Source organism: Anoplopoma fimbria, chromosome 14 (assembly GCF_027596085.1).
Source record: "Anoplopoma fimbria isolate UVic2021 breed Golden Eagle Sablefish chromosome 14, Afim_UVic_2022, whole genome shotgun sequence".
NCBI lineage: Eukaryota > Metazoa > Chordata > Actinopteri > Perciformes > Anoplopomatidae > Anoplopoma > Anoplopoma fimbria.
Window position 1 is genome coordinate 18,229,833 of NC_072462.1, and position 144,179 is coordinate 18,374,011.

Below are 144,179 nucleotides of genomic sequence, written 5' to 3' on the forward strand. Positions count from 1 at the left end.
CGTAAGATTAGAAAGGTGCGATATGAATTCAAGCCTATTTAGTTGGTGTTGGATACTGGTTAGACCAGGGCTTAGCTCTAATGGTTGTAGTAGATGGCCTTACTACACAAGTATCTCCACAGCTACACTCCGACAAACAGACAGATGGACCTTAAAAACAAAGAAACCAAAGAGTCTTCTAATCACCCGTAATTTAGCAGGTGGCTTTCATTTACTGTCAGTTATTTGTATTTACAGTATAGAAAAAGCTTCACATAGCTTTTCTTGATGCTGCTACTGTATGTTACTGAAAAATATAATTAGTTTTGCCTCGGCGTACAATCGTGAAATTATTTGTCAAGTTAGCTCCACAGTCATTTGCTAAACATGGTGGCTGTAGGATTATTGAGCCAAATGCCAGGGCTCTAAAATGACGCCAAGAGTAAAAGATGAAACTCAAGATGCTCATCAAGAACTCCAGCTTTTCAGCAGTCTATAGACTCTCTCTCTCTCTCTATGGCTTCTACCATGCTGCATTAGCAGGTGATTGTGTCTCTTGTTTATAGTCACACCATCTGGGGTTTGAAAGCAGGCCAGGAAAGTTAAATCTGTACAGTGTCACTTGTACTCACTAAAGCCGCCCTGAGGGATAGGGCTGTAAAAGTTTGTTTTTTAAATGCTGCACAATCTAACCAGCCAGAGGGTCGGAAACACCCCTGGGCTTCACATGCTGCCCCGCGGCTCCTCTAAGCCCAAGTAAAGTTCCTGTGCTTTGCTTCTCAACTCCTGGGTGAAGTGAAGGGGGTTAGCCCCGAAGTGAGTACCAACCTTGGCCCTGGAGGCAAAACAAAGTCTCGCCTGTGCTTCCGGACCCCGTTAACTACATGATTTAGAATGATGCTTTGAGTTGTAAACATGTTTTTAGAGAGGTAGAGCCAAAATCTGTGTGCACTTTAGTTTGTGTAATTTGTTACTGACTGGATATCAGTGAGATCCATGTTTATTTTTTCATATTTAAATGAATGTTCACACTGAAAATGTGGTGTGTAATGGGAGGGGGTTGTTTAGATTTAGTTTGTACATTAAATTAAAATGGTAACATATTAACATCATCAGGTGCTTTTTTATATTTCCGCACTTTAGTTTGTTTAACTCAGTAAGGTACATATTTTTCAGTAAGGTACATATTTTTCAGTAAGGTACATATTTTTCAAATATCATGCTTCGTTCTTTTTTCAGATTTTATTAATTCATGACGATTATATTTCATGTTTCTTCAAGTTTCAAGTTATAATATTCTACTGTGATTGAAGGTTTTTACAAATAAGTTGCTAAATATAAATATGATATTCATATCAACTCATGGATCAATTCATCTCATTTCATCAAAATATGAAGGCCTGGCCTACATGAAAGAACAGTTTATATGACTGGACCTACTGTTGTGTTGATATCATATCAATAATTTAAGCCTAATTTATAAACCTAATAGCTTTGAACCAGGGCCTTCAGTATTTGGATCAGGTAGCTTAAAAAATAAGGTGTGAAGGATGAAGAAGGCTACAGCTCGTATTTCATTGTATCTGATACATATTTAATCAACATTTAAGTAAACATTATTACAGATCTGATAAGGATATTAAAGTCCTTGGATCATGATGAGGGCCAGATAAAGTTGATAGGGACAATGCTATCCACTCAAGTATGCTGTTGAGCAAGCCACAGCTGTTTTCAGTTTTCTTGATTCCTGAACTTTCCCTCTCTACAAGCCTGGTCTGTCAGATTGGCATTGTGCTGCAGAACAAAGAAAGCCATCATTATCACTTCAGGGACCCAGAATACAGATTCCCCCAAAGACGCTGGAAAACACAGAGACCTAAAAACAAAAATACCATCAGAGATGAAATAAGGGAAAACTAAATTCCAGAGGGTAGAAGTGGGGCTTTGTGTTTAGTGGAAGGGGTGTATTAACAGCTGCAGTCCAATCTCTACTTGGAGCTCAATAAGGCCATCACCACGGGGATTTCCAATGATCAACTGCACGTCGCTGAAAATGCCATGATTCGTTTCCCTTAATGAACTATTCGTTGTTTTCCAGGCTGCATCAAGTGTCTCATTGTGACATTCTCTAAGGCCTGATCCATCTCGCTGACTTGTTTACATTTGTGGACAGGGCAGGGTCAAAGGCGTTCCAACAAACAAAAAAAGAGAGTTTCATTTGCTGTCTTCAAGAGCATTGTTTCTATGTCAGCAGAATAAAGTAAACAATACCACATTCATACCTATTGTAATTGCACCGGTCTAACCCATAAATCACATTGACACACACACATGCAAAAACACACACACACAGGATAATTCTTCTCAGTTTATCTACACCCACCCGATGACAAACAAGCATGTAGTATGCCAATGGAAATCGGACAGGCCAGTGTACATACGTGAACAATAGAGACTTAGAGGTCTTGCAAAACCTTTTTTCCTTTTCTACCTTGTAGACTGGACACAGATTGCTGCCAAAACCCATAAACCTTGCTTAAATTAATGAATAGAGCAACAATGCTTCATTATAATGTGTCATGAAAACAGACAGCAGAAAAGAAATTGGTTCTGTGAATTTGAAAAGGAGGGAGACTTTTGACAACTGTCTTTGTTAATATTAAACAAAAAAGCTGTGGGATAAACGATTAAAACCATATTAAAAAGCTGGGGTTCCTTAAACATGTTCTTTCTTTCCTTGAATGGACCAGCATAAGACCATGGACCCTCAATTGGATAAAGTAGGACTCTGTACCAAAACATTTTTTTACTGCTTACAGTCCATGCCTAACACCTTTGGTGAATATAGAGAATTTTCCACTTTCCCAGCAGAAGTTATAGGGGGACAGACTGCATTTATGGTCTACCACAAAGTGTATCTTCAGGTACTCTACTCTTTACTCGTTTTCTTTCGCAGCGACACTTCTCACAAGTTGCAGGTACCCTCCTGGATGATTCTTCAAATGTGTTTCATAAAGACACAGAGCCAGTGTTTTTGCACCGCACCACAAAAGCCATATGATTTTACAATTAAATTTTCAGACAAAGACTGTGATATGGAGTAGGCTTTAACATGCTTCAATTAGCAAGAGATTGCAGTCAATTTACACGCCACCACTTGAATAAGGGCAGAATATGTGATTTCTTCTTTATCAAGCATAACAAATTTGCAGCTTCTTACTGAAGACATCTTATTTCAAACCCAGATACTTTGCTTTCCAGATTTATTGTGACGTTTGTTTGCGGTGGTTCCACCATATGGAATACTGCATGTCTAGCCTGCTAGGACAAATGCCTTAATCCCTTTGTGATATGAAATGTGCTATATACGTAAATGAAATGCATTATTATCATGATGACTTATTATGATTATTTACCCTTTAAAGTTGAAATGTGTAAGATCTGGCCTCATGCTCCAAACAAATAGGGCTACTACTGGGTCCATATAATAACTATCAGATTTATTAATCACTTAAAACAAATAAGACAACTACTAACTAACAGCAGTTCAAGAATATGCAAAATTTGACTAAACTTCTAAGAACCTAGCAGTGTGATTTAGACAGCATCTTATAATATAGATATATATCCAAAAGGCTTCATTTGCAGTTTAAAATCGCAACCTGATTTTAGTTTTGTGTCTTTCCTCACCTTTCCGTCACTCTAGAGTTTGCAGGTCTGGATAAGGTATTGAGTAAAAACCCTAGATGAAGGGCAACTGTCAGTTAGAGGGTTGATAGGTGACATCAGGAGTATAATTGGCTGTGCTCGCCCCAACCTGCAAGGAAAGAAATAGAGAGAAGAAGGAAAGGATTGAAGGTTACGTTGAGGATTGTTGGCATAGCAACGATAAAGAGAAGTTGTGAAATAGCATAACTAGTAATGTACTGGCATAGGGGATGTCAGTGGAGATGGTTTGTAATGGTTACAGGGTTCCATTCCATTATACATCACAGCAGCTGTCAGATAGTTAGTTAGTGCGAGCGCAGATCCAGAGATCCTCATGTCTTCAAGGCGAAGAAGACCTGGCAGTTCATTCTCTCGAACAAGGCACTAGTCTAAGAGGGCTAAGACTGAGGAGTGAAAGGCAGGTGGAGCAGTTTGAAGAGCCTCAGTGGCAGGGAGAAAAATCTCAGTGGAGCAGAAGGAGCTGTTTGTGGTCTGGTGCGATAAGAATGTCCACTGAGTAGTTACTTAAAGGCTAGGAGTTTTGGAAAGGAATAAAAGAAGCACCACCAAGCTGTGTTTTCAGAAAAAGCATGAATTACTTGCGACAATGAGTAAGTGAATGATTACAGATGATAGGTTGCAGCCTGATGTCAGGGAGGAGTTGACTGAAGTTGGCAGAAAATGGGATAGTTATTGATGGCCTCGAGGGGTAAAGAGTGGTTGAAGAAAGGTCAGGCGACAAGTATTGACCCTGTTGGAGGAAGACAAGCTGAATACGGGAGAGAAAATCTTAGCAACAGCGGTAATAGCGAGATACACGGTAGTTAGGAAAATGACAGCAGGACCAGAAGCTCAATAATAGGTGTTGACAGAATCTGACACAATTGATTTGAGTCACTCACACTCTCAGCTTCAACCAAGTCTTTCAAATGCTGCAGCAATTCGAGTTTAAATTAATAATGAATACTACCAGAAGGCCTCACACAATATTAGAGAAGGTTTTGAATATATTATAGATATTGTGAATTTTTTGGCAAGACAAGTTTATTTGTATAGCACAATTCATTAACAAAGGAAATCAAAATATAAAAAAATAGAAGAAGGAAAAATAGTAAAAAACATTAAGTGCTCAAAAGAATAGATACCTTTTTCAAGGAAATTGATACGTTAAGAATAGAGAAATAAACACAGGATAGCTGAACAAGATGGTTAATCTTTCGCCAAACAGCAGAACACCTTTTTAAAGATGCCTGTTTGCAGAGCATCAAGACAGCTGGTACTGTAGACGGTGTACGTTGCTATTCAATTTCCTCCAGAGTGCTGCAGTCAAAAGTAAACAAATTCATTGCATTTCTCAGTGATAAGGTGTTCTGATGCCAGGAAGTCCTTCTCAGTTCAACATTCTTTACCTGTTGATGATTTAATACCAGCAAATACAATGGCATCAATGACATTCTCAATTTTGTAATTAAAATAGTTTAGAAAGTCCTTCACAGAGGGCAAGGCAAAGGTATGCAGATCAATGGTGCATTCTTAATGGAAGAATGCACCATTTCTCTGCATACCTTTTGCATTCCCTCAGGAATTCTCCCTGAGGGACCGCTTTATAACAGTTGTTAATCTTGTTTGGACTTTAGGAGTAAGAGACAAATTAGGCAAAACACAGGATGAATCAAGATTAGTTGGGACGACCATGGAAAGGCTTGTGGGTGGGCCTATCTATGTGCTGAATCAATCCATTGCAACCGAAAACATCTTTAAATAAGGCTGCTCCTACTCTTCTTTCACCTCAGATTACATCTGTTAAATTGAAATTAGCAGACCCTAATTTAATAAGAGAAATTGCACTGCCACTTTCATCGGACCAGGTTTCTGTTTAAAACGATAATATCAAGTTTAAAGGTAGTGATAAGATCGTTAATTAAAACTGATGTTCGTTAGAGACCTCACATTAAGCAGGGCGAGCTTCAGATTATTTGTGACATGACTGAGGACAGATTGTACCTGACGAGGATTTCATGGTTGATTCATTTCCACCGTGAGCTGGGTGCATCTGCTCATTCTACTACTTATCAAAACGGAGATGGGACGTACAGTTGTTGAGTCTGCTCCTTGGCAGTGATGGAGCCTACCATAGGATGGGGTAGGTCCATGCCCAACAGAGGAAAATACTGGGGGGAGTAGAGGTGGGGGCATGGGCCCTGTATGTCCTAGGCATCTTCTCTCTTGTCTGTGCGTGGCAGATTTGCTCGGTGTTGATATGACTGGCAGTGTTTAGAGATGCAGCACTGGAAATCATTAGTTTCCAATTGCATCACATCCAGTTCCTTTATCCATGATCTAAGCTTGTCAGAGAGAACCCGAGGAGGGGAGGTAGGGGAGATGAGGCAAACATATGGTGACCTCGCTGGCCTCATCAGTCTAACCAGCGCAGACAGGAGAGAGCTGTTTTCTCGTTCTGCTGTCTTCATTATCATCGAGGTCGGTGTCACAGAACATGCTTGTTTGGGGTGGAGGTAGACAACATGGCAGAGCTCCGTTTTATCGGGTGAGGCAGGGAAGAGGGAAGGGAGGAGGGTTTGGTTTTCAGCAAGTTGACGACGTAGCTTTGATGTTTTGTCTTCGTGCCGATGAGGCTGCTTCAAATGAGGTTGCATCATCTAAGTCCTTGCCAATGGGTGTTGGAGGCAGAACCAATAATGATCCATCATTACTTTAACTCCAAAATGGTTTGGGTGGAGCCCAGCTGTCCTGACTAGATACCTACATCCGCAGAACAAATCAAAGTTATCAACGTAGTAGATCCCTTTCAGACCACACGTTCCGCTGAGCCATGTGTTTAATGATACAAGTCTGCCAAACCTGTTATCCCTCTGTTGACCGTTGGCAGCGGTCCACAATTAAACAACTGGGCTTCCAGATTGCCAAAACCATTAAACTGTTCAATGAAATGATCGCCCTATAAACACAGCATTGACTTCTAAATGTTGAATAATTGGATTCATTTTGGGGTGTTGGGATATGATTTTTTTCCGTATGTCATAGACCGTAGCACTGTGGAAGCAGTATGTTTTGACTCACATCTTGTATACCTTTTGCCTCATTCCTCATGCCTGTCTTGCCTTTTTTACATTCCCCCCTTGACCATACTTATCAGCACCCATCTAAATTCCTTTCATGGACATTCATACTCATTCATGGACTGTGGGCTGTGTTGTTCCTGGACAAAGCTGGCTGAGCTGAGGATGTAAATGGCTCTCTAAGTGACTCTCCTTAAGAGTACGCACTTGTCTTTAGATTTAATATCATTCCGGCACGTAGAAATCTCAGTCACCTCACATGACCTCGCCGTTTGAGTTTCAGTGAGTGGGAAAAGTTATTGTGTCATTCAGAGTGGGCTGTTCATTTAAATCGTGTCAAGTTGAGTTCTGCATGGCTAACTCACCGGCGTTGGTAGATTGTCACAGAGTTCACAACTCTTTTCCGGTACTGATATTGTTGTTTTGAGTATGGCAATCTTCTGTAGAAACTTATGGCAGCGGATGAACACAGAGACATTGTGTTGTCTGGAACACTGCTGTTCTCTGTTTTTAGTCATAACTAAAACATTAAAATATGTTTGATTTATTATTTGACCCTCACATCATCACCAATGCTTTGTTGAGATGTATGTTCATATAGATGTTGTACATGCTTTTGTTTTAAATATCTACTGAAATTTCTTGATTTAATCCAAAAATATGGCGCTCTCCCGAGGCAGGTTTTTAAAAAAGCCTCACCATCGCTGTGCTCCTTCTGCACACTCCCCACCCAGGCTGCACGTGTGTGTAACCTCCTGCTTTCAATTTCGGCACCTACAGTGTTTTGCTGTCATCCATGGTGCATGGTGTTTATGCGCTGACAGCACAGACAGACAATTTATTTTCTTTATGCAATGCAGCACTATTCAATTGTCAAGCATATACATTGGATTAGTTTGAATAACTTTAATGTTCTTGAAGTGTGCACTATGCAGCTGTATGATCTAGGATAATAGAAGTATTGGATCGGAATAACTTGGATCTGGGGCTAAAAAACTTCATCGAGACCTCCCTAGCTGTCTTGCAGAGGTAGAGGTAGGCAGTGTGGCACGAGTGTTAAACTTTCCTGGTAACCTGGGCCCACCCCATAACTCACCGGTCGTTGGCTGTGCTTTAATTAGGGTGAAAATTATATCTGAGTAGATTCATATGTAAACTACAGTAAGTGTGCGAGACAAATTGCACTGGAAATGCCACATTAACATGTAATAAGACTGAACTAAGTAATCTCTAATTAGATTGCCCTTTTAGAAAGTCTGCGATCCTGTGAAAAACAACTTTTTAGGTCCCTGCTAAACCTTTTTAAACGCTGCTTATGATACGAAACTATAACCCAGGTATTATATAGTGCTTAATGCAGGTGATAACATTTATTATACCTAACTTTATTCCTGCCTCTATTGGAAACAGCTTTTCCTTTTTTAATGATTATCTTCTTATACATATCACCCATTCACTGCCTCTTAACCTCCACTGATGGAATCTAAGGTTGTTTGTGCTTTTAATAGTTTCTCGTAAATATGTACACACTTTGTTGAACTTTCGTATCAGATGTACATGAAAATTTCTTTTTTGCTTTTTATCTTATCACAAAAACCCAATAAATTATTCCTCGTATCCATCATTTTTAAAACTAAAATTACCGCCTGGCGTTTGTATACCTATGCCAAGCAGACATCTTGCAATTTACATCCATGACTGTCCAAAATGTCATTACTTCACCCTTTAACCCTGTTGGACACTGTCATAATCAGCATATTAATTCTTGAGTTCAGGCCAAAAACGTGCTTTGTGAAGTCACAGTGAACTTGACTTTTGACCATATCTTTATGAGTTGACGTTTGTGCCAAATTTGAAGAAATTCGTTCAAGGTGTTCCTGAGATATGAGGTCGAAGCCTGGAGTTCACCATTTTGCTTTTTGGCCATCGCCATTTTCTTTGTTGCAACCAGAAGTGACACAAGAGGGTGGAGGACAACTGAACGCTGCATAATTAATTTGAAGGAAATCAAGAGAAGAATACAACAGCCAGACCAATGACTCACACAGCAGCATGATAGAGAAGAGTCACCTTCAGTTTTAATTAGTCCAGCAGCCAATTTTAAAACAGAGATAGAAAAGGATGGACTTGACTAATACTGACATATGACAGAAGTTAAAAGAGTGAAGGGGTCAGATTGGAGCTTTCACTTTACAGTTTGTTCACTCACGGTCATGACGCTTTTACTGGTATCCAAAATGTCTTAACTATGTTAACCGATCTCCACCTCGGCCTTAAAAACTGTAAAATGGACTGATTTTATGGAACATTATAAATGAAGGGGATTGATCCGTACATTATTCACGGGATTGTCTATTGATTCTCTTGATAGTGATCAGTGTTTTTCTGTTGAATGTGACTACTGCCTTTTTGATTTGTAATATCAGCATTTGAAGTAGTGTATAAAGTCTGCTTTATGTGAAGTATGTGCAACTGAATAAAAGAGAGGGGAATGACAAATAACATTAACATAAGAAGGGTAAAAATGTACAGGCTAACACACATTCTTAAACCAATATCAACATACTGAAACCAACCCAAAGCTCAGCTCCAGGATGAATGAATGCAATAATATTAAACAGACATGTCTCCAGATGTAATGGTATCAGTTATCTACACATTGTCGTTTCAGGTACCAGATCAGACACACATGCCTCCTCTTAATAACATCATGCATGGATCTGGTTTCTGGAGACAAAACAAAAACTAAGCTACAAACAAAACCAAACCCAAACCAAACAGCACTTTACAAAATGTTACTATACATATAATACCTCCAAATCAAACTCTGCATTTATATACAATACAAAACTGCTTTTAACTCTTCTCTCCTAGAATCTATATTTGCTGACATGTGGTACAGAGCATACAGCAACTCTTATAAAAAGCAACAAAGCGCAAAAAAGTACAACAAATACAACAATAAAACATGATGAAGTAATGAAGGAAATATAAAACAAAGTAGATGGTGTATTGAAGAAGGGAACTAAACCTCAATTAAAGACAAACAAAATACATTAAAGTTAAACAACAATATCAAGTTCACATTTTCCCCTTTTATAACTATGCTGTGGTGTCGTGGCAAATAATGTCTTGTTGTGGTCCGTTGCCTAACACTCTCTGAGTAATGGAAACAACAGAGGCTGAACTATCTGGTTTGGTGAGAAGCAGTTCATCAGCAGTCCAAGTCTGTTTTCTGCACCCCCTTTTTTCCTTCCCCCCCCTCCAACCCTCATTCCCTCCTCATTCTGAAGGCATTCAGGTGAGTTTCTCTTTAGTTCATTGAAAACACCCAGCACCTCCTATGCAGTGTTCTTAATTGCATTCTCATTAAGCTTTTCCATGTAGTTCCTAAGATCCTGTGAGTCCCCAAGCTCGATGTCCGGACATACCCATTTGATCTCACTGGTCTGCACTAGTGCTAATGGGCTGAGCACAGGGCATCCATTACTGGACTTGACATTGGAGAAGGTGGTGAACTTCACCCTCTTTCTCTTGGTGGTGGGTGAGTTAAGGGACTCGTTCCTGTGATCCCTTCCACTCGAACTACAGCCTCCAACACCGATATTTCCACGCTGAATGCCCCCGTTCAGTAACTGACTACCCTCCTCTAGGGCCCCGCCCAGCTCGTCTTGCTGCTGCTGCTGCAGACACAGCCCCTCGTCTTGGCCCAGCCATACCCAGTCGTGGGCGTGAGGCATTGCCTCTGGGGCCTCCAGGGACAGATGCTTGCTACGGTACTTGTATGCATAAGAAATGCAGTTAATGAGAAAAACCAGGATCGCCAGGCAGAAGACTCCCAGCAGGGCATACATACCAATCTCCAGGTCCGTCAGGCCTCTTCTGGATGGTAACAAGTCGTCATCAGTGCTGCGGCTACGAGGCAGCTCTGCCTGGTCCGGATATTCAGAGAACTCATTTGGGACCTTGGCGCCGCTGTCCGCTGATAGACGGCCCCCATTAGGTCTCACTGGGACATGGCCCCTGATTGTAGTGGCTCCGCGGTTGATTAACCCAGTTTCCACGTCTGCGATAGACCCGCCATAATATGGAGGATCAGGACGCGTTCGCCGGTCTCCTGGTTGTCTGTATTGCTCCTCTTGCTGACCAAACCTTGTCTGTATGTTTGCCATTCCAGTAGCTAACATGGTGCGTCGTTTTCCCTTCTGGCACACCTCCGATGAGCTCATTTCAACACGCACAAGCAAACCCTGACCCTCCCCCTTGGCAACAATGATTGGCCATTTCCATGCCGAACTTCGCTGCACCGCCACCACCTGTTCATCCAAAGAGGTGGCTGTCAGGGTAAAATGGGCAGGGTTGAAGTTGTCCAGAGCAGTCATGGATCCATCACTAAACTGGAGCCAAGCGCTGATAAGCGACTCCTAAGGAAATAAACAAAAAGAAAATTGTTATCATTACCAAAATAACTGTGCTGCAGTCAACTGCACAATTTCAATAAAATAGAGGAACTTGGTGAAGGCAAAAGTGAGCCTTAATTACAGTGGAAAGGCTCATAGAAACAATTGGATATGAAACTATTATCCTGAAAGCCAAATATTATTTTCTCTCCAAGGGAAGAGACAAAAGCTGTTTTCCATTTGAAATTCTAATTATGGGAATAACAGAGCTGTTCAGTGGTTGTATATGCAAATCAAAGAGATGGTTTCACTATATCAGGAGTGAATTAATTATAAAAGAAAAATTGCAACTCGTATGATAATCTTCATTATAACTCTGATTCAGACCTGAACTTGAAAGCTAAATACAATTTGCAGGGCTAATACTGTTAAGACTTCCTCTTGTGGAATAGTTAAAGCATGATTAATAATGTTAAAGAAGGAAGCAAGATATTTGGATGCCGTGGATTCGTACCTGTTTGAGCGATTCGATGACTTCCTGTGTGGTTGCAGTGGCGACGATGGCCCTGTTGCTCCCTGGGCTGAGCTGCAGGGACAGAGAGAGTCCAGAGACCAACTGCACCCCCAGCTCTGTCACGCTCACTTTATCATCCACAACCCTGATGGTCCTCTCAGCCAGGACTGATGATGTCAAAGGGGACAGCACCTGCAACACACAGAAACACTTGCTACTCATGTTGATCCATTAAGATCCAAGATGACTGTGAATAAAGAGGAAGAGCCAACTTGGTAGCAGACATTGTTGTTGACAATGATGTCTCTAAAGATGATAAGATGTCTCATCCCTGAGAGCCAAAGCATGCACTCTCATTTGAGTTTTATCGAGAATTGCCTTTGTGGTTCCTTCTTCCAATGGTCCACAGCTTATAAAATGTTACCTTTGTTTAGTACTATAAATTAAGTCTTAAAGAAAAAAGCAAATGTAACACAAAAATACATATATTTATACCAATGCTCAAGAAAAAAGGCTGCTATCGTCATGATGACTTAATTTGTCCAAGGCTTTTAAAAACCAAATCCCTGTTGGAAAAATAATTGGGATTTATCATTTGACAATGCTATTGTGTACATTTACAGTTATTCAGACAGCGTAATGACTTGGTAAGGGTTAGGGAAATATCCTGTTTGGCGTAAAAATGTTAATGTTAGTAGACCTTCATAGAAATGTGATTTAATGGATACGATAGTAAGCACTTAGTTAAGGTTAGGAAACAGCTGTTCTCATGGATAAAATAAACAGAATGACACAAAAGCAGTGCTGTAAACTTACTAAGTACATTTATCACCTTAATACTCCACTAAATCTCAGAGGCAAATATTGTACTGATTATTCCACTTCTATTATTAGATAACTTAGATTACTAACTACTTTACAGATTAAATGATTAATTAAAAACAAAATCAAATGAATTACTTTGCATTATTATATATTAAAAATAAAAAGAGCTCCACCTTTACCAGCTGCAACTTTAAAGTGATGAACACACACACATTAATGCATCAATAAATATGATCCAGTTATAAAATATATAGGATTCTGAAATACTAGTACTATAATAAAATAATAGTACTTTTTGTACACTATATTTTGCTGATACTTTGAACACCTGGAATGCACAACTATTATTTTCGCAGATTATTTTGACATTATTTAATTTTTTTGACAGTCAATACTTCTTCCACCATAGCTCATAAGTACCCTACCAATGCGGTGTTCACACCAATCGTGACGCAAAGTCAGTGCACAGACACGAATGGACTCGAGTAGACGCAAAATCGCGCCAGTCAAGTAAGAATAACGCGACTCGAACATTGCAAATACTCGTATTCAAATAACTCAAAAACATGAATACGCAAAATAACACGAATACGCTGTTTCGTGAAAAGTCTATCAGTGTTGAGATTCTTCTCCTGTCATCGTGACGTCCTGACGTTGTTGAAACAGAAATGGAGGAAAGAAATATTGTAACCGTAGGTGTACACCCAGACCTCTACAATACCTCATATAAGTACAGAGACCAGACGAAACTATGTGTGAAAATGTATGTTTACAAACCATATTTAGTAATAGAGACCACAAGCACATGAACTCTGCATAGATAAAGAAACATTGTGATATACTGTAAACAAACGCATACTAACATAAAAATGCCTTTAAACTCACATGCAAGCCAGAGGCGTGAGCGTGTAAATAGTTATGATTATTGTTATGAGATGAGAATCCCTCCCATCCGCTCCAATTAGGGCTTCAGTCTCTCCTCCAGCCGCCTCCTCATGGCCGCATTTACCAGCCATAATGAACTGTCAGCACTGATCACTGCCTCGTTTGTACAGCCCCTTTTTCCTTGTTTTCCTCCCTATGGTTTACCTTTTTTTCATTTTCCCTTTTGCCTCCCATACAGTGAAACTGATATCCTTGAATGTTAGACACAACTAAATCATCTTAGTCTCAAAACACTGGAATTTGGTTTAACCTCACCTCTGAGATGAGTGCAAAGGTTAAACAGGTAGACTGGTGGTGACTACACTCTTATTAATAAGCATGCACACTTAGCAATAATGCAAAATGTCAAAATATATGGGCTACTGGGTTGCCAAAAATGTTAAATGAAATCGAGCTGAATAAAAATAATGCTAACTAGGATTATAAGCAACTGAACCAGTGCCTAAGTTCAAGAAGTCGTGTATAACCTTCTCTTATCTGTAGAAGCTTTCCAACTTCCTAAATAATCTTTTTTCTCTTAAGATAACAGTAAGTAAAATCTATAACCCCCTACAGAACTCCAAGAAGCCAAGAGCATTTTTTACATCCCTGAAATAGATCAACAATCCTTCCAACCATTCTCAACTACACACTAACAAATGTCCAGACTTTGTGCTGCTCTCCTCTCAGAGATGTCAAGGCTCCTTTCCTTGATTATGTGGAAGTGGTCAGACCCCTTCTCCTCCCCTTTATCAGAGTCCTTTGTTCAATTTCCAAAGATGTCGTCTTTCCCTTCAAACCCATTAGAGACTTTGGCCTACATCCATAGTCGAGAAATTCCCCCACCAGTGCACAGACAGAACTCTTCCTCACACCAGTCCCAGATTTTACAGGTTGCTTTATTCCACCACCAGAGAGCAATTAAAGACCCCTTCAGGGCATCCTTCTTTCTATTCAAAGCTGTCTTCTCTTGTATTATTTCTTTCCAAATCTCAGAGGGCTCTCACTACCTGACTGCACAAAATCCTGTTTGGACCAGGATCCAGCTGAATGCAACCAACAATGTTACAAACGGCCTGGCGTTGGAAAGACCATGTCTCTGTGACTCATCATACTGAGACGTTTTGCATGCAAGTAGTCTATGCATAACATGTCAGAAAGAAATGGGATTCATTCCTCTTCTTCTGATACACCATTGAAGTTGCAGCCCAGTATATTAATGATCACATTACCAATTCTATGCCCAGTATGGAATCGTTTAATACCTTAGTGGCCTTTTGAAATCCTTGGCTTTCATTAAATTGTCAAATCAAAGTCTTTCATTGTAATTCTGAACAGTTTGATCAAAAATAAAACTCCTAATATGTTATGTATTCAAAGCCTTTGGAAATCTGGGCTTTATTACTGGTAAATGGATGATTGAGGCAGAAATCCTTCCATTCTTTTGAAAGAAAGAGCTCTCAAGTTCACATTTTGCTTCTCACAATGTCCATATCTGCTATTTTTGTGTCTCTCAACCTGCACAGGAACATACAAAAGGCCAATACTATTATTAAAATATGTACACACTTGCAGCTGCATTACCACTCAATAATAAGGTTACACTAAATGAAAGAAGGTATACTCACAATATTATCTAGAGTGGCCCTAAATAATTGAAAACCATTGCTACCTGGAATGGTAGGAAGATATTCACGATGTACTCAATTATTTGCTTTGGAAAATGTTACACAACAGCTTGGTCTTTGGAGACATTTGAGCTGAGGTGCCTAGAAGGAGCCAATCAATTGAGGCTTGTAGCCGTCCTTCATAATAACTGTCAATGAAAATATGGGGAAACAAAGGTTACAGGAAATGGATATATTGGTTTTTTTAGGAAAATAAGAAAAAGCCACTGGAATACGAAACGCTAGTGTTTCATGGAGCTAAGTTCATGCTTTGCTTTGGCTATTTCAGAAAGTGTTTGAATGATTTCTCTGGATTAAGCCAAAAGCTTTTGTGCTTCAAGAACATGTTCCAGAATGATTTAACCTTTTCACAGACCACTTGAGCAGCATACCAAGCTGACACTTACAGACTGTTGATTACATAGAAGATACATTAAATATCAAATCATGTCTGCATTCAGTAACCTTTATGTTCATTACATAATTTGCATTCCAGGGTGTTATTAGAGCTGCACTATTAATCCAAATTTGGTCAAAACCACAAGTGGCTTTCTGCAATTTTCAAAAGGAGACGCAATAATCAATAATAAAGGAGAAATGTGTAAAAATAAAATTTTAAATGTATTATTGTCGTGCAGAAGAGATGTCCTGGTCTACATATCATATGCAGACTTAAGAAAACATCTTTGTTTGGTAAAGATCCCTGCAAGAATCACCCCATAATCATTTAACATGTTTTTCAATGAGAATAAGAATAATAATGTAAAAATGCACAGTCACTCTAGTACCACAAATCCTACATTCATTGCAATATCACTCGAAATAAACGTTTTCCAAATTGTTCAGCCCCACATATTATAGGTAGGAGCATATATAATGTATAATTCACTGTGTTAGAGCTAGATCAAGCTGCTTTTTATAGTAAACAAATGACAGGACATTATTCCTTCATTATTATGCTATATCTCTAATGGGTTGAATTCACTTTTATTTTTACAGCCCCTCATTCGTTACTGCAGTGGTTACACTTGGATGTCAGCATCAACCATTGGAAAGTACTTGTGTTTGAAGTTTGACCTAAAATTGATCTGAATTAAACAAATGTCACATCCTCCTTAATACAATTGTAAATACGCATGAGTTCACTTAATGTGTAAAATCAAGGAAGTGATGGAGTGAGTAAGTACAAGAATACATTTTATACTAAGGGTAAGATTGTTTTTGCCTTTTGCAAATGTTCTGCTCATATGTACTCTGTATATTCATTTTAATATATTCATTAAATGTATTTGCCAATGAGAATCAAGCTGCTACTGCCACCATGGCCAAAAAGAAAAAAATCTGTACCTCTTTTGATAGCTATTTCATCCAAAAAGAAAGAAATCCCAAGCTTTATGGCCACAGCCATTCCAAACAGTCAATATTTCTCTCAAATGCAAACTATAGCTTCAAGATTACCTGGAATTTTAGCCTAAAAATGATCTTCCAACCTTCCTTAACCAGTCTTGATGATATCTTAGAAGCTTTACAAATGTAGTTTATTGTTGCAGGTCTGCATTATTTGATTCAACCCCTGTACTGAAGCAATCATGCACACAGTACACTTGTGAATCGGTCTGAGCTGACTGTGTCAAAATCAGGGTCGGATTTGTATCTGGTGGTGAAGATGGAGCATTTAAGGCTTTCAGAAGGCCAAGGAAGTGTTGAAATACAGATTGTTAAATGCCCCATAGTGCCATTCCCCCATCATTCCACTGTATAACATCTGCACAGATCAGTAAGATGTAAATCTACCACATGATAACTTTGAAGTGAAACGAGCGATCAAAAATTGCACACATTTTCAGTTTCTCTATTTTCCCATTTCTTCAGTATCAGGCAAAAAAAAAAAAAAATCAATCTCACATATCTTTCTAGTCCTTCAATTTAAAATGTGTGTCCTGGCCAACAGTGAAACAGCACTCTATCTCTCACACATGTAGTCACTCCTGCAGTGCTCACAAACTATTCTATTGATAAATAAAGAGAAGGAGATTATGAATCCAATCCACTGCGTCAACGATGTGTTGTTCTGTGTTGTGCTATCTTGTAAATGCCACATTGATGTTGATTTACGGTGCCGGTGGGCACATGTGTCGTCCTAAGCGAGCATCTGGTTGTAGTATAATGTAAATAGGGTTCTGAGTGTTGTGTGTCAAGGAGGACGGGGGACGGTGAGAGGGAGGGAGAGAAAGAGTGAAAGACGTGCCATGACACCACGTTTCTCTGTTAGCTCATGATAGGCTTAAGTATTTGAGCTATGCTGCAATCAATGTAGTTGCTTTTGTAACTGTTGTTTTTGTCCACTGCCAAATCTGCAGTCACTCCTTGTCTTTTTTAAGCCTTCAGAATACGTGGGACAGCATTAGCACTCATTCAGAAACGGTTACCTGATGAATGGAAGTCCAACATACACTTTACTTTTAGACATGTTTCTATCATCACAAACTCCTATGAAAAATGTCTGTGTTTTAGCTCCTAGATGCTCCACTATGTTCAGCAGCTAGCTTTTTCCGCCTACTGCTTGATGCCGGACAGGGTGGTTTATCAGAGCATCTTTGTTGTAAACAGATGCTTGATGCTGCAGGAAACAGGGCTGATGAAGTTCAAACCACAACAGTGATCAAAAAGTGGCTCAAACCTCATAGAGCTTTGTCACTACAAGCTACCACTTTCTCATTACACCACTGAGCAAAACTATTGATTAGCGGCGCTTCTCCTCTTTCATAAATATTGTGTTCTGAACCCAAAAAAGTACAACCTCCAATAATGTCAGTGTATTGAGATAGATTTCTTTTCTGTTGGAATTATCTGTCTGACTTTCCTAAAATACTTACTCTACAGATCTCTGCAATACCTCCCATTAATCAGATTTTCGAGTAGTGCTTGCTGGCTGTTTCCTTACTTGGAAACACAGCCGAGCCAATCAGAGGGTTGTAGGCAGGATTGAGAATGACATCATCATCCTGCATCAGAGTCAACTGACGACAGGTAAACTGCCACCAAAATGGCAGGTTGTTTAGTTGCTGCTGTGTCGACAAAAAATTCTGTTAACGTGACAGATGTGTCAGTCACTGCTGATTGGTTGGGGCAAAGTTACTCCCCCACCTAAACAAAATGCTACATGACCATAATGTCAGACTAAAAAAATGAAGTGAAACAAAATGGCAATGCAGTCTGTTTATCATGCTACCAAAACACACACACACACACACACACACACACACACACACACACACACACACACACACACACACACACACACACACACACACACACACACACACACACACACACACACACACACACACACACACACACACACACACACACACACACACACATACAACCTGTAGTTTGGTGATTCCAGCGCTCACTCCGATAAGAACTTGGCCCTCCAGTAGTTGTGCAACCTTCGGGACCTCCACCCTCAGAAAGTCCTTGACCAGTTGTGTCACCTCCACCTGCCAGTCACTACCCAGCAGGAAGTTCTGCTGGCCCATGCCGTCCTCGTCCGTGTCCCCTCTAACTTCTCCCGTATCTGCCACAAAGTGTGTGAGGACACGCAGAGTGGTGCTCTGATACTGGGCAACACAGCCGCTCTCTGTCCTCTCGTCTGCTGCACCGTCTTCATTCTTGTCATCAGTGACCCTCTCATACCTGCACGAATGAGAAAAGGAGGGCGCAGACGAGCAATGATTATAAAGCATGGATCAAATGAATTCTAACAGTGAGGGTATGAAGGCAGATAGCACAAGCACTATACTTCTGTTTGTGAAGTAAAAAGCACAGAAAGTTCTTTGTGTTTAGAGAAGTCCTCCGGTAAAATGGATGCTTTGAAGGTTATCACAAGTATAATTCTATTTCTTCCTATCACAATTGAATGTAATTCATGTTTTCCTTATCACCATTAATGCACATAAAGTCAGAACCCTCTGATGTATTTACTGCAGTGCAGACAAAGCCTCTACTGTCTGTTGTGCTGCAGGTTCTCCCGACCTCCTGAAAGTCATAGGCTCCCAGTGTTTTCAAAAAATCCATTAAAAACAGCTTGCAGAGACAAACTGCTGCCTTGCTTGCTTACTCATTTTCTTTAAAAGGGCAACCGATATTTTGCTCTATGTCTGCCATTTATTTGGCCCGCGGCAAACACTTTGCAGATACAGCCATCTGAGAAAGATATACATTTTTGTTACAAATGAACCCAGTAGGGGAATATTTTACACATTTGTTCCACACTTTTCCTCCTAGTTAAGTGAAGTTTATATGGCCCTTTGTCACATCAACAGGCCCACATTAGAGTGGGGAAGGTTGGACAGGAAGGATGGGGGGTTGAGAATTGGAGAAATCCTGCAAAGAATTTCAAAAGGTCTTATAGGTGCCACTGTGGATCTAATAAAACATCCAACTATTGATACAAGTAGACAACTTAAAATGCCATTAGGGCACCTAGATGTTTGACACAAGTTTTACCACACTTACATCTTATTTACACTTGGCTGCTTTAAGGGTCAATCTGATTCTATTCTGCTCTACTATATTGAATATTCTCAGCAGGTTGTCTTACGTCATGATTAACTGGAATTTATTGTACCTCCCAAAGGTTCCTTTTCTCCTCCCTCCCAAAAACCAACAAACATTAAAACTGCTTGTAGACACAAACTGCTCCCTCAGCTATAATACATCATGTTAAACAACAACATATTGCAGTGTTTGGTCTCCATGCTTGGCTGTGGGAGCTATAATGATGAGTGAAATGTGGCCTTGGGACACAGATCCTTTCCTAAGAGTCAACCGTGTTGACGATGAAGAGTAACATTGCTATAGCTCTAAGGTGCATACATCATTCTTATCCATCCGCATCCTTCATCTTCCATCACTTTTGAGCACTATATGGGTCTATTTTGTTGTCCTGTGCATTACCATTGTCATATCTCTTTGTCTCTCTCTCTGCACGCCTGACTCTCACTCTATATTTTATACATCAATTTCTAACTTGACTTTACTTTAATCCATTTTTCAACTCTCACTCTGCTTTTCTCTCTCACTCTCACCCTCACCTTTTTATTCTCTAACACTTTCCAGCTCTACCTGCAGTCTCTGTCTCTAACAGTCAGCTGGCCTGGGGGAGTGACAGTGACAGTTTCCATTAGGTTTAATGAGGCATGGCCGGTCAGGCAGAAAACGGGCTGACAGGTTAACATGCTGTGGCCCAATGGCTTGGCTTAGTTCCTAGCCTCTCTTCGCCATGCCCTCCCCCTTCCCTTATTCCACATCAGTGAGGTGACGCCAGTTTAAACCAAGGTGACATTTGTGGCTGGCAACAGAAACATGAGGTCAGGTCATATTTGTAGCAGTGAGTGACAGGTCAGTCAAGGTGTCCATGTGTAAGGAGGTGGCTTGCGCGCTTATGTGAATGTGAACACACAAAGCACGCACATTTCTAAACCTATACCAAAAAAATAAAACTCTCTATCGTACAAATATGCACATAAACTTCACATATCATGCATTCTTCATGCTGTGTTGCACTTGACAGACATGACTGATGGGATCAGGCGTGGATAGCGGGGCGTTAGAGTGCCACCCTGTGGGGTGTAGGCCAATGGGAAATGGCACGGCAGTGACTTTGTGGCAGGAATGTACTTTCAAAAATATGTTTTCCGCACAGACGTTTCATATCATATAAAAGTGGGTATAAAGGTTACAATTAAAACATTCACTGTTGGTGCTAATTAGGGTCTAGTTTACTCAAAATCTGATTCACACAACCTAAACCGTCAATGCCAGCAATGTTTCCATTTATAGTAATCAAGTTAAAATTGTGACTCAACGTTCTCACCCATTATTCATTTGAATTAATCCCTAACAATACAGACAACCTATATGTCAATGGCTACATCATTTACATGTCATTACTGTTTTCATCTCAAAGCATGAATTGTGCATGAATGTAATATACACGCTCTTATCAGAGGATACAACGGAGCATATGGAACAATCTGATTCCTTTTACAGTACAAACACAGTGTGCTCCGTGTCTTTACCATAGCAAATGTATGATCACAGTTACTAGTAATAATAATAGCTATTAATAAATGTAAATTAGTCAGTGTGCCTCAATGATCATCCCTTTTAATTTGAGTAGGGCTATTCTTTTTTTTAATAAGCTATATATATTCATATTTGAAGGAAAGCTGAATATAAATATCACTAAAATAAATATAGATATAAATGTCTTTATTGTAACCACATCTTACAACTCACGATGCAGCGCACAGATCATTGCGCAATATGTCACTTTTCAGCCCCAGGAATTTTGGCCACGCTTGGTAATGCTCAAAATTATTACTCATTTCTTATTCAGTATAAGTACCTTTTGGGAGACCAGTGGATCCAATGAATTATTAGACACTCATTATAGCAACTCTGCAGCTGCACCTGCATTGTATGCCTCATATATCTGCACCAAGACTTTATTGTGGCCTCCATTTATTTTACCTTGGGAAGAATGTGATCGGATTCTCCTGCAGTAATTGTTAAAAGCCTCTCAGGTTAATGACCTAAATAAAGAAGTTTAGACTTGTCATGTATTGCAATCTTGTGCTGTGACACTTGGGCAGCTACTAGATAAAGCCCAAAATCTATCTGGCAATTTGGCCAAAACTGGAGTTTAGTGTTTGTTTTAAGATACGATGATTAATGTGCTAGAAAAAGTTGCCTTATAGCTGCTGATGTGGTGCTGCAATTCAATTCAAATAGGCGTGAATTTTACAATAACACATAGAACAAAAATGCAACAGATGCAATAGAAAATCCATAATTACCTCCTGTTCCCTGCACTAACGGGGACCCTCCAGCCCTTTATCTGGCTGAGCTCAGGGTCGGCCACATCGATGAGCAGGGGCAGGCGAGGCATCCACACACTCATCTCTAGCTGGGCGCTCAGGAAACTGTAGGTAAAGTTGAGCATCACCCTGCTCTTTCCTCTCGTCTCTTTCCCGTTGACATACACGTAGTCACATCGCTCTGACACCTGAAGAGAAAAAGGGAAAATAATGGGAAGCAGCAGAATGAGAGACAGACTCAAAGAGATAAAGAAAAAGGGGGATTGATTTGCGACTGAAAACTTGGACATAAGTATTTCAATTCTAATAAGGAGTCATATAAACGTAATTATTCTCAAATGTGTAGTCTTGAGAAAGATCTTCTGTTTGTTTCTGTCCAGTTGATGTTTGTCAGCAGCCTCTTCTGTGATGCTGGAGCTTGCAACGATTTGGCATTACTTCAATTAAACCTCTAGTGTCAGGTCTGCTAAGTTTCTTCTGTGTGTGCGTGTGTGTTTGAATGTGGGCAGATGCATCTTTAATGCGTGTGCATGCAGGATAATATGTGTGCAAGTAATGTGACTTTGGTTCCAACTTAACAGATGGAGCTAAATGAAAGACGCAAACTTGCTTCATCCAACCACAGAACGGAACCTCAAACCGAGTTATGATTGGCTGCATAAAATACAGCTCCAATCAGTTATGGAGGTTTCTCTGATGCGTTTCCAACATAGATAAATGAATAGCAGGAGGATCTGAAATGTCTGTTATTATCTTCAAAGCACCAGAATCTCCAAATGAAACATTTTCCCCCCTTGAGGCCAAAATCTATAACAATCTGTCATCACATGTTTTATTTTCTAGTCCCTTGCATTTCAATCTCAAATACCATCATAAATTTGATTGGCACAACTGGTAATTTCAGCACATGTCCCCATTACTGACAATTGCTCCTTTGTTACAAACCACTCACAAGAAGACTGTCATCTGTCTCCACGTCTTTGCATATAACTTGGCTCTACTCTCAAATGATGTCAGACCAACCCCCCAATCTCTGGGGAACTAAACTGACAGCTTGGTGTCTGTCGGTTCTCTCCTCCTCCTCCCTTTCGTTTCCTCTTTCTCTCCCACTCTCTCACCCTCACCCTACTTAAGTATTACTGTGACTCCAACACGTTCAGTCTTCCTGGAATGAGAACAGGTTGTGCTTCAGGATGGACGATTCTCAGGCTGGAAAGGTTCAAGATGTCACCCGAAGGTTTGGTCAAATTATCAGTTTAGGTTCCTAATCAAGCCAACTGTCGCATTTTGCAAACGATGAGAAAGCTATTTCCACTCAAATGCATCTGTCACATGATTAAGTGTGTAGCTTCTATATCAAAATTATGTAGCGCTATTTGATGGGATCAACTGTGCTGCAACCTGATGCAACCAGGACCGACATTATTCAATTAACGGATCAACCGACTGCCAGAAAATAGAATTGCCAACAATTTTGATAAATTACTTAAACGATCAAACAAACCAAAAAGCTAAACGTTGACTCTTTCCTCCTTCTCACAATATGAGAATTTGCTGCCTTTTTTCCATTTTATTTAATTTTAAATGAAATATTTTTGGGTAGACATCGTAAAGCATTTTTTAGACCTCTAAGAAATTATTTTGGACAGTTTTGAATATTACCTAATCCCATCATCTATAATTGTAAGGTATTTGACAGAATGATGAACAATGAAAATAATTGTCAGTTTCAGCCTTACAACTTGTTTTATAAAACGTATACAGGCAGAGGAGATATATAATATAATATTCAGTGTTGGATTTTGTGAGACTGTGCTGGATGCACCTCGGAACCTCGGCCATGCTTCCTTGGGAAAAAAAATTGTCGATTTTAAATGTATATGCATCAACAAGGTGCTCTTTAAAAGCAAAATTAAAAAGCTAGATCTATGAAGATCTTTGTGCTCTTGAAACCAATTTAGTCATGAACACATTGGTTGTATAGACATGAATGGTGATGACATGGCAAAAAAGAGACATCCACAATATCCCGTTGAAAAGTGTAAACATATTTTCGGTTCATTATGACTGTGAGGGGCCACCTAGTTTATTGATAGGTCACACTCTAATATTCTTAGTGCTTGGCATCAGAAAAACTTGGCAATTTCTAATTGTTTTATTCTCGAAGCAGTATTACTGGAGTGAAATCTATTTTTAAATCTAGAGTGTTTTAATTACCTCTAAACCGTGGCTTCATTTGCAGCCTTGATAGCATATAAACAGTCAGTTGACAGAGGAGCCATGCTACTTATTTTCAAAAGTAATTTACACTACAGCTAGCTGAACATGTAAACTGGTATTAATGTAATTAAAAGACAGGTTGCTTCTTCATTCGAGGAATAAGAGCTGCCTGCCCTCGCTGGTATTGAACACTTGATGCGAGCTGCCTCTGCCAAAGAGCTGGTGGTGGACTACTTTTGGTTTGATGGACTTGTTTAAGAAAGAACACTTATGATTTTATGCTGGTGACAGACAAGAAGAGACTAGTAGTTCTGGGGTGTCTTGAATACCTATGATTGAACACCCTACACTTCAGCTCCTTCAGCCACCGGCTATCGCTCCTTCCTTCCAGCTGATAAAAACTCTGCTCCCAGCAGACCACATGACTGACAATAAAACATGACAATAAAAACCTGTAATACATTACACTGTAATGTAAAAAAGTGTTAAAATGTAATTGATTGTACATTTTTTTATTCTTGTACATTTTTTTATTTGTACGCTTTGTAAGTCTTTTCCCCGCTGCGGGACTTCTTATCTTATCTTATCTTATCTTATTTTTATTTTATTGTATTTTTATTTTTATTTTATTGTATAATATGTGTATTTATTATCTGTTTCTGTGTAGTTGAGCTGCTGCAACACTTGAATTTCCCCATGGGGATCAATAAAGGAATATAATAATTGTATACGGTATGCAAATTACTCTATTTGGGAGGCGTGTGCATGTTTAAGTCACAGGAACCAGGAACACACACCCATGAAATGCACTAATGTGCAGGGTTTTTAAAGGCAACCATCCAGAAAGTGAGCTGAAACAATCAACTTCACTCCCCATTGAGTCTCTTAAGCCTCACCTCTATTTTTGTTCCTGTTTCGCTGTGTTCATTTTCTCTCTCTCCCTCCCCCTCTCTCTGCCTGCCTCACCCATCTGTCTCACCTCCATGCTGAAATCAGTTTGTGCCAAGTTGTCAACCCATCTCTATCTTTCTAGTTTTGTTACACTTTGTTTCCCAAATCTAGATCCATCTTCATCTTTCCTTATGGAGGGTATGCAAGTTGATAACCCTAAAGATTTAATTGAGATCTGCTGAAGTCGACATCTTGTGCGCTGCGTGAGAAATGTATCACAGTGAATGTGTCAGGAAACCTCGCACATGTCCGTTCTCCATGGAAACAATCCATTGTGTTGCAAATCATGCAGGATTAGAATTTATCCAGAGTGACACAAACAAACACAGATAAGGACTCCACAGGATCCAATTCAGAGTGAGGCAGACATGGATGAGTTTATGACTAAAATGATAACTGACTAAAAATATCCAGACACTCACATTGCGCTGTAATTTTACTTCTGCTTTGACCATTGTCCAAAGGATGTTAATATTTTTTTAATTCCTTGAAATCAATACTTAACACTTAACTGTAATTCAGAGCACTGAGCTTAGGTGAAGTTTTTCTTTGATTCTTGCTTAGAGCAGCAATTAAGTGTAATTTCCTTCATTGTAAACTTTAAATGGAACTATAAAGTGAGGTTTATGGAATACACCTCAGGGCTCTACATCACTGTGATAAAAGCAGAAATATATATTACAACTCACGTTAAAACAGAATATCAAAACACGTCCTTGTTTTGATTGTGTTCATATTATTTTTCAATTTTTTTTGCTTAATATTAATAAAACCCACCTTTTTAGAAAAAGAAAAACCTGGGGGACGATATATTGTAATCTGTTGCTTTCAAGGTAGTTTTTCGATTTGATAAGCTGTATAACATTTCCGCGCTGTTCATTCTTCTTCACTCTTTAATCTAGGGGAAAATATTGAATCAATATTTGTTTTGCCCAGTCACAAAGCATGACTTGGAAGCAAGTCAAAAGCAGCAAGAGCCCACTGAGTCATGCTAATTCCTGGCCTCACTTGTAACTGTCAAGCACTGTGCTACTTATGATTATGGGTAGAGTAGGCGACTGGCATTGACATTACATCTAAAGAAGAGGACATTTCAAAAATAGAGGGTAGATTAATCACATAGACTATTAAATATAGACGTTGTCTCTGTGACGTCACCCATTTTATGGCCCAATGGCAGCCTTTTAAAAGAGTGATACAACCAAACCATATTTGTGTTTTATTTACCATTAACATTGCTCTTGACTGCAAAGAGCATACTTGAGTGCCACAATAGGTAGTCAAGTAAGCTCTATTACTGCTCACCTCAGCAATAGCCTGATAAGTGATAGTGTCATTAAAAATAAATGTAATTGCCCAATGTGACAATGCACGATGCCCCCTGAAGACTCACGGTATAATTTTCTTTACCCCACGCAATAAATTTTGCATTCCCTCGCAATATTTTGCCATATCTAGTCATTTGTCTTGCATTTCCGCTTCAAATCCTGCGTTGCTTAACAATGCTTTCTTTCCTATAGTTAAAATGAGCAAAATAGCGGTAGCCAAATCGTAGAACCATAGATGCAACAGCCATAGTCTGAACAATTATACCATCCACAGTCAGGCAGAGCAGCTGCAGCTGTGTTCACAGTCAGTGGCTGTATACTGTCAGTTTGGCGGTAATGAGCAATAAATGCAGTAATGAATAATTAATTCACAATGTAAAATGTCACAACATCTATCCTTTCTGTAGTATTTCCCTGAACAGGTCCAACACACTAACAATCACTATGAATCAGGGGGAATGCAAACATTATTGCAAAAAAATTCCTAAAATTCAAAAAGAAAAATCCCAACGTGACCCTTCAGGGAATGATTTGCCACCTCAAGCAGCTTTTTATGTCTCAAGATTATCTTAAATGATCTATATAAGAATTAACTTGTTAGACAATCAATTAGGCCCCATGATATCAAACATTATCTCTTTTTTACAAGCGAGACCTGGTCAAAATGGAAGTGATTAATCTTCTGATTATCTTCTCAAGTAAGCAATTAATCATCTGGTCTATAACATGTCAGAAAAGAGGGGAATAAGGACAATCCCGTTGTCCTCAAAGTTTCAGTGAAATAGTGAGAGAAGATGGAGATGCCTTCCGATCATAAAAACATGTTTTATTTTGAGTTTCCTTTGAAAATAGGGTGGAGAGAGGAGGGGCACTGCTTACTGTTCCAAATCTAGATGGGTGGGCATGGGAGTACGCTACCGAGGTCAGCGTCACAATGTGTGGTACTACTTCAGTGGATAATTAAACCCTTTGAGAGATCTGCTTCTTCTCTTCTCTCTGATATGCATGTATGGTACACAGAAACACAAATCAGCCCCTCAATATAACACAGACACGCTTGCAACACTGTTCTTTTCCTCTCGCACATCAAACAATTAATTCTCTAACTTCATCTTTTTCCTCATTTCTCCTTTCACATAATACAATGGGGACATGTTGAAGGGCAGATATTTAATCCAAAGTCGCCAAAGGAAGGAGCTCCGTCTTTTAGTTACCCTATTGTACTTATGGTTTTGCATTTTTTTTCTATTTTTGTCTATAACAAATCCCTTGTTATATTTCCCAAAGCATTCAATAAGGGTTGAGATTGATTTCCTTAGCTTTCAGAAAGCCAATGAAAATCACCAGAGCCCTATTCTGAACTTGCTTAAGATAGGAAATCAATCAGGGTGAACATTTTGTCACCTTTTATGGTCTGTCAAAGCCTTGTTATTGGCGGGTGGTAATGAAGTTGCAAACAGTCTTGTTGGTTCTTACAGTCAGGTTTCAAACCACAACCTCTGTAATGCAAGAAATGCCCTAATTAAAACTATATTTTGTATATTATATATTGTATATGTGATGAAATAACATTGTTTAACATTATCTGGAGGCAAGTATAATGAGCAGAGGGAGATTGGAGTCTAATATTACTCCGAGCTTAAATTTGAGCTCCCTCATATCAGAAGAGTAACTACAGATATCATCTTACAAGATGAGCAAAAAGAAACAGACTAGAAGTGTATTTTTAACAGCTTATGTTCAGCTTTTGTACATTCTGCTCTTTCTAGAAAAACTGCTAACATTTTTAGTGTTTGACACAAACCAAAAACGATTTTAATAATAATATTTATTTGGATATATTGAGGAAGCTCTGCATAACTGGGCACAGAAACTCATCCAGCTAAGGGGGAATATTTTTCTTTCAGACGCTTGTTAAATTATAAAGCTAATTGTTGCTGGGTTCTTTCTTTTTTTAATTATATTTCCCAGATATCACTCTGTGACATTAGGAGAAGCTTCCAATCTGGCACACCGTTTGACATAAAAAGAAGAAAAAGCCAAGAGCTTCCTAAATTTTGTCCACAAACCACTTCTACACTGAAAACGACCTTTTATTCATTCTGCTCACCCACACACCTACCACTAAACAGGTGACCATGACGCAGAAGACAATAGAGACAAAATGGTAAAAGGTAAAACAAAAAGCAGTTGCTCAAAACGCATCCCTCACTTACCTTGATGACCTGTTCGTCTGTTGACTTGCATTCCACTGACTCTGTTACGTCAGAGACCGCTCCGTCTGTTCCTACGGTGACTATCTTTACTGGCACGGCGACTGTTCGCCCATTGAGGACAGCTGTGTTGAGGATCTCAGTATCCTGCAAAGGAAAACAGACGGACACAAATCGGTACAACCCACTGACTGCTGGGACTTGAAATACAGCATGATCGATTCTGAATTTTAATCAATCTAATTATATTTTGGGCAAATGTTCTTCTTCTTATTTTTTTTTACATTACCTCAACACAAACATGATTTATGATAATTTTGTAATATTGAAAGAAGTCCTACTAATTAAATGATGATAATTGTCACTGCCAACTAGAAAGACACATCAGACTTTGTTTTCTGATCTGAATAGCAGTTCATCAGCAGGATGACATAATTTGACTGTGCTCCGAAAAACATTGTTTGCCTTATGGGCACTGCACATGTGAAAATCTCAACAGAGATAAGAAAGAAGAGAGATGGCCTCGCTTAGAGCCTAAATTTGCTTAGCCTTTTGCTTTCCACCAGCTCCAACTTAACAATGTCCTGTTTTCAGTCTCTGCATGTGTTAAGTACACCCCCAAAACATGTGAAAAAGACAGCTGTGTTACCCGTTTACCCTCAGCCTTCTGTGCTTGTGACAGATACTTTGGGTTTTTCATTCCGAATTACCATAGTTCCAAATAATTCCGAATACATACATTTAACATTGCATTAGTTTTTATCAGCTGCCATCAACTGTTCTATTCATGTTTCACCATCAGCGTCTCAATTATCAGTCATTGAGATCTCAAAGTGCAGCTCATTTCCAATGAATTTAACTTTGTAACCTTGATGTTTATTCATTGGCGTACTAAGTGTCTCTAGCTGATATGGACATTCATTGAAATGATGATGCAGGTTTAAACACACTTGTACATTAGTGTATGTTCTGCCTTAAACAGGTAAATATTTACTTATTCTAGCAAAGTGCTTTATATAAACAGATAAAATAAAGTGTAAACTAGAATATAATATTATTATCACTTGAATCTTTAATAGCTAATCCTCCGAACTCCACTTAAGTGGGAAAGACCAACTTTGACAATAATGCTTAATGTCAAATTCCAGCCGTTAAAGGGATATCACAAGATGCACTTGAGAATTGAAGGCCTTATAGAGGAGAAGGAAGAAGATAACGAGATCAATTAAGACAACATCTGGTAATCCTTGAGCTCAGAGTGTGTTGGTTGTACAGAGGATTGTTCAGAGGTTTCAATAAAAGACTACTAAGAGGGCTAAACCCTTGAAAGGAAAACTGGTCTCCAGGCGGCTCTTTGTTCATCAAAACTGGTGCCTCACTGTTTGCTTTGTTTCTTCACCCTTAACCCGCATACTCCTTTTGAGGTAAAAAATATAATTTAAGCTGTGGAATTTAAAATAGATAGATGGAAGATAGATAAAGGAACTCCAAGCCTATCGATAAGAGGTCTTCTCTGCCTTGTTTCTTTTGCCCACACAGTTTGCTGATAGCTCAGGGGGAGGCCGACGGGCAACCCTGGTAAACCCAGTAGTGACGGTACTTGGAAGGTCTGGCTGAGGCCCCTGTCCACAAAGTCTTCAACTCCCTAATCCTGAGTGAGACTGGGGACATACAATCCCAATCTCAAAGCCTCCATTGTGGCTTCTTGGATTTGTGGACAGAAGACCATAAGTGCCTTTCATGGTGGCAGCCTAAGAACCCAGGAAGCCGTCAAGCTGAAGAGGGAGGGCTTGGTAAACCAGGGGTCTCCGAACAGCAGACAGGAAGCGGTTGGCCAGAGGGGCTGCAGCTTCAGCGGTTACCAAAGCAAAACCCCCTATGTTTGGGGACGACTCAGAAAGGGAAAGCGGGCTCGGCCTGTGACCAAAATAATGAGAATGTGGATACTAGCGGCAAGAAATAGTGAGAGAGCTCGGAGTAGGGCTGCTAACAAGGGTCACACAACATGCTGATGGGCGATGAAACTGTCTGGATTTCTTTTTCTTTTCCCATGAAGTGAAATAAAGAACAAACCTTTGGGCAGGTGGACTTTACGCTAACAAAAGTTACCAGCCAGAGTAGGACTTTGCCAATTCTTACTCAAAGCACAACCTCAGAGAGAGGTCTCAAACAAATTGAATACACTTATTACTCAGAGCACACACATAAGAATGTAGCACCATCGGAGCACTAAATATATTTTGAATTTATAAGCAATTATCTCGCTAATCGGCAGGGAGACACGTAGAAACAGCTGTTTGCGACTTGCATCTCTCTTTCTCTCTCTCTCTCTCTCTCTCTCATTGACTGTCACTTCGCTTCCCTGTGGCTTCCCTTCTGTCTGTGGATTGCTACAACGAGGAAAATATAATAAAAACTGAAAGTTCTATTCATAACTATCAAAAGAAGGAAGACTAAGACACTGTCGCACTGACAACGCCGTACCTACACACATTCCACAAACGGCTCAGTCCGTTAGTTTGAAAGAACAGCTGAGTGATAGTCACATGTATCTCTTCCAATCACTTGGTTGTTTTTACTATTTAAAAATAATATCTTAAACAGAGGATGATCAATGAGCAAAAAAAATATGATTTGACAATCAGTCAACAACATACTAGATGTAACCATAACATGTATGTATGTATCTCTTAGCAGGGAATAAATTAGTATTAAGTATGTCTGTGCGTTGATGTATTAGGTGACTAATGCATTTCAGGTGTCATGATGATGTGGGTGTATGCAAGATGTGTTCAAGTTAATATGTATGTTTGGAGTTTAGAAAACATAAAAAAATATTTCCACTCTCCATCTCTCTATAAACTATATTCAAATGGCATTTACGCTTATTCTATGTAATAAAGCCAACACCCACCATCTGAGACCTTCCATCAACCTTTATACCTGCTTCTCTATGAATGAATGAATCAATGCTCATAATTATATGATAAGACAGAATGTACAGTCTCTGGAGGCAAATAAGCGCCTATGAAAAGTGATGTGTGTGTGTTTTCCGTCCATCTACATGTGATGGGAAGTGCATCTTTTTTTAACTTAATGAGCCATTAACACTGGAACATCTCTATGAAAAGAGAGGTCTTAATGAGTTTGGCATTTTTATGGGGGTTTGTTTGTGCCACAAAGAAGCTCAGATATAATACACGCGATCGCAAACTGCAATTTCTTGGCTGGAATTAAGTGCAATTAAGCGAGACAGCTGGAGTGATGCATGAGGCACAAAAGGCAGTATTATTCTCTCACAAAATTCTCTCATCTCTTACTGGGCATCTCCTCACTGACAAATACTCTCCTTGAGCTATAAAGGGCTGAAATGAACATCTTATTTATGAAGCCTATTTGTACACAATGCAGATAAACACCCATGTCTCTAAATGGCTGTATTATTGGCCTCCACACATACATATGCTACTCATAAATTGGCTGGTATTAACTTCTTGCAGATATATTGTTATTGGATAATATGCTTCACAATTAGTACAGATATTAAAAGTGCAGAGTGGACTATTTCTTAAACACAGTGACATGCAATCGGTTATGAGACACATTACAAACAATAACACACCTCCACCGTGCTGGGGTGTCCACTGGATACGGTGGAGGTGGTGGGAGACAGGAGGATGATGGCAAAGCTATCATCCCTGATGAACAACACCTCTCACCCCATGCAGGACACTCTGGCAGCTCTGTACAGCTCCTTCAGCCACCGGCTGCTTCACCCCCCGGTGTGTGAAGGAGAGGTACCGCAGGTCCTTCCTTCCTGCTGCTGTCAGGTTGCACAACCAACTCTGCTCCCAGCAGACCACATGACACATGACACGTGCAATACAATACACTGTGCAATTATAGCTTTAATATTTTTTTCTGTCTGTAAATATAATATTTCAGTTATTGTTGATTTTCTACTGTTTTTTATTGCTTATTTATAATACTTGTTTTTTTATTTCATTTTTATTTTTATCTTGTCTTTCTTTTACTATGTCTCTTGTGTGCACTTTACCCTACGCTGCTGTAAGCCTGCAAATTTCCCCGCTGCGGGACTAATAAAGGATTATCTTATCTTATCTCTTATCTTATCTACAACTACTAGGTCCAGCATTAGGCAACAGGTGCTACAACTAACTAAAATTATTTCAGGCCATGGCAGGGGAAACAATGAAAAAAAAAAAAAGTATTTTGTTGAACAGTATTTTTTAAGTCCCTATTATCGGAGCCCTGCACATATGCATGCCCACACATGAAACACGAGCACAAATACAGCCTTGCTGTCCAGCTCACAGAAGAAGAGGCATGGCTCCCCTCCTCATGCAGCCGCTTATCTTAACAACCTCTCATTGCAGTCCAGAGAAGACAGCAAAAAAGAGAAGAAAGACAGCAGGAGAGGGGAGGATCGATAAAAGGCCATTACGCTTCTGTGCAGCCTGGGTAAAAGGGCGGAGTGTGTGGGGGCTGATATGGTTCTGGATGAATGATGTGGAAAGGTAACAGACAACCTACAGAAGCACCTTTTTAGAGAAAAGTCACTGCACGTCAGCAAGCTCAAGGACAGGACATACCCTGGCAATAGAGAATCCCAGCAACAAAACTCTAAGCAATGTGTTCCTGAGATCTGGTGACTGTGTGGCCATAAAGGATGTTTGAGATCACTTTTGGATTTTGTGGTTTAAAGGCATTAGGCATCTATTTCAAAACCACAAGCGCATACAGGGTAAAAATGATTACTGACGACTCATCGGGCAAGGTCAACTTTCTTAAATGCTCAAGGCCCCAGGCTTTTTTAGACATATCTAGTATCTTTCTACACTGGTCTTGATTACAAGCAGGCTTCAAGTACAGCTGCACGAAGCTTCAAATTCAGCACTATGTCCCCTGTCAGTCAGCTTCAACTCGCAGTCAATTCTGTTTGCCCGTTCACATGTTTTAAATACCCGTCACAGGTCACAAGTCTTTCTCACAGCATGTGTGAATTTATTTTGCTTGCCACGAGGTACATGCTAATTTGGTAACCATAGTAACATGTATGCGTGTCACCGCGTAAGTATGGGGAATTTCCCTGATTAATTAAGAAGTTAAACCAGAGTGTTATACAACATGCATTGTATCTTTTACTAAAAAAAGTAATTGATACATTGAAAATTTCAACAAAATATCTTATTGTTGTTGCCATTTAGTCACTTTTTGTGATATATGCAGTCCAGCTGCAGTCCCCACTAATGATGCTCATAATTATTCAGTTGATTAATTACTCAGTTATTTCTTTGTGAGCTCTTTGTGATACCAGAGAAGATACATATGCATATACGAATCAAAGGTCTGCGTACCTTGCTGTCAGTCACTGCAATCTTATTTCCCTCGTCGCCAATCAATGTGACCCGCTAGTCCATATGGCTTACAGCCTTTACAAAAAAGTCAATATGAACACAATCTGTACCAAAACTGGAATGCTACAGCAAATCCATTATTGTCGTTATATATATACAAAATGAAGAAGTTCCGGTACACCCTGTACCAGAGAAGGTGTACTATGAGCTCAAGAGGTTACAGCAGAGAGGACTGATAACGTGATGGTTTTTACTTATTCAAAGGGAAAAGAGGAGGAGGGGTAGGTGACAACTAAGATATGTTTAGCTTAGATCAGGGCCTGCTCTACTGCTTAACACTGGCCAGCAATTTATTATTCATTGACTGAACAGGTGCTGCAGAACCACAGCTTAACCATTCACCAACCGGCTGTGGTTGACAATAAGCTTTGGCCTACAGAGCTCGTGAGCAGGATTTATTTTGCCAGTGCAGCACTCTCATTTACTCAGTTCATATCAATTATCAATAAAAAGTCTATTCCCTCCAGCAGCTACACAATGTCCCCCTGCCACTCACATACACCTGAACATCTCCCAGCCTATAGCTGAAGATAAAATGAAGGCAAGGGGAAAGGAATCAACACCGAAGGATTTTTTTTCATTTTAGAAATTGTGATAAGACTGTAGGGGAGAGCGGTGTTCGTAGTATGTAATCTTTTTATGGTTATGGCTCGGGAAAAAGGCACAGGAGCCAAGTTATTCTCTACTGCGATGTTGAAGTCAGAGAGAAGCTGGAGCAAGGTGCTGATAACCGCAATGACGAGGGATGTGATGAAATGGGGAAAAGAAATAGATTTTTTCCCCCAGAAGTAAGGAAGATGTCAGTGAATTCAGGTGGAACTGTTGAACTTTTTAAATTATCACTTTCGAGAGAACTTTCGAGTTTAGTGTCGAGTGTTCCATTAAAATATCATCTTTCTGTGATCATGTTTCTCACATAAACTGCAAACTCAATAAAAATCATCTTATTTGAATCTGATGTTAGGATCAAATATGCTAAATAACCTACTCTTGTGTCTCCACTTTTTAACACAAAAAAGCAGCCATAATTGCAGAATTAGCAAATAAAGAGATGGGGGCAGTGTGGGGGCATTTTGCCATGACCAGGAGTAAGAAATACCATTATTGATTATTAAATCAGGACCTGCAGTGATTTATATCCCTCTCATTAATTAGATATTGATTTATTATGTAACCTGTTGGCCTAACAATCTGTTGGATTTTGTTATTGTGTGTTGTGAGCTCTGAATACTTTTAGTGAGATTAAATATTAAGCCTGTGTTGTTTTTCCTTCCTCATACTTTCTCACTCTTTAACATTAGGCGAGGAAACGCCGTAGTCAGCAGTGGTAAAACCGGCTGCCCCTGATAAAGCCTGTACAGTGGGTACGGAAAGTATTCAGACCCCTTTAAATTTTTCACCCTTTGTTTCATTGCAGCAATTTGCTAAAATTGAAAAAGTTCATTTTTTTTTCGCATTAATGTACACTCAGCAACCCATCTTGACAGAAAAAAACAGAAATGTAGAAATTTTTGCAAATTTATTAAAAAAGAAAAACTGAAATATCACATGGTCATAAGTATTCAGACCCTTTGCTCAGTATTGAGTAGAAGCACCCTTTTGAGCTAGTACAGCCATGAGTCTTCTTGGGAATGATGCAACAAGTTTCTCACACCTGGATTTGGGGATCCTCTGCCATTCTTCCTTGCAGATCCTCTCCAGTTCTGTCAGGTTGGATGGTGAACGTTGGTGGACAGCCATTTTCAGGTCTCTCCAGAGATGCTCAATTGGGTTTAGGTCAGGGCTCTGGCTGGGCCAGTCAAGAATGGTCACAGACTTGTTCCGAAGCCACTCCTTTGTTATTTTAGCTGTGTGCTTCGGGTCATTGTCTTGTTGGAAGGTGAACCTTCGGCCCAGTCTGAGGTCCTGAGCACTCTGGAGGAGGTTTTCTTCCAGGATATCTCTGTACTTGGCCGCATTCATCTTTCCTTCAATTGCAACCAGTCGTCCTGTCCCTGCAGCTGAAAAACACCCCCATAGCATGATGCTGCCACCACCATGTTTCACTGTTGGGATTGTATTGGGCAGGTGATGAGCAGTGCCTGGTTTTCTCCACACATACCGCTTAGAATTAACGCCAAAAAGTTCAATCTTGGTCTCATCAGACCAGAGAATCTTATTTCTCATAGTTTGGGAGTCCTCCATGTGTTTTTTGGCAAACTCTATGCGGGCTTTCATATGTCTTGCACTGAGGAGAGGCTTCCGTCGGGCCACTCTGCCATAAAGCCCCGACTGGTGGAGGGCTGCAGTGATAGTTGACTTTGTGGAACTTTCTCCCATCTCCCTACTGCATCTCTGGAGCTCAGCCACAGTGATCTTTGGGTTCTTCTTTACCTCTCTCACCAAGGCTCTTCTCCCACGATTGCTCAGTTTGGCTGGACGGCCAGGTCTAGGAAGAGTTCTGGTCATCCCATACTTCTTCCATTTAAGGATTATGGAGGCCACTGTGCTCTTAGGAACCTTGAGTGCTGCAGAAATTATTTTGTAACCTTGGCCAGATCTGTGCCTTGCCACAATTCTGTCTCTGAGCTCCTTGGGCAGTTCCTTCGACCTCATGATTCTCATTTGTTCTGACATGCACTGTGAGCTGTAAGGTCTTATATAGACAGGTGTGTGCCTTTCCTAATCAAGTCCAATCAGTTTAATTAAACACAGCTGGACTCCAATGAAGGAGTAGAACCATCTCAAGGAGGATCAGAAGAAATGGACAGCATGTGAGTTAAATATGAGTGTCACAGCAAAGGGTCTGAATACTTATGACCATGTGATATTTCAGTTTTTCTTTTTTAATAAATTTCTGTTTTTTTCTGTCAAGATGGGTTGCTGAGTGTACATTAATGCGAAAAAAAATGAACTTTTTCGATTTTAGCAAATGGCTGCAATGAAACAAAGAGTGAAACATTTAAAGGGGTCTGAATACTTTCGTACCCACTGTACATATTCTGAGGGCTCCTCTCCTGTTTCTGGGGGCCATTTGATTAGAATAAGCCAGCAGAGCTGCGCTGAGCTGAACCCTGGCCCCAGCAGGCCGAACAGAGGACTCTCAAGCCAGACTGACAGAGTGGGGGAAAGGGTGATGGAAGGCAAGCCAGCAACAAATAAACAAACACACAACAACAAATTACAGAATGGACAGACTTAGCTTCAAAGTAAAGCCTGACTGACATATATAGAAGCTGCATCCTGGGCCAGAGAGGGAAGAGAGAGATGTTGGGTGGCAGCAATGAAATTAAGTTTGTGTGCATGTGTATGTTCAGTACAGATGATACACACTGTAGTGTGTGTGTGGTGCTTTCAGGGAGTGTTGCCCTTCCTCTGCAACACTGCCTCAGATTCACAGGTACGCACACTTCATAAGATGCCATGGCCTTTACTCCGGCCACAGAGCAACTGCAGTGGAGCAAATGAGGCTTATCTAAAATGCTCGGTGGCAGCTTGGTCAATTTTTTTTAAACAAGAGGTTCAAGCTTCTTGGTTCTGATGTGTGTAGGAGTCCGGATTGTGGATTTCGAAGTTCATCTGCACATTTTCTCAAAAAAAAAAAAAAAAAGAAACCTACATTCTTCAGGTGGCCAGATACGTGACTCGAAATGTATGATTATGTAGCTCTGTATTTGTTGGTAATGCAAAATAAGCAGCTGTTTGCTAACAAGTTCCCTATATCAACTTAATTGTATATGTCATTGTTGTGCTCAAAAAAACCAGTAAAAGCAGGTTTGAAAATACTTACTTTATCACAGTAAATGCCTCTGTAAATATCTAATATAATTTTAGTTTATTAGATATATATTGATATGGGCTGAAACACTTTTGTTGCATTATTCATCAGACAAACAACAGAAAAGCCATTTTGCTAGTCAATTATAGAGTAATTATTTTTTTTGAGGGCATTTTTCACAATTTATAGACTTAACAACTAATTGAATACTGGAGAAAATAATCAGCAGATTAATCAGTAATGAAAATAACTGTTGGTTAGAGCCCTTATATAAATATAGGCACGTGCAGTATAGGGGTCAATAAGTGATTTTGATGACATGAAGTAGTAAGTCAAGCAGTGCAAAAACCAAAGATGTTTGAGGTATTTAAAAGAATAGTGTTGCCATAATCGGATCCTTATCCAAATGTTTTATTTGTTTATGTTAAATTAAAATTGGTGTTATCAGCTTCAAAAATCAGGTATCAGTCTGTCTCCAATGCAGATACGTTTATAACCGAGACATAGAAAAAAAAGGAAAAACACAGCCTTCAAGAGTAAAATAAATCTCCCTTAAAGTGTCCCTGTCTATCCATCTATCTCTCTCCCATACTTGCAGAATAGGATAATCAAGACCAGGGATAAGAAACATGCCTGGTATGATTCCACCAGGGGTGAGAGCGAAAGGGAGGATTAATGTTGTCAAAATGCAAACGAGAACAATAGAGCTGTGAATCAGAGGCCCATATATACACAAGAGGACTTAATTAAGCTATACGGGGCATTATGGCCGCATGCAGATGGCTAATATGCTGCCTTAAGGACACTTAGCATGCCGGTGTATAGCCTCACTGCACAGCCTATTAGTGCTCCGCCGGGCCATTTCCAAATACAGTTTCTGACAGCGTGACAGTGTGACTGATGGCAGACTGCTGGAATACCGCTGACTGGCCCTGACGCTGTGATAGCACTGTGTGTGTGTGTGTGTGTGTGTGTGTGTGTGTGTGTGTGTGTGTGTGTGTGTGTGTGTGTGTGTGTGTGTGAGTGACTTACAGATACGAGGACTGATTTCTGTTTGACTTATTTGTTTCTCGGTGCCAACTGAGGACACAATTTCTTCTTAATCCTTTTGTCCTTGCTGCCTCGGCCTATCACTATCCGTCCCCCACTTTTATTAAGAAAGCTGCAATTTGGCCAGACCAGGCGCCAAATTCTAGAGACAGTAGAGATACAAATATATATTTTACTAAAATAAAAGAACATATAATGGGAGGACCAAAAAAAGACTGACTGAAGCAACAATAAATTGTCCAAAGGAAACAAACAAAGCTCTGATTCTCTCGCCCGAGACCCCCCAAAAAATATATTTGAGCTTCCTGCTAATGGCTCTGATTGTAATGTTATGGGATTGTGAAAATAAAGCTAATTCTGTTGAGTTTCAAATGGAGTGAGTTGATTCAGAGGCTATGAATAAAATGCTAATGATAGCATTTGGAATGTATTGTAAAGAGCTATGGGGGCCACACTGTCTCTTCTAATGAGCAGAAAGGCGTGACGCAGTGTGGCAAGAGAGGGAGATCAAAAATTCATGGGAGGAGTGCAGTAAAAGTCTCTCGGTTGGCATGTTCTCTGCATGTACTGTTCTTCAAGCTTGTTAATGAAACATTTTTATCGTCTCTCTTCAGTCTACCCAGTTGGTTCCAGGTTGCTTATTCAGTGGGATATCATATTAGACAATTCGAAAATATATACAGGCATTTGTCTTTGTGATAGCATTCACAACTGGAGTTCAGTGAGCTCAAAATATCTCAGTAATGTAAGAGGAGTACAGCAGGGGAAGTATCTCTGTAAGAACTTTCTCTAAACTTCTTCCTCCGTTTAAACTTTTGATCATTTAAGAGTTTTATTTGGGGCTATGTCAAAGGGTATGCTATAATCTGAACCAGATAACCACTGGAGGTAACAGTCTCTGGAAGTTGCACTACATTACAAAAACTCTTCGCCTGAACAAACCATAACAATCGTTACTAAAATTATTTTTTATTGAATCTTCAAAATGCGCTCAATTTCCAATGAAAATCCACCTAAGCATGTTCCAATATCAACTCTAATTTCTGATATAAGCGGCACAATCTCTCTCATTCTGTTCTGTTTCAAGGTAATGTCAAATTAATCTTCCTGCAACAAGTGTGATCATCTAATTACAATGCCAGAATTGTTCTTCTCATTTTCAGATAAATGTAAGTTTACAGTGAAGGTTACATTTCTTGTCAGGATAAATGTTTTGTGCGGCATATTTAGCATTCAACTAGCATTCTAAAATATCCAGTAGCTTCATCGATTGGACTAAATTAGCCTTTGAAAAGCACTGGCTCTGAAGTGATGGGCTCTGTCTATGGCTGCAGGATGAATATCCTGTGCTGATCTTTCTTACTTGTACTGTATGCAGTGATCCCAGTCACCGGGAGGCTGCAGTTAAAGAAATAACCCTCTGGTAACAAATTATTCAGCAGGTTATTCCCTAGACTGCCCAAACCATTTTTTTTCCTTCTCCTTAGACTCTTCCTCCCATCTCCTTTCTCCTCTTTTTCTACCTTCAAACTTTTGCCGTTGCTGGTATTAACATACTCGTCACAATTTCAGTCAGTCATCCTAAAGGACAGTTTACAGCAGCTGTCAAGTCAAGACAGCAATGAGTCCTGCATTTCATGTTTTGGCAGACAGATACTGTAAGAGTGTGTGCATGCTTGTGCTTCTCTGTGGGAGTGAAGGCCAGAAGCGATCACAGAGAGATGAGAGTTTTATTGAACAGAGGTGTCTCGCATTCTGAACACAGACGAGCACTGTTGAGTGCCAGCAATGATTGGTGTCTACCTACGAGTTCTGCTGCGGAGCTGGAGATTGATGTCAACCACTAACACCCAGTTTAATCAAGATATTTGTTGACCCTGACTCACCTGCCTTTAAAACATGTGTGCTATTCAGAGGTACGGTGTACTCGATGACTGATAAGAAATGTTGGGTAAATGGGGAAAAATGAAAACAGCTACAGAGGAATGTAGCACAGTTAGCATCCTAAGATTAAAATGCCAGCAACAAATCTTTAATACACCAATCAGTTTGTGCAAAGGTGTTTTTTCAGAAGTTGTTAATGGACTTCATGGGTCTTTGACAGCTTTTGGGTGTTAGATCTTAGATCTTAGGCTTCGCTCTGTTTATGTCGAGTTAAAGCTGCAGTCTGAATCGTTATGTAAAATTGTTTCACCCTATTGAAGTACGCTGCAGTGAAAATCTCATCAACAGGCCATCTGATCTGAATAGATTTTTTTTTTTTTCATTTACTGAAGTCATCAATCATAATTCATCTACATTTCTCAATTACAGAATTTGGAGAGCAGCTCGAAACACATTAAATGCTTTGTTTTTGGTGCTTCACGAGGCAGATGGATACAACAACAACTGAAATGTCATACTCTTTACAACACTGGAGATTTTAATTGTCAGCTTGTACAAAAGGATGCTGTTTCAAGGGTTATTTAATTCAGTGTATGATTGTAAATTTAATCCACAAGTAAGAAAGTAAAGTTACTTTTACCTGGCCAAAGTTACAAAGTACTTAAGTAGTAAGTAAGCCCTTAATATTTCTATGTTAGACATTTACTCGACAAAGCCACAGATTTCAGCAATTAAGTTGTTGATTATATGTTCAAATCAGTATTCAAATCATTAAAAGACTAAAGATAATTTAATGTTTGATGTCAGGTAATCCAATCTGGTCTCATTACACTTTTAATCGACTCCATCAAGATGATTTTATTCTTTTTTTTAATTCTATGGTTATTTTGTTATTTTGTCTAATGTTAATACCATTGTGCCTGTGTTTTTAGATATTGCTCCACTGTGACTATTATTTTAAGTATATGTTAGGGGCTTATCATTATAAACATATAGTTTTCATCTTGTTATTTTCTATTCATTAAATCCGGTTGTACTTGTGGAATTCATGCACTCAATCAACACTAAGTTTATTTAAAATGCATCCTTTCCGAATGTTGCATTCCTGATTCACTGAACTCTTTGTTTGTCTATATATTCAAATGAAAAAAGACCGTACTTCCAACACTCACGGAGAAAGCTGTTCACTTTTAAAAAGGCATTAAAAGTTGAAAAAGTTCAAAAGTCCAAAGGCTACTCTATTGGCCAGGAGCCATAAATCAGCGGTAAACGTCTTCCTCACCAAATTGTCATAATAAAGGTTTATAAAGTGCTCAAGGGCATTTGATTTTTACGTGGCCGTTATCAGCAAGGGAAATTAAAACTATTCTTATCTCTTTGCAGCATACTGAGTGGTTTTCCTTTTATTTTAGGAAAAACAATTTACATTGTCATTATCATAATACAATTAGCAATCTTAAGCCACTTGCCAATTCAGCCATGTTTGGACTGTCTAAATCTAAACTCAATTAACTTCTCAGTCAGCAAACTCTGAGAGCTGTATTAGCCAGATTACTGACAATTAAAAAGAGCAAGCTTTGTGTGGAAAAAACTTTGCCATGGCATTTTTAGGGACCAATGCATACTGGTAATATTGTCATATTTTCTTCTAACACTATCAATAAAGAGTCTAAACGCTACTCACTGTGCCATGCAGAGGTCAAAGGCTCACAACAAGGGACAATTCATGTGTCATGTGGCTCTGTATAAACAATAACTTAGAACCTAAGAAGCTTCTAAGTTCATGAGAATTGTAAATTAGCATAATTAACACCCTAATGATACCCATATGTCCTATATGGAAGTCCTGCTTTTGGAGATCGACAAAAAAGTCTATCATTTTGAACGATGTCATGAGCAGAATTAGGGACATGCTTAAGCCAATGAATGGGGAAAAATAAGGCATGCTGTTAATGCCGTGTTACCTGAGGGTCATACTGTCTATGAAATAAAGAAGAAATGGTTCCATTTGATAAACGTCTTGCCAAGGCGATCAATGACTGCAACAGGACAATGGTCAAATCATTTAAGTCAGGGTTTGGGTCGCAATTTGAGTGGTTAATATTGATATTGTTGTGTTATACAATCACATCAATAGCCAATTTAAATTAATGGAGATATATTTAGGCTATATGAAAACATTTAGAATTAAATGTGCCTACAATGCAAATTACAGAGTCAAACAGGGTAATGTCAAGATTATTATGTAGTGTCATATAAATATAGGGTTTCAAAACTTATAAATAGTGATAAACTTAGGCTTGGAAAAATGTACAAGCTTGGAAAATGTGTATAAGTGCTAGATGTCAGAAGACATTGGTGTATTGTCTTGTGATATATAATTTTTGGCTTTTTGACCTCAGTCTCGTCTTGTGAAAAACATACTCAGTTTGATTTAGGACAGCTGACTCACCCAAGACAGTCAAAATCATTCCAGTGTTTGGTCATGATTGGATCCTTGGCTGCCTTGTCTGTATTCTTAAGATAATTGTAATGGGGCTACAACACAATAAAGACGTGAATACCCTCTAACACTCCGTAACAAGAAACCCAGCACTTAAATCTAATAGTCATTGTTAAATTTCATCATCAATGTCCTTAAAGGGAGTCAAATGAATAAAGGACATCAACTACTTTTTGGCCGCAGTGTCCTTTTTTTGTTTAGAGATCTTCACAGGTCAACTCTAATTCTGGTAATCAAGACACAAGGTAGGGGATTGTATCACGATTCCAAATCGGATCAGCAAAAAAAAAAAAAAAAAGGAAGCAAATATAACTTTTTTTAGATGCCCCGTTCATGTTATTTTGACGATACCAAATAAAGATAGGTGATGAGCCATATCAAATAAATGAGAATATAATCAAGAGATCAGTCCAAACAAAATAGTTAAAATTAGCTCCACCTCAACTAACTACAACAATAAAATGCTGCTTACACATAAATGCATGAGTAATACGGTGATAACTAATGGTATAGTATGTATAATAGTATAGGATTAGATTAGATTAGAATAGATTAGATTTTTTGTTAGTGACACGACAGAAAAGAGATTTACCTGATAATGCGAACATACTTTTAGTTAATAACATTTTTTAAAGCAAATCTTGTAACAGAGTATTTTAACAGTGTCTTATTAATACTTTTCTTAAGTAAACAATCTGAATACTTCCTCCACCGCTGCGCAGGTCACAGGTCTGTGTGATGTGTAACTCCTAAGTGGTCTGCGTGAGTGAGTCATAATCATCGCAGGGCAAAAATGTGATTATGATGTGAGGTGGAGTGTGAACTGAAGTGCGGGGGAAAATGAAACGGACAACAAAGGTCTAATTATCCTCTCTTCTGTCTGGACCGCCCTCGGGTATTCTTCAGATCATGTCTCCTTTTTTAACAAAATAAATGTTATGTTCTAGAAGTTTTTCCATTTGGAATTGTCTCTGGTAGACCACCTAAAGGTTTAAGTTGTGTTGTGCATGTGCATGTTAAAATGCATGTTGTTTCTTTAGATGGACCATTTGTGCAATACTCATATTGCGTCTGCATGATGATTTAGAAGGATGATGTACATCCTGCTTGATATTTTGAAAATAACACACTCCTCCTAGCCAATAAGAATCAAGTGTTCTCCCTTGTCATGGGTCATGGTGTAATCCTGCCTTAACCTGCATTTATACAGCCATGACTGTACCACGATGAGTGATTTCAACACATATACGTACAAATGTCTGCATACACAAAGCTCAACAACCCACAGCTTACCATGGCTAGTGGCACGATGCCACCCAAGTCCTGCGGTGCCAGGCGGATGAGAGTCGGAACCTCACTGGTCAGGGTACGGGTGAGCGGATACTCCACCTGCCACGTCACCTCCCTCCCCCCCTGAGTCACCATCAGCCCGTTCACCTCTAGGTCCACCTGCAGCACTCGCTGGTAGCCTGGCGCTTCGGCCCTGCAAAGGGCAGATAGGGAGAAGATGTGTGTCAGTAGCAGAGTTTTGATAAAAGAGGAGGGCAGGAAACTGGAGGAAAGCAGACGGCAATCGGAACAAACAAAATAATAACAAGATGGAAATAAGTTGGGAGTCAGAAGGAATGAAAAAAGTAGCAAGAAAAAGCAAAAATAAAACCATGGAATGGTGTGAAACAACTGGAAAGTACAAAAAAGGGAGGAAATGAAGACAGTGAGACGCTGAAGGGAAGGAGACATGAGGATGAGAGTGAAAAGAGAAGATGGAAAGAGAATGATGAAAAAATAGAGCAGAAACAGGAAATAAGAAGCTTGTTAAAGAAGGTGGAAAGAGGGAAAGATTGAGGTAAACAGAAGGGAAATGGTCTTTACCTTCCATTAGGGAGAAGGACTAAAAAAACAGCAGCTGAGAATTCAGCTGTACATTTTAATCAAGTTTTAAAAAACATCCAACACAAATGTTGTAGGCCTACATGTAGAGGATGGTTCTGTTCTATTACATGAAGATGTTGCTGCGGGATATGCAATTTTTTAGCATCATATCCCTCATCTCACAGACTGATATGAAACTAATCGCTATTGAGATTCATTCTCACATCCACATAGAACCATGATGTGGCAAAAAAAGCAATTTATTTCTTCCCCTTGCAATATGGAGCTTCTCTTGCAGAGATTGTCAGGGCCAAGACAATAATTTTCTTGCAGCTGATGGAGATGCAAACAAAGCAGAAAAAACAATGAATGCCAAATAAAATCCTCTAAACTTGTTTGATTTCCTGAGCGCTAGGTTTGATCAAGCTGGTGCCTCTTCCGCAGGTGTTCTTTGTCACAGTCAAAACCCGATGCAACACCTTTTCTAACAATCGCGCGGATATGCATGCTGTCTTGAAAAATACAATTTGCACTTGATAATCTGGAAGGGGCTCATGTAGGTAAATATTCGTGTTGTTTAACTTCTTTAGATGGCAGTAAAAGCAAAAGTTAAAGGAAATTCAGGTTTATATATGTGTATTTTGGGCTTTAGACTAAAGTTACGTTTAATGTATACCCTACAATTTTGAGTGTTTGTTGTTTGGTTGTCACACAATTAAAACAAGCTTGGAGAGAGCCCAAACCGAGCAGGAGGAAGGGGGGTGTCGGGGGTAAGATCCAAGGTTTTCCTTGAACATATTTTGGCCAGGCCTCTATTTAAAACTCCCCCAACTCCCCCCTTATGTGTTCGTACTTCAGACGCTAGCCTCACTTCAAAGTGCAGATTTAAGGACCCACTCTGGAAGAAAAGTATCAGAGAAAAATGTTTGGGAAGCTGAAAATCAGTGTGGATGAAAACAGCTTTATAGCAATTCTGGGTCAGGCAAAAAAAAAAAAAGACCTTTTCTGTTTCAATTGGTAATGTTCTGAATTATACTAAATATGTTTCCCAATGCCACTGAGAAGCTTTGGGACGGGGCGATCAGAGGTGAATGTTGGTGTGAATCTGGCCACGCAGTGAGTGATATAATTCTGTTTGAACACAGAGGAATTATTCAGGTATAATGGGGTTTAGTACTTCACAGTTGGTGGTGGTTCTTTGTGATATTGTTCACACTGTTGAACCTTTCTGTTACTTTATATACCAATTATTTACATAAAGCACATCCATAACACTTCCCAAATCCCTTGAAGTCAATAATGAATTTATCGTACTACCACATAGCTTAATCTTCTGTGCCGTGGATCCCCATTGTTGTCAAACCCCCCCCCCCCTCAAACAGTGCAACATATTTATTCATTCTGATAAACATGGGCAGGGCAGTTCATTTTCAGATGAAACATACACTGTCCTGCTGACTTAAATACTCAGTAGAGCACTAAATGTGTATTACTCTGCGGCTGAAAATAGTCCCCAACAAACGCAATATTATTCTTTCCTGTTTGAACAATGCTGAGCAGCAGGCAGAATCTGTAAATTGAAAAATATTTTAGATTTTTTCTTTCAATAAGTCCCCAGTTGGATTTGTACTGGGAATGCTGCGGTTCATGGTCCATGTGTTAACCCCGAATTCATAGGGGCACATTTAATGAAATGTGTTGACTGTAATACAAATATAACATAATGCAAGCCTTGTCCTTTAATGTTCATTGGCCAGCGTTTAAAGAGATCAATTACAATGTATATTTGTAATGTATATGGAACATTTCTCCCACACTCTCATTACCCTCCCTCTCTATCCCATCATCCCCCAACAATCCCCACTCCACATTTATGTATAAATAAGTTTAGAATTATAAACAGTTCTATATTTACATTGTTTTGTACTGTAGGAAACCCAAATCCAAACCACAAGAAGGGATTTATCAAATATCCAAAATCAAACGCATTGCCAAATATTCCTGCAAGATTAGTCGAGACAACATAACCAAGTAAAAGATAAAATAGCTGATACACGAGAAACATTATGTTTGCACTTTTGAAACCATGTTTTCATATGGGGTGCCGTTTACAAAATTCTAGGCTAATTTTCTGCACTTTGAAATCCATTTCCTGTTTATCAAAGTTAAACATCAAAAGCAAAACGGAGGAACTGCTGGGAGCAAACATCTCCCACAACCCATACTGTAGATCCTGAAATTTAGTCCTAGATGTAACTTATATTTAATGTTGTACTGTATGTTACTTTTAGGTTAATGGCCGTAGACCTTGAATATCGGTCACTTGCCGACAACCAACACTCTTTTCCTTTCTAAGACAAGAAAATCCAAGGAATTGAGAGTGCTATGGAGCCACAGTGGGATGCCTGACAATATGCTGGGCTCAGGAGTAGTGACTGCAGTGATTTTGTGGTTTACGCTTATGGTGTACAATTACAGCCAAATCAATTGCTATACAATGAAGCTGCAAACAATCAGAGCTTTAGTGCTGAATACTACAATACAGCTCCCCTCGACTCCCTATTCACCCTATCTTTTTCTATTGTCTTTATTATTGTGTATTTTCTTGTCTTTGCTCTTTTTTTCCTTTTCCTTTCCACCCCCCACTTTTAACTTAATCCTCTGGCTCAGCTGCAGTGCAACGTTGTTCCCAATAGAGGGCAGTTCGACTCCCTCTCACCCTCAACCTTTTACCCAGCGTGTGTTTGGGATGATGAATGTCTGCAGCCCACTGGTCGGAGAGGTCAGCCTTTTTCCTCCATGTCTCATTAGAAACATAACTGCAACGTGTGCCCTTTTCTCAGCGAGATTATCATACAATTCAATACTCTCCCTGGCAACTATCACTTCTCCCCAGAGATGGAGACAAAACGCTAAGCGGAAACAGGGTTAAAGGGGCTACAATAAAAGCAAAATGCCTCCTGGGATCAGAGAACTGACTCTGCCACTACCGTACAAAAGCGGATAGTGACAATGCCCCGGCTTTGCAGCAGTTTTGTTGTGGTTAAATGAGGTGGAAAATCGGTCATGTCATTTTGAGGAGGCTATTGAGGAGGTATCTCCGTTTGTCAGTCCTATTGTTGGGTGTGAAAGCATAAACAGAAGAAGGTAAAATAATCCACTCAGAGGAAAATACGCGCAGACTTTCAATTCTGTAAGATACATTTCAAACCCTCCCTTGTAGTAACAAAGGGGCTCTGAGCGGGAGGAAGTGGAGTAACAGCAAGAAAAAAATGACAAGAGTGAAATTCCTTTTGTTCAGAAACAGGGAAATGAAAGTGGAGCTAAGCGACACAAAAGCCCTGTTAAACATGCAGCCATGTTTTTACTCTTTTCACTCTTAACACCTCCATGGGTATCTGGCTCTGAGAAAAGGTAGAGAAAGAAAGAGTCTGCTGTCTTTTTTAGAGACCCGAGGGGGTTCCTTTCATGCGTAGAGCAGTGATTTGGTTAGCGCTGACAACAATGATACATCAAAGACCTGAATCTATTTCAACCTAGTGTATCGACAGCGAGTCCAACAGTAGAGAGAGGGAGAGACAGCTTGTATGTCTGTACAGTAGTAGGTGTTTATATTCACTAAAAACCTAAAACATCTCAGTTCAGGTGAAAGTGGTTATATTTGTGTTAATCATGGGAGCCACAAGACAACGGGATTCAACCAGTGTGAGGAGATGATGTTCAGAAACTTGCTGGCTTGGCCATGACCGCACTTTTTGTGTGGTCAGATTTCTGTGGTATATTTTCCTGCCAATGAGAACTAGTTTGTTTGATTTGCTGAGGATGGGATGTTTGTGACCTTGCACAAACACAATTTTCAGTGTGTGTTTTGACTCTGGGTCAGATGAATAACAGATGAGGACATCTGCAAGAAAGTGCCTTCCAGGAAAGATTATGTTATGATGCATACCAGTGACTCCTGCCAACACTCAAAGACTGAAGACATTTTTCTCATTCTATATTACTCGCGTTGTTGCTGTTAATCCATCCGCAGATGGTATATTTTGCCATAGCCAGTTAATGTTTGCTGCTGGCAATCTTGGCATTTTACACTAATTATATATGTTCACTGTAAGATGCTTTCGAATGTCAGCAAACAATACTCATCACTGTTTCCTGGAACTCAACTGACTTCTTTGAATTGCTTGTCTTGTCCAAAATTCACAGATATTCAATTTAAAATGATACAAAACAATTACATACATACCTCAAAGGCTGGGATGTGTGATTTTTTGGTAGCATTTTAGCTTAAAAAATTGACATTGATATTCATTTTCTGGTGATAGAACTGTTTATGTACTTTTTTTTTTTCTTTCAACAAGTAGACTTTTTGGTGCAGACAGGTTAGCAACAGGAAAATGTAAATCTACGGAGAAATTGTATGGACAACTGTATGCAGAGTTGCCTTCGAAGTAAGTTAATATTGACATGCAAGATTAGCAGCAATTAGGTAGGTGAGACAGTGGGCGTGGTGAGTGACTCCTTCTGGCCATCTGCCTTCACAGAAAGATCCATCTCCTGCTTTGATCTTGCCACTGTTAGCTAAATCTTAATATTCCAATCTAATAAAAGTGTACAATCTTAATTAGCAATTATTTCATAATACTATATATGGAGAAAGAACTAGAAGTGGCGCTCATACACTTTATTTAGAACCAATGCTTCATTGAATTTTGGGGTGATGTTGAAGGGTCTAAAATTGGAATCTCTGAAAACTGAGCACTACCTTCTTCTGCTTATTTCTTCATGTTTTATTTGAGAAATTAAACTGGTGAGTGTTAATGGTTCTTCCGAAGTTTTCTCAAGGAAGGAAAACAGTTATTGCTCATAGTTATTTTCGTAACCGCAACATTAATAGAAACGTTGCAAACTTTGGGTAATCAGTATAATTAAATGAATATGTGAAGATTACAAGTTTTACTTCTGCAGTGACTTCCTGGAGTTTCCACAGCCTCACAGTGGTGATAAGAAAGTCACTGTGCCAGGAGAAAAATAGTTCCAGTGTGAAACTTCCCGTAAATCTGCAGCTTGCTGATTTTATATCAGCCTTTTTTTGGAATAAACAAATAAGATATGACAAGTTAGTTGGCAAGATTTAAAGCTGAATTTAAGTTTTTTTCATTCTTCTTACTTTTTACAAAGCCGGGCTTACTGTTTCCTGTGCTTCTCAGCTTTTATATGTACATGGCATTGATTTTATCTCGGCTCACGAAAGTGACTAAACACACTTCCAAAACGTGTTGAACTATTCCTTTAACGGCATTCTCACTGTGCAGAGTGGATGTTTTGGTTAGACGTAATTACTGTTCTTTCTTGCTCTCTGAGTGCCCTGTATGAGGTGACACAGATGATTTGCTTTTGCAGCTGTTTTAATTATTTGTAGTTCGCTTACCCTCCAGCTGTGCTGCTGAGTGCTTTTCTGTATTTAGAGTCCGATGTCTCTAAAACAAATACATTTTGATTCTAATTGGTTCGAAGCCCTCACGGGAAAATTGGATGATATCTTCAATGAATGAAAGCTTTTGCCAGCAGGAGCTCCATCCTCTGCTTACTACAGTGTAGTTATAAAGGTCACTGCACATTAAAAATGGAGACTACCTGTGACTACTGTAGTTCCTCCCCAGTGTGTGCGTAATGAGGTCATTTAGCCTGATGTGGGCTAGTTGGGGGTCATTGGAATATAATGATTAATAAATTAGGATCTGGTGTAGCAGAAACTATATTTTATGTGTGTGCATCCCAAGGGAGTCCAGGCTCCTCTCTAATGAGTTTCACTATCTCAGGTCTAATATCGCTCCCCGATGATGCTAATGAGATCCTATTCAAACCAGCAGTACTCCCTTCTCTGTCGCACCGATGAACAGCTTACCTGAGATGCAACTGAACGTGATAGTTTGGAGATTGGTTGTTACAGGCAAGTTATTCAGGGCCGTCGGAGTTCCTCTGGGGCTTGGGAGGTTTGATGAAGCAGGGAGGAGTGGCAGAGAGAGAAACAGACCGCAGAGTAAAACTAAATGTTCTAAAATCTCTCAAAATTGTGTGTGAATGATCATGACTTATTCATTGCGAAACGACCGAGACGAGCGACATTCTTCCCCAAAGACAGCTCAGTGAGCCGCGTCACAGTTGTTAGTATTGCATGTATGGGGCTCATAAAACAATCACACAAACTTCCTAACCTTGTGCTGTCTGGGAGCTGGACTGGTTGCTCTCAATCCAGGGAAGCCTATTTCATCTGTGTGGACTGGACGCGTTTATGGAGCGATAAACATTGACATATGACAGACAGATAATGAAAGAGATCATAAAATGAAACCATGTCAAGAGGCAGATCAAACGTAAAATAACCAATTTATGTATGCTGGAGATTTCCCCCAGGATCTATCCAACCTGCGACGTCAGCACTGGCCCTGTCAGTACAGATGAGTTTGCTTTCACAGTAGGCCTGCAGAGTGCAAATGCGGCAGGGGTGCAGAGGGTGAAAAAAACTGAGAGAAATTGTGCAGTTCTTCTACTAAATTGCCTTTTTTGGTCTGTCTCTTCTTCAATATTTTCTGAAATTATCCTCCTCTTTTTTTTCTGTTGCTGCTGCACATTGCCCCTTCAACTGCCTACTGGTCTGTTTTCTTTCCTTCTCTGGGCCATATTTTCCCTATATTCCTCTCAAACGGTGTGTGAAATGAGAGGATTCGGGCATCCTGCATGAAACAGATGCGGCTCCGTGCATCAACCAATCAAAAGGCAGTGTCGCCACTCTGCACTGTATCGCAGCACAAGCCAATAAGAGCCTAAATATGTGGCCGACAAAACACACACATTTCCCGGAAATTGGAGATGTTAGCATGGTGCAAACGCTCTACCGTGACCTCATCTTTTAAGAGTTGAAGCCAATGCAGATCATCACCATGATGTCATAGCAGTGAGTGAGCTCTTTAGTTTTACCCATATGACCAAAATCACGAGTTCAAATTTGATGCATTAAATTGGTATTTACGCAGTGTCTCAGCAATAGTTTTCTTTAAAGAAATCTGGGAAAAATAGTATTAGTATCATAGCAACAGGGTGCCTGAAAATGTATTTGAATTGATCTCAGAAATAAAAAAAAAAAAAGAGAGAAACTTCAAATGAATGTTTCAACCTCCTCAAAATGAAAACCTCAAACAAAGATGGCAAAAGACCCTCACCATCAAACACCGATGCTTTGCACCAACGATCCTGTCTCATAAATGTTCGGTTAAAATGCAACTAAACCTAAATGCAGCCCACATTATATTTTTTATCAACATAACAGGGTTTGTATTGACAACAAAACATGATTATACTGAACAGACCTGCAAGACATTCATTGTCAAGAACTTCCATTTTTTTAATCCGTCCATCACTTTTGTCCGGACTGAAATACCTGAACAACTATTGGACGGATTGCTGACATTTTTTACAGATACATTATTCGTGGTGCCAAGAGGATCAACCTTACTGACTTTAGTGACCCATGACTTTTCCTCTGTCAAACTTTTTCTTTTCCTTTTCCTCCTTTTCCTCTCCTGTCATCATCTGGTGGAAATTTTGATTTCTCCAGTATTTCGGTTGATGATCAAATGTCTGCAAAACGAATGACATTTCCATCAGTGTTAGCTAGAAAATGTCTGCACGCTAACATGCTAAAATAAGATAGTGAACATGGAAAACCTTTAACATGCTTAACAGCTGGATGCTGCAGGTGTTATAGAGTCGCTACGAAAGGGAAAGATGGGGGAAAAATTTGAAAAAGTCTATGCTGATCCTTAAATGAGGTTGGCCTAACTAACCATCTTGTACTCCAATGGTTTTAGGTCCACAGTAGCCTATAATAAGAACACACATTGCCAGTGAACCATTGAATGTAATCCATGTGGCAGTTAGGGTTCCTCAGAAACCAGGCCAAAGCAAATTCTGAACAGATTTTATTGGAGACGGGGATGTTCACAAAACATTCACAGTTTCAGTGTTAAAAAAAAAAAGAAAGCATCCCTCATATGGTCTCGCTGATATGCTGTGAAGGTTTGCATGCATTTGAAATAACACTGATTATAAATTGCAATCAGGGAATACCACAGCTAGTTTGTATGAAAAAAAATGCTTTTAACCTCTGAAAAGAGAAATAAATGCAGCCTAAATAAACCCTTTGAACATAAGTGTTTACTTTTACCTCTGAGTCAGCTACACTGAAGTGCGAGATTAAAGAATTTGCGGAGAAGGGAAGGGGAGAGGGGAGGGGGAGAGGGGAAACTTGTTTTTCTTCCAGTTACTGTGAATATATAATATCTCAAACGAGTGGACTCCTTGATAATCAATTTGTTGAGAGCCCTCACATAGCCTGCTTGATAGCCACTCAGTACCACCATCACCTTTTGACTTTTGTGCTCTAAACTGCTCTCAAGGGTCAGCTGGTGGTTACGAGCCATGCACGCTCCAGACAGTGATTACAATACAGCACAATCCATCAGCGTATAGACTTCGTCTTCTATCCTCATATTGATTCCTGTGAGCTGTAGGTATGTTAGTTAAATTCTCCAGAGGGCTATGGGGCTCATCCTCTTATCCTGGACAATAAGATCAACTCAGTGTGACTGGCTCATCTCCCCCCTTGGAGTTTTTAGCTCCTCACCAGAGATGACACCTCTTCCTTTCCTCATTACTCACATATCTACACAAAGGATTAGATCGCGTTTCTCTTTACATTATTTGCCTCTCAGTTGCTGGCTAATGCTGTTGAATCTCACTTTAGGATTTGTGTATTGCGGCCTGATCGAACTTGGGAGTTTTTTCTTTTATATTTCTGTCTTTTCTTCTCTCGTAATGCTTTTGGCTTACCCACTTGCTTTACCCCCCACTTTTTTTTCCCTCTTTCTTTGAATCAATCTTCCTCTCAATGTGCCATAAAGTTGTTATAACAGAGGAGATTTGCCATGTAATCACCCCATGTGTCCTTTTTCCACTTGTCTTGCCTTTTCTGAACTTCAGTTGACATATGTAGTTGTAGCATCTACACAGAAAAGGCCAAACAGAGCACTTAAACGACTGAAAAAAGTATTTTTTACCCCTGTTCTATACTGCCTCTGATGTTCTTGACTTTTAGCTAGACAATACAGTGTCTGTTGGTTCTGTCAACTTAAAGACAGAGAACCTCAACTAAGTGCTAGCCACAAGAAGTATGAAGTGTTTGACTGATAATTCCTGTAAGAGTCCCTCGTCTCTATTTTAAAAGTCAGTAAATGTAACTTCTGATGCTGGAAAACAAATTAGAGGCTACAGTGTTTACTTTTGCAGATGGTGGTGCCGTTCTGCATTTGCTCTTCATTAGCAATTCAGGATTTTTTCTAATGGAAGAGCAGGTCAAATATGGTGAATACAGTCTGGCAAGCGGCAACAACCATGACTGAATGGTAGAGCTAATGAGATGTAGATCCATTTGTTGCCATCTAGCTGTGGGCCTCAAAGTGTGACAATGATAGTGTTAAAATGTAGTGAAAATGATTGTGTGTGTTGTGCACACACACTATGTCCATGTTTTTCTACAGTCCATGGACATGTGTGTTCAAAATTCACAATCACAATATAGTTCCCCTACACTGGAGTGCACAATGTGGATGTAACTTATGAACAAATACGATTCCAATGACAACACAATGATTTGAGTGTTAATAAATCCTTTCTAGATACATGGTGATATCATAAGCCCTCTGGCTATCATGTAAATGAAGTGGCAGTGGGGTGTAGTTCTCTGAGGAACTGTTATTTTCATTAGTGGCGGGGTACTTACTATTAGGTTTTGTGGCACACAGTTATTGTTATCTATGTTAGGTAAACATGTCTATTTAGATTTAAATGTTGGGGCTGTTTTTTACTTTAAATGGCAAGATGTATCCCCGGATGAATAAAGGTTAAAAAGATCAATAATGCATTATTTGCACTGCTTATTTTTAATAATCAGCTATAGATGGTGATAAGAAAATCTTGTTGTTTTTAAAGTGGTTCCACCACAATTTATTTTGGACTTGCAGGTTCAAATCCATGGAATATGCGTCTAATTTGTTAGCAGTCTGGAGCCCTGAAAAAATAATTAAATACAAGGAAGGTTATCTTCAGTCACAAGAGAGTTCTGGTGAAAAAGTGCTCTTGTATTTGAAAATTCAAAAGAATTGTATTGAAATGTTTTTTTTCTATTCATTTTTTTAGGTTAGCCTGATTTTCTATGATCACATTACAGAGTGCAGAATAGTTGTACCCCTGCTGCAGTACTCTACGCCTCAGAGGGTTTTTTAGCTGCCTCTTTGTCTAGCCTTTCTTTTCCTCTCCAGTTCTAATGAGGTCTCCACTTCTCTTTCATCTGAGTTAGGCTTACTCATATTGTTGTCATTTTTGGATGATGATGGGTCATTGTTAGACTTTTTAATCTCACACTTTGTTTCACTTGTTTCTGACAGTGAAAAATCAATGACAGTAGCACTAAGTTTCCACAGTGGAAGGCATTTTGTGTTTATCTTCTATTTTTTAGCGTCAATGGCTCAATAAACTCTTAATTCATTTTTTTCAAAATTGTAACTAACTAATGGAGCTTTAAGCTTGGTTTGGATTGTTTATATTACATACTTTTAAATCATCTATGTAACTATTGTATGTGCAGCCTTCACCAATGTATGCTACCTTGAAACGATCCATTTTCATCAGTGACAACGGCCTAATTTGTTTCTGCAAATCTCCCCCTCTTCCTCTATCTCACACACTCCGAGGTACAAATAAATATAAAAACAGGCAAGAAACCTGCATGCACATGCACACCCCAACAAAAACCTAAATAAACAAACCGTGTCCTGGTAAGTCTATTAGATTGGTGTATCTGGACAGGGTTAATAAGAATTCTGTCCCCTTTGTGACCCCTTGCTGACCTGGACCCTTACCTCTGCCTTCTTGCCTCATTAATCCGTCAAGTAAACAGAACCCTCTCCTCCTCACCCTCTGGAAGAGCGAGGGAATTGATGAGAGACGGAGAGGCATGCAGTTCCTTATTTTGCTGTCCCCTACATTTCTCTCCATCTGGTGTTAAACACAAAAGTTAGAGAGCTAACGAAAATCTAAGATGATAGCCTAATATGTCTCTCCACTTCTTACCTCCACGCCGACACACATACACAAATAAAATAACTGAATGATTATTTCCCAAATTGCATTTAGCCCTTATGATAAAAAAAATGCCTATTTGGCCTATAAATAAATATATATAAATATATATATATATATATTTTTTTTTTTTATAGGGCTGCAACTAACAAACACTTTTGTGGTCTATGAAATGTCTTCCAGAGCCCGAAGTGACGCCTTTGAATCGTTGGATTTGACCCACCATGATCATAAAACCCAAATTTGTTAAATTTAAAACATGACAAAGAACAGCGACAAATGCTTACACTTGAGTAGATGAAACCAGCAAATGATTTGTATTTTGGCAATTACTGATTTATGGATTATTAAAATGGTTGCAAATTAAATTCCTTTCAATTGACCCACCAAATAATCGACTAATCCGTGCAGCTCTACACTCTAAGCAGCGTGTTTAAGTTGTATGTGAATGTCTGTGTGCTGGAAATCCTTTGACAAGTTCTTGCAGTACCTCAAATATGAAATGCACCTCAAAGAGAGCTCTGAAGCATTAACAGGAGGCAGGGATTCAGGGGATGATTTATTAGAAGATGAAGTGGATCAGAGGGTTTGAGCCGAGGGAACCAAGGCCAATAGGCCTGCCTTATCAAACACCACCAGGCTCCATGGCCAATCTCCAACTGTGGGCAACTCGACCAGTGCTGGCTCTGGTTGCTGATAAAAGTCAGATTTAGGAACTACAGAGCTTTGTCGGGAGGCAAAGAGACTTCCATTTACTTTTGCTTAAAAAATATGAATATGCTCAATTCCTAAATGTACACTCAAAGAAACAAGAACACTTTACTGTCTTATCTGTATCCCCAGTTCACTTCAATTTAAACAAGTAAGGAGAGTTTGGACTGTAAAGATAGAAACAATCATGTCTGGGCTTCCCTCTCTGATATTGGACTAATTACCTCACAACATGGAAATACTATTTTATAAATGTGGCCCCTGAACACAACAGAAAGAAAAAAAACAACAGTCTGACATAATAGATAACCAAAGAAGTTAACCTCCTGTTGGATTCGAGCATAATTCATCCCTTGGATTAGCCAGTGAGCCAAGGCCTGATCATAGCCCCAGAGGAACCAATCAAGCATGTTTTACTTCATGCAGGTCAAGGATGTGTAGAATCCACAGTAAATATCTAATTCATGCTGTAAAATGGGGAAGGCTGGATGGAGGAGAACGCAGTGCGCATATCTGAGTAGGAGTATGTGGTATAAATCATTCCCTCCAAGATTAAATTCATTATATTTCATAAGTGGCATTGCGTCCATTTTGATATCCATTAATGACGACAGGTTTGAGGGAATAAATACGACCTGTGTTTTTATTTTGATCCTGTTGGACTTGAGATTTAGAGAGCTGTTTCCTTTTATGGACCCTTTATGATTGCATAAAGCATGAGAAAGCCCAGCAGCACACAGGACTCGCATGCCACTCATGCAAATTAAATTACACACGATCAATGTTGCAGATCCATCTAGTGATCACATAGTTGCCTGCGTTGCACGGCTGTAGAACTCTTTTTTTTAATTTAAGGGAGAGAGTGAGAAGGGAGCGTTCCAGCGATGCATTAGTGGTCCTACGGGTAAACACAGGAAAATAAGATGTCTGGATGATTGCTTAAAAAGATTACAAAAATGTATTCAAGTGTGTTTTATACCAAATTGTATGCTACCACCTGTACCTGTTGTGATAAAACAATTGAAGAAACCAGCAGTTCACAAACATACTAATTAGACCACCTGGGAGGGTGATTGCTTCATCTCCCCCATCATCTACAACATTGTATCTTCAAAAAACCATTCACACGTTCAAGGACACGCCGGAAAATGCATGCACGTATGCACACACACACACACACACACACACACACACACACACACACACACACACACACACACACACACACACACACACACACACACACACACACACACACACACACACACACACACACACTCAGATTGCACTGAAGGGACCTTTGATTTAACTCAGGTTGGAAATGCAGTTCCACTGGTCCTGCTCGGTCTGGCCATTGATTGTATTTGTTCATTCCCCATTCCCCAGTTAAGCTCGGAGCAATCAGAAAGAACAGCACGAGGCTCTCTGACCTCACCCTGTGAACTGAAGAGGACTGAATATCGAACTCCTTTCCAGTTCAATCTTCACTCATCATTGTTCTGTCAATTATTCCGGCCCCTAATGACTCTGCGGCACGGAGTAAAGCTGCCTTATAGACACATATTCACTAACCTAAACAATGTACATTTGCATGGGCTCACGGTTCATGGAGTGCAGTCAAATGTCAGCACTGAATGAACAACACATTCTTTATTCAAACGACCCTTGTGTATGTATTCCTGTAGCTTTGCAGGCTAATTTTACATATTTACACATTAGACGCGCAGCTAACATATGTAATATGTTCACCATATGAAATGTAGGAAGACACTATAGCTCATGATAAAAAATGCATATCTGAATGACACATTTCTACTTTTTTCTAATGACCATACGAGATACCACATAATAACTGACATTTCATATATAGGCTGGAGAAAGTGGAGACAACCATTCATTTTCATGGGGCGAAGACGTGATGAGAGCAGGAGAATATTGCTACCCATATAAGGCCTCAAGCTATTATTACCATATCATGAGAACAATCAATCAAATTGGTTTAAATTGTACGTGCTGTTTCAGAGCCACTCAGATATGTATAATGGGATCATGAATACAGCACAGCTTCCTCATGCAGTACAAAGTGGGTTGTTCACCCTCCTGGGGTCCCAGGTAACCTTATGTGTAATTGAACACAGAATGCAATGCAGGAAACCAACACCCCTCCATGTATTTATTCATCCATGTTCACATTCTGGTTGGTTGCAAACCTCATCTGGTTTGATTAAAAGATGATTTTCTGTTTTCCATTCTAACTGGACAATGTGGTTGAAATAAGCACTATATTAATAAAAATATGTTCTGATACTTGCATAATTTGCAATATGGAAAATGTTGACAAAATCAATGAACTGTGTTTCAATCCAGCATATGCTTGCTATTGTAGTGACAGAAGTTGATGCAAATTCAGGAGTCGATAAGAAATGAAATTGAGACAAGACGTGTACCCATAAGGTGCGTTTAGATGCATAGAAAAACTGCTGCTATGGTGCCTATTGACACTCTTATAACCTTCTCTGTGGGTGTGTGTGTATGTGCATGTGCGTCAAAGCGTGTGCCTTTTGGCTCAACTACATATTACCTAATATGGTGAGATATTGGCTCAACTAAATGTTACCAGTGTGTATGTGTAGACAAGCAGCTGCAACATGAGTAGCAATGTTCCTGAAGCAATTCTTTGCATAAACATGAAGGACTGAAAAGTTTTTTTCTGAAATAGGGCCAATGACTGCTCGGGTCAAAAACAGAATATCTACATTGAGAATTTTCAACTGTGCTCATCATATATAAAACTAACTTAACTCCTTCATTGTTCATCTGAGTTGCTTTGGGTTTTGTCTCTTAGGCAGCATGTCTTACAACAGTCTATAGATATTACACATGCTAAATAAAGTGTGGTGTATCAAAAAAACAAGTAGGTAAAGTCATAATACCGCTTTGGTGATTTTGGTCGGCCAATGAACAGAGCAGCTGCTAAAGGGTAGACATGTTTTCACGTGATTCCTATAAAGTTTCCATCGTAGTTTGCTAACTACTTCTATTTGTTGTTCTTTCACCGGAGATTTATTTTCCCACAATATTCTGTAATACACAAAAGATTTTGGCGACGAGGAGGATATTTCCTCAGGGTGATAAGAGTTTTTGCAAGTAAAAATTCAGTTGAGACTGGAAAAATCACAGCGAAGATGGTGGCGATATGCGGGTAAATTGAAGACTTTTCCTTTAACAAAAACAAAGAAAGATTCTAAGCCTATCTGGAAAGGTTAGAACAGCTCTTCATAGAAAACTGGTTGAAATATGGTGATGTGTGGGCAGAAAGAACCACACTCTGCTGATGGACTTTTAGTGCACCATTGGAGATGTCGGACAAATTTAAATGCAGAAAGATACAAGTTAAACTCCAGTAACCAGAGAGAGGAGTAGTCTTTAAATGAGAACAAGTTGAGGAAGCTAGTATTTACTTGCAGGTTAGATATTTCTAGATGATGCATTCAGAGATAGATTTGAGTACAGGGTTAAAAGAGCAGAAATCTGTGATCGAATGCTGAATGCAGCCCACACTTAAGACTTGACACTGGCAGGAGTTCATGTGATGGGACTTGCACACCAAGTGAAAAAACAGAATGCCCAGCGGTTGTCACACAAGTCTTTTCAGGCTGAGGCTTGTTCTGAAAGAGTTTTGTGTATGTAAGGGTAAATGGGAAAAAAAGGCTTAAAAATGCAAGTAGACACAGGAGTATCAGTTGCAGTTTAAGGAGGTGAATCCGATGCTACAAATTTTCTGTTGAGAACCGACGGTAAACGGTCACTTAGAATGGGAAGGTGAATTACTGTAAAAGTGCAATAGGAACAGTTGCTTACATAATTGTCTAGCATTACTTTTATGGAGACTGGATCAAGAAGTTAAAACTGGATTGGTGTTGGAGTACCAAGTGTGGAGGAGTTATGTGAGAGATACCCAGAGGTGCACAGCCCAGTCGAGGGAAGGTGCTGGGGATCAAAGCCAAACTCCATGTAGCACCAGGGGCTATTCATAAGTTTTGCAAACCGCGCTCTGTGCCTTATGCACTTATGGGGGGCCGATGGTGTTATTGCGCCTGATAATTATAATGAATTTTACAGCGAAAGTGAGGAGAATCTGCGCAATATCTTTAAAGCAGCAGCGTAGCATGCCGTCCACAGCACCTGTGCATACTTGGAAATGGGCTGCAGGTCCTTGGGGGAGAATACACCTTGATTTTGAGGAGGATAATAAGCAAATGTTTTGTGTTTTTTTACAGGTGCATATGCTCGCTTGCCTGAGGTAATTCATTTTGAAGACAACCACAGCTGGCAAAACTATTGAGGTTTTGCTAAAAACCTATTTGCATCATGCAGATTGCACATAAAGCTAGTGACAGACAATGGACCTCAATTTACTTCAGCGGAAAAGTCAGGTGATCAAGAAAGCTATAAGGGACATGGGGAACTTGAATAAATGTATCTAACAAGAATCTTTATGGACTGTTTATGTTGGAATCATGGCTTTCTTCTTTCCCTGGCACACTGCAGAGTATGCAAATCACTTCAGTCTAAAACAAGCTTGGGGTTTCCATTCCCCTCATTGATGCTTGCTTCCTCTGTTTCACAGAAAGACCCTCAGAGGCTCATGTCGCCTCCCTCAGCAGATGGCTGGGGCAAACGCAGAATGACAGGCCTCGATTTCACTGATGCTTAAATCATGATTTCACCAACTGTTGGAGAACAATTTGAATCTTTAACCTATTTTCACACCGGGGCTTGCACACTGGGAGGACTTTCCTCATCAAAGGCTCGGCATAACTCTTAGACTTTTCATGCAACTCCATGCAATTTTGTTTTTAAATCCTAACCCTATAATGCAATAGTCACTACAGCTGCAATCAGTGGAAACACACAGTGTAAAGCATACGTTGTTGGCTTGAATATAATTCCATTTATCCTGGCGTTGTCACTCAGAGGTAAGACTATGGTGTTGTTTTAAGATAGCACCCCTAAGAACTTTGGTTTACAGGCTTGCACCATTGAAGGTGTTGTAAGGCTGTCTTGTCAGTCTTTTAGAGTAAGGCTTACTCCCACTCTCTCACAGCGGGAGACCTCTCTGGCGACAGCAGACAAATTGAATGTGGTGGCATGATTCATGATCACGTAGACTTTGATGGGTGAAAAGATGCTGGAGGGTTTTATTTGTTCACTTGTTTATTTGTTTGTTTGTGTGTGTGTGTGTCAGACAGTACGTGTGTACGCACAGTTGGAACTCATACTACCATAATATTTACAGTTAGAAAAACACACGAGTATTGAAATCTTCACAGCATTATGGCCTGCCTCAGACATGTGCTGGCAATTTTACACATCAGTTAAGCATCTCACCTTTCTGTAGAATTAATAAAGGCAAAAGTAGGTTGTACTGAGGAATCCTTTTTGTTCCACTTACAGCTCAGTACAAGTTGAATGCCGTTTCATTAACAGAAAAGCTAGCAGGAGACAAAGACATATACTAAATGTGTCTTCTTCTGCCTTCACAAGACCATTTGTCACTTAAAGAAAATCAAATCATTTTAATGAACCATGAACTACTGTGACAGTCGATACAATTGTGTTTTCATTGTGTTTTAATCTGTTTTAATGTGAATCTCCATCATTAAATATTAAATTCTCAACCATGCTAAATGTATGATTATCCAGCAAATTCAGCATGCGAGCAAGGAGGATATACATTTGAGTCATAGCCTCAGTCTAATGTCATTTTTTACAATGCTTTCGTAGTAAAGAATAGAAAAATTCTGGTCCCTATATCTATTTAATGAAAAACATTAGTGTGAAAAGTAGGAAATTCACCATGGAGAAGTGTGGATGAGTGTCCCTCACACTCACAAAGGTCATTGATTGAAGTTGTCATATTAAATCTGAAATGTTTTGTTTGTGAATGGGTTCTTGATGGAAATTTAATCCAATTTTGATAATTAATCAGTATTCTTTTCTTTTTTTTTTTCAGCAAACATGCCAAACATCCAAGCTTCTCAAATGTGAGCATCTGCTGCTTGTCTTTGTCTTATATGATAGTAAACTGGATGCCTTTGGGTATCGGTGTGATATTCTGACCTTTTATAGACAAAACACTTAAATGATTAATGAGATACTTCTACTTCATATACAAAATAAGTTTTAAAAAGCCAGCCGGCCTGTGAGGGAAAAGAGAACACTTGTCTCTCTTCATATTTTTATTTTTATTCAGCATTGCCACTGCTCCCTTTTCTGTGCCAAGGATGATTATTGCACTAGCATTGCAGCTCTAACCATAATAGTCCTGTCATATTTAAACAGAGCCAAAGCCCACAAGATTTTAGGTTCTGTGTTTGAAAAAGGGCTTATGTTTGTCAAACACTTTACTGCTCTTGAAGTCGGCACATCTCTCTGTGCATTTGTTGATTTGAGGGAGTGGGCAGATTGAGAGTTGTCGGCCATTAGATTCGGTTGATTTTGATTAGTTGTTGGATGCCACGCCTCACCTCCTGCAATTACAAATCGAACTCCCTTTGCAGCTTGAACAAGCTACTGATTGACACGCTGATTATTAGGCAACATAACTGCCATTGTGGTTCTAAAACCTTCATTTGTTTTCTTTTTCTCAACTCTTCCCTTCAATCAAACAGAAACTCCAAATTGTATTAGCTTTCATTAAAAAGAAACAAAGGAGCCAGAGGCAGCTTGTTTACCTGACATGCATGGCTGATGACATTTTGCAATGTGATAGGGATGCAACGGTCCATGCACTCATACCGCATTGTCAAGGTGTGGGGGTCATGGTCTGGTACATGCTTCCGCACGCAGAATACATCAAATGTTTGTTTTTGTATGTAATGTGGAACCAAAGTTCCACATTACATACACAAACTGTACACTGTTAGCAACATATGCTGAAGATAGTACAACAAGTCAGTAACACTATGGCGAGCGCAAATTAAAAAACGCCAGAGCTGGAAAACCCTCCTGTGCGTTCCTGGTCAGCTGCAACAGCATCCGTGAAAGATTTGTGTCAAGCCACAGGGTTAAGGCAAGAAATGTAGGGTTTGTTGGTAAGCACATTTGATGGCATCACCCAGATGTGCCAGTCAATGGGATAAATGTTTGGGTATGGTGCATATTTAATTGTAGCCAAGGTGGGACTAATCAAAACATGCCTCCTAATGCACAAGTACATTTTTTTTATATTAAATGTATGTTGTTGTTTTTTTCTCAGTTTTATAGCCTATTGTGACCTATGGCCTTTTGGTGTTTTTCCACTGTTTGTAAAGTGTAATGCAGACATGTTTAAATGTCTTATTTTTTATCATGAAAATGGTTCTCCAAAATGCAACCCCAGTCCCCAGCAAGAGGATTCTCTCAGTCTTTAACACAGCAGTACTCTGTTCATTGTAAATTCAACGTACAGTTACAAAGTGCTTCACACACACACACACACACACACATGAAAACTATAAATTAATAAGGTAATGATATATTAGAATTTGAAACACATCAATGGACGGACCCAAGAACAGGGGTAATGTGGGCACGACAGCTTGTTCTAGTTAAATACTTGGCAGCTGCATTTTGACCCAACTATAAGCAATTAAGAGCAGCTTGACTGAGGCAGAGTGAAGAGGTAATTGCAATAATTTAGATGGGAGAAAATTAAAGTGTGAATTAATAGTTCCAGGACTAGACAAGTTTAATAATATAGTTGTCAAGAGTCATATTCTGGCAAAGATGATTCAAATATTCTTAGTGGTAAAAATAATATTGGAGTAAAATAAACCAATAAACTGATCAACTGCAGTGGAAAAGTCATCAAGTCTAATTAAAATATTTCTGTTTTGCCAGTGTTAAAGTGGAGAAAATTAAAACACGTCCAATCTTTTTGGGCGGCTTCCAAGCAATCATGGTGTAAAGAAAGTGGAATGAAGTTATTGGGTTAACAGAATTATGCAACACAAGTTAAATGTAATGAGTGTTGGTAACAAAGGCAGCAGTCAAATCAAGCAGAATAAGAATAGAATATTCACCTTTGTCTGCATGCAAAACAATATCATTACTCTTAGTAATGCGATCTCAGTAGCTCATGGAGAAAGCCGGATTAAAATTTGGCAAAGATTTTAAGATACTTAGCCAACTTCAGAAATTGGTCCCTAACGATTTATTTTGGAGGATATTTGATAAAAAGAGTAGCTTGATTGAGATTGAGCTATACTTTTCTAATTGGGCTGGATCGAGAATGTTTTTTGTTTTAGAAGTGGTAGGGAGGGGTTAACAAGCTGGTTATAAGAATTAAACAGAAACCTTGCATTGTGTTTATTACCACTCATCAAACCAGAAACGTTTGGTATACATGAGTTAAAAGGATTTTCTGTGAGTGTTAAAGTCACTAGCTATAGTGGCCCTATCAAATATAAGCACAAGAGAGTACTGTAACTCACAGAATTCATTGAGTAATGCCATAATTGGGTTATCACCAAAATCGGGTTATCACTCTCAATTTTAAAAGTCAAGCGTTCAAAACTGTCAAAAGAACCAAACTCAATGAAATACATGTGTGATGATTCTTAAAAACAGCTGTAATACCCCCTCCACGGCCTGTTAACCTTGATGCGTTCAGAAAATCATATGGGTGGGCAGAGCTCCACCAGAGGGGAGCACTCCACAGGTTTAAGCTAGATCTTAGTAAGGAATAGGGAAATCAAGGTTAAGGGATGTAATTGGATCATTAGGGATGAAAGATTTATTAGACATGGACTTAGAGTTTAAAAGAGCAAAGACACCTGGAATAAAGGGGCTTAGCTGAACTGGAAATACTACAGCAGACTATAATCAAATTATGTGAGCAGTTGAAGACACAGAATGTATAGGGTAACGGGCATTAAGTCTAGACACGGTCCTAACAGGAATACTGTATGAGACCAGTGAGGGACAGTAAGGGGAACTCATTATGGGTCAGGAGGTAATGTTGATAATAAACATACCCTAATGCTTTTGTTTTTTTTCCTGCTGTAAAACTCACACTGAACCATGACTTTTGTGTACTGTTACACCCCTACTGTCACAGTTTTACTTCCATACACTCCTGTCATTAGCTGTTCACCTGCCTGTCACTCTGTCTCTCAGTTCACTCCGGCCACTCCCAGTTCCACTTCCAGCTCACAGCCCAGCCCCTTCTCTCTCACCACACCATCCCTCACCTAATCAGTATTACTCAGTGCACCTGTCTGCCACACCCACCTCATCAGCACAATCCCTCTCACCTGCTCACTCTGCTGCACTACTCACCTCAGTATAAATACCCCAGTCTCACACACACTCACTGCCAGATCGTTCTCCGCATTCATGCCAGACCTTCCAGCGTTTTTCCCTGGGACTGACTTCCCGTTGCCGACTCTGCCTGCTTGGACTTCCCTGCCTTGCCTGTGCCCCGGTCAACAACTCAGCCTTCTGTCCCCGACCACGAGTATAGCCTCCGCTTCCTCTGGTTTCCGTCTGCCTGATCCCCTGCCTGTTTCCCTGACGGCTCGGCGCTTTCCTGATAGGAATCCTCTATGTGAGTCTGACCCTGCCTGTATGTCTGCTGTTTGTCCCGCTTTACATAAAGCTTCTGAACACTACTCCATCTCAGTCGTACTGCTTTTGGGTCCACACCAAATCCGTGACACCTACTGTGTGATTATCCTATAGGAACTGGCAACCCAATTTACATGGAGGACCCGGCCCACTTCCCTCACATCAACATGCGCGGACACAAAGAAATGCGTAAATGAATCCCGAGTGTTCCTGCATTCCCATGCCTTATTATCCCAACAGCTGATGAGGATATTGAGTTCAATAGTACTTGAACTAGCTTGACGTTAGGGAGAAGCAGTCTCATTCAATGGTAACAGTGAGGACACAGAGAACTAGCTGGTGAGGGACAACTCGTAGCATTTAAGTGTCCTAATACATCTTCATTGCAGAGTGGGCAGTATTGTGTGATGACCATTGGGCCACTTTAAGATTTCATTCGTCAGCTTTATTACAGCCTGGAGACTTGCACATTCAATGTATGTAGCAGCCTATGTGTGGCTAAATCTGCATTGCTTGAGTAAAGAGAAGCACAGAAATCGGGGTCCTGCATTGAGTTTATTGTTCATAAGCGGTTGAGAGTGGCTGTGATGAGTCATGACAGCTTAGTGCACAAAACATGCCACCATTGCATTAATTTGGATACACTTGAGTCTTTGTATATCTGCTTTAAAAAAGTGTATTCTCTATTATGTCTCTCCCCTACCACCAATAACTCAGTTCATACCTATTAACTTTGGTAAATATGGAGAAGTTTCTATTTTCCTAGCAATAGTAGGGATACGCATTCTGTCAGACTGCATTTTTCAGTCTGCCAAAAAACACATGCCCTCTCTATAACTCAATCATCATGTATAATATTTTGTATACACAGAAAAAAAAATGTCTGTAACTGTTTGGGCATCTGTGTTTCTGAGACTTTTTCAACAAAGTTTGATCAGGTCTGGCAATAGGATTTCCTTATCTCATCCACCACCCACTCTGCAACCTTTGCTGCCTTCACACAGATGATTCATACAGCAGCCAGTGACACAGATCATCATTCAAAAAATATAAAACGGCGGAATTTGGTTTCTAAAGTGCCTCTTTGGGCACACTAAGGCACGATGCTAAAGAAATCTGAAACATTTCGACACCTTCAGATAATTGACATGTTGTTTTTACTGTTATATAGACAATTAATTATCAGCATGATAATGAAACCCAAACACCTAAGGATGTACAGTAATCCATTCCCATGCAGGCTTTCCGACATACTGTAGCTACATCAATTCGTCATAATATTGAGTGTGGCCTCTGTCCTTTGCATAAAGAGCTGCAGCTGCAGAGGAAGAGAAAGGAGTTCACACAATGAACAGACACATGCCATAACAAAAGCATGTTGTTGTTTTTTTTTAAGTTCATAGTCTAAATAGTTGTTCAGTCTAAATTAAGTATTAAGAGACTCTAGTCACATCAAAACAGCAAGTTCATGATGAAAAAATAAATGTGATTAAAAAAGGATACCGGAGCTTGCAGCAGTGTGCACTTAGTAATAGCTTTCAGTGTCCATCATGTCTCGTACTGTAAGAGGAATGATCAAATGAACTTTGTTATCATTATTATCATTTCACATGTTCTGTGTCCCCCTATACTGGGTTTCAGCGCTTCTTCTACTAACACTCCTGTCATTTATTGTGTCACAACTCAACTCTTAGCTGCCTCTGTAGAGCAAGAGCACAGACAATCAGCATAATGAACATGGCTGCTAACTGGACTACTGTTCTGAAGAAGACACACATATCGTGCACACCTCTGGGACATAAGTCTTTTTTTTTCTCTTCTTTTTTTTCACCTCCCCAAAGTGGTCATTACATTCCAAAATTTCACCAAGATACAATGTCTTTAAGTCCACAGTCGATTCTCGCCTATTATATCTCACCTCTTCTATTTGGCTGCTGGGAGTTTAGTCATCAAGCCTGTTGGAGTCTCTCACATGGCGCTCACACTATTGGCTGTAATGTCACACTTTCTACCATGAGCCAGGGGAGACGCATTCTGCTTCCGGAGTTTATCTTTCAGCTTCTGGCAGTGATGCTGTTTTAATGGTCGGCAAAGTGAACTTCAATTGACATTAGTCGAAATTTTATTCTTAGGGCACTTGTCTTTTTAAACTCCTTGGCTTTCATCTCCACGTATTTCCATTACCCCCATTCATATTCTGGCTAATGAAGATCTTTTTGCACTTAACCTGACTGATGGCATATCTCCTATAGCAGGAGAATGAAATGAGAATGAAAGTATGCCAAAAAAAGGAAATATTTGCAGATTCAAGGGAGCCAAAAGATTAAATTAATTTGGGAAATCACTTTAAAGGCTTTCAGACTTAATTCAACAAATCTTGCTCCCTTGTAGCCTCCTAGCCAGATTAAATCTTACAAGATGTATTTCCCTTTATATTTTAGTCTGGAAAAGATCTACAGAGAATCGACAGAGCCCTCCAGGTGAAAACTCGACCAATCAGAGAGCTATAACGATGTGACTAGGCACCTCAACTCCTTAATCTTATTTTTTTGGGCTAATAAATGAAGCAAGGCCTATTTCTTTTCACTCAGTGGACAATGTACGAGTCCAGACAGTTCATTTTCTTCCAATTTGGCAAGTGTGTTTGTCCAGTGGAGGAGACGACAAAAAGCAAAGAATAATTTTCTTAAGTTGGCTTGTCAAGGCTTCTCAGGCGATAAAACTCGAACTGAAAACGGTTCTCTTTCATTGTTTCGTCCCTGTGAGCATGTTTTTAATATTTCAGTAAAATAGAAAAAGAGCGTGACTGCCGCTCTCTTTGTAACCATTTAACCTCCCTTAAAGAGATTTTCTAAATCATAGTTCAGCGTTTTGATATTCTCCACATTTTGCAAAGACTATGAACGACGCTTTTACTTTCGCTGATGTGCTACAGTTATTCCATTTCATGTAAGCTAAAGAAACCTAAAACAGGGTCACAGCGGGTGTTGCTTTATCATTTCAGTACTTTGAGGTAGTCTTTTGTCGAGCGCAGAATTGCAGGACATAATACCAGCTTCAACATGTATGACCTTGATTTGAGCAGTACTGTATAATTCAATGTCTGCTCCTCAGCGGGTCTGTGAGAGAGATGCATCTAAATGATAGATGACTTGTCATTTATCCCTGTCGTCACCTTGGCGTTCAGAAAGGAAATAACAGCCCAGCCAGGGTGTGTCACTTCCTGTGTGCATCTACTTTGTCTCTGCCTGAAACCGTTTAGCTGTCAAGTTGAATGTCAAATAACCTTCATGTAGTCAGCAATCACCGATCCATCAGCACACATGCATACTTTAGGTCATTTTGTCATGATTAGAAAGTTGCAGATGTTCATGCTCATGCTCTGTAACAGAACTTTAAATTTATGTGATCAACTGTCACTGCCAAAGCTGGTAACTGTTTTTTTTATACAAAGTGAATTTGTCAAACTTGTAAAACATTAAGATTTGCTTCCTTCCTTAAATACTAAAGTCATACTTAAAGAATTTTGCAAGTGGTTTGGTATATTTAGCCCATAAACTAGATAATAGGTAGGTTTGGTCTTTTCTGTCTGGGCTACAGAAACATTGCAGTGCAAAATGGTCGATTCCGTGAAGAAGACCTGCTCCCTATGTAGATATGTGCGACTTATTCTAGGTTATCAAAACACTCGTAAAAAATTGTTATGATTATTATATTACATTTCTGCCAGTAGATCTGTCTAAATCCTACACACTGCACCTTTAATTGCAAGCAAGGGGCAACACAGTGTTCCTCAAAAAAAAAAAAAAAAAAAGTTTAGAAAAACTAAACTTGGGAGTGGCTTGGGGCTTTTGTGCCTGGCAGGGCCAAGGATTGAATGCTTCAGATGCTGAGTCATGTCCTCTTTCATCCTCACTCTTTGCAATCACTCTCTACTGACACCTGTCAGATAAATGAACAAGTGAGCTGCTGCTCTCTGGTTGTTCAGCAGGGTGTCCACTTCATATTTCACTCACACATTGATTCATTCCTTCGGAGGAGGGAGTCAGACGTACCTTTGGCTGAAGCTGTTCTCTTTCCTCCGACAGTGGAGGGTCACGACCCTGTGACCTTCACTTCTGACATCCTGACTCACCGTCCACACAACAGGGTTACTGGCTCTGGCTCCCAGAAACGCTACCCCGTCCTTCAGCTTGACCCTGAAACACACAGACGTGCGCAAGTTGAAAGAAAAACATTGCATTAGATACTGGAACTGTCACAAGAACAGCTCACTAATTAAGTTTCAGAGCTTTAGAAAGTCAACGACCTCTTTTATTCTCTTTCTCTCCCTGACACAAACAAACATGTCAAAAGACAGAAATGAAATGAGGTTGGCTTTAATTTTCTCAAGGTCTCAAAACAAACTTCAAACACTCCCTCAGGACATTAAATTATCTTTTTTTTTTTTGGGACGCTAGTAACAAACAGTTTAAAAATATGTTTTACTAATATAAAAGCACTAAATTGGAGCTACAAAATATCAAAAAAATAAATCTTTTTAAGTGTTTTGATTGTTGCTACATGATGAGATCACAATTATTACCCTTCCAACTAAATTGTGTTGACAAAGGAGCTCTTTCAAATATTTGTCCCTCATCCATTTTTGGATAATCATACGTGAAAAGAAACTAAAATGCTTTCATACTTTTCATGTTTTATTAGGGATGAATATTGCTTGAGGGAAGTGGATCTGGCAGGTACAAGTCAAATTATTTCATTAGCAGTGATGAAACCTGAAATAATCACGAGTCGGGGTTAGCAAGTTCAAATTAACCCCTGTGAAAATGTGTTTAACCACCATGGGAGTACATATTCAGGACTCTTCAGAACATCAGGACTCGCTGGAGCAATAAATAGGCAGCAAGCACCACTTCAGAGACACACACACACGCATGCACGCACGCACGCACGCACGCACGCACGCACGCACGCACGCACGCACGCACGCACGCGCACACACACACACACACAACTGCGGCTTTGCCAGGACTCAGATCTCTGCAGCTGTCATGCCACCTCTGCCCCACCCTTTTGTCCCTCTATCACTTCCATTACTCCTGGTCACAGTCTGGGGAGGCTATACAGGTGGCGAAGAACCATGACCTCCTCCTCTTCATGTGTACTGACACACTGTTGCTTTCTTCCTCCTCCTCCTCCACTGTCACATGCAATTACCATGATGTACGTGAGTGGCTTTCAGTGCCTTCTTTTCCAACATTACAAATTGTTCTTGTTCGAACCACTGCCAGAAACGGAGCAAAAAAATTGTTTTATGTTTGGAAAATGAAGAAGGAAATGGCACAAAAAGCCAGATCTGAAGTAAAACACCAACAGCACAAAGAAAAGGTGAGGAGAAAGAAGCCTTTCTATTCAGTGAATCATGAACGCAGGGTAATTTTTGCCGGCGTCAATCTAATTGGAGACTGTCCTCATTCTGGAGCCGCGGGAAAACTTGTAATAGATGAAGAGAAAAAACTGAGCGTTAACGGTGGGATAATGACATGACAAACCGTGCGGCAGTCCTTAGAAGAGTGCAGCCATTACATCTTCAGTGTTCCACTGGTCTTCTTTGATCTGGTCCTGGATGCTGAGGCAGTGATAACTGGCCTCGCTGCTCCTGACGAGCAAAGATAAAGGCTGCCGGTGTGGAACACACAAACAATAACCAGGAGAAGACGACAATCAGTCACGGTAGCCATAGTAATTACTACAAACCGACAAGCAGATTCAGCGCTGACAGTGGACTAACGGGGCGGATGATAATCAATTAATATGGTCTAGAGTCTCACAGTGTTGTATTGATGAATTATAGAATCCCAATTAGAGGGTTGACAGGCTTAAGGTCCAATGATGATGCTGAGCAGCACCTTCCCCCTCTCCTTTTCTTTGATGGTTTCAGACATTTTATGAATAAAAACAGTCAATACTAATTAAGAAATGCAAAAATATATGGCTTCTATTGTGTTTAGTAAATGTATTTGGCATTTCATAGAGTCAATAAACTAGTTGGTTAATGGGTACATTAATACTGATAAAGAATGAAGCACTCTTTAACTACAGTGACAGTGTGCTGTCCATGGTCCTGATACTCTATATTCATAATGACAAACCCTTTCTTTCTTTCTTTCTTTCTTTCTTTCTTTCTTTCTTTCTTTCTTTCTTTCTTTCTTTCTTTCTTTCTTTCTTTCTTTCTTTCTGTCTTTCTTTCTGTCTTTCTTTCATCATAATACTCGCTCTATTTCTCTCACACACATTACAGACAAACCCAAGCATGTACTATAGCCAACAAGTAAGCAGGCTAAATGACCAAATGGCATGTTGTAAATGAGATTGGTTTGGCTAATGTGATTTGAGGTGAGGGAGGAGGAGGGGGTGGGGGAGCAATAAAGGAAAGCGATTCGAAAGGAGCCCCCTTTCACATGCATCAGCACATGAAGCTGCCTCATTAATTCCATGAAAACCTGCATCAGTGGGATGAGGATTTACAGATTAGGTTATGAGGTTGTCAGAAAAGTTTTCAGCTCTCCCCTGATTGACGCTCAGAAATGACAACCCAGGATGGCCCCGGCCCAAATGATATGTCACCACACCTTGCACTCCGGCATGCCTCTCGCATGCTGCATCAATTTACATTAATGTCAATGCACTTTACACAGCAGGGAATTAAATGGAATACAAACAATTCTAAATATAACATTTAGACACCATGTTTTACAAATGTTAAGCAATCAATGTATCAAGAAAACATTGAAAAAAGTAACAATGCATAGGCAATAAAATGAAACATTATTCTTTTTTTGATAAATCCAGTTTATAAATGTCTCCTGAAAACAGATTTGACACGTCAAATGTAGACAACTGCTTGTATGATAGTAATGACCTGAGTATTGGCTCAAAAAGTCCTCCATTGACAGTGATGGACTAAGTATATAATAATAATAATAATAATTAATAATAAAATGTTTTTATAAAGCGCTTTTCACAGACAGGGTTCACAAAGTGCTTAACAGCAGCGGAAATTACAGTCAGCAGGAAAACAAAAACAATTCAATAAAAACAAGACATAAAACATTAAAATGTGTTAAAATGGTTCAGAAGACAGTCAATAAATAATAAAAACAAGTTTAAAAGCAGACCTGGAGTATTATACAAAGGCCTTTCTAAAAAGGTTTGTCTTAATCTGGCCATTGAAAGAAGTCACAGATTCAGATAACCGTAGGTGTGCAGGCAGAGCGTTCCATAATTTTGGCGCTACAGCCTCAAAGGCTCGGTCTCAACGGGTTCTCAGGCGAGTGCGTGGTACCGAAAGCAAATTCAAGTCGTTTGACCGTAGAGTGCGAGCTGATAAATGGAGGTGAAGAAGTTCTGCTAGATATGACGGAGTCTGACTGTGTAGTGATCTGTAAGTAAGGGTGAGAATTTTAAAGTGTATCCTATATTCAACAGGGAGCCAGTGGAGAGATTTGAGAATGGGGGTGATGTGAGACCGTCTATTTGTCCTAGTCAGTAGTCTAGCTGCAGCATTCTGGATTGACTGCAAACGGTTAAGTGCAGATGTACTGAGTGAGGAGAATAGGGCGTTACAATAGTCAATGCGGGATGAAATAAATGCATGTATGAGCATCTCAAGTTCAGATTGTGATACAAGAGATCTCAGTTTACCAATGTTTCTGAGGTGGAAAAAACAAGTTTTGGACAGCTGTTTAACATGGCGGTCAAACGACAAGGATTTGTCAAAAATTACCCCTCAATTTTGCAGATTGGAGTTTCCAGCACAGTTGAGTGGACCAATACTCTGCTCGATCATAGGGGCAACTTCATCCGGTGCAAAAATCATGACCTTTGTAACTGAAATAAAATGAACAATAGCGCTATTAAAATACTCCGTCACAAGTAAAAGTCCTGTATTCAAAATGTTACATAAGTAAAGGTTCAGAACAGCATAATATCCATAATCTGGTAATAAAGAAATGTTGGCCACTTGGGGGCAGCAGAAACGAGCTGCCAACACAACATTGACATGTTAAATAGTCTATCACCACTGCATTGATGTGCAGGCAGTTTTTTGATGTTGTGCCTGTTACAGTTAAGCTATATGTTAAATATGTCCAACCGGCCACCATCACCCCAACATTTGGTGATTTACGATATATTCACGCAGGTTCGTATGTGTGTGTGTGAACAACTTGTTTTTGGCGAAGGAAATGAAGAGCAGCACACGTTTTTATGTGAAACCCAATTTCAGCAAACCATAAGATGATAATGACTGGATATCATTCATGAAAAGGAAAAAAAATGTTGCATACATGATTTCATGCTGTCATTCATGTTGCATACTTAAATTAGCTCGCATGGTTCCCATGACACTAACAATGGGGAAAAAATAGCACACATTAAGATTGAAGAAAAGGGATATGTATGGGGGGATGTGAGGTGGTGTAAAGGTATTTGTTGTGAACAAAGGGATGGAAGGATAGCTTGCAGTTTGAGCAGAGAGAGTGGATGGTGGTTTACAGAGACCAGCCAAGCGATTTTGAAAAGACAAGCGATGCATCAGTGCCAATGAAAAAGGACAGAGGATGAAAACATTTAGGAGAGGAGTCAAAGAGAGGGCTTTATTGGTTAATAGGCTAGAGTAAGAACTTGTAGTTCTAGTTCTTTGCTGTCTGTTCAGGTCTTGTATTTCCAACAATAACAAAGAGATATGTTGATGTGGTCATTAAGAAGCCAATTCAAAGGTCATGTCACCCACTGAACTTTAATTAAAATGACAAATAATGAGAAGAAACAGGATGAAAATATTTCCCTGTATGAGGTACTAACTGATCATTATTCTTGGAAAGATGGAGACAAAGAGAACCCGATAACTTCACACAGACATACATACAGTTAGTATACACACACACACACACACATACACATACACATACACACACCTTGGTCTGTGTCTATATCTGATGTGATGTTAGCACATTGGCAGAGAGTGGGTTGGTGGACAAAGCTAACCTTTAGTGGAGACAAATGAAAGTGAGAACAATTGCTCTGATATCTGCTCAGCCACAAAGAAAACCACCTTTGGATCCTGCATCACAGAGATGCTCCTGCAAAGGGGGAGCCAGATGGAGGACAGCTGTGATACAGATGAGTCACAGCACATTCATATACAACCTGGAGCCAGGTTGTATGGCATCATTTACTAACCCCATTGAAACGTTTGAAAGAAAAAGCCCTGCCATGTCAAATTTCATCCGATGGTGAATCTAAAACACCATCGGATGTGGTTGGGCATATTTTCCAAATGTAATTTAAAAAAAAACGTTAGTCTAGCTGAATTCAATTTACTGACAGCAGGCAAAATTGGCCCACGTCCCTAAATTCTCAAACACCTGCAGCTTAATTCAGTTTTGAAAACACACAAGCTGTTTAGAACCCTGGCTTTATCTGTGCACCCTTCCTCCTTCTCTATCTCCCAATTGCTCGGAAACAAAATAATCTCCTTCACCTTGAGGTAAGTTAAATTAGATAGTAGCCAAAGACAGGTGAACCAGGCTGGGAGCTGGTTCAATAAATTAGTAATGTGAAACAGGGAGATGCACTGAGTCAATTAGCTGAGGAATAGTTGTCGGTGGAGTGTTTTTAAGGGTGAGCAGACACAGCCAGATGCGGAGATAAAAAGAGAGCTAATTCAATTAATGAGTTTGATGCTGTTCTTCCCATTATCAGAGCTAGTTAAAAGTACTGGTGCGTGGCAACGCTGCAAACAGAGGACAAGATGAACACTATCAGATAAAGAGGGCTCGCCAGACAAAGCTCTCCACCCATGCACTCTGCTGTTTGTGTCACCCTTTTGTCTCACTTTCACCATGTCTCTTATCCTATCTCCCTCTGTCTGTCTTTATCTGTTTTCTCTGAAACAGTCTCCGCTTCCCTCGACATTTCTCCATCGCTCTCTATATCCTTCATCAGAGCTCCATGTCTAGATTTGGAGCAGTGCAATATAGCTCCTTTTATAACGTTTTAAATAGGAACTAGAGATCCTGCACACTGTTGGTCACTTTAATTCACTTTATTCAATTACCTCAGTTCAGGCGACAAAGCTTCGTTGGGTAATTTGAGGGTCTGCAGGCCTAAATGTGTTAATTAAGTAAAGTGAATCCAAGGGACCGGCATTGTGCAGAAAGTCTGGATCCTTATCACTTTACAATTTTTGGACCAACACACCTGTAATTACGAATTTATGGTGTACAAGAACTCTGTTCAAAGCTTTTAGCCACGCTAGCAGCGAGGCTAAAGGGTCAGTTGATCCAATTGGATGTTGCATGTTGACATTGGTGGTTCACAGTGAAAAGTCTCAACAGCTGTTTGAGAGATTATCATGGAAATTATGCTGACATTCTTATATATATATATATATATATATATATATATATATATTTTCCTTTAGTAGTTCCCCATTTGCCACGTTTACTGATTACATGATTTCTCTGTATGCCCTTTCTAGTCCTTACGACTATAAATGCTTGAAACTTAATCAATAAATAAAACTATGAATATGTAACCTTTGGACAAAGCTGAAAATACATGGGATGGGATTGCCACCTATACTGCAATTCAGTATAACCACGCAAAAAAAGACTTCATTGTCTCCAAGCTATAGATACAGTCTGTGGCACCCTGCTCAACTTGTTCAAAAAGGAATCTGAGTTAAAAACATCCTCTCACTTTTAAGGAAAAAGAAGGAGGATTGAAGGAGCATCTTGTGACATATAAAAGCAGGCTATCATCACCTAACCTTCACAGACACCCTCTAATTTCCTCAGGATGTTGTTTGAAAAGTGCTGTTGCCTTGCATGAGGCTTATCCGCTCCTTCACTTTATCCTTGTGAAATGTCAATTTTCCATCTTGCTGCCATTGACCGCCTATCATCTCGCCATTATTTATAGATCAATATCTGTGTCATCCAACCAGACGGTGAATGGGGGTTTCGGAGCTGTGAAGGGTTAAAAGCTACCCATCTATCAAGGGACAAAGATGATCAAAGGGAATACTACTTGAAGTGCCTCTTAGTCATTTCAACCTCCAGTTGATTGTATTGAGTGCTACTTAATTGAGGAGATGCTGACTGTCACCAAACACTAGACACATTTACCATGAGGTTGCTATGTAAGGAACACTCTGTACTGTCCAAGAAAAACACAGACTTTGCTTTTCACTCAGAGAGGAGAGTGGAGGAGTTGATTGCCGTCAGCCAAATCCTCTCTTCATCCATATCTAGATGCCTGTAAAAAAAAACACCAGGCATCGTGATGCCTCGTCTAACATCTCTTTCGCAGTCCTTTTTTTAATTAAAGGCAAAAGCAGGCAGATGGCTGACATATGGAGATTGGACCTGAGGTCTGGGAACAAACTCTCGCCTTTTAAAAAAGAAGAAGAAATAACTGTCAGAGGAGAGCAGCTGACTTCAAATGAGTAGAGGTTCAAAATGCGAGCTGGCCATAGCCTCATGACATGAACGAATCCATGACAGATCAAGAGCAATCACATGGGCAGGAGCACTGAGAAATGAATTTGAGTCGAATTCAGAGAAGCCCCTGAGATTGTTTGAGGGAAGGAACATTTCATTTCCCAAACTGGGCAAGGTTTCATTCAGTGCATCTTAAATACATCTCAGAGGAAATCATTATTTTGCTGTCAATACAAAAATAAATAAACAGAACTTGGACTCCTGGTGTTTTGAGCAGAAGCATCAGTATAATGTTCAGTCACAATGATGAGCCTTATGGGTGTTGTATTTGAACTGCTGTTCATGAGCTGAACAGTGAACAACATGGACAGTCCAATATATGACTTTGAGCAATGAAGTTGCAACAGTTGTTGTAATGACTGAAAAACTAATTTCTACTTCATTAGTGGGTTTCATAGAAGTGTCATGCTATATGAAGGTTTTCACATTAAAAAGGAACAAATGATGTTTACCTCAACCACATTTTATTGAACATTATATATTATACAAATGAATCTAATGGAATTCTAAAAACATCATTTTGTAAGCAACGGCCTCAAGAGTGCTATAATAATAATATGATGATGAGATAGCACTAATGTGGAGCCCAGTTCTGCATAATGCATGGCTGCTGGTTTGGGGCAGAATGCATCACATGCATAAGTTATCGTAGAGAGGGTGTGAGATGTAATTAAGGCATTATTTACTTAAAAACTTGAAGCTGATGAGAAAGGAAAGGGAATTGTGGCTCATAAAAAGTGAAATTTATCAAAGCCAATAGCTTAGAGCAGTCAATGACTTTGTTTTCTTTAATCTGGCCTGAGCTTTTGTTATCTCCTTATGTCACAGTATATTTAAGCTTATTTCCAAGACTGTAAGAAATAAGAAAGAAAAACTGTAAAAAACATTGGCAACAATTGATTCATGATATTCTAAATAAAGAAACAGGCTGGATATGGGTGAGTATTGACTGAAATGACAAAGAACGCTGTGTGTTTGCAGCGACTGTGTACAAAGCAGGCCAACAGAATGATGACACTGAGGGGTGTAACAGCGCAATACCCACTATGGCCAAGAGCAAGTCACCTCCAGTGGATCACAGCCCGCCTCTCGACACGATGCAAGTCTCCAGTGTAAAATTCAAGAACATCACCAATCTGGCGCCCTACTTGTAGAACATTTCAACCCTCATCTGAGTTGCTGGATTTGCAGCGCAAGCACGGGATTTCAGATTAACACAAGTATGAAATATGTGTCATGGGTTTCCTTTTTTTTTTTTTTTTTTTATAATTGCCAAAAATAACGCCAAGCAGTGTACAAAAAAATCCAATGTTTCATTCGCTTTAATGCTGGATTTCAGGAACTCACTACTACTGCTGCTGTAGATTAGCTGAAGAAATGAGGTCATGTTATAGCAGACAGAGACTTGATCCCTGTTGCTGCCATTTGAATGGAAGCCGAGCCAGTTAAATAGGGGATAGGGCAAACACATGCAGACACTGCTTCCAGTAAAACCTATTTGACATAAGGTTGCATGCAGGGGATAAAAATTAAACTTTGCATTGGATTTGTTGGGCCGGATGGATGATCCAGGACTGATCCAATATTTGGATGGATGCAGAAGGGGGCCAAGCGGTATAATCTCATGATGTAGTGAGACAGATTATGGCAAATTGGTAAACCTGCTGTAGAAAGGGTTACACAGATTACCACTGATGTGACTGGGTACATACAGTAGTCACCCTGATGAACCTGATGTACCACAAGCTGAAACGCAGTGGTCTGACAATAAAGTTGTTCTTTACACTTTCAGTGTTGCTGGAAGTGTAAAGAGCTTCTTGAGACTTTTTCCATCCATCCATCAAACTTGGAAGTAGGTGAGCTTGTGCCAGAAATCCCTGCTCCGTTTCCAAATATAGTAGCACTCTAATCAGTTTCATTTACACAGCCCAAAATCCCAAATTACAACCTGTGCTGACCCTTGGTTCCAATGAAGAAACACCTGAGGAAGAGCAATAGATGAGTGATGGTATTGAGAGTGATGCTTTCAAATCAATTTGGGACAAGGTTAATATTTTAACAAGACACATTTGCTTTTCAGACTTGTTAGGGACTTGGCAATGGATGCTGAAAAATGTCATTGTAAATCCATAAAACAGTTATGAGAATGCGATTATTGCGATAAAAATAAAGCAGAAGACAGCCATTCAATCACTTTCTTACTGAAAAAAATAGTAATTGTCATTAGTTATTGAATCTGAACATTGTTGTAAACTATAACATAGTACATTGCTATAAAACCTGTAGACAAAGTCCAGCTATAAACGACATGGATCAAATGTTTTTGATTGAGTTTAAGCTGTCAAAATTTAATTCACACTTAAAATCTTTTCATATCTCTAATTCACACACAGTGTCTGCTAGTTATATTGGCCGACTTAAACAGCTCTGTGCAACACACCACAGCTCCGTCAACAATAGACTTTACGCAGAGAGGGACTCTGTGACGCTTCTGAAACAAGCTGTCTAGAGGGGGCGCAATCAGCTCCAGCGGCCACCTCGCTGCTGGGCGCCCGAAGGAACATTGATCTTAAATCCACCTGTAGCTGTCGTAAACTTAGGCAAGCATTATTGATAAATTATAAGCTTTCCTTTATATTTTATTTTTATTTCACCTCTTCTCTCTACCTCACATGTGCTGCTCATTTTCTATCTGCTAATTCATATCAAATATCGACTTCCATTGCCATTGAATGGCTTTCTGTCTCCATGCAACTGCTTCTTTATAAAAAAATAAATAAAAGATTTGCTGGTATACATAGTAGCGTATTGAGGGTATAAGGCCAGCACTGGCATCGTTGTTCTGTCTGTCCATCAGTTGGTCTATTCCCCGTTTTTCCCCAGACTGATATATTTCAACAACTACTCGATGGATTGCCAATAAATTTTGTCAGACTTCCAAGGTCCATAGACGATGAATCTTGATGACTTTGGTGATTCTCTGATTAACTTGCACCACCATATAGTTGGCATCTGCGGTTCTGATTCAAATATCCTGACAACTGTTGGATGGATCGCCATGAAATTTACCACAGATATTCATCGTTGTTAGAGGAAACATTTAAATGACTTTCGTGATCCCCTAACTTTAAGTTAGTTTAAGTTTTCACTCATTCTGTGAATATCTCAAAGGATCAATTTATAGCAACATTTATAGATTCCAGACATTTAGCATGTTAACATGCTTATTTAAGATGGTGAACATGGTAAACATAATTTTTTTCTTAACATCAACATGCTAGCATTGTCTTTGTGAGCATTTTAGCAGGCTGATGTTAGTTTGAAGCTAAACGCAATGCTGTGCTAAATTACAGCCTTGCAGAGCGCCAGCAAGGCTGTAAACTAATCTGTCACACGTCGTACAGTAACATAAAGACATATCAGTGTCTGTCAGCATGATATCTATTGAACTTCTTTTGTATGTCCATATTATTGAACTTTGAACTCAATTCATCTTATGAAGTTTGGATATTTTTCACTGAAAGTTTTAGTTGGAAAAAACTTTAAGACTGAAATATACAGTACTGTCAGAAAAAAGCTTTTGTAGCGTGCACATCAAGGAGAGGAAGAACAAAAATTCATTATTGCCATATGTATGCAAATGACATCAATCTGAAGCCATTACTGAAACAATTAATCTTTGGCAATCGCTAAAACATTTTAATCATGATCGTTACAAATGGTTGACTATTCATTATGCCCTCTAATTGGATCATAAATTGTATGAATACACTGTTGTGGGAGGTTTTGAAGGATGTGACACACTGGGGCAAAAACAAAAGCCAGCTAGGACTGATGAAGTGTGCTGCATTAATGGCACTGGGAGAACTAAATTCCGTCTCTCTCTGGACTTCATCTTTGAGTGATTTATTGACTGAATGTTTGAGCCTGCAGAAGTGTGGTCAGGTGATGCAGGTGATCATGATCAGGGGTCAAATGTTACAGTATATCATTCAGCCTTCCTGACGTTGGGGACTATCAATATTCCCGATGTAATTGATTAAATGCTTCCTGCTGGTGTGAGTGAGCTGAGTGGGCCATGGCAGCAGTTGACACATTCTTGGTCTAGATGTCATGTGTTGTTGTATTTGTCAGTGTTGTGACATTTGTGCAGAGCCACGGGAGTTTTGGCAATGTGACAAGTAAAGATGTCAGCCATCATGGTAACCCAACATTTCAGACAATGTCCATCTAATAACTGTCACAATGGTGCCACAAACTGTTTGCAAAGTGTCAGAGAATTGCCTCTTACTGAGAAAACCCAAACACTGGAAATAAAATAATTCAAACTCGGTTTCTCTCACAGTCTCAAGGTTATGTTCACATATATTTTCAGGCATCCTGAAGGGACTAAATAAAGTATCTGTCTGAAATGTCTGCACACTCCTCAGGATTATTGGAAAGTGCAGAGTTGCCATCACAGGTGAATCAATTCAGGCCTGATCTGTAAATGTTGGCATGTCAACCAGTACATTAGCCCCATTTGCACTTCATTATGTGGACCAGTGGGCACAGCAGGCTCCACTACATACCGGAGACAGGGAAAAGCCTCTACATAGTCATCTGGCAGGTTTGATGCGTGTGTGTGTGTGTGTGTGTGTGTGTGTGTGTGTGTGTGTGTGTGTGTGTGTGTGTGTGTGTGTGTGTGTGTGTGTGTGTGTGTGTGTGTGTGTGTGTGTGTGTGTGTGTGTGTGTGTGTGTGTGTATGTGAAAGAAAATGAGGAAAGGGAAGGATGTGATGGCAACCGAGAGAAAGAGAGTTAATCAAAGAGAAAATAGAGGGATGATTTAGGGGTAGAATAATTGACTTTGATGTAGGCTTTGGTAGGAAAAACAACAGATAATCTCTGCTGGCTGCTGTGCTTTTCTTTTGTTACAAAAGGATACAAAAAAAACGTTAAAAAAAGGGGGGGTTTGTTTGAGGGATTGTGTTTGAGTAAAACGCAACCCCTATTGCTCTTCTCACAGGCAAACTCTTAAAAAAAAAAAAAAAAAAAAAATCATATGGGAATTCACAGATACAGACATTTTAATTAGATTTTTTTTTGTATTTTGCAAAATTGAGCTTTGTTATCAGTAGCGTCACAATACATGTTCTGTCCCTCATTCCGTCCTCCCCCTAACTTGGTATTTTTCTCCCTCTCAGGGCCCTGATCAGAGATCTGAGACTCTGTAGCTTTATAAAGAAAAACAAAGCTTTCTCATCACTATGTGTTTGTGTAAAAATAAACTTGGTGTTTTATTCCCCCTTCAGGAGCAAGGCTGTAAGTCAAACTACACAACACATATCTGTGTCGACACAGGTTTTGGAGCTATACTGTGGAAGTACTGATATAAAAAAGTACCAGCAACCAGTAATTTTGGGGTTTTCTTGGGCACATCCTGTAGCTGTTGATTTGCATCATGTAAAAGCCAACGTAAGAATTTTAATCAACTGAACAGTCTAGACAAAAAGTCTAGAGAAAAAGTCTGTCCGCATCGCAGATGGTAAACTGCGATAAAGTAAACTCAATACATTTTTTTTTACTGTGTTAACAACCCTGCAAGACAACTTTATCCTTACAAAATTGTTTCATCATGCACTGTTCATAGTGTGCATTTCAGTGAGGCTGCAGTGGCTTACTTTGCACTCGCTGGAGGGTGCATGCCTTACATCACCAAAGAAGCAGGCAGGGTGAAATTAAGGGCTTATAGGCCAGCTGACCGTGGCTGTCTCATACACACAGAAACTATCACACTATCAGTTTATATGGTGAGAAAACATGGTTTCTTTCTTACTTTTCATCAAAACATAAACACAGATCTTTGTGCAGCTTTATTCTAGATTTTAGGATTTCATATCAATCCCAGAGAACAAATATTTGTTCACAATATGACTTTTACTTTTTGCTGTCGTCATGTCTATGCTTAGAAGCATAGAAAGTGTTCTTGCATTGTGTAAATAAGCCACCAACCACTTTCTCTAACAATCTGAGACTTTGTGCCCAGCAGCCCTCCAACTTTGAGAAATGCAAAATATTCCCTCAATATTGATCTCTTCCTCCAGAGAGATTTTTTTTATCATAATTGGTTAGGACAACATTTCATTGTTTCCTGTCAAGTTTGCTTTCATTTGCATAAAAGTAGCATTTTTCGAATTTTGACACGTTTGTTTTCTCTGGTCAAGCATCAGGCCTGTGTTGCCTGCTATCCTGTGATGAAGGAGCTGTATTCAACATTCAGAGCATTAATATAGCAGCAAACAACTACTGTTTGCTGGGAGACCCTGCTTTTGACTTCATGGTTGAAATTGAAAGCTAATTTTGATCGATTTCTGATTTTGAATCGCAATTGTGACACCCCTAGATTTGACGTTCCTATCATGGGGAGAACATTGTTTGTCTGTGCCATTCAAAATGCATATGACTGTTTTCCTGATATGTCACTTCTATGGTTAAGGGTTGGTTTGATTTAGGGAGACTGAAACACCCAAGTGGCTTTAGGGTTAAAATGCTGGCCATGAATTGCAAGGTCCCATGTTAGGAGTCTGGCTGTGGACCTGAGAGCATGCTGACTCCTTCATTTCCTGTATTCTTTCCACTATCGCAATCTAATAAAATCCCCTCCCCCCTAAAAATAACGACCATGTGGGATCATGGTAGGTGTGAAAAATTGAGAGTGAGACATTTTGTAATTTTCACGAAGACCTTTTTTTGTGGCATCTCGCTACTTTCGCCTCAGCAGTCATTATTTCCCCCTTCACGAGAAGTCCCCATAAGTGCACATTTCACTTTCTGTGCAGGAGTAAGCTTCTCCCGAGTGTGCTGGAGCAGTAATATGGCACCAGGGGAATGGGTGGCTGCTGGTGTTTTAACAGGCATGACCAACTCACTTCTCTCCTCCATGCTTGCAGTGATTATCAGCCAGCACCAAGCCCTGAGCACCGCTTCCACTTCACAAGGCCACCAACACCTCGACTGCCACTGGATGTTTACACTGATCCCTTCATAGAGGACTCCCTTGGGCTGCTATCTTGTGTGTTTGTATCTGTGTGTATTTGTGTGTTTGTGTGTGTGTGCGCACAACTCCCTTGGGCCACAACACAGCTTGTCTGCATTGAGCCTCGTGGAGTGACAATGCCGGGTCTGTTCCTCCAGACCACAGTCAAACATTGCGTGCCAGGGGACGAGCGTTGAAAGAGTGGACAAGGACAAGTGCTCATTCACGCCTGAGCCACCTTGATGTGAACAAAAACTGCAAAGCAATGGGTCAAATATAATGGCTGCATATTTTCAGAAAACTTTATGTTTCACACGTATATGCCAAATGTTTTATTTAGATATTCTCAAACAGGTCTGCAAGTTGTAGAATGAACGCCTACATCACCAAGACTCACATAGTGCTTCTATGACAATAGCCTGTAATGGAGGACATAAATTCATTTTCATAGCCTATGAATGCGGCAACATTTTAAATAATGGTTGCTTTCATGCATAGCATGTTTGTGAGTGATTTCAACAAACTCTGCTGTGTTTGCTGTTTGGTTGTGCTCCTTAAGGTTAGTCTGACACATGGTATACATGGTCTGGCTGTATCACGCTTAAAAGGTGCTGAATACAGATTTCAGAGCATTTATTTTGCTTCACACGGCAAACAGTGCTTCCAGGGCTAACAGTGCACACAACAGTGCTGACAGAGCTAACAGTGGTAACCTGAGGGGGAACCCTCAGACGACGCCGTCGGGCAGAGTGGTGTTGTCAGCTGTAACAACCCTATAAGCGCATTGCAGAGCGGCTATGAAAGCAAAGCACAGAGTAGCCTGGATAACAACATTGTGGGAGAGTGACTTCAGTCTCTGCTCAAGTAGACGTTAATCAACTATATCTTTACATTGCAAATAGTTGTTTGCTGCCATGTTAATGCTCTGAATATCATACAGAGAACCCTTAACTAACATCACTCTATTTACATTCAACAACGACAAAGTTGTAATGTTATTTCGCTCCTGTCCCATTACTGAAAAGGAGACTATCTGCAAGGTATTCACTTTGTTTAATTGAATTCATTCATAGAGAAGAACAATCAAAGTGAGCAGAAGGTTTAGAGTGGAGATGGCTTCACTAGATGTTGCTAGTTGTTAAAATGAGAAGATATCTGAGTCTCAGCTCAGGCTGACCAATAACACATGTAGGCCTGAAGTTTTTACTCCCTGTGATACCGTTAGCTGTTTTGTTTACCCCCTTGGGTCCATGTTGCACTGATGATGCAGGGTGAATGAGCTATAGGGTGAACACAAAATGGTCCAGAACTAAAAGGCCAAAACATATGACTGTTTTTCTTTGGTCCTGAATAACTGAGCCAAATGTAAGTCCAAGTGATAAAGTCAGCAAAATAAACACAACTAAAGAGCAGAGATTAACTCCCAAAAGCACCACCTTAAGGTATTTTTGCACCACATTTTACTTTCGCAAAAAATTCTACAGCTGTAAAAATTACAGCCGTAACCGCATGAGTATTTGGTGGCTCCTCAAATCCTGTTAGCAGGCATACTCTATGTTTTCAGGAGTTTGAAAGCAGAAAAAGTACATAATGCAATGCATGTATCAAAGATATAAGATAAGAGAGGACATCTAAATTACTTCTAAAAAAATCTAATTGTGCCAAGAGGGGAAGCATTGATGATATGAGGTCATCTTTGAGCATCATCCACAAAGCCACGCTAAATATATTGTCTTTGAGTAGTGTTTTATCTTATACACACTGAAACATGCTCTTGAGTCTGCTAAGTAGCACTTAGTTAAGCACTGAGCAGTACACTGCAGCCAATGTTAAAAACATCTATGCTTGAAAAAGTCTTTCATTAGTCATCCAGCAGAAGAAAAGAACACAAGCAGCAAATTGAAGCCTCAGCTGGCCACTCTGTCAGTAAGGCCGCGTTTCTGCTTCCTGTTGCTCATTTCACTCCTCATCTCTTTCAGGATTTGACACTAACCAGCAGGAAGTGGCCAAGACAGGCCTGTAATTTTCTTCTGACACACGGTGTAGGTGTGTATACTCAAAGACAGTCACACAGATCTTCAATTTTTACCTTGCCTTTTGGCACTCATTCATGAAACCGTGGAACACATCTTATGATTATTGAAACCTGCAAAGACACCTCAAAAATGACAAGTTTTGCTAACTTTCTAAGCATGACATTAACTGCAGGGGAGCTTATCTCTGCACTGAAACCGCGATGAACTGAATATTAAATTAATACACTCTTTCGCTGTTTTCTTTAGCAAGGAATATTATTATTTTTTTTACTATTTTGAGAATACCCTGTGCAGCTACTAAAGCAGAAGCAGCTGGAAATAGAAGGGATTTGATGTGTTTTGTGTCAGTTTGTATGTCATGGGAGCGAGACAAAGAGAATCAGAGTGAGTCCTCTGGGCCATAACTCAGCCCGTCTGTACTGAGAACAGTGGTGTGACACTGTCAGATCTCCTCCAGTCACCAATATTGTGGGCCAGAAAATGGCCAACTTGAGAGGGAACGGGGTGAAATGGTCATCCTGGACTTCGCAAGCCTTTACATCAGTGGTTAAACAAAAGAAGAGCAGACAGAAAATTTACATCTGCACAATGCAGATTTGTGCAGCTACATTTGAACCCCAAGTGCCCGACACAGAAGACAGGGGAGGCTGAAAGACTGCTCCAGCTCCAGAGTTAAGGCCCTGTTTCTGTTTTATTAGAATTGAAAATGTGGAGACATAAAAATGTTGTCGCCCATACAGTGTACACATTCAAAGTGTATTTTTTTCCTGGGAAAACTTGACTATCATCTGCATAAAAGCAGACATCACTGTTGTATAATAGTGGGTTTTCTTAACTATTTACATCCTGCACTTTTTCATCTCTAAAGCAGGCAGCCTTAACATTAGAAATATTGTCTAGGTAATGTATTCAAAGTCTCTTTCCCTTCAAATCAAAATAGACATATTTGCAAATTCAAAATGCTAATATGATGTCAAATCTGTCACCAATAACCATTAAGAAGAACAGATCATTTGATAACTTATGTATTTCTTATTCTCTAATAAGATATCACTGTATTAATAGAGTCTCTGTTTAAATGCATCCATCTTCCGTAACCGCTTATCCAGTTAAGGGTCGCGGGGGTGCTGGAGCCGATCCCAGCTGTCAATGGGCGAAGGCAGGGTACACCCTGGACAGGTCGCCAGTCTGTCGCAGGGCTGACATATAGAGACAGACAACCATTCACTCTCACATCCACACCTACGGGCAATTTCAGAGTCATCAATCAACCTAAGGTACATGTCTTTGGACTGTGGGAGGAAGCCGGAGAACCCGGAGAGAACCCACGATTGACACAGAAGGTTGTCCAGAATTGAACCCGGGCCCCTCTTGCTGTGAGGCGACAGTGCTAACCACTACACCACCGTGCAGTTAATCAAAATGCTTATAAAACAGTTCAATGTCTAGTTAATTAAAACAAGAACAAGACAATCTTAATCATTCATTGTTTAATTTGTTTGTTTGTTTGTTGGCTTATCTATTTGTATGACGATGAATCATACTGAAGGCCCCTTGAATAAATAAAAGCCTGTCTTTAATGAGGTTAGATCCACCTACAGAATATAGAAGTTCTGCATACAATGATGAGACATTGAGCAGCACAACGTAAGGCTATCAGTTCATCTATAGTAAATAAGGTTTGACCTACATTTATCAAATCACCGGCATATAAAGCAGTGATTAATCCAAATTCACAGGAAACCACCGTGATTCTAAGAAATCTCTTCTTCAATTAGTTCCCAACTTAATCTTATCCAAGAATTTTATTTTTTTTTTTATCTCTAACACGAGGGATAGTTGCATCACCTTATGTGCCTTGCTAATGAGTATTTCAGTTTCCCCTGGAAACTTAATAACTAAAGTGGAAATTAAAGGGAAAAAGAGCCTTCGGTCTTCTATAGTTTAACATCAACATTAACTCTTATCTGTCACTTATTATTTTTATTTTGTCTAATGTGTTGTCATTCTTCTTCTCATACACCAAATATGCACAGGACACAATTCTTAAATTCATCAATTATTGCAGTAGCACTGCCTATTTAAAGGTACTCAGTGGAGTTTTTGAGCACCGATAGCACTATGGAGCAATGTTTTAATGAGCTAGTCCAGGTGCATTAGAATGCACATGTGAGAGAAGGCAGTCGATGGTATAAACTTTGTTTATTTACTCCACCAGGTACAGTACCCTACCCAAGGTCTTTAACCTTTTTTTCCTAGGAAAAAGTTGCATCATATTCTAAATAATTTAGCCAGGGCTCAAATATCTACTCTATCATATATGAAGGAAAAATACTAAAATACTACTAAATCACATTTAAAGAGGCAGCTATGCTGCTGAGTCATTATGTTGAATGGCAGTGAACAGGAGAAACTCTGTTACTTTTCAAAGACATCAGAGGTCAACATTACTCAAAAGAAACCCGACAATTCAAGTTTCACAAATCAAAATGTCACAGATGTTAGACTACTTAGTTTCAGTTCAACACCAGAAACTGAAGACATGAACTGTGGTACTGTAGTCTCAACTTCACTCAATTGCCATGTCTGTTCAAATATTTTCAACTAGATAGGTTTATACTCATGTTGCCCCAGTTGTCTTTTAGTTGTTCTTTAATGTTACTCTCTGTAAGCTAATAATAATGTTAAGAGAATACAACAACACCAATTAACCAGTAAACCCTGGAAACAAAATACTGATTCCAGTCCAGTGGCAGAAAAAAAGGAATCTAACAGATATCATGCATCTCATACACAAACAGAACCACATCTGTAGACATGTGTGGACACAGTCACTTGCATCTTTCTGCTAATCAGTGTACACACACACACACACACACACACACACACACACACACACACACACACACACACACACACACACACACACACACACACACACACACACACTCACACACTCACGCACACACACGCAAAAACCCCTGTGCAGATCAAGGCTTATCCACCCACAGTGGTGATAGAGCCACAGGATGATGAAGGCTTGGGTCCAAAGTACCAGCTTATATCTGCAGATCAATGGCTGACCTCCCAACCAGCCACAGCCCGACTGACCAACACTACACAGCTTAAAGCCCAGCCAAAGGCACTGCTCCAAGCTGAATGCTCAATATTATATCAGTCTAATGATTCTCCCCAGGATCCCAGACTGTCAGCTTGTCAGTTCCTTTTATTCTCCGTTAGTCTTTCTAGGTCTTTGTCACTACGTTTTACTTTTGTTGTCACTGCCTCGAAGTCTGTATTTCTACTTGTGTCTATGAAGGGGATGACAGAAAATCACATAAAAGAGCAATATTTTTGGAGGTGCAGAAGGTGAATTTTAACATTCTGTAACTATCATTTCCAAAGCCAAGAAAGGGCTTTGAAATGTATAAAAACCAGGAACGAGACTGCCACTGTGAGAAACCAGAGTTTCCTTCAGGCATCAAGACACTTTAAACCACTTTGGCCAAAGGCATTGCTCTTGGTCAGCCAAGCATGAACTGCATATACAATCTCACAATCTGACTGGCTTCAGAAAATGCAGATACAATTAGGCACACTGGTTATCAAATATGAGTGAAAACACATGTTTAATAACTTGAAAAAGCAGATTCCTACAATTTTTGACATTGGGAAAAATGGGTTACATATGTAACACCCCATAGACCAGATTTTATTTTCATAAATCGGTGAATGTACCAATGAGAACAGATCCCAACCCTTTTCTCACCTTGTTCTATATGTGTATACCTAAAACAGACATAATCTGAAGATCTGTATGTAAAGTGTACATTGTCTGGAAGACATCTGTAAATGTCTTATTGATGCCAAATATCAATACAAAATAAATTAGAAAAAAAAAGAAAAAGCAGATTGCTATGATGATTAATATAAGCCAATTTACATTAATTCGACTTTTTCTGCCTGTGTTTATCTACTAGCTGTTTGTAGATAAACAAACAAACATCTCCTGACAGAACATCTCCTGACAGAAAAACGTAGAGGATTCACACACTGAGACACTTTTAGACCGAGTTTAAACCAAACTAAGACAGTGAACATGGTAAATGTTATACATCCTAAACATCCGTGTGTTAGCATTGTAATCCTGAGCCTCAAAACGCCACTGTGCTTACCAGGCGCAACATGCATCATGGTACTGGAGACACGTACTGTAGCAGGAACTACCAAAGAGGCAGTTTTGAATACTTTGCCTTATGTTTATGTTGGTCTGCCTGAGGACAGATTTTATCACTGCGATAGTGGCGTAACCATGCAAGATGCAGTAACAAAACATTACATCTGTAGTTGAGATTAAAATGAAGGCTGAGTTTGAAGATTGATGTAAGGCCCCATTGGCCCCCAACTTTATTCCCCTTGTCCGATTTGGTGTCACGGCTGTTGTGATCCTGTCACAATGTAGTCTCTAGTATGATTAGTTGTGTATTATGTATTTCACCTTTTAAAATAAATTAATGTAAGCACAATGGCCGACTATTTTGAGAGAGCAAGAGGGAGAATGTAGGAAATCACTAGTCACTGAGAAAAACTCAGTCAACAGGCACAGAGGTAACAGGCTTGCACAGATAACACCAGGCCAACTGCACAAACAGATCCTTGCAAAATCAGAGATGCGGCTCTTTTGATTTCTTTTCAGCCAAAGCGAGGCATCGCTTGTCGTTAAAATGGCTGGTGTTTTTAATGTCATCTAGGACACTGCCTGCCTTTAATGACAGTCACTGAAAAGCTCCGCTCTGTGGTTTCCACAGAGATTCTGTGGTCTAAATTAGAAATTGTGTGAATGAGCAAGAAGCCAGTGAAGCTATGGTTCCTCATTACTAACAAAAAACAAACCTTTTTTTTTTTTACTTTGATTACTTTGAGTAAAAGCAACATCACACTGTTTGCATCCCTTATTTTCTATACTCTACACTTCGCCTTACCTTGCACAGCAGCTGGATTCTTGCAGGTCACGAGATCACGCATAATTCTTTGACTGTTTCAATATTTGTGCATATCTTCCCCATCTGAGGGTGATACAATTTCTTACAGTATTTAGCTGTGATAAGTTAGAGCATTTTGTTTGTCTTGGTGGCAGTTTTTTAACCAGGCTCCCTATGTATGACAACCACAGCATTTAATAATTTCTCCCTCCCTCTTTATTTCTTTGCCTCAAGTCCACATTAAAATTTGCATGCCTTTGAGTTTGTGTTATAGCTGTCAAGTCTGTGGGATCAAACTAATCAAAGTAAATCCTTATGAGAAACATGTAGGATAAACAAGTGATTAGAAGGCCAAGCTTATGACTGTGTGAGAGCGAGAGAGAGAGACACCAACCCGCAGTTAGCCAGCAGAGCTTATTCTGCCAGGACTGCTTCACCACCTAATCCCACCCTGTTGTCAACCCCTCCAGCCCTACACATATCATCTTCAACTCAGATTGCAGGAGCTGGAGTTCACAGTGATGCAGAAGTTAGAGTAAAAGTGTAGCCTGGAGATGTTAACAACAGCGGGATAAGTAAAGGATTTGCAGCAGCTGTTACAGAAAAAAACCCAAAAAACATCCCTCACGACAATCTCCTCTCGTTGGTGCCCCAGTAGATTTCTGTTTTATTGTAGAGAGCAGTTTTCCTTTTGGCTTCAACAAAACTATGAGAAAATTCTCCAATTCAGATTGTATGGGTCAAGGTTTTTACATACAACGTTGATGTGCGATCATATAAACTGCACGGTGCATTCAGAACATAACGATTGTAATGGTATTCAAGTCAAAGGAAGTTTATTTTATAGATTTGTGAAGGCTTTTCCAATCTGCACAGTATACACCACACATTATTCTCAATGGTTGTGGCCTGAGAGCAACCATTCATTATTTGTGGTTGTTGTATGAGTGTTAAGCACATTAGCAGTTTCTCGATTTAGCATCAATCAAAGTGCTTATCTGTCATCTCTGCTTCAGTTAAATGTGTAATGGCTTGCTGAAATAAACACTTGATTATGACTGGAACAGCAAACTAGCATAATGGCTGAAGAGTCACTTTCTCAACATCTGCTGTTGTGAGTGTTGTTCATGTATTGACAACCAACTTCCAGGTTCACTTGTCTCCACTTTATATTTCCAGGCATTGTTCAGAGCGTCTGTTCTTTCAGTACAGCTCAAGCATGATTCTTTGATTCCATGTTCATATCTGAAGTTAAAAGTGTATCTATTCAAAGGGACAGTAATATGTGAGGACCTCATTATTTTTAAGACGGTGATTAGTGTGAATTTAAGAACGGCAGCTTTCATGAGTCCTAGCTACCAAGCGTAAGTTTAGGCACCAAAGTTCTTGTTCTAGCTTGGGTTCAATGATGGAGAACTCAAACTTAACTGGACATGAACCATCATGCACAATTATCTAATGGCCCACAGTCTGCATTTTGGCTTCCAAATGTAATGTGGAGAGTTCATGAAAACACTGAGGATCTCACAACCAATGTGAAAGAAGTTTAAGATCTTTGGGACTTTTTTGATATTCTATTCTGGGTTATGTATAGCCTGAATCAAGTGAAAAGTTATTCATTTTTGTATCTGAGAAACATCTCTGATTGATTTGGGGTATTTCCTTGCTTTTTCTAATACTCCTTTTGTCGCAGCTATGAAGTTTTTTTTTTCCCCATCTGCAGCAGATTTAGAATATAGCAGACTAATGACCCAGTTAGAACAGTTCCGTGTGCAACACACATTAGATTATTTGTGTAGAAAACTTATTTTCTTGATTTTAATTCAATACTATATACTTCTATATATTTAAAGCTAAAATAGAATATAACTCAACTCAACTCAAGAATAACTCAACTGCCCAGCTATAGTATTACCTATTAAACAATATGGAATTCAATTGTGAAATTGTGGCAGCAACCTCTTTCTGAAAAGTGAAGCCAATTCGGAAGTGCCTTAAACTTGCATTCTCTGAAATCTCCATCAGGGGGTGACTCCTCTGGTTGCAAAAAGAAGTCTGATTGAGAACATGACCCTACTTCTCACTTGATTATTACCTCAGTAAACATTTTTAAACATGAGTTTATGGTCTCAATCCCTATAGTTTCAGGTCATCTTAAATACAACATGATGTCCATTTGTAAATTATGGTCCCATGGTCTGTGTTTTCCTCCTAGAACTTTAACCCTTTCACAGTAAGTTTTCAGCGTTTATTCAGTGTTCGGTTGTTAAACTTGAGGCTTCAAAACCGTAGTACACAAACCAATGGGGCACGTCAGGGTAACTACGTGCTACGTGCTTCTTATATACAGTGTGTGGGGTAAATTCAGCTTTGCTTCACAGTGTAACAAATCATTACAAAAGATCTGTGTTGTTTTCATCTCAGATGGTGGACTATGTATCTTGATACACGTTGAAACATCGGAGAGGGACAGAAACTCTTCCCTATAGTACCTACCACACATTTTCCATACTTACTCTGTAATCCTATCAGTAGCCAAGATATGGAGCAGCACTCTCTTGGGAGGACCCGGCTCCAGCTCCCTTCATTCCCTCTGCTGCCCTTATAAAAGGCCTGCAAGACTTTCACAAGTTCAAAGCAACCAGCGAGAAAACCCAAAGCTACCTCTGACCCTGTCGATAGTCAAAGTCTTGGAGGCATGTGTCAGTCGGAATGGTACGCCGCGTTCATGCAGGCCATTTTCAAGGCTGCGGGATCACGAAATTCCCTTGGGGACATGTAGCCTTTTCCAAAAGGCAGAAGGACAGAGCAAAGCAAAAATGAAGACAGGCAGCAGGGAAGTGGGAGAGCAATACATTCTGGGTTTCCAGTGTCCAATAAATTCATCAGTTTCAAGTGGAGAAAAGTGATGGAAAATCATTATGGGAGAAAATACAAGGATTCAAATCACTTGCTGCAGGCAACTGGTGATTGCTTTGTGTTCGCAGGGCCCAATAGAGAGAAGTATCTAAATAGTGAACGGTCTCCCCAGGCCTCAAATGACTAATTACTTATAAATGAGTAGATGAGAAAAGTCTGTCTGTGTGTGTGTAGAGAGAGAGAGAGAGAGAGAGAGACAGAGAGAGAGAGGGGGGGGTTACAGAACACAAGGAGGGAAGAGAGACCGAGACAGAGTGGCAGGTAAAATACAAGGAAAAGTACAGATAAGAACAGAAATAGAAATGGAAAAGAGACATACCTATCTTGGGTGACCTTTAACGAGAACGAATTCACAGAGGAGTGAGGTCGAGATAAGGCTAATACACTGAGAACATCTTTATTCCAACCTTTTCTCCTGCTGATATTTCAGCAAACAACGGCCAGTAACAAACAGCCAAAGCCCACGACCTGCGAGCCTGAACTCTGTTAAGGATTGGACTCAGCTGACACAAAGCACTGCATCATGTCTGAGTAACTCGAAAAAAAAACGGCCTCAGCTGAATGCCCTTCTTTATTTATAGCCCAGAACATGCTTAATCTCTGAATAATCACACAACCCCACACTCATACCTTCGCACTCTCAGATATTAGAAATTAATTTGCATTCATCAGCAACACTGCCCCCGGGGGGATCTTTGGGAATATGTCGGATTGTTTAGTCAAAATTACAATACAGCTGGGGCAATTTATCTTTTGAAAAGCCTGTTAATTTGTTCAGGAGGAAATGGTGTTTTCATTTGCATGTTGAATAAAGAGTAGCTGGAGAACCCCTTTCCAACCAGTTACACCACTCTCTCCACGGCTAATGAGGCAGGGAATTACTGATTCCACTGGGAGCCCTTAACATGACAAACACACCATGACTTTACAGTTGGCTCAGGGCACGGCCAATGCAATGTACTTGGGTGTGAGTGTCTATAAATCTGTGTGCACACATGAGATTGTATATGTGCATGACTGTGTGTGTGCACAAATGTCTGTGTGTTTTTCCCAGCGACTAGGGTTAACAGCCTGCAATTACATTCAAAATAATTAGATTAATTTGGATTAGATCAAATAAAGCCAACAACACTAAAAGGCGAGAGAGAAAATAGCCAATACAATAGCCCTTCGGTTAAGTGCTCTGATTTTGCAACTAAGGTACAGATGCTGACTGGGCATGGGAATGTATGACAAGACATATTTTAAATCTTATCACTCACATTTGTTCCGCTACATGAGGAACATAAATTATTACTTGATATTGTAACCTGCACTAATAGTAGAGATTTGTATGTGATGTGATGCCAGGTTTCATAATTTTGTATGCTGCTTAAAGGTCCATGATGATAAGAGATTATTTTGTTTCTTGACAGTTGATCAAAGCTAATGCAAAGCACAGCAACACTGAGTGAAGCACTGAATTCCAAAAACACATATGATAAAAAAAAAGCCATATATTACAAAGATCAACTGTCTTATCAGCAGTATGCCACAACTCTTCTCTATTTGTCCGACTACAGTATGATATGGAATCAAGATAGACAAACAGCCAACATAACATACACATAAACAATCAGTTATTTGTCATAATGGAGGTTTGATGTAAGTGTTGTACATGTCATGCAGCAACATCATTTATTTAAAAGAAATATTTGTGATTAGTTTGATCAACAAGTTAAAGTCCTAAAAAAGGGACATGTTGCAGATAACAGGAAACTTCGTTTTAGTGATCCAACATTGGAGCACAAACATTTTTTTCTAACTGAAACTACCAAACAATTTGTTCACCTGCCTTCAGACCGCTTGTCACCTTTCTGCACAGGATTTAACACTGAGATATCTGTCTGAGATCTACTGGTATACCTACCAGCCCGCGATAGAAATCTCCATGTAGGTCTGTGTGTGAGTCATCACGGCAAAAATGTGATCCTGGAGACACCCACTGTAGCAGAAACTTTTGAGTACTTTGCCAGGTGTTTTCTATTTCTGTCTGTCTGTGGACAGATTAGTCTGTGGACAGATTAGTGATAGCTTTGCCAGATATAGTCATGAAACTTTACAGGTGTGTAGTTAAGCTCAAAGTGAAAGTCAAGCTAGAGGATGGGTGTAAGCATTCTCCACTTCACACCCCTGGCCAAATTTGGTGTCGCTGCTGGTGTGCTCCCATTGCAAGATGGTCTCTAGTTACCACTGTGAACCAAAAGATGGATCCGTAATCCAACATTTTTTAATAGTACAGGTGCATGTAAACTACTGCGGATTGTATATGATGAGGTCAAAGGTGACACCCAATTATCCTCCCAATGTCCTAAAGAGTTTTACAGTCCTATCAAAACAATGCAGAAAAGTGTAAAAGGAGTCAAATCTAGTCTAAAGAAAATGTACTTATTCCAGCTGACAGCAGCACATGTTGGAATAAAGCCTGTCCAGAGAGATTCTCAGTATACTTTTGAGTTAGACTGTGGTGGAGGAAAGGGGTGGTAGAAAAGATAATGGGGAGGAGAAGAGAGTAACTCCAGAGAACATAAATAGTTAACGATGCCTTTGACACTAGTAGAAACTCACAAGAGCTACTTGTAAAGTAAACTGTCCATAAACACACACACCCACACCAGTGAATAGGCAAAACACTGGGCGACAGTATGCAAACACATAGAGCGTTCCTCTGCTAGGCCAGAACGGCCGTCTCGAACAGAGATCCACACACTCTCACACACCCGCCAGCCCCCACCTCCTGTGATCAGAATGTGAATTCACACCGGCATCATGGGAATATCAAGTGTTTTAAGGATAATTCCAAGTAACGTTTTTTTTTGTATTATCAGGAAATCCAACAACTAAGAGTAAAATACATTAAATAGCACCACAGGTTTAACTCTGTAACTGAAAAGCAATGCACAACAAAGTGGAAGCGAGATTAATCATCAGCGTCCAGGTGTTCGATTACAAAGTCTGGTAAGCTGGCAGTCAAGTGCTGTAAAGTAGCATCTGATTTTCCATCACTTTGAGGTTTAATCTTCTGGTTGCTAATGAGGCATTTTTGGTTGAATTTGAAGGGCCATCCCAACGGAAAACATAAAAAAGATGAACTTCTGAACGATCGGGGTGCAACACTGGTGCAAAATGACGAAAAATACCACCTTTAAAGTTTCCATATACACACATGCTGACAAATGTGATAAACACACACTGCGAGCGCTAATAATTCATGGGAGTTCATCATCACTTGAGCAAGAGGAAAAGCAATGAGGCTTTTTGGCAGATTTCCTGCTCACCCAGGGTTGACAAATTGCCAGGGCTCTCTGTCACAGCTCCACTTTGAGGCTGCTAAATGCTTCATCTGCCATGATTTAGATCTCAGGCATCGAAGTAGCCCGTGGAATGCATATTCCTTACATCTTAATTTGCATCGCACAACAAGGTGCAATTGCAGTAATTTGTGTGAGACAAAGCTCAATGAATCAATAACTACCTTGTTGTTGTTGTTGGGTGGAAACACCTCGGATACAAATTTTCCTCAGACAGGCAATTTTGAAGATGAGTACATGAAAACAATCTTCATAAAACGTGCAGGGGTATAATTAAGGTGTTATCCAGTCAAAACAATCCCCTCCGGACTGTCAAAGATGCAGCTTGGCAGGCATTAAGCACTACAATATATCTGTAATGTTTCTCCAAAATGACTTGGAAGGTTACAATAAACACAAACAAACTCTATAAAGCACTTTAGCCATTGCAATATGAATATATATAAATATTTAATCTTTAGCAGCCAGTAAATCTCTTCTAAATGGAAGCCCAGCTACATTTAGGGATTGTATTCAGATAGAAGATTATAATTTTGTGTAAGTCAGATAGTAGTATATATATATAAAAATAAAACCATATTCTAAAGGTCATATCAAACCATAAACATGAGACCTGAATTGTAGGCAGAATAAAATAGTACCATAAATGAACTCTCTTCAAACTTTGCTTTCAGTTTTTTAGCCTTTTACTTAAGATGAACATTGTGAAACTGAATGTGCATACACGTTTGATAAAACTTTAAAACATCCACCGAGATCTTTCGAGTTTATCCAGAGCCAAGTTTGTTATGTGGCGAGCTCATTCTTTCTCACAGAAACACTGTGATTTCACAAAAACGCCTGCCATCTGAAATGAGCATTTACTCACACAATGAGGTGGGGTAATTGATTACAAGAGAGAAGTCTTCTTTTCATTTGTGATATTATGTTTTTCATTTGCGATATCATGTTTTTCTGATGAGTAGACAAATGACCTAAATAAACAGGATTAATGACGTAACTAATGCTGGGCAGATGACTAGCAGTGTCATGGCAACGTTGTCTGTGGACTGGAGTCTGGTGTGGCAAATCAAAGGCTTATCATACACACATTTTCTAATCTCTAATGCCAGAGATTAAACCCTGATTTTGCCAACTGCAGATTATTTTGATTAAACGAGCTGTACGAAGTCATGTTTCCAAACCACGAGTGTAGTGTAGTAAATACATCGTGGTACTGTAACTATGTTGCCTACAAATTCATTTCAGTGTATGACTCAGAAAAACAATGATGAAGAATTTCCTCCTGAATTTCCTCCCGCCTCTGCACAATTTTACACATACGTAACAGGCGGGTAAACTGTGAATGTTGTGTTATCAGATTTATGGTTGTGGGATGTTATCTATCCCTTCTGCTTCCTCTCAAAGTCTACCAATGCCTTTTTTTCAACTGCTTAATGCCCAATGACGTCTGTTTAAATGAATTGGGAGAGTGAGACGGCATCAGTAGAGCAGCAGAGGGATTTTGTGAATTGTGTTCTCCCAGGAGGAGGCTGACTCACCTGAGGGTGAAAATTGGCACCGTAGAAAGCGTGGACAGAGCCAGAAAAGTCGAGACTGTCTCTCTCTGCCGGATGGGTTTGGAGGGCGACATCACAACAAAGTTATTGTCCAGCTTTAGCTCCGACAGCGGCTGAAACAGCCTGACACTCCCAATGCGCTGCATAGGTGTGTGCCCCGCGAAATAGCCCATCGGCCTCTGCTGGTCTGGGCGAACGGAGCTGCCCTTTCTTGAATCCTCCGAGCTGCAGTCTCCGCTATCCGTGGTCTGAACCATGTAGTAGAGCTCCACGGGAGTGCCCTGGGCCTGCTCAGAGGCCCTCTGCCTACCCGGTCTGACAGTTGGCAGGCTGAACCAGCTGGCGAGGGGCTCCAGCTCGGCAACACATATCCCCAGCTCACCTTTTAGCCTGCATGTTCCGCGCACCTCTTGAGTCTCGTGGAAAGCGAACATCCGGACGCAGGGCAGCTTGTGGATGGCGCTGTAATCATCCCAGTCCCTCCCTGCAATGTAGAACAACACCTGAACCTTTGGCCAACTGGGGTGAATCCTCTCGCTAATAATGTAGGTGTGGACCTTCCAGTTGAATGTGAAGAGAGGCGACGATGATGCCGACGTCGCCCCTGACGATGTTGTGAAGGGTGGGGTGTTAAATGGCCCTGGCACGGTCTGCAGCAGCTCCAGAGGAACTGGCTGCTGGATGGACAGTGGCCCGTAGCTAGCATTGATGAAGGGCATCTGCCGGGCCTGGTGGATGAAGAAGGACTCGGTGCGAGCCTGCAGGCTGGAGTTTCTCATTAAGTCCTGGTTTGCCTCCTGTAGAAAGAACGCTGACTCGGCATTGAGGATCCGGTAGCTGACAGGCAGATAGATTGGTGTGGGGCCATACCTCTGCAGGCCCTCCAGGATCACCTTGCTATCCACCACTGAAACAAAGAGACAAAATGATTCAGTTTCAACAAACTGAGGTAGAAACACCTGGAGTAATCCACTTCTGGTCATGCATCATGGTACTTATGGCTGCGTGATGAAGATTCATTGTCTAAACCCTATCAACAAAACCCGAGCCAGGCGTGAAATCAAAGAGCAGAATGAGAAAAAATTGGAGGAAATAACTCACAACAATATTTTACATAACATTTGCATGCATTGCCTGCAACCTGAGGCAATCATATCTACAGTCCTTCTGGGAGTGAATGTTAAATGGTTTGTTGGAGACATTTCCATATGATATCACCTTCATGAGCCGCTGCTCTTATTTAAAAAAATTTGTTAGATCCAATTCAAATCACTTGCTACTTTCTGAGTCACTTGCTTATCATGTTTGTCCGCGTTCCCTCCAGCCTTCGATTCTTTTCATTGTGAAAATCTGTTTTCCCCTCTTCATCAATTTTCCGTCTTTTGATTTTGTTTTTTTCCTCTCATGCCTTCATCTCCTGCCTCCTTCCTGCATCCCTTCCTCCTTCATTCCAATTGCCTTTTATACTGAAAAGTTTGCATCAAATGCCAGGGCAGATCCAATTCCGTGCTTCAAACAGTAATTCTAATCAGGTTTTGAGTGTATCACACAGGAAAAGTGATAGAATCAGGGATATTGTGTGTTAATATGCACTTTAATCCTTCAAAGCAATACACAAAGGAAAAATATGTTCTGTAAAACATTAAAACAAATTGTGGATGGTTTAGAGACAGCTTGAGGAAGATCTTGGAAAACAATATTGCTTTCTCTTTGTGGAGTTTAATTGGCAGTGGCGTTTCAAAACTTCAGTTTGATTGATATCCTCTGTGTGCACATAATGCATAATTTCCTGTTAGAACAAAATGTTACTGAAGCAAAAATGGTTTGCTAAGTTTATTAGCGCATAGCATATGCTGTATGGAGTTGGGAAATCAAATTTATTCTTTACTGATCCTTTGATCAAATATTTTCTAATTCACAAACTTCTACTACATATATATCTGTTTGTATTAAGACAACAATAAATTGACATTGATCCACTGAGAAATTCAGTGAAAACAAAAAAGATGATTATGATTTATAACCCTCAGGCTAAGGCAAATCAGAGGTCCAAACAATGTCTAACTTCCTATTAGTTTTAGAACACCAGTATGCAACTTTCCCTTTCACCTCGCCCACCATCTTGGCCTCACGTCTCTGAGTGAACGCCTCCCCTTCAACTCTCCTGACCCCAACTGAGGAGACGTGTCTTGAAGTTTGGAAACCTATGTGCCAAGGTACTGAAAAAATGCAAGATCTGTTTTGTATTGGTAACATAACTCAGGTATCTAAAAAGTTAAAAATGATAGCCAGCATTTGTAGTTTCTCTCCGTCTTTCTTACCGGTTTTGCTCACAGCCACTGCACACTAATATCTTTAACTATCCTGTATGCCAATCCAACCTCACCTATATGGCCGTCAAACCTACTTCCATTTGGTAAAATCTTGTCCTACGTCCTGCAAATCTTCCCCTCCCCCTGTCTCTCTTCACCATCAAGTTCCAGATATTTGGATTGATGGAGTAGCACATGAGAGCCCATTGATTTTCTGTCCCCAAGTCTCTGTGCTGTTATAGACGTGGCGTGGCAGTGATTTGTGGTGATCCAGGGCAGCAGACTGGATGTGGCCAGATGGACGGAACCAGCATCAGACGTAGGAGCAGCACTTCAGAAAAGAACAACGCTGCTATCAAAATCCCCCTTTTTACCTTAATGTTAAGGATACAAATTTAAAATCTGGTCCTTAAATAACATAATTAAATCTGAACTTCGCATGCAGACTGGAGGAGCTTTAAATATAAATATAACACTGATGAAAATGACTATGTATATCCATCTAATAATCATCTCTCATAAGGAGAGAGTCGTGAAAAGGGATATCATGTCTGGATCTGTGCCATGCACCAGGCTATTTACTGTAATAGGGCAATCTATGGAGAGCTCCTGGTGCTAAAATGTCATTTTCATTATCTACCTTTTATCACAAGGCGCTGTGTCTTGACTGTAACCCAGCCTAATGGGGTGCCTAATGAATCGGTCGGTGAGTTAATATCTGATCCTTCTTTATCCATTATGACTTTCATGTTTCCTGGTTCTGTTTCACTACACAAGTCCATTAGATTCTCAAATAAACACAAGAAAATGTAGCAGGGGAAATTGTGTTGGCTGCCGAAATGAAATAAAAAAAACAGCCACACAGCTGAACCTAATTACAGAGCTCTATTCTATATAACCGCTTTAATAGAAAAAAGTCTGACACTGATATGGGTAACAAAGCCATGGAAATAATAAAAATGAATCACAAATATAAATCAGTTGCACTATTCTGTAAGCAGTTGCTTCTATGTTTGTTTGTGTGTTGCTACTTTCTTCAAACTACTCCGACTCCAGAGTTAACCTGCATTTTTATACAATACTGCATCCCTGATGGGGAGGAATACAGAAAGATGTAAAGACATCCACCGAGGCAGCTCACACTGAGTGTCTGCTGCTGGTACACACTTTTGACTGAGAGAAGGATATTTATCCTTTACAATGACAAGATAGAGAGCAATGTCAAGAGGGGAGAAGTTGTTTAGTTGGTGCTGGATCATACTTCCAGCACAGTGAGAGGATTTTCCCGTCCCTCTTTTTCTCTGGGAGCTGTGACACACTGTCCCAGTTTCCAATTACTATGACACAGATGACACTATAATACTATAACTACTATAATACTCATTACAGCTGAAAACATTTTGTAATTCGCAACTTCGGATTTAGAATATGTCCCTTTCATTTACACCAATAGGACTCCTTGACTAGTGAGGCAAAGCCAGTGTGATTTGCAGCCCTGAGTTGCCCTTGGATTTCATGTCTGCAGCTACTGTACTTGTAAATCATGTCTGCAGGACTGTTTCTGCAAATGAAAAAGGGGATGATTTGTGCTGATAACTTAACCCCTGTGGTAAATCCTGGCTGTAAACTCCTTGTGCAGGATTTCTTGGGCACTGCCAACCCCTCAGGACGCGGGCCGAGGAGTCTGATCACATATCACGCATGCGGCTGAGCCGGACTGGCCTCATCATCACATAGATGCTAGAATCAGGATTTAATGTATTGATGTTATATTCATGTAGTGTGAGCCAGGGGGGGCTCACAGGAGCACGGGACTCTGAAATTAAAATGCATTTAAAGTATATTCCATGGAATTCCTACAACATGCAGCAACCAACTTCTAAAAATAAGCTCTCAAAATGGTATTAAAGCATTCACGTCCCCAAGACAGCCATGTGTGGCTGCGATTCAAAGCGCTTCTTATAATCACCTGTTCTTGTCCCTGGCGACCTAAGTAAAACTTCACCCAAGAAATATAATCCCTTCATCTTGCCTCCCTCTTCCTCTTCTCAGACTATCTTTATCCTCCACCACTTGTGAATCTTGCAACCAGTCCCTGATCAAACATATTAAGTTGGCCTGGATTCAGTAATACAGTCATCAAACAGATTTTCTTATATGACATCTGTAGGGGGAGAGGTGTCCGAGGTAAGTGGTGGGAAAACGAACAGCAACGGGGTTGGAGTTGGGAAGCGGGAGGTGGTGATGATGGTGGATTGATCAGAAAAAGTCAAAAGATCACAGCACAGCAAGAGATGGTGAAGACATGCGATCATTGTAATGAAGGATTCAGTTTAAAATTAGACTCTGTTTTTCACGTAGAGCCATCAGGAGCACGGCATTGCACTCGCCTGCTTTAGAAACACCTGTAAGAGTTCACTGCTTTCCAGCCTGCTGATGCAACTCTTACAGTCTCATTTCTCATTGCAAAAAAACAACTACGACCACAAATGGTCACTGACAAGGCTGGCATGGGAAATCTAAATCTGGTCCATCTGTACATACATTTTTATTATTTTATTTTCTACAGCTCTGTTTCGGTCCGTGGCAGTCCCACAGGAAAAGTCTGGTAATGTTCCACATGCTTCTTATGTTGAGAAATCCTATGCAAAGACCAAAACCAGCAATTAATTTATCCTGCTAACAAGCTAAACTTGCTATAGCTTATTCCACTGAGCTCAAAAACACATCACACACTTTTACAATGGATGACATTTTCCTTCCTTTCCACAAACAATGGACCTGTTTTTTCAGCCCACATCAGTTCCCAAATTAAATTAATCCACAGCTAAAATAAGTCATCCATAAATGTACTATTTATGATTGAGTAACAGTTGCCACAAACTTTATCCAAACTCCCTAACCTTTTATGATGTTGACATTTGTAGCTTTGAGTGAAATTTCTTAACTTTTAATTGTCAAGAAATACTAACTAATGATATTCCCATCAGCCCAGGCTGTACTTTATGTTTAATACTGATTAGTACATGTCAGCCTGCTAAAATGCTATAATATGTTGGTGACAATGATAAACATTATACCTGCTAAAAATCAGCATTTTAGCTATGTTTTTATAGGCATTTTCCAATGCTAGCCTTTAGCTCAAAGCCCTGCCGTGCCTAGGACAACTATAGCCGCAATCATGGCAGTGCACCTTACAAATTTAAACAGTGCACTTGTGATTCGTTTTAGAAGATTGTGTTTAAAGAACCAGTGGGTTTGGTGGTGAGACTCAGGTTTTTATTTTTCATTTGTTGACAGTAATAAACTCTTTAAATCAAGATGCCTGAAACTTTCTGTGAAAAGTTCTTTATTTCATGCTTAAATAAACCCTCAGCCTTTCAACAGAACAGTCTGATGTGAATCATCTTTTCAACATCTTTTCAAAACCCTCTGGCTTTTACAAAAAAATGCAGTTAAACCTAAGTAGCTATTCGCAGTTATTGTAAAATATAAAATAGAGGCCCAGGAAATCATCCCAAGACGCGCGTTAAACTAACCATAACATGCCATTTTCATACTTTTTGATGCTGTTATCTGTTCCTCTTTTATCCCACTCTTGTATCAGGAAGTGCCAACGCTTTCTACTTAACTGTTTGTGTGTTAGAGGAAGGCGCATCTTGTCTTCTAATACTGACATTTATAAAGCTTTGTGAAATCCCAAATTTTCCAAAAGTCCACAAGGTAAAACATTAAGACGTGATCTTTATGTGGCATTTTCTTTTGTTAAACATTTGCTCTATTTGGGAGCTTGCTTTGTAGAGGGACTGCTTAGGGGACCTTGAAGTCACCATCAATGGACCTACTGTCGGTCAGTATGAGACGTAACTTCTTTATTTTCAGCCAGAGAACAATGGAATGTAAAGGGTATTTGGGGCTCTTGGAGGGCTGGATATAAATGTCAACTGCTGCTCTGAACGAGAAAATGCCATTGGTAAAGTTAAGAAGTTTAAAAACCTTATCAGAGACAGTTTCTGATCAAGTCCTGTGTGCGCACAAAGAGGAGATGAGGCTGAATGTCTCCAAAAGCTCAGAGCAGCACGGCAATTAGCTAAGCTATTGAAAACCCTCCAAACTATTTTAATTGCTGCATTGACTGAGAACGGGTTTTAACAAATTTAATCAAACATTTTAGTATAATAATACTCTCATACTCAAAAGCAAGAAAAAAAGTCATTAATTTACATCCTTTGCTGTACGGAATTTATATGACCCATGAAGAAGAATGTCCATTATGCATAATATTCATTAGGCTCATCCATTTACAATCTTAAAAGCACACTCCAGGCCCTCTTAAATTCAGTGCAGGCTACTAGATATAAAACCGTCTTCAGTGGCTGACAATATAATCCCCTGGTTAGTGAAATGTCCTGGGTGATAGCTCAACACAAACAAAGCACACAGCAACACTAATCCTTCTAAGTGCCCATCTCATGCACCCTGACACCGCAGGAGAACCGGGGCAGAGCAGAGAGCCCACTCCCAGCTGGAGGTTAATCGGATCACATAAAAGCAAAGCACACCTCATCTTTCATCACTAGGCAACACATTTATGCAGCAATCGATAGGTGGAATCATATTTTCCCCTTTCAGAGAAATGAGGGAAAATGAAGTATTGTGACACAACCAAGATGGATAAGGCAGGGCTTCATACCTTTTAGATATCAGCAATAAGCCCAGGCCTCGTTTTTTTCTTCAAAACTTGAGTTGTTTTCATCTCTGACAAATCCTATAGCATCTTTACTTTCAAGAATGGCCTTTGGGTCATTTCCGTCGATAAATTCCCACAGATTGCAAAAAAGTAATTTACAGTATGCTTGTCGTTTCTCTTTCTCCCAAGCACCTGCCTCTCATCACACCTTCCAAGCACACAATCGCATCAATAAAGATATATCAGCAAGGCCAGATGTCACATTCCTTTGGGACTGTTATTCTACATAAGGAGAGTAAAAGACATTTATCTCTAACACATAGGCACTTAAAATCTTAGAAGCACTGGCAGCAAAAGCACATTGCTTCAAAGTCAAGACCAATTAATCACAAGGCTTATTCATTTAAAAATTAGAAATAGATGTTTAACATGTTCTGAGACTAGGGAAAATGATTAATACTTCTAAGACAGATTTCTGCCTTTGTGACAAACCCCTCTTTATGGGAATATAGTTGATTAAATTAACATTTTCTATCGTTGCCGTTCTTCAATAACTCATTTAGTAAAATAAATTAAGAGATGTCGAAGAGAATTCAAATTAATTAAGAAGACAGGGTTTGTCCTTCTTTAATCAGGTTTTCTACCATTAATGGGTCTAGAATTGGTGAACATTTCTAAGTCATAGACACCTCATTTGAAAACTGCACATTTTTGTATTTTCTTTGATACAAAAATAAAGAACAAATCAGGAAAATTCTCCATCTATCATCAAGTACACCGCTAAAGCATCCTCATTTTCTCTGCCGAAACGAGGTGCAGAGAGTAATTACATATTACATGGTCCAAACAATGCTGAAAATGAGTTGTTTGTAAACTGTCATTTCTTAAACAGCCAATGTGATGCACCACAAGCTGCCTCAATTAGATTTGAAAGGTAACTGCTGCTAAGAATGACATTTAAAATCCATCCTCCGTCTCTCTACTCACTTGGAAATAATGTATTTCAGCGTTACGGGAATCTAAAAGAAACACAAATGGAAAAGAAAAAGATAAACCTCCCGTTTGGGCATTAGTTATGCCCAACTGGGGAAAACTTTCAGCAGCTTCCAAACATTTCTTTGTCTGCATAAAGAACATTTTTCCCACTCGTTCTGCGAGGCATCACGTCTCCCTGGTGGGGTTACTGAGCAACAGCAATGAACAGCACTTCGCCAGTTGTGCAGAGAGCAAAACAACCTCCAAGCTTTCTGCCTTGAAGACACATTTGGGACATGAATGTGCTTTTTATGACACTTCAATTCTGTCCATTGCCTGTGAGCCCAGTGTTTTGCTTTGTACAGTGTCAGGAATGGGGAGAGGTTGAATGGCGAAGCAGGGAGTCACTAAGGAGCCGGTGGTTGTTAAAATGAGATGAACTAGGAGCCAAGAGCTCTTGAAGGAACAGGGCCAAATGTGCTGAGCAGAGCAGAGGAGCAGTTAGCCTTCCTACGAGGGCACCCACCGGGGTAATCGAAGGCTTCAGCTTAAACATGTTGGCTCTGCTCTTGTCATTTAAGACCACAGATTGCCCCTGTGAGCCAATGAATATGACCAGCTCCCACTCAGTGAAGACCCCCACGCTTTGAAAGCGAGTCAAACAAACGTAATGACAGTGACAGACGATGCAGTGGTGCGCATAGACGGAGGGAGACCTGCGTCATAAATAACACAGACTCTCTCCACATGGTAATCATTTCCAAGTGAATCCATTTCAGGTATACTGTATATTATTCACCGGGGATGGGTTTTTTTTGTGCAAATATATGAAATCAGATGCGGTAAAGTGTGTAAGAATAATGCAGTGAGTTGGCAAAAGGGAGCAGGGTGAGTAATGTTCTGGCATTTCCAGCAAGGTTACATTGTGCGAAAGTCAATGGGCCTTGGACATCAGGCACTGCAGCTGCTCCAGACACTCAAATAATGCAAACCACCATATTAATTATGTTCAGAAGAAGGGATGGGCAGGAATTCAGGGTAATCATTTACTGTCTGGAAATACAAATGCAGGTATGGAGAAATAATGGCACAGTTTAGTTTTTATTTATAAAACGAAATCATTCGATTCAATTATCATCAGTTTTATTATTTAATGTGCTTTAGTGCTGCTGTTTCTATTACCTTTTAAAGCATTAGGCTAAAGATTCAGAAGACTTAGAGTACCCAGGATATTACACAGGAGTTTACGACTAATACTGCAGTGCCATGCACAGGTGTTTAATGTCTTCATATATTGATAAGAAATCATTCTTTGCCAAGCATCTGGAAATCCCAAACTGATAAATCCTTGTAAGGGAGTGCATTGTTCATCGATTTGTTGTTGAGAAATGATTTCCCAAACAATAACTGAAGATATACTGGCCAGGCAATCAAATAAGGGATAGAGAAGGATTAAGAAAGAGATGGTCGGTGAGTTGTGCCTGGTCAATATTCCTCACTAGAGGATGCTCCTTTGAGAGGGAAAAATAAAAACACAGGTGCTCAAATATGAGAAATAAAGATGATAGCCGGACACTCGACAGCTATCTCTTCCAAAAAGGTCCAAGGTCCAAGTTTATTTAATCTATAGACAGGTAAATATAAGAGAATGACAGTCCCTTATTGCATCTTCTTCTAAAAAAATAGTTGTTTTTTTTCTTATCCTCATATCACACTGACAGAAGGACAACTCTGTCGGGCCCTCCATAATAACAGGTGGCAGAAATTGTCAGTAAAAAGGGCCGTCCAGGTAAATGACTGGTCTTCAGTCAGAGACATGCTCTTGAGTTAAAATTTCCTCGAGTTAGGATGAGAGTATACGATTGGTTGTGAGTCGCTGAAAAAATCTCTGGCTCTACAGCGAGAACAGCGATGTAAAACAATGATACAACGCAGTTATGCTTTAAGTAGTCTAGGATGGTAGCAGTGCGGACTGTGGTTGGCGGTAATTGGACATGCTTTCTGAATTTTTACAGCTCAAGGATCTGTATCTGCTGCCTGGTGGAGGGGGGTTTTAAACATGAGTCGGGAGGAGTTTGTCTGCCACAGTATAATGAGTGCGTGTGAAAGCATGTGTGTTGAGGTTTAAGTGGTTGGGAGTCCAAATCCAATGATCAGACAACACAACACAAACATACAACGCAAAGAAGGCTACAGGAGAGAGGAGATATGGACATGTGTTATACTGTGTGATTATTTTTCTTTGCATGTGTGAATTTTTTGCCACAATTTTCATGCTTGTGCTGTAAATGCATATGAATGCGGGATCTTTGGTGCTTTGTTATGTATTCATATGTGTCTAAGTGTGTGTAAGCGAGTGTGAGCATGAACACTTGGAACTCCATAGAGACGATTGTCGAGCAGCCTGAGGCCAACTCCATTAATGGGAAATCCGATTTATTTGAAGCAGCATGCACGCCACTGGTCACACTACAGATGATCAAATGTTAAGCCTCTAAAGTTCTAACTATCTATGGCCCAAATGCATGTTTTGAGTGCAGAGGTGTGTACGTCGTGAGATGCCTCTGGCACAGATACACTGGACTGTAGATCTGGGGCGCTGGAGGAGAGCTGCTGCTCCTCTGACAGCAGTGAGGTGGTAAACAACACGGAAGACAGGAGCCTGGTCTCCGTGGCCCTGAGGAAGTCCACTGCACGCTCCAGCAGGAGCAGAGGGAGAGAACAGACAGTCGTTCTGCTGCTGCTCACAAACTCTGAAATGAGATGAACTCAGAGGTCTCTCCCTGCAGCAAGCACCGCTCATGGCATGCATTTCTTTATCCATATCCTCCCCCATAAGTGCCACAGAGAAATTTTGGTCTTTGAGCGAGCTTAGTGGTTGGGGGAATAAGCGGGAAATGGAAATAAAGATGCCAAGAGAAAGGCTGTCTATCATTTTCACTCAATGCTCAGACCTAGTTTTATTTGTCAGCCTCATCCTTCTCTTGCCAGATTTTGTGACTAACAGAAGCTGTGAAAGGTTTAGTCAGATAATTGCGTCGCGATCGCTTGGGTTTTTTGCTGAGGAACAGCTTTACTGAGAGTTTCTTCATATTTTTACAGCTGGTCATAAAACAAGATGCTGTGCATGATAAAACGTCTCTACATCACCGAGGAAATCTGTCTCACTTTGGAACATAACTCATGGTAGAGATATGTGTAATACAGAGGCTCAAGGTTACCCATCATAGACAAGTGGAGTAAATCTAAAATTAATCTAATCTAATCTAAATACATCTCTAAAAAAGAGATTGACAATCTGCTATATCATCTTCTTCTAGATGGTACAACTTCAAGAGAGATAACTTTTTTTTTTGTTGCTCTTTGTCCATATTTCATATGAGCAAAAGGACAACTCTATGCACCCTCCATAATAACAGGATGTGGAAATCATACAGTGGGAGAGAAAAGGCTGTTGTGGTTGGATAATCTTAAGGTAGAGTGAAGCTCTTGAGTTGAGTTTAATTTTCCTTGAACAAGGTTAAGAATTCTGATGGCATAGTGAGGCTGACAAAAGTAAATTACCTTGTAGAAAAAGATAAGGACGTACAAATGTGGAGCACCCTGTAGTTCAGCAGCAGTGTATACAAGTGTGGGTTATGTTCTCGATCTATGCCTCCAAAAGAGGTACTCTGGTGTTAAAGACTCGAAACTCTCCTTAAATCACACCTGAACCCAATAAATGACAAAGGTAGTTTTAAATCGCTAACACTTGAAACATTTAGACTATACTCCATCTAAAACTCAATTTAAAAAAAAGCCTTTAAAACCCTTACAAGACAGCCGACACCGCTGTGTCTACAAGTATAGCCTCATAGCATCACTAACATGCCTTATAGTCATAGCCTCTTTCTCTTTTTCCATCATAGTTTCAATAATTAATTTCACATCATACTGTGTCTCTTGATTGATTTTAATATATATATATAGTTTCATTTAAATGGAATATGTTTTGAAGTGAGCTTGCTTGATTGAAAAACCTTGCTAGTATGTAAACTCCAATTTGCTGACTAATCTGGACAATGCGTGAAATAACAAATGAAGTGTTTGTTTCAGCTTTTTCTTTCACTATAATCTATTTTGAGCCCTGCTGTCATAAATTCACTTCATTTTTGCTTGAGCTATCAGGACTCCACAGCCTCTTCCTCCCTAGCTATGTATACACACCATCATGACATATTGCAACATGTAGCCACAATGACATTTATGTCAAACCCTGGCACTTCCACATTGGAAATCAGTCAAAAACATAATACAGACTATATTTGTTTTCCATTTTGGCTTGTTCTCATGCTGTTGATCATCCAGATTCTGTCAAGCTCAAAATATGGTGATCACTTGCCCTCTCCTCAGTTCTTAATATTAAGATTAACCTAGTTTTCAAAGGGGAAAATGAGGTTAACTCTTTCTTTAAGAACACGGCTGATATAACACATTTGTGCTTAGATGCATTGGTATTCATATCACATGTCAGGGTGTCCAGAAAGCAGGGCAGGCTCTTAGAGAATAGCACTCCGTTGATGAGAGCAGATCAATATCTAAGCCACCTATTAACATCTCTGACCAAACTGGGAACTCAAAATCATTCTCCATTCAAAGTTAATGACCTTTCCTAAATACAAGCACAAGAGAACTCGCTTGTTTATGTTAGTTGCATCGATCTGACACGAAAGTGTGCCCTGAACAAATTCATTGTATTCACACGGGCGCTGTTAAAACAAAGACTCTCCCCGGCTTTGATCACGGCTCCCAGGACGAGATATAAACCAGAGCTGATGGCCAGCCAGTAAAGACAGGAGGTCCGCTGAGGAAATAAAAAAAGCAAGTATTATTTTTTCATCGGTAACTGGAGGTGATTTACGAGCAATGTCTTTATTTAAGGCTTACGTTCAGCGGCTAGTTGTGTTTTAACAACCCAGCTGAGAGGTTCATGAGCGCCATTTTGGGCATCATGCCTCGCAACTCTTGGCAGCCTGGCATAGCTCCCCTGGCCGCCAGCGAGCTCTTGTTGTTTTTATATTCTCACTTCAGCAGCAAGAGCCATCAAAGATAAAAGCACAGTTGCTCTTTGTCACACAGAGACAACAGTCATGCAATTTTAACGGCTAGAAGTAGAGGCAAAACTAGTCCCTGAGCAAAACTCTTTGGGGATACAGATTCAGGCAAATAAAATGCAGAAGTCAGGCTAGTTATGGCATCTCTTAATGAGACATGATAAAATGCAATGCATTCACAATTTGAATGACCACGTATAAAATATGTATGCCTTAACCACTAAGAGGTTCCTTTAAAAAGCATCTATGTAGTCTATAAAATGCTGGAAAATGATTTTAAGTAGCTTGTAACTACAAGACATAAAACAATGCAAAACAGCTAAGTCTCACACATTTGAGACACTAAAACCCAACAATTGTTTGGAATTGTCGCTTGCTAAATGACTGAAATTAATAATACATTATAAAAAATATGAATGGTTACATTTTTTGTCAATGAACTAATTGAACAATTAATTCATCATATTAACTAGTCATCAAGCAGATGAAAAGCAGAGATCAAAAAAAGGAACTAAAAAATGAACAATGCAAGATCATTTTACACAGACACTTACACATACCACCCATCCATCACAGCATATTACAGTCTGCCAATGGCGGCAGAACTCTGGCTCCAAATCCCCACAAGGGTGGTGTTCATTGGTGGGCAATCTCTCCAGGGCACTCATTCTCAGCTCTGCATCACTGTGAACTCATTTCTCAGCCACACAGGATGTTTCATGCTCCTCATCCAGACAGAGATGAGATGGCTTCAAAGGTCACACTGTTTTCTGTATGAGGGCTCTGCTCTACTCAGGAACATGTGTGGTTGTGTGTGTGTGTGTGTGTGTGTGTGTGTGTGTGTGTGTGTGTGTGTATATGCGGGCATCTATATGTTAGTGTGTAAGTATACACATAGAAGCGCATGTACCAGATGTGTAGTCTTTGTACAAATATGAGTGTAGATGAATACCTAAGAATATAACAAGGACCGATTCTATTACATTTGTTGTGTGTGTGTGTGTGTGTGTGTGTGTGTGTGTGTGTGTGTGTGTGTGTGTGTGTGTGTGTGTGTGTGTGTGTGTGTGTGTGTGTGTGTGTGTGCGTGTGTGTGAGAGAGAGTGTTCCAGATCTGTGCTGAGTCCCATGTAGAGATCAGTGGGGCATGGAGAGCAGTGCCTGTTTCTACCATTACACACTGCTGCTGAGCTGACTGTACACACTGTTCGGTGGCTTGGATATGAAAAAGAATATTCTGCAGCTCAAGGGTGGTCTTGGAATTATTGGAATACACACACACACACACACACACACACACACACACACACACACACACACACACACACACACACACACACACACACACACACACACACACACACGCACACGCACACACACACACACACAAAGTCCCATGGGTTATAGTGTCTCTCTTGATCTCACTGGTGGGATAAAATCAACAGTGGACATCTCTCGGGTTTCACTCTAAACTAACACTGACTCAAGTGACACCACTTGAGGCAAATTATTAGATTCCACGCAGCTCCCTCTGGAGCAAAAAAATGGCTTTAAAGGTGAAACATGTAAGATCAAGCCAGGACTTTAGTTAAAAAAACATTCAAATGAACTAACGATATCTACAGAATGTGAAGTAGTAACAGTGTTGACGTTATTTAAAGACGTCTATGTTACATGATGCCAAGATATATATGAAATTAACATGCCTAACAGCTAGCCCCGTCCTGTTTTGGAATACCACTTGTACTTGATTGGCTCTCAGAGTTTTAGCAGTTTGGTCGAATGGTTGATTTTGCATATTCTTAGCCATATATTTGCTTTTTTCCTTTTAAAACTGAAGACTGTAAATTTAGATTGTAAGGCCACAGTAAAGTTGAAATGCTGCCCCTATTTGCATTACACAGTGCACCTTCAAACAATTATTTTCATATACACCTTAACACCTGTAAAAAGACTTTGATGTGTAAATTCGAAAGTTCCCCTTTAAGTAGCATGCATTCACTGCTCTCCTTTTATATGATTTCTGTGACCAGTGGCTTTCTATTCCAAAAGTCCCCAGAGTTGCGCTGGATGAAATGCCACAACAGATTAAATGAAAACGTATTTAAATCATTAACTGATTATGTAAATTGTGCATTGATTTAGTCAAGTGACTAATTGGTGAATCAATACATCCTTTTCAGCACTAGTGTGACTGTCTCTTTCAAGTTAAGTATTTGTTGTATAGAATATGTATTATTTGAGATGACAGTCCCTATGGGTCACAGCTTTAAATCCCTATAAAACAAATATTTAAAGACATAGTGCCACAGTGAGAGCCTTCACTATTAATCAAAAGCAAAGGCTTAATGAAGATATAACAGGTGATCAGATTAAGACCATTCAAGTCCTCACTATGATTATGGCAGTACACCAGCAGCTAAAAGCTAATGACAACGTGTGAGTCACACACACATGTTTTCTGCCTTTCAGTCGGCCCATTGTATTGACAGAGCTAATATACGAATGGAATTTTGACTCATAAATAATACACGGACAACACCAATACGGCTGTTTTGTAATAAAATGTATGAAATGTGGAAGATAGATTAAGAAAGGTATGACATTTACAGCCGGGCACGGTCGTGAGCAGCATTGCTCTTTTAAACAAAAGTTTAAATCTTTACACCCTGCCGGTTTTACAGCTGACACATAATTAAATCCATTTCAATTCATTTCATCGAATGCATTATTTTTTACTCATCTTGAAGTGAAGTTCATTTGAAAGTTCATGCAGAGTAAATATTAGCACTTTTGTTCAAAATAACTTTTTCTTATTTTATCCGTCTTTTATTCTGTCTTCCTCCCTCCCTATGAATTAAATGTATCTATCTTTTTAAACCGTGCCTCATCCATCTGTCTCTCCTCCTCCTCCTCCGCTTCATCATCTTCTTCTTCTACGTCATTCCACTCTAACTCAGCCTGCAGCTAAACCCTGGAGAAGCAGGAACTTGACTCCCCCAGGCCCCTGTCAGCACCACATCACAGAACCTTTGCAGTGTCACCCCTTTACATTACAGCCTGACACCCTGTCAGTCACACGTGTATACAATCGCATGCAAAAAAATGCACGTAGACTCATGCATGAATGTACATGTGCTGTATGTTCAGTGGAAACACATGCGCAGTGCAAGGGACACCTAAACAGAAAAAACAAAAACAACACAGGTATTTTCATAGGACCACTTTGTATATATACAACCGCAAAGAGAGACAGACAGAGGCAAACACACACTTGTGCACACACAAACACTAAGGAGCAGTGGATCCGTCCCCAAAACACACACACAACGCTGACTTTGTATGGCAAACTGAGAGGATGTGTACAGCGACTGTCACAGCTACTGTCACGGTCAGCTGCGTTCTGCTCACTACACCCAATCTACAACAGTCAATATTTACAGCCCGCCAGAGGAGATGCTCCCCGCCGCCAAAACCAACCATTTTACTGCACCTGCTGCCTGGCTAATTAGACACATTTGTCTTTCATTTAGCCAAGCTTGAAGTGTGGGAAAGGCATCAAAGGCATGCAAGCAGCATCCTTCATTTTCAGTTTCACTCAGGGCCTGTGCCAAAAAAAAGAATAAAATGGTTTTGTTTCTTTCTTTTGTTTATTTGCCATTTCTTCCTATCTGAAGATGTTAAGAAAATATGGTACATGGTTTGTAAGTCTGTTATTTGCCTGTCCTAATGCTACAATTAAGCTTTCAAATTATCCTTTCCACAATGCCCCGGTTTCTTTATTGTTTGTGTTTTGGCAAATGGACAGCCCACTGTGAAAGTTCTTTAGCAGTCTAAGTTTTGGATGTCAGATTCCATCATTAAAATAATTGTATTAATTATTTGCTTAAGCTGCATTGACTATAGGCATACAAACTCCCCCACAACGCCGACAAACATAGTTGGTAATGCTTACATGTTAGCATACAAGGCCTATTCACACAGCCCAACTATAGTTTTTAATGAAACTAGTCAATTTCACTTTACTTTTATCTCCATTTTGGTCTCCACCCATGTCTAAAATAGAAATATCTGTCTCTATAGCTGCTAAAGGCCTGACTTGTGCGTCGTCTGGTTGATGACATTGTTTGTGGTAGTAAAGCGAAATGGTAAATGTTCAGGTCGTAAAACCAAACAATTTGATGAAAAAGGCTAAAAAGAGATTCACTACAAATTGATTTTGACTGAAATTGTCATATGCCATGGAAAAGAAGAAATCAATCTAAATATGTCATATTGTCAGTAGTAATAATGAAGGTTGCCCATAGTTTGACTTTAATGAACTACAGCCTGCTGAATCACTGGTATAATGTTTTTACACTCACAATAAGTATCCAAACAAAAAACTGTCCATATCAAAGTGAGAAAGACTCTCAAACCAAATTGCCTCCACTGTGACTAAAATAATGTGAGACACTCTGGGCAAAAGCATCTGCCAAATGAATATAATGTAATGTCAAGGGACATTATTGCAGACTTAACATTGATGAAGAACTTTGTGTGAAACGTAATTTGCTTTTATTTGCAAACTGCACAACATTGCCGTGTGGGCTGATAGAGCCTCTTTTCCATTTCCGTGTGATTCTTTGTGTTGCAAATCGTCTGCTTGAGTGAATGTTGTTGTTGTTGTTAAACCTCCAGTTCATTCTCTTTCTCATTTCTACCCCTGGTGCCTAAACTCTGATTATCTGTTGTCGATGCTGCTGTTAGATTTCAGCCTTGGCGAGCCTTGTACCACTTCACACTACGTGAACCAGATAAAATCAGACATGTTTGAAAACATCTCGTCAGCCCGCAGCGCCACAGTTTGCGGTCCTGCACCTCTTCACGCCACAAGATAATCTGCCCAGGTTGCTGCGATGGTCAAGTCAGGTGTGGAATTACTGTTAAAAACGTCTGGTGTGAGCTTGGCTCCCGAGCAAAAATTGAAGGGTTCTGCTGTGTGAAAGTCGGACAGAGATTGTGGGGGCTGCAGTCTCTTTCTCCATCTTTTCCATCTTTTTTCTCTCTGTTATCTCTCAACATCCAACACTCTACCCCCTTAAAGCCCAAATGTTTTTACTTTTTCATTTCAAATTCAGATTTTTTTAATTGAGGGGAGAGCTGTGGGCACAAGCAGTAGCCTTTTTAGAGGCTTAAAGGGGAAGCTTTCCTTTAGGTCCGATTTCCTATAACAAAATGACCTCTCTGAATTACTATGGGCAAGGCAAAAACAGAATTTAAATGATTTTCCTCGTTATTCATGGTCAATGTATCCATGATGAAGCAATTAGCAAAGGCTACTTAATTGCTGCAAGCCATTAAAGCTGTGAAATTGCTGGATCAGACGGGGAACATGATTTAATTTAATTGCTCCCTATTGAGGAAATGATCTGCAGTTTCTTGGGTTTATCAATCAAGAAAGATATGTAGGTAAGGGAGAATCATGTTTAAAACCATTTCTAGAGAACAAACTGACTTTTGTTTTTTGTTTTTTTTATTTATGTTGATTTCCTTTATTGCTCCTCTAATATTTTGTTATTCTAAAGTGCCTGACTGTAAAATGTGCTGAAGTTCCCAGCAGAAGATTTGTGCTTGGAAAAGCAATGTGAACATACTAATGAAAACACAAATCTCACACAGCTCCAAAATCTCACTGATGGGGGTGATATCAATGGAGAGCTGTTGCTAGTAAAAGACAATTAAGAGAAGATGAGTGTAGTAGTGAAATGGACAGCCAAAAACAAATGATGCATACGTGTGGTAAAGAATTTCCCATTGATGTCATTTAGGGAACGTTTACTTTTGTTTCTTCTTCTTCTTCTAAACTGGACATAGAATATTCATCATCCTACGTGAAGTATTCGGTACTTCACGTAGGAGGACATAAAAAACACTCACACGATGATGAAGGGAGAGGAGGTGTGGCTCAACAACCAAGCGAAATTACTGCAGCTCCACTGACAGCAGCCAGCAGCCAATCTGTTTAAGATACAGTCTGAGCAGCTACGGTAAACTGACAGCATCCCATCCTTCGATCACTGCTCCTAGTCGATATCACAGTTGGCCCCAGAAATATTTATTAAAGTGGGGGAAGAAGAGATGATTTATTTTTATTTTTTTTTGCTCCTGCACACTGGAAAAAGAGAGAGGGGCTGGTGAAAGAAATTGGCACTCTCACAAACCTGGATGGATTCTGCACAGTTAATTAAGATAAAACGATTCAATTCTGGAGAGATCAAGGCAGTGATTCAGTGTGCTCGGCACACGGGGGCCATTCTGATTAGCAGCCAGCCTGTGCTTTCCTCGACATTTTGATGCGAGACAATCTTTTGCATTTTCAATTACACACTTCAACAGCCCTCTAACTACCAAAACCAAGCTCATTTGCATGATTGAAATATAATTATGGTGTGCCAAAAAAACACAGTTCTGTTTTTGGTTCCTGTTACAATCCTTTACACCCCCCTCCTGTTTTCTTGCTGAAATCAATCTCTAGTGACGGGCCCATGAGCAAATGCATCAAGATAAAAGTATGAGTGGGAAGCCATTCTTTTTTGCATTAGTTTGAGTATAGAGCATAAACTGGAACTGGCTCTTCTGAGGTGACTTCCAGCATTTCCTCAACTTTTTAAAAAAAATCAATAGATTTATTTACAGATATAGCTGATAACTTCTCCAACACAATCAGTCCCCTTTTCAAAACCTATCTTGGCAATTTAGTTTTTAGAACTTTGTTAGAGTTTTATAGAGTTTTAGTTAAGTTTTACTTCTTAGCAGTTAAACAAGCACTCAAAATCAAAGTGGTGCAAGACAAAAGTATGAAGCATTCAGAAAAATAAATCTGGGGAACACAGAAGACATTTTATTCCAGATATTTTTGGGGAGCTTCCCTCAACTTGAGACCCTGAGTCATCTGTGCCTCTGTGGACAATTGCATCGGCTCAGAATGCACACATCACAGCTGCTGGAAGACGGAATGTGTGTGTGTGTGTGTGTGTGTGTGTGTGTGTGTGTGTGTGTGTGTGTGTGTGTGTGTGTGTGTGTGTGTGTGTGTGTGTGTGTGTGTGTGTGTGTGTGTGTGTGTGTGTGTGTGTGAGTAAAACAGAGGGTGAAAAAGTAAGAAAGTGAAGCTTTTGACGTGGAACTATTCTGCATGCCCCACTCGTCTCCTCCACTGCTTAGTCAGGATATTTATTAATAGAACCAATAGAGGCAGACCAGATGGCTGTTCTGACATTTTTACAGTATATATGTGATGCGGGTCACTGAGCCGCTCCTGGGCATTAGTCTGTTGTCTGCTAGCAGCATGCTGGTCATTTTCCCGGCTGCAACACACACTATTGTAAAGGTGAAGCTTCTCACCTGACACACAGATGGTATTTACACATCCTCCCAGTTATCAGCAGCTGGGACCACCGCGTCCACAATAAGTCAAGAGGATGCTCAATTTTGTATTTTAGTGTGTGAGTGTGTGTGTGTGTGTGTGTGTGTGTGTGTGTGTGTGTGTGTGTGTGTGTGTGTGTGTGTGTGTGTGTGTGTGTGTGTGTGTATGTATTTGAACACACATGGTCGGCTTTTGTTTTTGTTGTCTTACACTAAGGGTAAGGATGTTATTTTTTTGCACTGAAAGAGCAAAAGGAGCAGACAAATGCTCATTTACTCCCCAGCTGGTGACAGCAGCGGCCTGTGATAAAAGTGTGTAGCAGGCAGCAGAATCAGCAGCTAGCGTATAAGTTACTACATGAAGTGAAATAAATAGGCTCGACTACGTCCTCCCACGCACTCTGCGAGCAGAGTCAATTTTTACGAGTACACAAAAGACGTTGTAGATGGTTTGCCTTGCTTATGTTAAATTGTGGATTGACATGGTCCTGTTTGCACAGCCTTGTTTGCGACTGTTTGCTTTTGTCTGGCAAGCCAAAAAAAAAAGGATGATATCTGGCTACTCAACTTCAGGTTTTGACCATGCATCAATACTGGTGTGTAACCCACACCACCTGTCAGAAAAGATTCACTTTAAAGTTGTCAAATTTCTTTTCTTGGTCTTCATAAACTGTCAAAAATATGTTGTCAAACCCTGACAGCGTTGAACTGGATCACCAGAGAAGGACGCGCAAAAACTTTTGGCTGCTTTAAGTGCTAAGTGCTGACCACCAAAAAGCAAAAAAAAGAATGAAATTACATTAATTTGTTCACCGAAATGAGAGCGAGCTGGCAGGTGATTCAAGCAAACATCAGAAAGCTTGTTTCTCACCTACATGTTCTGTATAAAAGTAGTGAGTTATGAGCAAATCCTGAACAAAACCTTCATCTTAAAATACTGAATAAAGAAACTTTTATAGCAGTTCAGGTTATAATGGTTGTAATGTGCTGACTTGTAGTTTGATTGTCTTGCCATCTGTGCAAACTCAACAAGCGGCAAGATGTGCTCGAACAAGAGGTGGTGGACAATCCCTTCATTAATACAAGAACAGCCTCCATATTCTGACTGGATGCCCTCTGGCGATCCACACTGACCTGACTCAGCAACAGTGCACGGTGATGCCCAATCACTCAAGCCTCAGCTATTCTACTGTAATAGTCACTACTAGAGAAAAGTTTAGTTAAATCCTTAAAATAATGATTAACAAAGTTATTGTTTCTTCAGATAATGCATACATTTCAATTCATATTGTAGACTTGCTACATAGGGCACTTTCAGATGTATTCTTTGTGGCTTTTTGCTCTTGGTGATAGGTGTGGGTTGAGAAGACAGGGCAGAGATCCAGAGGGTGCCAGCAAAGTCTGTCGTAGCTTTTGTCTCAAGAGTTCACATGCAGTTTTTATGCCGAGGATACCCGAAATACCTCCATGGAAGAAGCAAAACAATATGGTTCAAACACAGATTTGGCTCTTATATTAAATAATGACAATATAGCATCAATTCCTGTTCTCATATCAAAATTATTCAAATTTTACTGTTCAAAGTATTCAGTTTTGCCTCAAATTCAGTGCCCTCAACATATTTTTCAGGAAAATTAGACCGTAAGCAGTATTTCTTCTTTTACGTATAATTTCAGATTTTCTTTTCAGATTGTTTTTCCAATTACGACGTCTTCAACTAACATTTCAGCTGCTAAAGAATTCATCTTTTCCATACAATCTGTGTTTGAGACAACAAAAGGCAGAGAGAGCGGTGTGTGTGTGTGTGTGTGTGTGTGTGTGTGTGTGTGTGTGTGTGTGTGTGTGTGTGTGTGTGTGTGTGTGTGTGTGTGTGTGTGTGTGTGTGTATCTGTACATATCCTCTGTAGAGGGATGGGAGGGCTAAATAAAGACTAGATGCGATGCAGAATGCGGACTGGCTCTTCCATGCTTTAGAAGTTGAAACGACACATCCAAGCCCATGTCGCACATGTACGGAGCAGCGGTGTGCATGGTCCTGTTACCCAGAAGCCTCATCACAGCGTATTCCTGGAGACGGTGAGGATACTTTGTGTGCAGGCACTGTGACTTCAGAGCTCACTAAGGAATTGTTGCTTGGATAGAGATGACTGTATGGCTGGTCTTTAGCTCACCTTCGCTGTAGGGAAGCAACAAAGGATACAAGGCATGTAGCCCTACAGGATCCTGTTTTTGTCATGTGTTAATTAATCTTATATATATGATCCTCTCATAGCTGAAGTTAGCCTTGTTAGCCTCCAGCTTGTTGGCACAAGAAAGCAACCCTGAGTAATTAAGACTGGACGTGGCTCGCGAAAAAAAAAAAAAAAAAAATAGACTCTAAACATGACAATAACGATAATGATGTAATGACTAAACGAAGTTGATCATTGGGTCATGAGAGTTATTTTTAAGTAAGCAAGTTTGATGTGTTCCACAAACTGCTAGGACTTAACCGGCCTCTTCAGTGTATTTGACTCACATCTTTAAATGCAAAACAGAAGCCAATGGCGACTGAGATCTAATGGTCTCATTTGTTTGCATTAATTACACTAATGTCTCAAAATGAATGTTGCCAATGTTTTGCTCCTGTGAAATTGCTAAATGCAGCAAATTTAAAGTTTTTGGTTCTATTTAAAGTTTCAATTTTATTGTTTGCTGACATCGATGGACACACACAAGCAGTTTCTTTATCCATTAGGCCGTCTGGTTGTCTCAGAGGTGAGCAGAAATGAGCTTCGCAGTTGAATTTAAAAGTTTAGCTTGTAATGGGAAGAAAACATAGATACAAGCATTTTACATACAAATTTGAGATTTGAAAGCAATTTGTGCACAAAGCCAGTTTTCCATGCAAAGTTAGCCCTCTTGGCCCCCATTATTGTGATTGGTTTTAATGTATATCGTTGTGTAAATAAATGAAGACTGAAGACTTTTGTTCATATAAGTGTATTTGTATCACATTAATCATTACATGTTTTGAGCGAGCTTTCCCAATGATAGACTTATTTCCAATTCAATAGCGAGCAGAACCTGCCGGGGGCGTTTTACCGTTCCACCCCCTCAACATTTTTCTTCATTACAATGCCGCAACACCACAAACATGACCTGCACCAATAAAATGTCCCATTAATTTCATCACGGCCCCAGAATAGATTTCCTGCAATCCTTGTGCTGAGGCAGGGATTCGGCACAATGCGATGCACTTTAGCTGGCCTAAATTATCATACAAAAGAAATAAAGTCTAAGATTTCTTTCTTTCACCCGGGCCCTCATCAGACACTTGTGCATACACAACACAGCTGCATCAAAGCAAGAAATCAATTTATTTTCTGCCTTGCCTTATTCAGTCACCGCATGCAGTCCCCAAGTTTATGAAGACACACATTATAATTAGTCTACAAAGACTCACTGAATATTCAGTGGTCCACATCCACTGTCTCATTTTTACCACAATGTGCAGTGAAAATAGCAACTAACAAAGTTTGGGACTGATTTTTGATTAGCTGAGCCGAACACTGTGCAGCGCAAAAATAGATTAGTATACATAATGGAAATGGATTAATTTCTCTTTCCTGCACTGCTTTGAAGGATGATCCATTTTAATGTATTGCATCACTAATAATATATAATGAGCTTGTTTGAACATAATGCTATATTTACTGGGATAATAGTTTTGGCCACATTAAACCCATTTCGCAGTACAGTAAAATGAATCATGTTCTGCCTTTTCTTCCCTAACAACACAAATTTCCCCCATGGGGATCAATAAAGGTATATATCTATTTATCAGCCCATCATTTTTTTCTTTTGTGTGTGTTATTTAACACTGAAAGGAAGAAAGAAGCGGCCTTTACATTAGCTTGGAGAGCATTTCTCCATGGCAGCGCTGAATGGCTGCAGCAGCGCAACTGCACAAAGCACAACAAGCGCTCGTGCCCAGCTCTCAGTGGCCGCTTGTCAGTGTCACGCCGCCAACAGACTGTGTGCCCTTCACCTCGTCCCAGCTCCCAGTTATGGGAAGGTGCACTGGGATTACCGGCAGAATGCTCTGCACGGTGCAGGAGCTTATACTCCACACCGCAAGTCTGATTCCCATTGAGAAGACTGTAATACCACACCTGCAGTGCCAGATAAGCCCTCAATCCTCCCTTTTATTCTACAGCTATTATTCTCCTGTGTAATATCACATCAGCAAAAAAAAAAGGGGGAAAAAATCATTATGAAGGAAAAAGCCCGAGCAAATGGAAATGCAGCGTCAATTTAGGATGTTAATATTCATGCATATACCTTATCCCTGCATGTTTTGCATGCTGTCTGCTCTGTAGGTTGTGCGGCAGCTTATTCATCCCTAAATGTTGAACAGTGAAACTTAATCGGCAAACCACAACGCTCATGTCACAATCAACAGGCTGATCATTCCTCTGACAGCTGGAAAGATAAAGTGTTCTTTTTCTATAAAATTGCAGTCGGGGGTGGTGTGATGGTGCAGAGGTAATTTGACAGCAGGAAAAACGGGGGTTTATGATTGATGGCTACCTCTCTAAATTTCTCCCCACACGATTAGATCCACTGCTTTCTTTAAGCAAGCTAACCTAAAACAGTCAGTCACACTGCAGATTTACTCATGGACGGCCCAGCTCAAACCCTGAAGCGAAACAACTTAAACAATCATAAATTGTGACGCAACGACTATGGTTCTGCATGGAAAAGTAAATAATTCTGATTCATGTTGAAATTTAAGAACAACATTTGTATTAATTGAAAAAAATAAAAACCTGACTGCACACAGAAAGAGTGAAAGTGTCCCATCCCTGACGCCTCACAGCCAATACGGTCCAAAATACTAACTCTCTGACCCACTTAATTAACAAGCCTGACCCATTACAAAACCATGAGAGTGTTTAATATAGCAAAGTGAACCATGAATTCAAAAGCAGCATGGTGCCATTTCCCAGCTTTGATGACCAGACACGACTTTGTGAGCGAGCAGTGCTGCGGCGTTGAAAAAGCTGGCCAGGAAATGTCAGGTCATCAGAATCCTATGATTGCAGTGCTCGTGTTGCGTGGGTTCAGAGGGGAAGGAGCACAAAACATCTCTAAATGTAAATCCAATCTAATGAGCTCACCATGGCATAATTTAATCAAATCTACATATGAAAGAACCTCTGCCCTGTACGATATCGGGATGGAAGTTGTAGTAATTAGCTTTACAGATTGAGGGTATATCCTGGCTTGTGACTAAATCCAACAAAAGAATGGCATGATAAATGTTTGCAGTGCGTACTCAAAATGTATTATGGACAAATTGAACAGAGCAAACATGATTTGGAGATGAGTAGACAAATGAGTATACTACAGGAAAGCGATGTGTGTGATTCAAGAGCTTCACTGTACTGTAGCAGGCTGCAGTCTTTGAGAAGCATGTTTCCTCTGTATGATGAAAGATATTCTGTACATTTAAATTTTACACCAGTCTCAATATAGATTTAGGCTTTAAAGGGTTTGCTTTCTCGCTGTTCTCCAGGATATTTTAACACTTTTAACAAGTGATTTTCAATGAATGTATATACTGCATAAACAGTGCTTTTGAAAATAGTGTTATATAAAGGATGAACTTTTAGGTGATTAATCAATTAATAGGTGATAGGAAGAAAATAATGAGTCGCTAGCTGCTCTGTGAGGCTGCACTGAGGAACAGTGGTGTTTTGAGCGAAATGATAACGGAGGAATCACCGACATCATAATACATCATTTGGGAACCAAGAATGTCTGTACAAACATTTGGGCTAATCCATTTAGTAGATGTTGAGATATTTGGCTGGATATGTGAACATTATGACCTGCTGGTGGCACTAGAGGAAAAGTCACTGAACAGCCAAACAAAGTAAGCTTCCTCCTCTGATGACCATGAAAGTCCGTTCAACATTGCCTGGCAATGCATTGGACCGACACACAGACGAACGGACAGAAATTGCCGTACCTATAACCATGCTGTTAATCTGAAAACAAATTTCAAGTAATTTATTAAGAAAAATGCCAAACATTTGATGATCAGATTCTTACAATTTCGATTTTGCTGCTTTTCTTTTTTATATCGTTGTAAATGAAATGATTTTAAGGCTTTTGGTCTGTTGGCCGGACAAAACAAGCAATTTTGTAACATCAGCTTGGGAGTTTGTGATGAGCAATTTCTGACATCTTAAAGGATAGATTAATTGATTGATAATAAAAAACAAACAATACATTTAGAAAATAATCACTGCAGCCCTAATTGATAGCTTTTAACAAACCTGCCACTTTTAATAACCTCTACTACAATGTGCCCTATGCTGTGTTTATCTGACATAGAGTCAGAGATATCTGTCTTTTCTCACAGATTGTTGTTGTTTGCACATTTGCTGTTGCAGATAACTGTGTAGGACAGACCGTCACTGCAAAGAAAAAAGCTACTTGATCCTACGCCCTTCATGCAAGATGTAGAACAAAGATTGAAATTCAATACAAGGGCAAACATGCAGCATACTGTTGCTTCTTGTTTACTGCACATCAATATATTGCTGTATTTCTCAACATTTTCTGGCTCTTGAAACTAGATTTGTTTTGGTTGAAAGAAATCTCATGACCCTGAGCAATTAGAGCAATGGCAAGTTGTCAAGTGAATTGGAGCTTGGCATATTATTGTATTGTCTTCTATAAAACATGGTGGGAGCTCCACAGAGACTGTATAGAGATGATGATATATCCCCAGTCTATTTTTATGTGAAATTATTTAAAGCAAAAATCCACTAAAGCCTTTGAATCTCAAGGGAATCCATCAAGCTATCTCACAAGGAGATGGGAAGCTAACGAAAATGAAAGTGCTGATAGAAATCACACCTCGGGCTGGGAGTGTTAAGACATGAGTGGACCACGTCAGTCCAGCTGTCCACCTCATCAGTTACCTTAAATAAAAGTAGCGTTTGTCCCTCAGTGCACACGTTGGAAAGTGAGGGGGCCTGTGTCTTCACTGTATTCATGGAGAGATTAAACACACACACACACTGGCTCAGAGAGGCTCAGAGATGCCCAATTACCTGCTGGAACATGTGCTGGCACTCCAGAGGCCCCAAACCGGTACCAAGAGCCCACAGAAGGCTCACTCACTCAGCTCCAAGCCCTCAGCGAAACAAAGGGGATTTCATGTCTCTGTTTAAATCCTTGGGCTCTGGATACATTTTGCCCCCCCCCCCCCCATATGGACCTTTTAAAAACTGATTTATCCCCTATTACTGAGGCACTGGTCCCAGATCTGGCCTTGGGCACGCGAAGAGCAGCACACCATAGGGACGGGACCACTAAATAAGCTCCTAAAGCTTTGAACAAGGCGCAGACACGTGCTCGGCACAGATTGAAACATTCAAAATACACATTATGCCCTGAAAGTGATCAGATATTTCGAGTAATCTGGTCAACCAGTTTGCCTTCAAAGCCTTCGAATGTCCTGTGTGTTGACAAATGTTGGAACTGTGTCCAGATGAGTCAAAAGCCTCATAAATTCAGGCAGAAATTTTGCTCTCTTAACATACAACATACAACATACAACTGCTCTCTTAACATACAACTCGACCAAGGTTGTATGTTGGTCGAGTCACGGCAACCAGGCTGAGCAGGTAGTTGATTGTCAGTTCTGGTGAAAATGTACGTTTGTTGGTCTTGTAACCCGTGGTAATTACATTCTAAGAAATAAAGACCACAGGTGGCGGGAGAGTCAAAGTGATGAATGCATCGAGACGGAGATGTGGATGCAAAGTGGAAATGTGGATAAAAGATCTCTCAGCGGATTACAGAAATAAAGCCTGGCGCACTGGTGGTTAGATCTGGCCAGAAAACTCCAAGTGAACTTTAGGGTAATAAAATGTAGCATCAAGCATAGCTGAGACGGATCATAACAGTGAAGGGCAAAGAGTGTGAAGCTGGGAGGACTACATTTATAGGTCTTTTTAATAGATTTTAAAAGAGTTACAAGGGGATGGATGAATTCCTGTTTCATTTGTAGCATTTTACATTAAATCTTATCATTGATAAATTATTAAAAAATTCTACCCCAGTAAATAATTTAAACAACAAACACAAGATACACTGGCAGTGGTTAAACAGAGCTTCAATACGTATACTTAAATATAAAGTACATTAATAAACATTACTCGTTATATATGCCTTCATGGGAATTGAGAGGATCATTTGACATTTTGCAAAATTTGTCTTCTTGCCGAGAGATGGATGGGAAGATTGATACCTCTCTTCTGTCATGTCTGACTGATATTGATCTTCTCAATTAACTCCTGCAAGAAAGTAAATAAGCGTATAAATCCTTTTTACCATCTGACATAAAACTTATTGTAAGGATATGATTGAATTAACTATTACTTTGTTATTGCTGGTAGTATTCAAGCATTCCTAGATATTTAACCATTTTAAAGAAAAGCTACCGGCAAACAATTCAGCTGTTAATATTTCTCTTAAATTTGCCAATGATATATATTTTTTTTATATCTGGCTTTGCTCTTTGATGGAACAGACTGGAACAGGTGAGAAAAATAGATAAAAACGGTAAATGCAGAGGGAAGAAGTGAGGTGTAGATGAAAGTGGGGGGGACTAAGATGACTGAGATGTGAAGGTGAGGGGGAGGATGGTAAAAGGGAGAGAAGGAGGAAGAAAGGGGAAGATGAGTAGGATTAAGCAAGGGAGAAAATTAGCAGAGTAAAATGAAGAAAGGCCGTATTTGGAATCTGATTACGGATTCAATTTTGGCAAAAATCAGGAAAGTTAGACTTTGTATGTCAATACGCACACATCTACAAACACAAGCACACACATTGCGCTATTGTTGATGTTCAGAAGCATATTTTTCTCATTCTGTCTCATCTGTTCCGCTGCTGCACAGATTACAATGTTCCGCCCTAATAGAGCCGACCGACTGGCCATCAGCACCTTTAATGTGAACTAGAAATTGACCAATAACAGTTTATTAAGGCTGCCCACAATTTTGTGCTCAGGTCTGGCCTGAAGCCCACAGATTGATCGATATCTGGGTCTCATTCTCCTGGCCAATATATTAGCTGAACAACTAAACCATACATACATACATACATACATACATACATACATACATACATACATACATACATACATACATACATACATACATACATACATACATACATACATACATACATACATACATACATACATACATACATACATACATACATACACCCTATAGCTTGTTCCTACACAAAGGTATACTATATACTGTTAATATGCCTTTAAAGCAACTCTTTATTGTGCATAGGTGACACATTAACATACAAACTGGCTGCGCTTTAGTTGGTATATCAGAAGTTAGATGCACAACTGCACATTTCTGATAATTTGAAGCAAATACTACACAATTCTTACATTTGAAGGATTGCTGTGGCTGTTCCAATCTATCTATCACTATGGTTGAAGTGTTCAGAGCCTCACTTGGCTTCCCGCGTCAAAGTTTTAACACCTATGTGGATATAGGTTTCGGAAGATGGAAGTCTTATTGCTAATACATTATTTCTTATTGGTTGGAGCTCTCCGCAATGTTTACCTCTCTTGAGGCAGTGTTGCTGAAAATTGGTAAGGGAATTGAGTCTTGGCCTGGAAATCACATTCCTAAAGGTGTGGAATAGTTTCCCCTCGGGTTTCAATTCTAAAATGTCTCTGAAGTTTGAAATCAAAATTCACCTGTGTGGAGTTTTTGGTTTTTTTGTTGCGCAAGGCTGGTTATTTTCTCATTTCTCAATGATTCAAATCAATCAGTGAAGAAAAGTACTGACCTGGAATCAGACAATCTTTTTTCAGATGTTTTTTATATATTTTTAAATAAACTTTAATTTTTTTTTACTACTATTTACTTGTGAACATAACAGTCCAGTTCAGTCTATTCTTTACCTTTATTTGTCCAGCTTTGTTGACCTTGTGGCGTTATTTCTATTTCTGTGTACATCAAAAGAGATGCAAAACAAAAAGTCAAATTCCTTGTATGTCCACACATACTTGGCCAATAAAGGTGATTCTGATTCTGTCAGTGTGCCGCACATCAGGTTCATTATCTCCACCAGATGTAAGCCTGAGTAGAGCTGATGCGTTTGTGTGACTGTGAGAGTATGTGCGTCCGTGACTGAGTGAGTGTGCACCTCTATCCTTTGCTTATCTCGCATTCTGATACAGCAAACTGCACAATATTTTAGGTGACCGGTAATGCCTCGCGCCAATGAACCTCTTGTGGTTGCAGTGACTCACACTTTCTCAGAACGCCTTTTATCACCTGTTTAATACCTGCTAGTGATGACACAGCTGGGCTCATCTATGACCCCCCCATCAGCTACTCTGTGTGCAGCAACACAGTGAAGGGAAACAGCACTTTGTAATTGTTTTGGTAGTTCCATTTTGCTAATAGCTAATGGAACTACCAGTACACACACTATGCTGTACCCCCGCTGCCACTCAGCCACTGCTATGCACGCAGACAGCTGGATGAATTTACCTTTGTGTTTTGGCACAATTTTGTGAAGTGTATGATACGAAGACTTCTCTCCCATTGCTTGTTTAATGTTACATCACCTCTTGTTTTTGAGTTTGAATGACGTAAATGAAGTTGAGGACGCTCTACAGCACTGGTTGTATTCCTCTAATCACGCAATACAGCAATGGTTGTTGCAGACACACCTCGACTGAGTGCACCTTTCCTGTTTCAACTGTTATTAAATCATTTTTGTACAAAAAAAAACAACACACTTAGGTAGTAGCGTCCTGTTCCGACCTGGGCAGATAACGACACTACCAGACAACTCTCCCATCACCACTGTCATCATCTCTCTTCAGAAATACGGAAACAAAAAATGTAATTGGCTTTCTTAGACAACTTATAGCAAAACCTCCCCACCACTCTCCTGTAAAGTGAGGCAGTGCGAGGCCATCTTAGCAGGGGGTTGGAAGCCCAGGCGACAGACTTGTAAGAAAAGGGAGCACATACTGTACCTCCACTGTCTTGTGGGACCAAAGCTGGTGAAGCGAGATATGTGATCTCTCTCTGTCAATCTTTCATAGAGTAAGTAACAAAAAAATGCTGTTAACATTCTTTCTCCGCTCTGATTGCATAGGTTCCTTTTTCAGTTTCCTCGGATTCTTGGGACTGCGTAGCGTGTTCTGTTAGTTATGCTAATTGTCCCCGGACCTCCCGGAGAGTGCAATCCCTTCCCAGTTGGATGGCTGTGAAGTTGTTTGCCCAAGCAGATGAGTCTGCGTGTTGCCTCCATGTGTATGTGTGTGTGTGTGTTTACAGTGCGCAGCTACAATGTGTCACAGAAGCTTTACTGATGCTGCACACAGGCGTGTGTGTGTGATTATGTGTGCCGCGGTGCATCAACACGCATCTTCAAGCGCCAGCCATGGTTGGGCGCGCGGTATTCCCAATTCTCCAAACACTGAGTGAAGAAGTAAAGCAGGGCAATGTTATATCTTAATGCTGTCATATATTGATTATTCTTCTTCTCATCCTTTCCGTCTTTGATCCTATTAGTAAAGCTAAACCTGAGGAAAAAGAAAAGACTCTTTTTGCATTTCTTTCTCCCCAATGGATTACATCCTGTGGTTTTCAGGGAAAGCAAATGACCATGTCCTATGACTGAGGAAATAGTTAAGGAGTAAAATCCCCTCATTTGTCATGCAGTCTAAAGCCTACGCCTTTCTGGATTCTCAGGTTTAACTCAATGCATGCCTCAGTATTTTCATTTGAGCTGAGCAGCCCCAGACCTGCCTGGCTTTTTTTGACTCTTTATCAATAATTGCTATATTAGTCATTAGAAAACATAACAAAACGAGCGACCACACTGGACACACTTATGCCTGTAATTCCCTGCAGAGAGAGAAGTGCCGCACGGTCCTTGTACAGTACAATCACTGTGCAACACTGGAGCCGGTTCCTGTCAATCAATCACTGAGGTTGCACAACTAATGACATCAGCTAATGCCATTAGCTAACTAAGGAGGGGGGGGGGCCTCAACATCCATTTCACTTACTCACCAAGCCTGACGCTGTTCATGGCATTATCTGCTGATGAAACAGACGTCTTTCCCACAGTGTTCTGTCTTTACCACAGACATAACGCAACAAAGGCCGCCTTCTGTTTGTATCAAATTAAATAGATTGTAAAATGCCTTGGTGGTAAGATATGCTTGTATTTGAACTGTGGATGCTCAGAGCATTTCTCGAATAAACCGTAAGGTCTGCCAGGTGGATGAAAAGGGTGTATCAGCAGGGGGCCTCAAATCCACCGAATCAATTAAAAATTGTTCAATGCCAAATAAAGCATTTACTGTCGGCACCCCTACGAAGAGCTGCTTATCTGGGTGATCCAGGCATTCCTCATATAGAGTATGCCTGTGTTAGAAATAAACATATGTTCTGATTTATATTTCACTTAGGATTTAAGGATGATGCAATTAACAACTGAAAGAATATTCCTTATATTACATCAAATACTGAGCTTTTCTCCATTTCCGGCTTCAATACTATACGTCCACAGTTGCCATGGCCAGGTTCTTTACATGAGCCTCCTGCTGTCGGGGAGAAGCATTTCAACCCAAATAATTTATCTATTACTTTTTTCTATCAACATAACGTTCAGATGTTGTTAATGAACACATCTTCCATGTCAAAAAAATGCTCATTATGGTTTTTTATTGGTCATGTTTAACTCACACATAGCAAAAAGATCGCAAACCACAATTTTTCCTTCACCTTAAGCAGAGGGCTTTTGTTGTCTAAACCAAACCACACGCAGGACACAGGATGTGAAAATGTTGTCGGTGAACATAATTAAGGAAGTAAAACATTAGACTAAACTATGGTGAAGAAAATCAGCTATTGCTGCTAGAGAAATATGCAGAACTAAAGTGTAACCTTTAAGGGTGAATGACTGCTACTGAGCTCTCGTTACTGTAACCAATCATCTCTCACCATGAGTTCCATCAGAGGACTTTAGTCTGAAGATAACAGCGGGTCGGAAAATGGTAAAGTAGCTCTAGACTAGAAAAAACATATTGGGATTTCTCTCCTTGGTGTATTTTCATGGTCTTCCTCAATGAAAATCTACTATTTGCCAAATTGTAGTTGAGTGGCTGGTTAAGAGTAACTGCTGAGTTTAAAGCTGCACTAATTATCAATATTCTTATATCAACTTTAGATCCCATGATTGTAGGTAAAGGTGTCGCTCGTAGTGAAAAACACAGACAATTATCACACAAATCTGCGGTACCTCTCATTTCTACAAAGCTTTTTCCTCATTGTTTTGGTTTTCTGGTGTGCAATGTCCAGCTAATCAATCTCAAATTCTGCAGGCTTTTTTTTTCATAGTAAAAAAACTCTGAAAAACCGTCTGTTTGACTTCTCAACACTACATTTCAGACAGACAAAGTTGGGGAGAAAAGCTCGGCATCTGGCGAGCTAAAAACTCTAAATATTTCTCTCACGGGGTTGGTGGAGACCAAAACGGCTAAAGGGAGAGTAAATATTGGATTTACATTCATCAGGTGGACAGGAATATGACTCCAAATGAGTTAAAATATGTGTGATTAATGTTTTCATTTTTCTAAGGAATTCTTAATCAATAGGGATAATCTTAAATTAAAGAGAGCATGTAAGTCACAATACTTGGGTTAGTCAGTGGTGAGATCATGCTTTACTGGTTTCCCTGTGAGATATTTTAAAGTAGTCTCTATATTATTTGTAAAATTGTCAAATAGACACATTAAGTACATTAAAGAAACTTTAATAGCTTTACTATAGCTCAATTATTAAACCGGACATTAAAGCTGCTTCCAACCAGGCTCATATCTCTAAGAACTAGTGGCTCAGTTGAATTTTTTTATTAAATGTAATTCAATTGCATTTATTGCAGACCCCAGTTCATGGCAGCTCTTTGAAGCATACACAAATGTATGGTTTGTACTACAAATTTTACTTAACAGTGTACTTTACATGACCTTTCATTTTATAACTTTTGTCTGTGTGTTATGACCCATATAATATGACATATGGCTCTGTGGTGCAGCGTTTCCCTCTGCTGCTCTCTGGAGCCTTGTGTAAAATACAGTCTCATACGGGGCAAGCCAGTCTTCATCTATCACTTCATACTACAGCATTTCATTCAGTGATAGTACATTTTTGCACTGGATTTGGCGAATTATTATTAAATGTGTATTTATCTAGAGGGCTTTTGCTTCACAGACAAAATGTGCTCTTTTCAGTGTGATAAACTTTGACTTTCCCTCCAGAAAGTCAAATAGTTTCTTCTGCTGCAGGAAAGACCCAAGATGTTTAAGAGGCAGACTCAATTTTAGCTTTCCGGTCGAGGCCTCCAGTGAGAAGTATCCTAATTCACGTTTTATGGTAATGAACATTATAGCTCATAGACGAGCCCTTTGAACCATTTCAGGAGAAACAAGAGTGAAAAAAAAAAGGAAAAGAGAGGGGGAGACAATTTTCTACAAAGTCAGCTTATTCTGCTGGCCTCTTCTTTTTCTTAAAGCAGAATTGTGTACCAGCTCTCAGCCCTGAAAACCTCCTCCTACAACGAAACCAGGAGATGCTCAAAGCCAACAAGTAATAACCCACGAGACTTTGCTCTCCAGGTGGTAGAAGCCAGTTTGGATTTAACAGCCTTAATGTGTGTACAGTGTTTGTGCTTCCTCTCACCTAATATTAGCATGAGATAATCTGTTTCAAGTATTTTGTTTTTTTTGCCTGTTTCTTTGATCGACTGTTAAACACTCGCTGTGGAAACCGAGGTAAAACAGTCAACAGATTGACCTCAGTCTTGTTAAATCCACTGCAGCCTGTAACGTGAACAGATGCCAGTTAAAGCAGCACTGATAATTCAAATAAATATCTTTGGTAATCTGTTCTTTTAGAAAATAGGTTTGAACTGTTCCAAGTTTGAATACATACATAACAAACATACATACATACATACAAAAAACATACACACATACATGCGTACGTACAGACATATATAGATACACACATATACATACATACATACATACATACATACATACATACATACATGCATATGTACAAACACATTCAATAGATTTTAAATAGGAATATTTACAATACTTGGTTCTTCTACATGACTAAATAATCGTTTCAAAGGTATATAAGATAAAAAAAAATTAAGAACAGAAATAGATTTCATTTATGATTTAGATATAGCTAAATAGAAGAGAGAATCTATAGGCAACAGGACAATATTTTGGTATCAGAAGTGTTCTATTTTTCGTTGGAGTGGTATTAATCAACCGCGTTTGAGCAAGCTTTGGTTTAATGCAGGTAAACAATCTGTGTGGAGAGGATAGGAATAGGAACCCTTTGGCTGAAATGCAATCTCTGAAGGATAAGTTGTAGAGGACTGAGTAATGCGAGGAAAGAGGGATTTACTGTAGTCTAATCCTGAGAAGATTAAGGTATGAACTTGAAGTTTAACATTATTTGTTGAAAGGTGGGATTTTTGCGATATTCTCAACTGAAAGAAACAAGACTGAACGCGTTTAGTAATGAGTTCAATGTTTAGATGATGGTCATAAATGATAGAACAAGATTCTTTAATGTGAAAAATGATAAAAACGTTGTAGGAAAACATTCAAACTGAGGCACAGGGGAATAATGCCTTTACACGTTGATGCCATCAGTGCAAGAACTTTGCCTGTCAGGTCAAATAAAATGAAACAGAATAACAAGAAATTCAACTGACAAGGTTAACGGGGACAATGAATTTACTTGGTTTGTTGGTGCCAGGGACAGACCAGGACTGAAAAACATCCCTGAACTTCCAGTCAACCACACTCAACAAGCTCTAACAGCACAATTATGATAGTCGAATTAAAGGCTAAATTGACTAACAGTCCTGATGGAAGATATTTGGGACAGAGCATCAAAGCTAACTGAGCTACTGTAAGCATGATTAAAGGATCACCCACCAGTTCTAACTGTTCTCTGTTTATAATACAGGTTCAAAGCGTTGCGATTTTGCCAAATGGCCATATAAGAGAAAAAATATGGCTCATTACATTTGCTTTGCACATTGGCATACACTGCTTTGTTTGTGATCTCTGTTTTTCCCCATACTTAATGTATAATAACTGAAGTCTGACTATTCAACAGTGTGATGTTGCTCCAGTTTCTCTGCCTGTTTCTTTTCCTTGGATATTATAACACTAAATAACCCAGCCCAGTATGCTAGGAATTACGTTCCCAATAGACCTCGCGATTTGCCCACGTTCACTTCTGATGCAAGTAGTTTGCCTTTTATATAAAGAGGCAGAACATGACGGTGTGGAGGTTGGGGTGCTAGATAAGCATGTAGCATGTTTGACTTTCATGCAGGCTTGAAACTCTGGTCTTTCAACCCATCACATAATTTGTATTAATTATAACCACTATCCCTAACCTTAACCCTTTCTCTAACCTTGACCAAGGGATTTAGTTACCTAATCCTAACCAGGCGACAACCTCCAGTTCTGAAAAGTGAAGCCAATTTGAATGTGACTGAAACGTGCATTCTTTTTAATGGCCAGCAGGGGGCGACTCCTCTGGATGCAAAATAATTCTGTTGTATGGAAGTAAACAGAAAATGACCCTATGACTTTATGGTCTCAATTGCTAGTTTCAAATCTTTAATATAGCATGCTGTTCATTTTGTAAATGACGGTCCCATAATATGCTCATTTTACCTTGCGGGAGTGGGTGTTCTACCGCAATCAAATCCAAACGTACCCTTTAAAACACCAAAGTCCCTCACCACAGCTTCAATTCACCGTCAGAAAGGGCTGTCTGATGGCAAGGCAAAGTAGTGAAAATATTCTAAATATAGCACAGGCTTACACCTAAACTGATATTGATTATTTGTTTTAAGGTGGGCCTTTCTCTCAGGTGGCTATAATAGGTTTTGCTGCTGCACCTGTCCACAGCAGTCCTGTCTGTTTCTCCAAACTGGGGACGTGCTGAGCGCCATCATGTTATTCACTGACCAGGGATAAGTAACTTATACAACCCCCCATCCACAAATCCCAACTATCCATTTAATCATATTTAATTTACCAATACGGCAGTTTTTCCATAACCTCACCCATACATAATTTCCATAGACAGGTACTTTAGTAATCAGCATGTGAAAATTGTTGACAGTGGACGGGAAAGATCAACAATTAAAGGTACATTAACAGCGTGCTTGTCTGGCAATAGGGTATGATTAACAGTCATAACATCAGCACCCTGTGCTATCTTAAGCATTCTGATTAGGTAATTAAACCCTGGCGTTCAGGTTGTAACAAACATGGATAAACGGGTAGTGGTGACAAGACATCTGAAATTAACAGTTGTACTGCAGTGCCTCTGGCTACTGTGACTTTGGTTAGGGTTTTGCGTGTCGTTGGGTGTGTGTGTGAGAGAGAAAGAGAGAGAGAAACACAGAGAGAGAGACTCAGAGAGCTATTATTAAATTAAGGCTAAAGGCTTTTGGTTTTATGACTTTTCAACTTTCAATCCCAATCCACTGTGGCTGGGCCCACACAAATACAAAAGAGCAAGCACGCTCAGAGTGAGAATCCTCCCACTCTTGTTAAGCACAGTGCCCCTTATCCTCAAATACTTATGAACAGGTGATGAAAACTACACAGTATGCAGCAAAGGGTTGGTGTGGTATTAAAAACGCCATAAAGTCGTTGATAACAAATTCTGCATCTTTTATATGCTTGCCTCAATGTTAAGAGGTAGCTAGGCAATTTTTTCACCGCTGAAACTTTGTATATATGACTAAGAGAGGACTATCCTCCAATCTGTCCTGTTAAAAAAAACTGCATCGCATCCTATAGCATACCAGGCTATATGGAGTACTTTGAAATGTCCTGATGGCCGGTTTGACGGTACTTGAGTATGTGTAGGTATCCTCTACAGTATGTGCCTGTCAGTGCGTGTGTCTCAAAGAGACAACCTAGAACATCACGGTGAAAGCAATCAGATGGCTAGAGAGTTAGAATATCCTCTGAGACTCTGCACACCAGGGGGTTGACTGACAGGATGGAATCTGTTTTTTTCTCTCCTCTACACTTTCACCTGCGAAGATTAGGTGGCTGACTAGAATGAGGAGCGAGATATGGATCAAACTACAGCCAACCTGTATATTTGTGAAGAGGTTTTCACCTGGTGGAAAGAGCCACTCGCCTGATTTTTTTCCCCCAATAAGTATTTTAGGGAATATACTAATAAACACATTTTCTCCAATCCTTTTCCAATTAGTTATAGTAACATTTACTCATCAGTTTGATTGTTGAAGTTCACTAGATGTCATTTCTACCAATAGGTTGGTTGTAACAAATCCACCAAGTGCATGCACAACTCTGAGTAGTAGCAGGCCAAAGTTGAACCAGGAAGTAGCTCTGGTGAATCAGAGCAGTGGCTAGTTTGTGTAATATTTTTGATATTTATCTCTGTTTCTTACTTCCACATTACAGTCACTCCATTACATGTACTAATGGTTAGACATTTGGGAAATACACAAGTAAAATGAGAAGATGACTTATACTCACGTCGCGCCGTCAAACACAAAGCTACAGACAGGAGAGCTTAGCCTAGCTTAGCTCAAAGACTGGACACAGTAGGAAACTGCTAGCTTGTCTCTGTCCAAAATGTGAAAACAATTTCTAAACTAAACTAAAGCTCTATAATCAAGACGTTCTATGTTGTTTGTTTAATCCGTACAAAACAAAAGTGAAAAAATGACAGTTCAGGACTATTTCTTGGCCGGGCGCAGTGAATTCCTTGTGTGTCGTGTTGTCACCATGAGGTTTTCAGGATAACATAAGGGATCTTGTACGCCGCTGGTTATTATAGAGTAACTGTACTTTTATTTGTGCACAGTTTTGGCTTCTTTACCTACCTATATGCAAATAAGTCACTTATTTGTTCAGCCATCTAAAGCACTTAATATAAGTGCTATAGATGATATGGCTGAACTGGCTGTTTGTTTTCAGCCCATCAAATAATCTGACTGCTCTTGTCCCTAATGGACCCAGGTTTAGAGAGGCTGCCGCATCCCCAGATTACCGCATTGGAATTTTAAAATTAAATGTGACCATAATGGAAGGATGAACAAAACTACACACAAAAAAAAAAGTACATTCCCTATAAATACAGCAGTAGTAGTATTTCTCCACCATCTCAACTATGACAGAGAAAGCTGTCTTCTGGTAGTCATAGCTGAGTGAGAAAGAGTGTTTTACATACGCCTTGTGAATGGCAGGTAAACAGCGAGGATGAAAATGCATGATTTTTCCCTAATGCATTCTTTTGTAAAAACACACATAACATCCAAACATCCACACTCTCGTAGGCAGATATATACACCGGAGCACCCCAAAACATGCAGATGCACATACTAAAAAACACACATATAGATAGATAGATAGATAGATAGATAGATAGATAGATAGATAGATAGATAGATAGATAGATAGATAGATAGCACCCACACACAAGTTTTTGTTTTTTTCAAGTGCAGAACTGCTCAAACTTAGTGAAAAGATGCACTCCTCTTTTTCTGGGCTGTGTCTGCTCTGCAGCCTGTTGTTATTCCTGGTGCTCTGCAGTGCCGTATACACACACACACACACACACACACACACACACACACACACACACACACACACACACACACACACACACACCGCATCCCATTTAAGTGCTGCTACAACCCCCAAACTACAACACCCAAACCCACACACTCCCTAGGCAACTGTCACAGCTCATTCATGTTAATATTACAAGTCATTTTGTATTCTGCCACAGCAGCTTAAAGCTAATTATATGTCTCATAAATCATATATGTCCTCTTGGCAGAAAGGACATAATTTGCATTTCATTAAATGTGAATAAAAAGCCACTTCATAAAGGTTGATGCAATTTACAGTGGCTCTTATTGTGTGACGATTACCTGTCATTTGCATAATTGGTGTTCCGGCTGTATGAACACAGTTGGCTCAATTTGGCATTAGCTTTGGTTTTACTCTGAGGGGTCTTACCTGTGCACAGGAGTAACGCGGTGAGTCCCACGCACCCCCCATGTCTCGCCGTGGACTCATGTTTTATTCGAGGGATGGGGATGGGGATGGGGATGGGGATGGGGATGATGGGGTTGGGGGTGGAGCCGCTGGATAACTCCCTCAGCAGAAAGCCTCGCAACTTTGCAGGCAATTTATCCTCTTTGAGCAGTTCTCCATTTAGAACAAGTCAGCCCCGTATTCCGTGGTACACCACCTGCCAGCACAGACATGAAACGCACGGTCAGTATCATCCTCTAAACACACACACACACACACACACACACACACACACACACACACACACACACACAGTGGCAGCACAAATGTTGCAACAGGAGGGAATATACTCCAACATTTATACAGCACATATAATGAATGGACTAATCGAAAATCCTTCACGGTATATGATGATTTATTATTATTATTATTATTATTATTATTATTATTATTATTATTATTATTATTATTATTATACTGTTTTTTTCTGTCACACATCTCACTCTACAGCACCCAGGATGTTTAATATTTGACAAATGTGTCATAGATTCCACTAAGGCTGCAAAAAGCAACATTAACATTATTGAATCGAAACAAGAATAAGTCTGAGACATTAATGCAGTGTTGTTTTTTTCTATTCTTTGCTTCTTACCATATTTATTTTCTTTCACAAAACACTGCGCCGCGGTCTCATCCAATGCTGACATCAAGATAAACAATCTCCTCTTTTTCAGGCTGGAATCATTTCATCAACGAGCCAGAAAAGTCCTCAACAATCTCTGCTTTCCAAAGAGGTCTCATGACAGGCGCAGTTATCTGATTTTCTTCCTTCCTCTTCTTTTTTTTCATGGAGCGATGGAGGTTTTACAGCTGTACAAATCACCTGGCAAACGACAAGTAAACACAGGCGATGTCTGATAAATTAGTCCCCCCCCCTTAACTTTCCAAGCGATGGAGATGCAGGTGAGCTGGATCCGGAGCCGATCTGCACCCTGTGGCTGTGGACTCAGAGAGTGCTGGTGCAGAAACTGAGGAGGAGGAGGAGGAGGAGGAGGAGGAGGGGTGTGTGGGGTCCATCAGACTGGATTGGCAAATTAGAGGGTTTGAATGCATCACGTCAGCAAGTATTGTGCCATTCAATCCCCGCCTCGTATCACATGGGAATTGCACTTTTCATGTAGTTTTTAGAACCGGTGGGGAAAGAAAAGAAAGTTGGTGGCAAATTACAAAAGGGGCTCCACACCTCATATTTTTGATTAGCTATATTTTTTTTGTTGAATGGTGGAAATGAGTACGAGACTGGGACATGTAGACAATAATCATAGTTCAAACAATAGAAAAAAACACTTTATCAGGTGTATTTATTTCATACAGTACGTGGTGGCACTATTTTAACACAGTTTTAAATATTCAATAAATAAGGAGAAGCTTAATATATGCCTGTATAATCCATAATATACACATCAGAAATCTAAGATTGTCTGATATGCAATAAATTGCCTCAAACTGATGTGAAAGTGGTTATCAATGACATATAACAGCCCACATTACATTTTTATTTTACCTCTCCCATAACCTGCTGGATGGATCGTTTGTGTCCATTCAGCGAGGAGAGGAGTGGAGTAGTGCAACCTGTTGTGCCACGGGTCGTTCATGAGAGCCAACAGTGCCACCTATGGGGCACTTCTGACTGCAAGCTGCTGCCCTCAGTGAGCTTCATGACTCAGACTTGAGGAAGTGGTGCAAACATATGAGTTGTCTTAGGAACAAGTGTGCACTGAAAATAGTCACAAAGAAGGTCACGTTGTCCCTCTTGAACGTTTATTGATACAGTTCAAAAGATTTGCAAAAATAAGGACGATTTCACCTAAAAACATAGTTTTAAAGAAAAACATGCAAGAAACCTCTACATTACATTACAGTCATTTAGCAGACGCTTTTATCCAAAGCGACTTACAGGAAGTGTATTCAACATAGGTATTCAAGAGAACTACTAGTCACCAGAAGTCATAAGTGCATCTCCTTTCTTAAACAAGCATCTTAAAGCATAAACCAGAGCAAAAGTATAGTGCAGAGGCAAGTTACTACGAAAACAATAATTGCAACAGACTAATCCGAATATAGTAAGTGCTACAAACTACTACGAATAGGATAAGTGCAGTAAACAAATACAAATTCAATAAGTGCAGCGAACTGATACGAATACAGTAAGTGCAACAACTAATACGAGTGCAATAAGTGCTACGAGGAAGGCTCAGGGTAGTACTTCTTGAAGAGGTGAGTTTTCAGCCTGCGCCTAAAGATGGGCAGCGACTCTGCTCTAAAGACCAACGCATGGAAGTAGTAAAATTACAATATTCAATTTAATTTAATTCACCAACATTTTGTAGGTGAAGGCCAGGGGGGGTCCCTTACACGTTGGGCCCCTGGGCCTGTGCCCAGTAAACCCATTAGTATCAGTTGTCAAATAAATCTAGTATAAGGTTCCAAAGTAGTATAAAGTTCTCCCACACAACTTCCCTTCTCCGTTCTCTACACTGGCTCCCTGTAAGAGCTCGCATCCAGTTTAAGACTCTGGTGCTAGCCTACAGGGCAGTGAAAGGAACAGCTCCTTCCTATCTCCAGGCCATGGTCAAGCCCTACACCCCCGCCCGACCACTTCGCTCTGCTGCCTCGGGGCGACTGGTTGCCCCGTCGCTCAGAGGTCCCTGCGGCCGATCCACCCGGTCACAGCTTTTTTCTGTCCTGGCCCCTCAGTGGTGGAATGAACTCCCCACTGACGTCAGGACAGCAGAGTCGCTGCCCATCTTTAGGCGCAGGCTGAAAACTCACCTCTTCAAGAAGTACTACCCTGAGCCTTCCTCGTAGCACTTATTGTATTCGTATTAGTTCGTTGCACTTATTGTATTCGTATCAGTTTGTTGCACTTATGCATTCGTATTTCGTACTTATTGTATTTGTTGCACTTATTGTTTTCGTAGTAATTTGCTTCTGCACTATACTTTTGCTCTGGTTTATGCTTTAAGATGCTTGTTTAAGAAAGGAGATGCACTTATGACTTCTGGTGACTAGTAGTTCTCTTGAATACCTATGTTGAATACACTTATTGTAAGTCGCTTTGGATAAAAGCGTCTGCTAAATGACTGTAATGTAATGTAAATGTAATGTATAAGGTATAAAGTAGTATAAAATGTAAAAAAATGAAGAAAAAGTACAAGAACCTCAAAATTGTACTTAAGTACAATACTTGAGTAGATGTACTTACATTCATATACTTACTTACTTACATTCCACCACTGCCAATTAGTACCAACCATTAAGGAAAGTAAATAAAAAGTATAGATAATAATGGT

The 144,179-nt window shown here is 39.8% G+C and overlaps 1 protein-coding gene across 1 annotated transcript; it reads right to left on the reverse strand.

The window, feature by feature from the left end:
- Positions 1-10,108: 10,108 nt before the first annotated feature.
- si:dkey-112m2.1 (transmembrane protein 132C) lies at positions 10,109-102,661 on the reverse strand. The gene is made up of 10 exons (XM_054613089.1): positions 102,623-102,661; positions 102,490-102,511; positions 100,135-101,059; positions 70,778-70,921; positions 44,622-44,811; positions 28,700-28,843; positions 21,964-22,172; positions 18,487-18,796; positions 11,682-11,873; positions 10,109-11,191 (listed from the first exon to the last, which is right to left on the reverse strand). Exons 1-10 carry the CDS (start codon positions 102,659-102,661, stop codon positions 10,109-10,111), a joined length of 3,258 nt encoding a protein of 1,085 aa, XP_054469064.1.
- Between the last annotated feature and the right edge of the window lie 41,518 nt (positions 102,662-144,179).

Coding starts and splice junctions, on each gene's coding strand:
- si:dkey-112m2.1 (XM_054613089.1), bottom strand. CDS start 102,661: ATGTGCTACTCCATCAATCCAAATATCTGGAACTTGATG. Junction 22,173..28,699: donor CAGACGAACAGGTCATCAAG/GTAAGTGAGGGA, acceptor TTTTCTCTTCAG/GTGTCAGAGCGATGTGACTA. Junction 11,192..11,681: donor TCATCGAATCGCTCAAACAG/GTACGAATCCAC, acceptor TTATTTCCTTAG/GAGTCGCTTATCAGCGCTTG.